We start from the raw sequence: 144,179 nt of genomic DNA, 5'->3' as shown, positions 1-144,179 counted from the left end.
AAAATATATAAATACTGGGTCTTTCTGAGTTCACTCTCGACTTCCGCCAGCGCTGGCCACACCCATCTCTGAGGGGAGGGGAGGGAGCCAGCGTGTGGTCAGCGTGGCCATCATTGCACCGAAAGTAAAATTTATTAGTAATAAATGTCATGCCTTGAAGGAGCTAGTCGGGTGAGCATCAAAAGTGGCCGCCCGTCAATCATGCTGTAGGCCGCCTCCTCCCCCTCCCCAGCAAGCCCAGTCACCCCCTTAATGGCCGGCCGCACCCCCACCAGCCACGCGTCCCCTGCAATTTTGTATCTAAATCACTCGTAGCGCTGGTGCCAGAACCAGTTGGGTTTCTTTATCTGTGTGCCCGTTTTCTGGCGTTGTAACGGCCCATCAGCAAGTATCCGCATGAAATCTGTGACAAGAATACCTTACATGACTTCTGTGATTCTGCGACGCCATACATGCCTGACATGAAGTGCAGGCAGCAAACTGTGGGTCAGTATCGGCATATAATCTCGTGGAGGCAAGACGTTAAACATAACGCCACAGAACTCTTCAGTGCTGCTGCTCCCGCCATCAGCCCTCGGGACATCACCATCGAGGGGCCGCCCGGTGATTATGACGAAAAAGGCAAACACACGCAGACAGGCCGCCCTTGAATGTGGCATTGCTGGGTTATTGCCGCACCGGTGGCCTGGGGCAGCAGTCCTTCACCCGCTTCTTCCGAACGCCGCATTACACGCAAAGAATGTCTTGGAATCAAATAATTGTCTTGATGTTAATTAGTTTTTTCAGGAATTCATAAATAAGTAACAGCGAACATGATCTGATTTGTCGTAACTCAGTTGTGTTGGTCTACGGAAAAGAATATACAATGACTTCTTGGTGTGGTTACCTGGATGGCTGAAGGCTTCCTTGACATTTTTTTTCTCAACAAAGGAAAGTTCCTAGTGTATTAATCTCTTGTGAATTATGACAGCTATGCCTCTAAAAAACAAAAATATTAATGGATGTCAGGTTAGTTATTGACAAATAGGAACAGTTCAGTGCGGTGAGCGATGGTGCACCTCTGAAGGCCCTCACCTGTTCTCCTCACCAATCCTCTCACTGGTATCCACAGGGAGCCGCGAGGCCGCCTACACGTACGCGGTGACCAGCTCGGGAGTCACCCACAGCGTCACGACCGCCTGCTCCCGTGGCAACATCACCTTTGGCTGTGACGACCGCAGGCGAGGGCGGTACAGTTCTTCCGGGTGGAAATGGGGCGGCTGCAGCGCCGACATTAGGTGAGAGGTGCATGTTAAGAATGTCCTGTTTGAACTCTTCATTCTCCTGGACATATATATCACAGACTTACTGTCAATGCATGCCCCAGTACAACATATATGAAAGATGATAAACGCGGGGCATTCAGAATGAAGCAAGCTTACGTGTGCATGTACACCAAACAGCGTACTTTCATACACAGGACACCCAAATACTGATATACCAACACTCACAATAATGAGACAGATTCAACAAGTTACGCACGCAGCCCCATACTCATCGGCCCCTTGTTCCTTCCTCCTCCCGGCCGCTTGCAGGTTCGGGGTCAGGTTCGCGAAGAAGTTCCTGGACGCCCGCGAGGTGGAGGGGGACGGCCGCGCCCTCATGAACCTGCACAACAACCGGGCGGGAGGCAGGGTTAGTGTCCGGGGCGCCGCCTCCACAAGGCAGCGGCGGCTCCGTGCATGCTCACCAGAAACTGTTCTTGCCTAGAAAATTTGCATTCTTGTCCCTGCTCCCACTATTCTCCAATTTTTTCCTTTGCACATGCGGCTGTTAGAAGTGTAATAATTGTTACTAAAGGTACTTTAGTTATCTCTCTTCTAGCACTATTTTCTTAATACTTTTCCTTTTGAGCATATTAATATTGCTGCTAAGAATAATATGCGCATCCGTGGAGCAGTGGTCAGCGCGCCTGGCTACGAATCCACGGGCCTGGATTCGAATCCTGGCCCGGGCAGTCGGCGTGCAGTTCACCCAGCTGTTCATCCTCCCTTCCGGGCTGGTCGATAAATTGGTACCTGGGGAAACCTGGGGAAGGTAAACTGTGGCAATCCCGGATATCACATTGGCCCGTGTCCCGGGGTATTGGGTTCTTACTTAACACAGACTCAAAAGGCCAAAGGTACAGAGATGAGCACCGCAGCCACGCGCAGCTATAGCGTATGCACAAGCTTATGAATAGAACGATTGTATAGCTGCCTTTCATCCTGATGGCTGCTCTATCAGTATAACAAGAGTAGCAGAAGCAAGGACAGCAGCGACAGCAAAACCATCACCGTCATCACCACCACCACCAATAACAACACCTGCTAATAAAGATAATGATAATAATAATAACAGTAATAATAATAATAATAATAATAATAATAATAATAATAATAATAATAATAATAATAATAATAATAATAATAATAATAATAATAATAATAATAGGGTAGGCGGTGGCCGAGCTGGTAGCGTACTGGGCCCACATTCACAGCGTGATGGACGACGCGGGTTCGAATCCCCACGCTACCACTCGGATTTTTCAGTCACCGCCGAGTGGCTTAAAACTACCCACATGCTGTCCTGAAGACCACCCATCAACCCGGACTCTAGAGGAAGCCGTCCAAGCGAATCAAGAACGAGTTCCGGGGGGCAGCATGAGCCAACGCAAGATGGCGCAACTATAAACACTCGCCTGCGCCAGAACGGGCTGGGCCGACCATCAGGCCCCACCTGGAAGAAGCCTTGGGCCGACCATCAGGCCCCACCTGGAGGAAGCCTTGGGCCGACCATCAGGCCCCACCTGGAGGAAGCCTTGGGCCGACCATCAGGCCCCACCTGGAGGAAGCCTTGGGCCGACCATCAGGCCCCACCTGGAGGAAGCCTTGGGCCGACCATCAGGCCCCACCTGGAGGAAGCCTTGGGCCGACCATCAGGCCCCACCTGGAAGCCTTGGGCCGACCATCAGGCCCCACCTGGAGGAAGCCTTGGGCCGACCATCAGGCCCCACCTGGAGGAAGCCTTGGGCCGACCATCAGGCCCCACCTGGAGGAAGCCTTGGGCCGACCATCAGGCCCCACCTGGAGGAAGCCTTGGGCCGACCATCAGGCCCCACCAGGAAGATGCCTACCGGCGCAACAGGCAACGACGTAAAAAAAAAATAAAAAAAAAAATAAATAATAATAATAATAATAATAATAATAATAATAATAATAATAATAATAACACGTATTATTATTATTATTATTATTATTATTATTATTATTATTATTATTATTATTATTATTATCATTATTGTTATTATTATTATTATTGCTATAATTTTTATTCATTACTACAATCATCGCGAAATGGATAACACTTCCTTTTCTATGGGGCGGTGGGGGAAGGGGGGAGTGCAGCTCCGGGGGTGCCAAGGGGGTGCCGTGTCCCCATGTTGGCGTGAAGCACTAACCCGCGTCTTGCCCCCAGGCCGTGCGGAGCGGGATCAGGACGGAGTGCAAGTGCCACGGCGTGCCGGGCTCCTGCACCGTCAAGACCTGCTGGAAGACCCTCCCGCCTTTCACCTTCATCGGGAAGCACCTCTTCCACAAGTACAGGAAGGCAAAGTCCGTCTCAGTGCATAAGGTATTCTCCACCCCCTTCCCCTTCCATTCACCTCCTCTCCCTCTTCATCTTCTCTTCATCCTCTTCTTCTTATCATTATCCTCCTCCTCCTCCTCCTCCTCCTCCTCCTTCTCCTTTAACTGTTCCAACATTGACTGGACCACGATGATTGGAGATCGGGAGGGTAACAGACTGCTCGAAATGTTAGAGGACACTTTTCTTACTCAGATTGTTAGCCAACCGACGAGGGAAAATAACTTATTAGACCTAGTACTCGTGAGTGATTCAGATCTCACACGTGAATGTCAAGTCGGCGAATAACTGGATGGTTGCGACCATCACCTAATTCGCCTAAAAATCAGAACAGACCATGAACTCACCGAAAACATGTCCAAGATTCCAGACTACAAAAAAGCCAATTTTAACTTCGCTCGTGAGCTGCTAACCCAGACAACTTGGGAACCCATGAACCTCACTCCGGTGGACGGCGCGTGGAACGGCTTTAAGAACAAACTCCTGGAGGTAGAGAGAACGACTGTTCCCATGAAGACAAGGAGAACAAATAATGCCACAAGCACACCATGGATGACTACCCAAGTTCGACGGGCGATTAATTTGAAGAAGAGAAAATACAACTTGCTAAAGGAAAACAGCACTGACGAGGCACGCGAACAGTACCATCAAAGCCTCAGAGCTTGCAGAACACTCATTCGCCAGAGTAAATGCGACTATGAAAAGCAAATTGCACGCGAAGGCAAGTCCAACCCGAAAAAGTTCTTCACGTATATAAGAACCAAAAAGAAGACAAAAAGCAATATCGGTCCCCTAAAAGATGAAAGTGACGTACTAACACAGGACAGTAGACAAATGGTCGAAATCCTAAACAGGAGCTTCGCGTCTGTGTTCACGGTCGAGAATACCCAGTCCGTACCCGAGAGCCCTTCCCCACCGATGGGAATCACTCCCCTAGAAATTGGTACAATCGACGAACGGGATGTGAAAAAGTACCTAGACAAACTCGAGACAAACAAGTCTACCGGACCCGACGACTTGTCACCCAGGCTGCTCAAGGAACTCAAGCAGCAAATCCTCAAGCCACTCACCGCCATCTACAATCAGTCACTACAACAAAACAAAGTCCCGAAAGACTGGAAACAAGCGAACGTAACACCGATCTACAAAAAGGGAGACAAAAGTGTGGCCCTAAACTACAGACCAATCAGCTTGACCTCAGTGGCGGGAAAAATCCTCGAGAAGATCATCAGAGACAAACTCGTTAGGTTCCTTGAAGACAACATCATTTCCGATGCGCAGCACGGTTTCAGGAACAAGCGCTCATGCTTAACCAATTTATTGGACTTCTTCCAAGGTATCTATGAAAACTGGGATAATCATATCCCCAGTGATGTTATATATCTAGACTTTCAGAAAGCCTTTGACAAAGTGCCACATGAAAGACTCCTCAAGAAACTTAAGTCGGCGGGATTAGGCGACGATCTGACAGCGTGGATCAAAGACTGGCTCACTGAAAGAAAACAACGAGTTGTACTCAACGGACAGGCCTCCGTGTGGCTCCCGGTCACAAGTGGAGTGCCACAGGGGTCAGTGCTGGGACCCATACTTTTCATATACATGAACGACCTAAACTAGGATTAAAATCCAATCTTTCAAAATTTGCCGACGACACAAAGGTGGGTGGAAGGCCCTCACGACGGCAGACTGCGAAATTATCCAGAGAGACCTGGACCAGATCACTGGTGGTCAGAAAATGGCAGATGTCCTTCAACACTACCAAATGTAAAGTAATGCATATCGGATCCAGAAACAGCAACCACACATACCACATGGGTGGCGAACCACTACATGTTGTGCAAGAGGAAAGAGACCTCGGGGTCACCATCAGCAGTGACTTGAAACAAACAAAACACTGCAAGTCCGCCTGTAAGAAAGTCAATACAATGCTTGGGTTCATATCGAGGAACTTCGAATACAAGACGCCGGGAGTTATGTTATCCTTGTATAATTCACTGGTAAGGCCCCACCTGTAATACGCCGTGCAATTCTGGTCTCCTAATTACAGGAAAGACATTGAATTACTTGAGAGAGTACAGCGCCGCGCCACGAAGATGATACCATCACTGAGGACGAAACCCTATGAAGAACGACTCGAGCGACTCAACCTCTTCACGTTGGAAAAGAGACGACTGCGGGGAGACATGATACAAGTCTTTAAGTACCTGAACAAGCTCAGCAACGTTGATCACTCCAAACTCTTCACGCTACAAACTAACCTGAGAACAAGAAACAACGGAAAAACAATTTAAGCAAAGCGATGCAATACCGACATCGGCAGGAGTTATTTCTCAAATAGAGTTGTTCGCCACTGGAACAGCCTTCCTGCAGAAGTGGTTAGCGCCGAGACCATCAACTCCTTCAAGAAACGCATTGATCGCCACTTTGCTGCAACGGGTGTGAACTGAACGTTCCCAAGAGTAGGTACACAAGTGCTTTAATCCTTCCTCAGGGCCGGAGAAGATCCACGCCTCACCTGCGTCTGGAGAGGGTCAGGAGAAGAGCTCGACGGCCCCGCAAGTTTCATCTCGTGTACTTGGAAAGGAGTCCCAACTACTGCCAGATGAATCCCGCGGTGGGCTCGCTGGGCACCATGGGTCGCAAATGCAACAGAACTTCGTCAGGTAATATACTGCGACCTCAAAATTTACTTGCATTTTACAGTGTTTGTTTCTCCACACCTTTAAGCGTAATCATCAATGTTGTTGCTAGTTTCCTGCCGAACTCCTAGGGGCTGTATGCAATAAAATTCGACATAATGCGACTCAATAATTGTGACCCAGCAGAGCTTTTTTTATAAATTCCCAGCACAGTGCACCGTTACAAAGTGATGGTTACAGAGTTAGAGTTACAGAGTATCGGTCAGACTTTCACTGCTCCTCTTCATCATCAGGGCCAGGTGGCTGTGACCTGCTGTGCTGCGCCGGCGGGTACAACACTCACCAGTACACACGCACATGGCACTGCAACTGCAAGTTTCACTGGTGTTGTTACGTGCAGTGCCACACCTGCATGGAGGACACTGAGGAGAACAACTGCAAGTGACCGTCCGTAGCGGGAGGCGGCGAGGCTGTGCTCTCCCGGCAGAGATTCTTCATTGGAGGGCGCGAGGGACATAGTTTCGTTCAGCATCGACAAGGTTCTTCAGTAACTGCGAGACATCTCTGAGCGGTGACGTCGTACAAACACTCCGTAATGGATGGCATTGCCTGAAACGCTGTGCTAGGTGGCCCGCGTGTTTACAACATGGACGCCACCACCAATGGTCTCTTCTCCCCTGATGCGCAGACACGAACAAAGGTGATAGGCTTTCTGCACCATCAGTGGGTGTCCAGCTAAGGATCCACACCAGCCAACCCTCAACAAGAACGACTGCCTTGTACCTCCCTATGTGATCTGCACGGGTCTGTGTTTTTGTCAGATGACATTAGGTGCTGGTGTCTCCTATGACCTGGCAGCGAAGCATAAACCAACACACGCCCTCTATGTAGCGGCGGCCAACACAACGCTTACTCCTGAGGCAGCTGTTGATGGAACACCAGTTGCGAGTAGTCTGACTAACACTTTTACGAGCTATATAAACAATTTGGATATTCGTAATCAGTGATCTGTCTTGAGATTTATCAAGTGCTGTGAGAATATTTGCATATCAACGCTTTGCCGTGACGGAGCCTAAACAGTCTCTGCACAAACTGCAAGGCAGAAAGAAGAGCTTTTACATATGTTTTTTACAATATTTACATGAAAATGGTATATCTAGATCTTTTATTAATACTCTTGTGATATCCCTTTGTGACTCCCTTAGATAACGTCTTTTGCTGTCACCACGAGTGACCGCCGGTGGAGCGACATTTCTGACAGACCGACTAATATATTCTAAACACATCCCGACTTTAGAAACACATCTACTGCCCTGTGTGTGTGTGTGTGTGTGTGTGTGTGTGTGTGTGTGCCCGTCCGTCCGACTGCTGCAATATTTCCATGGTCCTCGTCATTTCAGGGATGAAGTGAGATCTTTGCTATATTTAGAATTTTATTATATGACAAATACATACATTCATTGTTTCGATATGTCATACAAAAGGCTGATATTCGGCAAACAACTGTATTTACACTTAGATGTGGCCCCATAATTGCGTCACAAACCACAGGTTGCAGCTTCACGGGCATGACGGACGGGGCAACCAGTTTTCTACGACTGTTATTTTTCCTCTGGCGAGCTGAGATAACTTGGAAACTACAAACCTTGCTGTGATGCCCATAACACCCACGAGCGTGCTACATGTAAGCTGTCCTGATTGAAGTTTATATATATATATATATATATATATATATATATATATATATATATATATATATATATATATATATATATATATATATATATATATATATATATATATATATATATATATATATAGATTAAAAACATCTTTCTTATGCAGTAATGCACTTGTAATAAAGCTGTGATCGGTGCCTTCGTGGTGAATTGGTTAAAATGCTTGACTACTAATCTGAGGGCCTGGGTTCGAATCCCGGCCTAAGTAATCGACGCCCAGCCCAGCCTGCTGTTTGCCCTCCTTTTCTGGCTGGTCGATAAATGAGTACATACCTGGAGAAACCTGGAGAAGGTAAACTGTGGTTTATATATATACCACAAGCCCAGAAGCCAATGAGGAGATGAGCACCGCGGCCAGGCTCAGCTGTAGCGTATACTCCCTTGAATCTCCTAGTGTCTACCTACCTAACTACCTAACTAACTAACTTCTAGTAATTAACCATCTAACGATCTAACAAACTAACTATTGAACTATCTATTAAACTAACCATGTAACTATAATTATAAGTAACTATACTCGCCGCACAATTAAGAAGCGGAATGGGGGCCCCCTCACCCTCCCCTCAGGGCGCATGGATGTGACTGTGTGTGTGTGTGTGTGTGTGTGTGTGTGTGTGTGTGTGTGTGTGTGTGTGTGTGTGCTTGGAGGCGCCCTGAGATAATGTTATTTTGCCAATTACGGATAATCTCTCTCTCTCTCTCTCTCTCTCTCTCTCTCTCTCTCTCTCTCTCTCTCTCTCTCTCTCTCTCTCTCTCTCTCTCTCTCTCTCTCATATTCATAGCTATCAGGTGCTCCTTGCCGCTTACTCAATAATTCTGGGAACGTCTGAACACACAGGAGGGCATTTTTATGTACGAGTATGTGTACGGGAGGGGAGGACCGAAGATGGGCATTAAAGTTAAAAATAGAAATAGCTTGCTAATTTTCTTTATGGGTTCAACTAACACTTTCGAATCGGTGCTCGACCCAGGCCTGGAGCACCGCTTCACGAGGAAGTAAATCTTCATTACCGACGAGACGAGCGGCGAGGCGGCACCGCGGCTCCAGGCGGGGCGGCGGCTCCTCCGACACCCGCGTCATGCCCTTCAGCTTCCAGCAGGTGAGTTACGAGCGTTTTTTTTCATTATGAAGCATCCTGTGCAGTCACCGTGACAGTCACGCAGTACTTGATCTTTGTTGATAGAATATTCAATGCTAATAGAATTCAGGTGGACGCTAATATGTTTGAATGATTATATATTTATTTAGATGTTTTTGATAAGATTTGACAATGTTAGCACAGATTGAAAAAGTACGCATGACTAAGATTCAAGTGTCCGAATTTTTAAGCTTTTCTACACGTGTCATTCTCAATCAGGCTTGTTTGGCGTGCGTGGCACACACACACACACACACACACACACACACACACACACACACACACACACACACAGTCTATATATGACGTTATGTTGTCATGGCAACTGTTCCAACCAAATACCTAACAAGCCAACAGTAATGAATGTTGACTATTCAATCAGTAAATCAGCGGCACGAGGCACGCCGGATGGTGTTATTAACCGTTAAATAATATGAATGAATCCAGTAGTTTACTTAATAGGTAGTCTATATGTTAATAAGAAAACATCACGCTTCACGCTGACAAGCCTTATTCTCGAAAATATCTTATCCGTTCACTATAGTTCGACTTTAATATTTGAACTTTGTATATTAGGATATTTGTCAATCTCTTTCTTGGCACAATGTTAATAGATTAACATTCTAATGATCGTCAGACGGCAACATCCTCCATTCAGTCCTTACCCCCCCTTACACACACACTGGTACAAGGGCGATAAGGAAGGAACCTCGCAGAGGCCTAATTTCCATATTCAGGCAGCCTTTGTTTCCTCTTCTGAACACACACTGAGAGATCCAGTACGATCATTTGCTGTGTTGTGGCACCTCTCCAGGCGACTGAGAGCCTAATAACAACACCCAGACAAGTCACTACGCGAGATGCCGTGCGGCGAACGGGAAACTGAACCGGTGGTTGAAGCTTCGGTTCGTGGGTAGTTGCTAGATGTCTGGTAATCAAGAATTCTAGAAGGCTCTACATCCAAGCATGGGGACTATGTAGTATCCTTGCAGTTAACAGACCACAGTCTTGCAGATGCACTGGCGAGGTAATGTGCCTGGCTTTGCGTTAAACTGTAGTCCTCCCTCCCGGCCCATCATAATTTGCTGACCGCATGGGTGAGTGGCACCTCTTCCATCATTTTGCTGCCGATATGTGCTCAAAAATAAAGCAAAAAACACCACAACGAGACTTAATTAATTAGGGATGCAGACATATGGGTGAGTTTAAGACATTCCCTGGACACTAACAGACCGTCGTGTCCCGTACATCGATGTGTGTGTGTGTGTGTGTGTGTGTGTGTGTGTGTGAGACTGGTGACTGTAGCTCAGCGGTGCGTCAGTGAACGGTTTATATCAAGGGTAGGCAAGCCTCCTTGGCTCAGATGTCGGGGTGCAGCGGGCGAGGCCCCAGTGAGTCGATTTGTTGCCACGCTGTTACCCTTTCCTTGTCAGTATATTTTATTTCCTGAATATGCTTTTCATTTATAAATGGTGTGTGAAAAACACCATAAAATAAAACCTTTCTAGAATAAATGTTTTTTTATACAATAACACAGCCTGGAAGGATTGTCTAGCATATAGGCTATTCCTTTTCTCCACATAGGTATATCACACAGGTATATACTTTTTTTTATACCACCCAGCAGACGAGCGGCTGAACAGACACTCCCCGGGATGACTGAACGACAGCCAGGCTGGACTGAATGATCCAGCAGTTGCTGCAGGTTAGTGATTGTCACTGCTTAACACACACACACACACACACACACACACACACACACACACACACACTTAACACAAACGTATGGAAGTGGATTTTCTATAGGTAGGTAGACTGATAAAGAGGTAGACCTAACCAGGTGAAAATATTAATATATAAATCTAATTACAAAAAGAATTTTACCCTAGTATATATTTTGCTTATTGTTCATTATCTTCATTTGCATGAGATGCTGAGCAGCCATTATGAAGGTGTATCGAGGGAGGGAGATAGTTAACTAGTCATTGCCCTGGGTTATCAGTGATCCTGATCATGGGCTGCATTTCGTTCGTATGAATAGGCCAGCTGGGTCGTGTGTCTAGGCAGGGACATTTTGGAACAGTGGAATCTTTACTGCGACACGGACCAAAGTTAGCATCGTGATTGCTGTTTACCTGTTTGGGTCTTGGCATATGACACATAGACATGCACTGCTGGCCTTCTATCCCGTACAATGCATGTTTATTCCCAGAGGATAGTAACTAGATGGTTAGGTACTTGTTGCCAGGGACCGACACTTGAGTGGCAATCCGGGGGTCAGGACTCAGGAGTGGGCTGGACAGGTCAAATTTGGCACAGTTGCACCGTAAGTTAATTGGCTCGAATTTTGAACACGACAATGTTAGCAAATTTATTAGTGTGGTGACGCAACCTTAATAATTGTTCACAACACCATAGGTGTGCCTAGCCTGGGCCATCCCGTCTGATCATTTATAATTATATGGGCCATTAAGTATTAGACGGACCAGTCAGAGGGCAATAACTAATAATATTTGCCTCCTTAACCTTTGCAAATGGTAACTTAAAAACAATATGTTGCAGTTTGTCATAGTTCCCAAACAAGGGCCTTTTGAGTATATTTTTGTTAGTGAAACAAAAACAATGTTGCAGTTTGTCATAGTTCCCAAACAAGGGCCTTTTGAGTATATTTTTGTTAGTGAAACAAAAACAATGTTGCAGTTTGTCATAGTTCCCAAACAAGGGCCTTTTGAGTGTATTTTTGTTAGTGAAACTATTATAAATACAAGTATTACTGCATGTCACTCCTGGTGACTGTATTCCTAGTAATACTGACGGCATACAGGCTTTGAAGGAGGGTCATTAGTTTTCTTCATATTTATCTTCAGACCTGAATACTTTCAAACTGTGTAATCTCCTTGATATTTTTTTTCAAAATAATTCAGTAAGACTATAGCAACAGTAGTTGTGGAGGAACAACACAGAACCTGATGATTGGTTAGAGAATGAATATGATGAAAACCAGAGTTTACCTTCCCCAGGTTTCCATTTATCAAGCATCCTGAAAGGGAGGATGAACAGCTAGGTGGGCTGAGTTTTTAACACAGGCACACACATTCAGGAGACCGTGGGAAGTAGACTTTGGGTAACCCGCACGGTACACAGCCTTTATGTGAATGTGTTCCTGCCCACCAACATTTATTCAGGCTTTGGGAATTCTGATTCTGAAAGCATTTTGTATATACTTGAGCTACTTTATTAAACTCAAGTATAGGAATTTCTGAACTAATTATAATGTCTTTTCAAAGGCTTCTCATCATGATTTACTCCTACACATTTCGTTTTCTTTATTTACTTATCTACAGTTACACTGGGACTTTCCAAATACAGCAAAACATACTCGCCACCTTCCTCTTGGCCACCCTGATTGTTGTACAATTCCATGTAGGTAAATTCTTTACGTACGTAACTACCTCTTCCATATTATTTGTGACATTCACAAGAGCAAACAACTGGTATCTGCCAATGCCCAGTCTACTGGTTGTGTTCATGTTTCTGCTGTTCTGCCAGCTTGTCCATGTTAAATTTAGATTAGATATCAAACAATTTTAAGCTCAGTTATCCCAGCTCTGTCATCTACGTAGTTTTTTTCCTAATCTTTGTACTCCATCAGGTTTTCTGTTTCATTTGTTTACTGCCACTGATCATGGGTATATTTCCAGGAACATTAGTCAGTTTGCCATTTGCTTTTCATATATTTCCTCCAGTCACATTAATTAGAAATTCTGATTATACAAATTAATGTAATAAGCCATTTCCCTGAGCATAGGGATAGTGGAGTGTTGCTACTTATGTGACAAAAATTGGTAAGGAATATATGAGTAGGTCTAAGATTAACAAAAAAAAAAAGGTCAGTGGCTCTGGAGAAGAACTGGAACAATTATAAAATAAAACAAGATTAATTATCCCATCAGTATATTAATGAATAACAAATGCATTAGTAAAACCTTTGTAACAACTAAATTAAAGCAGGGGTCGGCAGCCTTTTGAACATAGAGTGCCAAGTCTAATTAATACCTTTTCTTTTACTACCTTGCGTGCCAGGTGTTATTTTTTCCCACATTATAAAGCGTATGTCCTATGGAAATTGAGATCATAATCATAGACATAGACTCATAGAGTATGTAGTGACCATTATAACTAAAGTAAAGTGTATTTTCATGCACATGTATAATATAGATGTTACCTTTTTGTAGCAACTAGCTTTCCTTGTAGCTAAAAATATATTATTTTTTTATTTTAAATTTATACTCACAATATTAATGCGATCCTTGCCCTTGCTTCCCTTTGGCCAAAGTTGAAATTTCAGGTGAGTATCTGGACACCTTGAGCTTCACACAACCGTCAGAATGATCCGTTGTAAGCTTGCTGCGATGGGGGTTGAGGATGTGCCTCATGTGTGAAAATATCTGCTCACATTGATATGTAGATCCAAATGCTCATAGCAATGCAAAAGCTACCTTCTTCATGCAATTTAATTTATCAGGCAGTGAGGTCCAGGAACTTAATATGGAGGCTGCATGATCATTCGTACTAGTTTCCAATATTTCTCGAAGATCTTTAAATTTAGCTGACCACAATGATGAGGCCTGAAGGTCAATCAACTGCATTTCCAACTCCTCAGTTTCCATCCACTCAAAGAGAGACTCGTCCAACTCACTGTCTTTAAAGGTGTCTGGTCTGATTAAAAACGAAAACACTGGGCCAGTGTGTTGGAAATCTTGAAATCTGATTGAGGACTCGGCCTTTAATTCTTGCATGTACACCTGAAGATCAGTAGTGTTGACAGGATGAATTGCAGACAAGTTCTTCAAGTTTTTGAAGTAACGGAAAGAACCAGTTTTGATATCTGATGAGTAAACTGCAAGCTTTGCAACAAATGCCTTCCAAATATCATACAAATCCATCACTGTTTTTCCTGCACCTTGCAAGATAAGATTGAGGTCGTTTAGACGTTTGGTGATGTCTGAGAGAAACATAAGTTTCACAGTCCAGTCTCTGTCCTCCAGCTCAGGATAGTCTTGGCCTTTTTCTGATAAAAAAAATCTTCATTTCATCAAAGCATTCCACAAACCTCTCCAATACCTTCCCACAGCTTAACCACCTAACACTGCTGTGCAAGGGTATATCTTTGTAAGCACTGTCCGCCTCTTCAAGGAAAGCTTGAAACTGCCTGTGCGTAAGAGAAGAGTGTGCAACAAGAAAATTCACTACTTTGGTAACAGTAGCCATCACTTTGTTGAGATCCGAGCTCGAGATCTTGGCACATAAATTTTCTTGATGAATTATGCAGTGCAATTTCAGAATGGGGTGTCCAATTTTATCCACAACCATCTTAGTAAAACCCTTGTTTTTTCCTACCATGGCAGGGGCACCATCCGTTGTAACTGCAAAAATCTTTCTTATGTCAACCCCTCTGTCCTCAAAATGATCAGTGAATGTCTTCAGTATGTCCTCTCCCTTGGTAGTGCCACACATAGGTTTAAGACAGCACAGCTCCTCGTGTATCTCTGTGTCACTATACCTGGCAAAAACAGCCAAGCGGGGAATGTCATTTATATCCACGCTTTCATCCAGGGCCACACTGAACACAGGTGTAGTTGTTAAAGCAACAGTTTGTTGCTCACTTACATTAGCAGCCATTTCAGAAATACGTCTCTCCACGGTCCTAGCTGAGACAGGCATGTCTTTTATCCTTGAGATGATCATGTGTTTGTTTGATATGCCATCAAATAACACCTCAGAGCACTCTAGGAAAGCTGCTTTTATAAAATCTCCATCAGTAAAAGGCTTTCCATGCTTGGAAATACACAGAGCTTGTTTGTAACTGGCCTCAGTTGCATTGTTTTTGTTAGCACTTAAACACATTACTTTGTTTCTCATAGCGCGATACTGCTTTCTTAATCGCTGCAGCCTTGTCTGTACTGTCCTTGAAAGTCTTCTCGTGTCTTGTTTCAAAGTGTCTTTTAACACTCGATGTGCGGCACACGACATTCTCGCAGCAGAGAGCACACACAGCACGATCATTCTGCTGAATAAATCCAAAGTCATTTGTCCATGATGACTGAAATGATCGGACATCAAGCTTGACTTTTTTCGCAGTAGCCATGGCGACAGTAACTAGAAAGAGTGTCACTCACGGCGGCTAATAGCCTCTTCCATTTAGCGTAACCCGTTTCTGGGTCGTGATCTGTAGAGTGACAACCTAAGATTTGGACGCCATTATTGGCCCTGTGTTTTCGCCGCGCTTTTCAAACACTAGCACACGGTCTCGCGGCGAAGACAGGGACGTTAATGGCGTTCAAATCTTAGGCTGTCGAGACTCTATCAAGGACTCTACAGATCATGACCCAAAACGGGTTACGCTAAATGAAAAACTATAAATAGTTACTGAAGCAGAAATAGCAACGTTGCCGCTGCGTGACTGATGCGTCAGCAGCGGCAACGTGTCTCATACTCGTTTACATCTCGTTGTACTCACGTATTCCTCATCGCGGGTACGAAACATTTTCGTTTTAATTCAATGTATCATAGGAAAGAATGATTTAAAATCGTTCGAAAACTTAAACTGTGATAAATGTAAGGATCTCTCTCTCTCTCTCTCTCTCTCTCTCTCTCTCTCTCTCTCTCTCTCTCATTATTCTGTTTTTTAGCTTTTTCTTTGCTTCTTCGAATCACGTGGCGTGCCATAGGCAAGCACTCTGCGTGCCAAGTCTGGCACGCGTGCCAAAGGTTGCCGACCCCTGGTAGCCTCTTCACATTGTTTAGGTTCTGTAATATAAAAAGGAGACTATCCCCGTGGACTTTATCCACTCAGCGTGTGACGAGCTGCGGCGTAGGGGACGTGGACTGCGCCTCCACTTACGTGTGTTGTTATTCCAGTCTGGACGTGTTATTCATAACATTTCCGATGCTCAATAGAGTAACCCGGGCACACGGAGGCATAAACACTATGAAATGTATGTCCTTTATATGCTTCACAGAGCACGCCTACTCCTCATGCGTATTAACCTGTTTCATATCCATATGTTGCTGCAGAGATGAATGAATACATGAATGAATGTGCTAACCAAATCCAGTTTTAACTTGTTTTATAGTTACGTTTCATATACGCACGTTGTTAGACAGAAAGAAAGGGAAGTCTCACTCCACTGTTCTCCAGCACTCTGTGCTCCTTCTTGCATAATGTCATTGTGTGTCCTCTGAAGTTGTTTGCACTTCACTTTTGTACATTGCGCGTGCTGGCAGAACTGTGAGTGAAGATGTGCCGGTCTGCAGGATGTTTGCACTTCACTTTTGTATATTGCGCGTGCTGGCAGAACTGTGAGTGAAGATGTGCCGGTCTGCAGGATGTTTGCACTTCACTTTTGTATATTGCGCGTGCTGGCAGAACTGTGAGTGAAGATGTGCCGGTCTGCAGGATGTTTGCACTTCACTTTTGTATATTGCGCGTGCTGGCAGAACTGGAGACGTGCCGGTCTGCTGGACGTTTGTTTTTGTATAGTATATATGAGCGGTGATGTGTGGGAGATGTGGAAGCACTCCAGCTATTGTAGTTTCGTTGATGTGGCAACGCCCCCGCGAGGAACATGATAAGAGACGAGTGATCATAGCGGCGGCGAGTGCACGATGGTTCGGGGAGAGGCGAGGCTGAGCCTTTTTGGGCGAGTGCAGAGTGCAGACGCTGCTGTGTTCCCGAGGAGTGCGAGACTGAGACTGTTCAGACGCTGCGGTGTTCCCGAGGAGTGCGAGACTGAGACTGTTTGGGCCAGCACAGAGGAGCGATGCAGAGTGTGTTGGAAGGAGGATACCGAGGACACGAGATGCCAGGGCGGAGAGGAGGAGGAGCTTCGTGGACGCAACAGAGGAGCTACGCCACGCACTCCGGGCGGCACTCTGCAGCGGTGAGCGTGGGAAGCCTCCAGGGCTACTCTGGCATCACACTCCTCGCCGCTCCGCCCTCTGCTGCCCCTGAAGGCGTGCTCCAGGGCCAGGAAGGCGTGGGCAAAGGAGGGAGCCCTTGACATGGCCCGAATTAGAGGAAGCCTCCAGGACCACGCTGGCCCATGCTCCTCGCCCCTTCGCCTTCTGTTGGCCTGAGGGCGTGGGCAAAGAAGGGAGCCCTTGACGTGGCCCTAATTAGAGGAAGCCTCCAGGACCACGCTGGCCCATGCTCCTCGCCCCTTCGCCTTCTGTTGGCCTGAAGGCGTGGGCAAAGGAGGGAGCCTTGATGTGGCCCCTAAGGGCGGCTGCCTCACGCCCCTTACTGCTCGCCGCCGCTGCCGCCCTGCCGCTAATCCTCGCGGCCAATGGGTGACCACCAGATGGCCGTTGCCATGATTGCCGCGGAGCCCAACATGAGCAGGGCGGGGCGGGCGTATTGCCACGCCACCCCCAGCCTCTCCAGGAAGCCGCCACCCGCCTTCCCCGGGCTTCCGGCAGGCCCCCGCCCGGCGCCCTGCTCGGCGTCCTCCTCCAAAGTCTCCCAGCCACTGCCATCCGAGGACTCGCCACTTTCCTCCTCCTCGTCCGCTCCTTCAGTGTCCGCCTCCCAGCCACTGTCGTCGTCGGCTGTGTCTCCGTCAGCCTCGTCACTCTTTTCTTCAGTATCCTCGTGTTTACCTTCATCGCGCGCCTCCCAGCGACTCTCGTCGTCGGCTGTGTCTCCGTCAGCCTCGTAACTCTTTTCTTCAGTCTCCTTGTGTTTTCCTTCATCGCGCGCCTCCCAGCGACTCTCCTCATCGCTGTCTTTCTTCTGTTCGGCATTGCCAGGGTCTTGGGTGCCCGGTTCCAGCCCTGGGTCAATATACATCCTGTATCGTTGCCGCTTGGGTGGGGCAGCGGGCTTGATAACGTCAAACGGCCACACTGCTGTCGCCTCCTGCAGTGGCCGGTGCGCCTTCAGCAGGGTGACCTTCTCCCTGTCGACGTGCAGAGAAAACTCATGTTTGAGCTGATCTGCTTCAGCTGCCTCATGAAGGTGTTGGGCTCCAATTTGGCCACGCGCTTCTCACCGCTGAGCAGCGCCAGGGTGACCCTGACCTGTGCGCCGCCCTTGGCGCTGGTCCTGACAAGCTGCGCCAGGTCCAGGAAGGAGTAGGTGACGACGGGCGCACCACGCGGTCTACGTAGGTGAACCTGGCCACCTTCTTTGTCTCCTTGAAGCGCCACCCACCCAGCCCCAGCGCCGCCGCACCACGCTCACCGAGACGCTGTGGGTGTCGGGCAGGGCCACCGAGCACGCCCTGCATCCCGTTCCAGAGCTCAGGGCCCCAGAGTGGCTCGCTGCGACGCTTCCTGGGGATCATTGTCGGCAATGTTTTATTAATTCAGAGAAAAATGACGCGGCAGCGACCAGGCCAGAGACGGCTGGTGGCGGCGCCTTGTCTTCAGCCCCTATCCCTCCCCCGCTACTGACAAGGCTGTTGCCCGAAATGTGTGTGTGTGTGTGTGACGTCTGATCTGTTTATCTATCTATCTAGATTTCGTGATGTATATGTTTATGGGACTTAATGGGTTACTCTCTCTCTCTCTCTCTCTCTCTCTCTCTCTCTCTCTCTCTCTCTCTCTCTCTCTCTCTCTCTCTCTCTCTCTCTCTCTCTCTCTCTCACTCGACGAACAAGATAAAAAAAAAAAATATCAATAATAAAAAAAATACAGAAAAAGTCACCAATCAAAGCAAAGCAAACTCGTAACTCAAACACGCAATGTATTATAAGAAAAAAGAAACTCATTAATAATGTAAATAATGCATCAACGCCGTACGTCATTTTTCACGAGACAGTAAAGTAAAATTTGGAGCACGCCAGGATTCGAACCCGTGCTCGCAGATTCGGAGTCACGGGGTAGTAGTAGTAGTAGTAGTCGGTCGGGAGTTTTGCCTCTGTAACGGCACTCCCTGATGTGTCTACTGTCTGGGTCTATTGTTTTCCTTTTTCTTTCATTCTTTTTTCTCTTATTGTCCAAAACTTGTGTACTGTTGTTTTCGTTTGTTCGGTGTGTTCATTTTCAAATAAAATTTTTCCAATGGTGTCGTCCTCTTCTTCCTCGTAAGGCTGTTGCGGCCTCACGCACTTTATTCTTTCCTCTGCATAGGCCGGGCACCAGAGCAGGAAGTGTCGCAGGTCTTCGTGTTCAGCTTCACACATGTCACACTTGGTTTCCTCTTGCCGGTGTCTGTTTCTGTCTTTTAGTTGCATGTTGTTTGTCCTGCATCTGAATAACACTTCTGAGGCTTGGTTGTTGGTGTATACCTCCTCTTGTCCTCCCAACTCCTGTCTCCATTTTCTATATATAAGAACATAAGAACATAAGAACGCAGGAGTCTGCAAGAGGCCGGTAGGCCTGTACGAGGCAGCTCCTTTGACCCTAAGCTCCCGTGTATCTAACCCCACCTAATATCGCTGTCCATGAATTTATCTAGTCTATTTTGAATGTGACAATTGTATTGGCACTCACCACATGACTGCTAAGCCTATTCCACTCATCCACCACTCTGTTAGTAAACCAATTTTGCCTATGTCCCTGTTGAATCTGAATTTATCCAGTTTAAACCCGTTACTTCGTGTCCTACCCGGTTCTCTTACCAACAAAACCTTATGAATGTCTCCCTTATTAAAGCCCTTCATCCATTTATAAACCTCGATCATGTCTCCACGCACCCTTCGCCTTTCTAGAGAATGCAAGTTTAACTGTTTGAGTCTTTCCTCGTATGCCAAGTTTCTCAACCCCTGAATCATCTTAGTCATCCTCCTCTGCACTGATTCTAACATTTTGATATCCATTCTATAGTAGGGTGACCAGAACTGAACCGCATAGTCAAGATGAGGTCTAACTAATGCTAAATATAGTTTGAGGAAGACTTCGGGGCTTCTGTTGCTTACGCTCCTTGAAATAAATCCCAGTACCCTATTAGCTTGATTTCTAGCTTGAATGCATTGTGCCCTTGGACGGAGATCAGAGCTCACTAAGACCCCTAAATCCCTCTCGCACCCAGACCTACTTATGAGAGTGTCATTTAAGCAATAGTTATGTGAGGGGTTGTTCCTACCTACACTCAGAATACTGCACTTCCCTACATTGAACTCCATCTGCCATTTATCCGCCCAGTCATATAACCTGTTGAGTTCACCTTGGAGAATACTAGCGTCCTGATCCGACTCAATTACTCTACCGATCTTGGTATCTTAAGGCTTGCCTTCTCATTCATTTGCCTCTTCCACTCTCTTGTATCCACCTCTCTCATTCTCTGCTTTATACTCTCCTTTGTCTCATTCCTCACACTCACACTCAGTCCCTCTGTTGCTCTCAGTTCATTCAACAAATCTTTCACGGTTCACCCACCTACTTTGTCTCTTCTCTATCATCTCCTCTCCCACCCTTCTCACCAAATCGTTTCCTTCCACAAGAACATACCTTAAGTACTTCCACTGTCCCTCCCTTATCCTGTTTTTAACACTGGAGCTTCCTATCTCCCCCCTGAGTGCTGCTTCCTGTGCATACATTGGTGCCCTCAAAATCTTCCTGTACACCCCATTCTCTATCCTCTGCAACTTTTTTATGTCTGTCTTTGTGATGTTTATTATATTTACCCCGTACAGGATGGATGGCAGTGCAACATTTTTCCAATAAGTCTTTCCTATTAACATTCTTGAACAGCTCTTTTCAATTACATTGTATGTCATATTTGCTAGCCTTCTCGCTTTCCTGAACATTTCTTCCTTTTGCATTTGAAAACAGTTCCTCTTGTCATTGACTATTATTCCTAAATATTTAATTCTATCCGCAACACTAATGCCCCCTATATTTTCTGGTTTGTTTTCCATATTAAAAATGATAATACTGCTTTTCTGTTTATTTACTTCTAGTCCATATTCTTTAGCTATAGTCTCCATCTTCTCTATCACCTGTACTGCTTCCCCTACACTATTTGCCAAAAGCATGCCATCATCTGCAAAGAAGAGTGAGGTAATCCTCAATGCCTCATCTTTGTACCCACATTCTAGCTCCCCTAGCTCCTGAATTATTTTAAAAGTAATCATCTTAAACAGTGTAGTTGAGGCAGTACATCCCTGTCTAATCCCACTGGTCACTTCTGTTTCTATCTCCTCCTCTTCTTTATCGTATTATAAGACATTTCACCGCCCATGAACACATATTTGACAAGGCTTTCGTAGGAGTTTGGATCATTTATTTTTTTAATTCTGATTTTCGTATGTGTATTTTTACATTACTGATACAATTTTATGCTAGTGTGATGCAGAATTTTCTCAGGAAGATGATGGGGGTCTCAGTTTTTCTTGAACATGAATGTTGGGGTCAGGAAACAGGGTGGCGGTGAGGTGTGTGAGGCCGTCGGTTTTGGATGAACTGCGCACACCCACGGACCCAGGCCGGCTGCTCTCATATCATTATATATTCTCTTGTAGTTTGGAGCAGAAAAAAAAGAGCACCATCATCATCCTCTCTTTATTTTCCATTTGGTGTATGTTCATTTTATGTGTCTTTGATTTTGAACTTTAAGGTTTCAACTTCAGAGACAGTACTTATATTGTGTGGACTCCCATTAACTGAACTAATTATGAAAAAAAAAAAAATCCAGAAGCTCAGAATATAGCTGGATATCGCAGACCTTAAACACACATTAAATACAAAGGTAAATTGTGACCTGACACCAAACAAACCATCTGAATTCTTGGCACCGGTCTTGGAAACGTTTAAAATGGCGTACAGAATTAATCCTCAAATTTTGATACCTTTGTCCAGTAGGTCTCCACCAAATCCTCTACAGCCCCTACTTGGTCTCCTCCCTTCTTTGTTTTCCACCTGGTTTTCGTTACGGTACGCTGGATATCGTAGACCTTAATCACCTCAATTTTGTCCATCTCAATTCAGCAATCTTTTAGCCCAGCACCTCATTGACTTGCCTAACAAATCAGAGCACTCATTGTACGTACGCGCTGGACACTTCATTCACTCCCGTCGCAACAAATGTCATTCTTAAAAGGACTTGATCATTTTCGCAACTCTTTAAACTGATTGACTGACTAACTGACGATGTGGGTAAGTGAATGAGACAAGGGAGAGGAGGCGAGGATGGAGAAAAATGAGAACGAGAACAAGGAAAGTGAAAAATGATAGCTGAGAGAGAGAGAGAGAGAGAGAGAGAGAGAGAGAGAGAGAGAGAGAGAGAGAGAGAGAGAGAGAGAGAGAGAGAGAGAGAGATAGCAACCGTTTAGTGGAGGTGTCACCGTGGGTAAAGGAGCTAGTCTGTTAAATGAGTGGACGGGTGGGCAGGGAAGGGCGCGGAATGAGGGTCAGCGGCAGAACACTTAACAGGGACATTGCCAGCGAGGAGGAGGACGAGGAGGGGGCGGCAGAGGCGAGGGCGAGGGAGGGAGCGACCAGGCAGAATTATCGAAAATGTGAAATGTTGAGTGAGACATGGACGGCGGGAGAGTGAGGAAGCGGTGAAGCATAAGTGAGAGAGAGAGAGAGAGAGAGAGAGAGAGAGAGAGAGAGAGAGAGAGAGAGAGAGAGAGAGAGAGAGAGAGAGAGAGAGAACCATACTAATATTTAGCGAGAGGCTAAACCCTGGCCATGCTGAGATTAGGCTGAAACTAAGCTCCTTAGAATATTATTGCTCAGTGCATAAGCGTTGATAGGAATGGAGGAGGAGGAGGGTGGGAGGAGGAGGAGGAGGACGAGAAGGACAAAGGAACACAAAGGAAGAACAAACAACAGCAGACCTGCTGGTCCTTACGAGGTTGTTTGTGACAAGCTACACTAACTATCTAATCAAAGGTGGAAGATGAAGGACAGCAAAGGCGAAGGCTCCTGCCCACCCCCATCCCTCCAGCCTAAGCTGGCAGGAAAGGAAAAAGAACCATGCAGAATGGAAAAACTGCATGGAATTTATGTAGGAAAGAGGAAAAAACTACCATTACTGCTACCACTAACCGGGCGATAAAAGCGGACAAGGACACCAGTATTCGAAAGAACTTAACGTGATTACGACAATGAGTAATATTTTAGTTGCTGGTTGGATTCAAAACACTTGTCTAATCTATTCTTGAAGGCCATTAGACTATTCTTGAAGGCCGTAACTGTTGTACTATCAACGACATCACAAGGTAGAGAGTTCCAAACATTAACAACTCGATTGAAGAAGAAGTGTTTAGCTTCGAGCGACGAGAATCTTTTACCACTTATCTTCAAATTGTGATTTCTTCTTGTTCTATTTGATCGATCAATTGTAAAGTAATCTTCCGCATTAATATCACTGAATCCTTTGAACATTTTAAACACTTCTATTAGATCGCCTCGCATTCTTCGTTTTGATAGGCTGAATAAATTTACTTCTTTAAGCCTTTGTTCATATGACAAATTTCTCAACCTAGGAATCATCTTTGTTACTCTTCGTTGGACCCGTTCCAACTTTTCTATGTCTTTTCTGTAGTAGGGAGACCAAAACTGTACACAGTACTCTAGACGGGGTCGAACCAACGAATTATACAGTTTTAATATTACTTTTCCGATTTATTATTAAAGACTCGTCCGATGAAGCCAACCAATTTGTTTGCAGTTTTAATTATCTCTGAACAATGCTGACCGGGCTTTAAATCGCTTGATATAGTGATTCCAAGATCCTTTTCTTTACTTACTGCAGAAAGTTGTTGGCCAATCATTACGTACCGAACGCGATTGTTATTTTTTCCGATGTGCAACACTTTACATTTGTCAACGTTAAATTTCATTTGCCATTGATTAGCCCAACGTGCAAGTCGATCTATATCTGATTGTAAAGCTTCTTCGTCGAGTGTCGCAGTTACTTTACTAGCAATTTTTGTGTCATCAGCAAATTTTGATACTTTGCAAGTGAGCCCATCATCGATATCATTAACATAAATTAAGAAGAGCATGGGGCCAAGCACTGATCCTTGAGGTACGCCGCTTCTGACATCGAGCCAGTTAGATGTAACACCGTTTAGAACTACTCTCTGTTTCCGCTCAGAGAGCCAGTCCGCAAGCCAATTGTGAATGTTACCCGAGATACCGTGCGCCAGTAGTTTGCTGAGCAATCGTTGGTGGGGGACCTTATCAAATGCCTTTTGAAAATCCAGATATATGATATCTACTGATCTGCTTTCATCGAACACCTCAAAAACGGAGGAAGAGGAGAAGAAAGACATGGACTAGGAGGTAGAGAAGGCAAAGCAGGAGGAAGCAGGAGGAGGCGAAGCAGGAGGAAGAGGAGAAGGAAGAGAACTAGTGGGAGCTGTAAAGGGAAGATTTAGACGAGATGGAGACCGACTGGACAGAAGCATGAATTTTTGTGCCTGTAACCTTTAGACCACCTACTTCTGACCTGAGACCGGTGCCCTGAAATGTATCCAGTGGAACACCCTTTTTTCCCCACATATATTCGCGGCATGTTTATCGAAAACGTACACGGTGAAATCCTACTGATAACGTTGCCTGAGGTAGATACAACGACTATAACATCTTTATTGTAGCCCAGGGGTCGGCAGCCTTTTGAACATAGAGTGCCAAGTCTAATTAATGACTTTTCTTTTACTACCTTGCGTGCCAGGTGTTATTTTTTCCCACATTATAAAGCGTATGTCCTATGGAAATTGAGATCATAATCATAGACATAGACTCATAGAGTATGTAGTGACCATTATAACTAAAGTAAAGTGTATTTTCCTGCACATGTATAACATAAATGTTACCTTTTTGTAGCAATTAGCATTCCTTGTAACTAAAAATATATTATTTTTTTATTTTAAATTTATACTCACAATATTAATGCGATCCTTGCCCTTGCTTCCCTTTGGCCAAAGTTGAAATTTCAGGTGAGTATCTGGACACCTTGAGCTTCACACAACCGTCAGAATGATCCGTTGTAAGCTTGCTGCGATGGGGGTTGAGGATGTGCCTCATGTGTGAAAATATCTGCTCACATTGATATGTAGATCCAAATGCTCATAGCAATGCAAAAGCTACCTTCTTCATGCAATTTAATTTATCAGGCAGTGAGGTCCAGGAACTTAATATGGAGGCTGCATGATCATTCGTACTAGTTTCCAATATTTCTCGAAGATCTTTAGATTTAGCTGACCACAATGATGAGGCCTGAAGGTCAATCAACTGCATTTCCAACTCCTCAGTTTCCATCCACTCAAAGAGAGACTCGTCCAACTCACTGTCTTTAAAGGTGTCTGGTCTGATTAAAAACGAAAACACTGGGCCAGTGTGTTGGAAATCTTGAAATCTGATTGAGGACTCGGCCTTTAATTCTTGCATGTACACCTGAAGATCAGTAGTGTTGACAGGATGAATTGCAGACAAGTTCTTCAAGTTTTTGAAGTAACGGAAAGAACCAGTTTTGATATCTGATGAGTAAACTGCAAGCTTTGCAACAAATGCCTTCCAAATATCATACAAATCCATCACTGTTTTTCCTGCACCTTGCAAGATAAGATTGAGGTCGTTTAGACGTTTGGTGATGTCTGAGAGAAACATAAGTTTCACAGTCCAGTCTCTGTCCTCCAGCTCAGGATAGTCTTGGCCTTTTCTGATAAAAAAAATCTTCATTTCATCAAAGCATTCCACAAACCTCTCCAATACCTTCCCACAGCTTAACCACCTAACACTGCTGTGCAAGGGTATATCTTTGTAAGCACTGTCCGCCTCTTCAAGGAAAGCTTGAAACTGCCTGTGCGTAAGAGAAGAGTGTGCAACAAGAAAATTCACTACTGTTGTAACAGTAGCCATCACTTTGTTGAGATCCGAGCTCGAGATCTTGGCACATAAATTTTCTTGATGAATTATGCAGTGCAATTTCAGAATGGGGTGTCCAATTTTATCCACAACCATCTTAGTAAAACCCTTGTTTTTTCCTACCATGGCAGGGGCACCATCCGTTGTAACTGCAAAAATCTTTCTTATGTCAACCCGTCTGTCCTCAAAATGATCAGTGAATGTCTTCAGTATGTCCTCTCCTTGGTAGTGCCACACATAGGTTTAAGACAGCACAGCTCCTCGTGTATCTCTGTGTCACTATACCTGGCAAAAACAGCCAAGCAGGGGAATGTCATTTATATCCACGCTTTCATCCAGGGCCACACTGAACACAGGTGTAGTTGTTAAAGCAACAGTTTGTTGCTCACTTACATTAGCAGCCATTTCAGAAATACGTCTCTCCACGGTCCTAGCTGAGACAGGCATGTCTTTTATCCTTGAGATGATCATGTGTTTGTTTGATATGCCATCAAATAACACCTCAGAGCACTCTAGGAAAGCTGCTTTTATAAAATCTCCATCAGTAAAAGGCTTTCCATGCTTGGAAATACACAGAGCTTGTTTGTAACTGGCCTCAGTTGCATTGTTTTTGTTAGCACTTAAACACATTACTTTGTTTCTCATAGCGCGATACTGCTTTCTTAATCGCTGCAGCCTTGTCTGTACTGTCCTTGAAAGTCTTCTCGTGTCTTGTTTCAAAGTGTCTTTTAACACTCGATGTGCGGCACACGACATTCTCGCAGCAGAGAGCACACACAGCACGATCATTCTGCTGAATAAATCCAAAGTCATTTGTCCATGATGACTGAAATGATCGGACATCAAGCTTGACTTTTTTCGCAGTAGCCATGGCGACAGTAACTAGAAAGAGTGTCACTCACGGCGGCTAATAGCCTCTTCCATTTAGCGTAACCCGTTTCTGGGTCGTGATCTGTAGAGTCCCTCATAGAGTCCCGACAACCTAAGATTTGGACGCCATTATTGGCCCTGTGTTTTCGCCGCGCTTTTCAAACACTAGCACACGGTCTCGCGGCGAAGACAGGGCCAATAATGGCGTTCAAATCTTAGGCTGTCGGGACTCTATCTATCAAGGGACTCTACAGATCATGACCCAGAAACGGGTTACGCTAAATGGAAAAGGCTATAAATAGTTACTGAAGCAGAAATAGCAACGTTGCCGCTGCGTGACTGATGCGTCAGCAGCGGCAACGTGTCTCATACTCGTTTACATCTCGTTGTACTCACGTATTCCTCATCGCGGGTACGAAACATTTTCGTTTTAATTCAATGTATCATAGGAAAGAATGATTTAAAATCGTTCGAAAACTTAAACTGTGATAAATGTAAGGATCTCTCTCTCTCTCTCTCTCTCTCTCTCTCTCTCTCTCTCTCTCTCTCTCTCTCTCTCTCTCTCTCTCTCTCTCTCTCTCTCTCTCTCTCTCTCTCTCTCTCTCTCTCTCTCATTATTCTGTTTTTTAGCTTTTTCTTTGCTTCTTCGAATCACGTGGCGTGCCATAGGCAAGCACTCTGCGTGCCGAGTCTGGCACGCGTGCCAAAGGTTGCCGACCCCTGAATTAAAGTTTTTAATGACATTGCAGCATGTCGAGGGTGAAAGGCTATTCTAATATTGGTGTTACTTTCTTTCAGGTGTGGCCAGGTGTTGCAACTCTCCAATAAGCACCTGTACCAATCTGGATAGAGATGTGTAGTACACAGTGTAAGGACAATTCAGTTGTCAGTCGAACATCTGTTGCCCAAAAGAGCTGACAAACACCGAGCCAAGTTTTTTTTTTTTCTTTACACTCTGGCCTATAGCGCTGGTAGGCTTTCTTCAGGGGACTGGTGGTCGACCCAAGCCCGTCATGGCGCAGGCAAGTGTTTATAGCAGCACCATTTCTTCTTGGCTCATGCTGCCCGCCGGAGCTCATTCTTGATTCACTTGGACAGTTCCTCTAGAGCTGGGGTTGATAGGTGATCTTCAGGACAGCACGTGGGTAGCCTTATGCCACTTGGCAATGACTGAAAAATCCCAGGTGGTAGCAGAAGATTTGAACCCGCATTGTCCAGAACATGGTGAACGCAGGACCTGCACACTAACCATTCAGCCACTGCCTCTCTGTTCCAGCATGAGTAAAAAATGAGAGGCCAGAAGAGAGTGGTTGATTTCAAATGGAGAAGTGTCTCGATAGGCTGGAGGAAATAGATGAAGGAAGGCTGCTCTGGAGTTAACCTGCATAAGGAATTAGGATGGTATAGAGACGAGTAGAACGTTATGTGAAGAGAGGGGCCACAGTAGAGGTGGAGGCACGCAGTTAGCAAGCTTAGAAGGGCAATCATCATGAAAATGTCTGTAGAAGACAGAGGGGCAACATTGCAGCAGAGTTTGCTATAGAAGAAGAGAGTTTAAGTTTGACTCCACCGAGTCCAAAACAGCTATGTGAGTGAAGCCCCTCCTATATGAAATGCGCTCTCCATACGAGGACAGACAAGGCCCCTGGATATCATTTGTGAGGGGTAAAAAACTGAAAGACTAATACAGAACACACAACTTCAAGGAAGCTGATTTAGGAAGAGGTGAGATGAAATTATGAGTTGAGGATAGACCAAATATGTTTATTGTTTGAGTGGACAGCCGAGTGTTGTCATAGAATAGGGAACAGATGTTCGGAATTCTATCCCTCTGTTTTTATCTCGTGTTTCCTTTCAAGCTGATCTATCTACGCTGTGGTAATCCTGCCACTGTCTTCCCCTAAGCCTATCAGCACCTGTATTCTGTACGACTATTTTATCTCCCTCTCTGAGGAAAAAGTCAATTTCTCCGCCTATCAACTCAACAAATTCCATCGTCTATTCCCTAGTCTTCGACCACACTCAGCAGTCCCCTTCCTCTACACTAAATATTCTGTCTATCCTTAACTCAAAACATTAACTGAAAACTTATTTCCTCTCTTGCTAAATCAGTGTCTTCGAGGTTATGCATTTGTATCGTTTTCACCAGTTCTATTCCCCCTCACACATGCTGTCCACATACAAGGGTCTTTTCTGTCCTCATATGGAGTATGACAGAAGTCTTAGACAAATGGTGGAAAATTCTGTAGGATCAAGGTCATGGCACGAGAGGAAGTGACATCTTGGCATACATAGATGCAGCATCCAGCTTGGATTTAAAGCTAGGATGAAGATAGCAAGAGACATACATCGCGGCAGCCTTTAATACATAGGAATACATAGGAGGAACAGACACCAGAAGACCTATCGGTCTATGGCGAGGGTGTCTGTTTACTACCGCTACTACTAGTAATCTACGTGTGGTAGGACAGGACAGAAAAGATGAAGGCTCCTCCCCACCCACCTCTCCCTCCGGCAACGTGCCGGCAGGAAATAGTTAGAAGAGAACACCATGTACCTTTAAGGAAGAAAGGGACATGGAAATTTTACAGTAAAGAGAGAAATAAGAGGAAATTACTACCCTTAACTTACACTTCTGGTAACCTAAGCTGTGGGGGAAAATGACTTCATTACATAAGAACATATGAACACAGAAACACAAGGAGAATGGAAGAGGACGAGTGGCCTACACAGGGCAGCCTCAGGATCCCCCCTAATACTCACGATGGGTGAGGTGTAGTTTCAGGGGCACAGGTGGAGGCTTGATCCTCGTTTTACCGGCGGTACTAGGCACGGCACCAGTAACCTGTCACCTTACTGCACCCACACCTCACTCCACCTGTCATGCGGACATTAACTGTTGCTTTACTCTATTGTTAACTTACGCTACTTGCAATCTAGGTTGTTGGGGAGAATAATATGAATTTAGGTTGACGTCTTGCTGTAATCTGTCTGAAAACATGCCAAGAAGGGTCAGTATAATCTTATATCCCTGAAGTACTTATCCAATGAAGACTTGAAGCTGTTGATACTCTGTGCGCTAACTACTGATGGTGGGAGTCTATTCCAGTGATCGACGACTCTATTATTGAAAAAACTTTTGCGCACCAATGTGTTACATCGATTTCCCTTTAACTTCATACCGTTGCTGCGTGTTATTGTGTTGGTGTCTCTGAAATAGACTATCTGGGTTAATGTTGTCGAATCCATTACGGTTTTGAACACTTCAATTAAGTCCCCTCTTATCCTTCGCTTTTTTAGGGAAAACATATCTAAACGCTTTAAACGCTCGTCATATGGCAAGTTTCGGAGCGCTGGAATTTGTTTGATTGCTCGTCGCTGTATCTTTTCTAGCAAAACTTGATCTTTGATAAAGTTCGGTGACCAGAACTGAACGGCGTATTCTAGGTGTGGTCTTACAAATGCTAAATATAATCTCTTCATAAGTTCGGGTGATTTATAATCAAAGTTTCTTGATATTAATCCTAACATCATATTGGCTTTTTTACTCCCAGCAGAACATTGATCACTCATTTTAAGAGTGTTACTGATAATGACACCAAGATCTTTTCCTTGTTTTACCTCGCTGAGCTCATGTCCTTGAATCTGATATTTAAAGTTAGGATTTTTTTCACCTATGTGCATTACGTTACATTTATCTGCGTTAAAACTCATTTGCCATTTTTCGCTCCAGTCGGCAAGTCTTATTAAGTCTGATTGAGTCTTTTCGCAACTTTCATTGTTCATTACCGTACCTCCTAATTTGGTGTCGTTGGCGAATTTGGCTACTTTTGATAGAATATCAGTTTCTAAGTCGTTCACGTAGATTATGAATAGTGTTGGCCCCAGGACCGAACCTTGGGGCACGCCACTGGTGACGGGTTGCCAATCCGATGCTTCACCATTAAGAACTACACGCTGTTCTCTGTCAGTGAGCCAGTCATGAATCCACGCACATAGTTGGTCGTTAATACCGTGGGAACGCAGTTTAGAAATAAGTCTAACGTGAGGAACTTTATCAAACGCTTTCTGAAAATCTACGTAAATTACGTCATATGGGCTTCGGGCTTCCCAACATGTATAAACATCGTTGAAAAAAGTTAATAGGTTGGTAAGGCAAGACCGATTACTACGAAATCCGTGCTGACTATCAGTTATCAAATCATTTGATTCAAGGAAAGTGATCATTTTATCCCTGATCATTTTTTGGAAGAGTTTAATTAGGACAGACGTAAGGCTGATCGGACGATAATTACTGGCTTGTTTTTTTATCTCCTTTTTTAAAGATCGGGGTAATATTGGCTTTTTTCAACTCGAGAGGCACAATGACCTGTGCTAATGACTTGTTGAATATTAATGTTTTGGGTAATTCTAGATGTTGACTACATTCTCTCAACACGCGAGGAGATAAATTGTCGGTGCCCGGAGATTTATTTGGATCTATTTTCTGCAGGTACGCACGCACTTCGCTGATATCAATTTCGGTCAATGCAAGCTTATGTTCTTCAGGGCCTTGAAAAATTTTCTTCGGGGCTGGAATCGATGTCATGTTCTCTTTTGTAAACACGCTACTAAAGGTTGAATTTAGGACCGACGCCATGCCTTTATCATCACTAATCGTATTGCCACTTAATAGTAGTGGGCCGATATTATTTTTAAGTTTTTTTGTTTCTTATGTAACTGAAAAATAACCTTGGATTTTTCTTGGGATCAAGTGATATTTTCATCTCATTTTCGCGTTTTTGTTTTCTGATTTTCCTTTCGCACTCTCTCTTGACATTGATGTAATTAGTATGATCCTGTGAATTATGTGACAACTTATTTTTCTTATACAGTTTTCTTTTTTCGACGATGATTTTTTGTAGGTAATTATTCATCCACAACGGTTTTTGATTAACAGTCCTTCGTGGCTTGAGTGGAATGAATTTATTTACACTCGCTGTGATTTGTGCATTAAAACGATTATACATTTCTTGAACGCTGACATTGTTGAGCAAATGATTCCAATTTACTGAAGCCAATTCGCTTTTTAGGTCCATAAAATTTGCTTTACTATAATTAGGTATTAAGAGCGAGTTTGTTCGTGCTTTTGTTTCAATATTTAAAACTCATCTGATTATGTTGTGGTCACTGGTTGCAAATGGCTCGCCTACCTCACACGCGGTTATGAGGTGGCTGTCGGTCGTGAAGACTAAATCCAGAATGTTATTTCCTCGCGTCGGCGCGGTAACTGTTTGATAAAGAAATGTATCTTGCGCAAAATTTAATAATCTAGTTCCTTCCCTGTCGGCAGATAGTGCAGACCAGTTAACAGAGGGGTTATTGAAGTATCGTGTACAGGCCCCTTGTTATCTCTCTCTACCCATGAGTATCTTTATGCATTGTCATAATTATTATAATCAGCAGCAGCACCAGCATAGTTATCGTCATTATCACCATCATCGTTGTCGTGACCCCAGATGAGCTTATTTTTCAATCTACTCTTTTTTTTAACATTTCCCAAGATTTTCCTGTGTAGTGATGAGTGCACAGCGACCGTCACACTGCCTGCTGGTGACGAGATCCTTAACAGCGTTGATTTCTTGCCTTGAACGTGTGACTTTATTCAAGTTTATTGTCTCGGTGTTGATTCATCGTTTTCCTGATTCATCTTTCAGGACTTATTATTCAAGGCCATTTTTCTACTACTGAGTTAACACCACTCCATACATACGTAGTACATAAATGTCTGTGTATCTTTCTCCTGCATGAAAGGGATAATTTTTTGTTACATCCGTCATGTGCATTTTTCACTCAGCCGTTAATCTTGCTTTATTCTTCCATTACTGTTCCTGATACTTAGTTTCACCATATTTCTCATTCATAAAACCCTCTACGAGAGAAACGACGACTCGGGCAAGAGACGCTGTTTAGTAGCAGTGACCGCGGGAGGTGTTCGGGCCAGCCCTACCAAACTGTCGTACTCTGAACATTGCATTTATCATTTTTAGGCTCCAAGACTGTCGTAACCACACTAATAACGATAGAAAATTAAAGTTATCCTTAAAACTGTTAAATATTGATGTTTTTTTTTTTTTTTTCTAGAATTATCGGTCAGAATACGACAATGCAATGCGATGAGTACGATAATTTGGCAACGCTGGTCCGGGCGTGGAGCTCGAGAACGGCTGCTTATCTAACTCTTCTGCTGCAGGTGCAAGTTATCGCCGCGACTGTTCTTCGTCGTTGCCATAACTTGTTCCTTTAAGGGTTTAGTGCTACTGTTGACGGTGAGAAAGAGCACCGATTCATCCTGGCGGCGAGGAGCACACAGAGTGACTTGGGGAGCCGCGAGAATATATTGAGCTGCCCTTTGTGCCCGAGACTTTTCAATCAGTTGTTTTTTTCTATACCGTGTACGTGTGTGTGTGTGTGTGTGTGTGTGTGTGTGTGTGTGTGTGTGTGTGTGTGTGTGTGTGTGTGTTTGATTCACGCACAGTCATCACGTGCTGGGCTCGTGATCACTATGCCCTTCTGTTTTAGGCTTGTAGCTACATATTTATGGATCTGTGAGTACTGCTGGGCCATCACACTCCATCACAGAATTTTACAACTGCGCACTCCACGCACTCCATTCTCCTTCCTCAAGGGGAACATTAACTGAAACTTGTCGGGGGCATCCTACTATAACAATTAACTGAAAATTACACATCAGCCTACCGCACTGGCGCCGGGCAGCGCAGAGCACAGTCAGCCCCAGATTATTTTTTTTTTTTTTTGTGTGTGTGTGTGTGTGTGTGTGTGTGTGTGTGTGTGTGTGTGTGTGTGTGTGTGTGTGTGTGTGTGTGTGTGTGTGTGTGTGTGTGTGTGTGTGTGTGTGTGTGTGTGTGTGTGTGTGTGTGTGTGTGTGTGTGTGTGTGTGTGTGTGTGTGTGTGTGTGTGTGTGTGTGTGTGTGTGTGTGTGTGTGTGTGTGTGTGTGTGTGTGTGTGTGTGTGTGTGTGTGTGTGTGTGTGTGTGTGCCCAAGTATACACACGGTAATCATGAGGCCGTCAGATATTTATGAGGCGTAATGGACGTTCCCTGTTTGTCAGATGGCTAAGCTGAGTCCATCCATTCTGGCTCAGTGCTCACTGGGATCGTCTTACAAGGAAACAGGTGCTCGGCGTGACACACAAATTCGCCTTGGCTGGCAGGGAACAGGAGTGACTAAGCGGTCGGCCATGCACCTCCTAGGGCGTAACGGGGTAGGATATTTCGGCAACTCAAGTCTATGAAGCCATCACTACAGACAGACGCAGACTTGTTTTTCTTCACTTCTCACACTTCATCACCAGAGCCAAAGATTCTCACTTCTCACACTTCATCACCAGAGCCAAAGATTCTCACCTCTCACTCACTTCTCACACCTCATCACCAGAGCCAAAGATTCTCACACTTCATCACCAGAGCCAAAGATTCTCACTTCTCACTCACTTCTCACACTTCATCACCAGAGCCAAAGATTCTCACTTCTCACTCACTTCTCACGCCTCATCGCCAGAGCCAAAGATTCTCACTTCTCACTCACTTCTCACACCTCATCACCAGAGCCAAAGATTCTCACCTTCTCACTTCTCACCTCATCACCAGAGCCAAAGATTCTCACCTCTCACTCACTTCTCACACTTCATCACCAGAGCCAAAGATTGTCGCTTCTCACTTCTCACACTTCATCACCAGAGCCAAAGATTGTCGCTTCTCACTCACTTCTCACACTTCATCACCAGAGCCAAAGATTCTCACCTCTCACTCACTTCTCACACCTCATCACCAGAGCCAAAGATTGTCGCTTCTCACTCACTTCTTACACCTCATCACCAGAGCCAAAGATTCTCACTTCTCACTCACTTCTTACACCTCATCACCAGAGCCAAAGATTCTCACTTCTCACTCACTTCTTACACCTCATCACCAGAGCCAAAGATTGTCGCTTCTCACTCACTTCATCACCAGAGCCAAAGATTGTCGCTTCTCACTCACTTCTTACACCTCATCACCAGAGCCAAAGATTGTCACTTCTCACTCACTTCTCACACCTCATCACCAGAGCCAAAGATTCTCACTTCTCACTCACTTCTCACACTTCATCACCAGAGCCAAAGATTGTCGCTTCTCACTCACTTCTCACACTTCATCACCAGAGCCAAAGATTGTCACTTCTCACTCACTTCTTACACCTCATCACCAGAGCCAAAGATTGTCGCTTCACTCACTTACACCTCATCACCAGAGCCAAAGATTGTCACTTCTCACTCACTTACACCTCATCACCAGAGCCAAAGATTCTCAACACCTCATCCTTCTCTCCCACTTCATCACCAGAGCCAAAGATTGTCGCTTCTCACTCACTTCTCACACTTCATCACCAGAGCCAAAGATTCTCACTTCTCACTCACTTCTCACACTTCATCACCAGAGCCAAAGATTGTCGCTTCTCACTCACTTCTCACACCTCATCACCAGAGCCAAAGATTGTCACTTCTCACTCACTTCTCACACTTCATCACCAGAGCCAAAGATTCTCACTTCTCACTCACTTCTCACACTTCATCACCAGAGCCAACATCACCAGAGCCAAAGATTGTCGCTTCTCACTCACTTCTCACCTCATCACCAGAGCCAAAGATTGTCGCTTCTCACTCCACTCTCACACTTCATCACCAGAGCCAAAGATTGTCGCTTCTCACTCACTTCTCACACTTCATCACCAGAGCCAAAGATTGTCGCTTCTCACTCACTTCTCACACCTCATCACCAGAGCCAAAGATTGTCACTTCTCACTCACTTCTCACACCTCATCGCCAGAGCCAAATAACAGGAGAGTTTAGCCAATTTCATCTCACAAGCGCCATGTTTTTACCAATAGAGCCGCGCGAAATACTAACGGATGCTGCCATAGTATAGTGTTTTTGGTGTCCTGGGTACTTCTTCGAGACCCTGACGATACCTTGAGCACAAAAAAAACACTACTGTATCATCATCAGTTTGAAATTCGCCCGGCTCTTTTGGCAACAACATGGCGCCGGTGATGAAGTTGACCAGACTCTCTCACACTTCCTCGCTTCACACCATCACCACAATCACACTTTACAACCACCATCACTTGACTCTCCTGGCCTCGTTTTTTTTTTCTTTTTCGGGGCAGCATATAGAGGCCTTTTTATTTATATATTGTTTGTACTTAGCCCTTCAGCTGCCTCCCTTGCTGTAAACAAACAACAACAAAAACAACATTATTCACAACAGCCGCCATCCCCATCACCACAACAATCAAAACAACCACCATTATCCAGGCCTACCACCACCACCACCACCACCACCACCATAGCCACCACCACTACTAGCAACACCAACACCACCGTCCTTGTGCCTCCTAAGACGAATTCAAGTTACGTATCGTGTCTACATTAAGAAGAAGGGAATGCTATCTCGACCTTGTGTGATTAATGGCGGCTCGTGTTCCTGTCAGAGTTTTGTTTTTATAGAGATGTTGCGATTTGCTAAGCTAATGGTTGTGTCGTGACGCTTAGTCAAGAAAAAAATCCCTTCTCGCTTCTCCTGCTGTATCCCAACCTTCGCTCAGCGGGGGATGGGTCTGTACAATTCCCTTCTGATTATATACGTAAGATGTGTCGGCGTCCTTTGTTCCGTGGTGTAGTGTGGTTAACCAGCATACGTTTCTGTCTCTCTCCAATATCCAATCGTCCACCGCGCGGTTTTTAGGTGGGTCAAAACAGCTTCCATCCTGATTAGCACGTTCATAAATCAGCCTCCTCCCTGCCCATGTTTCGTAGCGTTAAAGAGAAGGGCGATGAGTAAGATGACTTCCACGAGATGATATCACACACGGAATTTATCATGTGTCTGTGTTAACTACCGGGATGCGTCGTAGCCTCTTTCGACACTCATTGGAATGTGGAAGAGGCAAATAAAAGAGAGAAGAAAACATTCTCAGCGTGCCATAGCGAAATAGCAGCAATGTGTTAGGCCACGCACTCCTCGGAGGAATGGCGCACAGTTAACCCCGCTGACCAGACACTTCCAGGATAATAAAGATGTCCAAGTCCACTCTTAGCCTCATTATTATTACAGGAGGCGAAGCAGGTAGAGAGGGAGGAGTGAGGACACTATAAGATACCTGTTCATCAGCCCCCAGACACCTCAAACGCCGGGAGAGTGATAATGAAGATGAAAGTGATGAAAGAGGAGAAGAAGGACCAGAGAATATGAACAAGAGAAATGGAGGGCCAGAGTGGTAGGGTAATAAACATCTTAAAATACAACAAGCACACAAAGGAAAAATGAGTGTGATTAGTTTTCTTCCTTTTTTTCTTCCAGTTTTTCATCCTTTTCTTCCCTTTTCTTCTCCTCCAGTTCCTTCTTTACTTCCTCTTTGTCATTTTATTAATTTTCCTGACCCTTTTCCTCCTTTTTTCCCCTTTTTTTCTTCACTCTTCCTCTTTCTCCTTTTCTTCCAATTCCTCACCCCTTTCCTTCTCTTTCTCCTCTTCTTTTTCTTTACCTCCATCCTCCTCTTTCTGTACCCCATTTTCCTCCTCTTCCTCTTCCTCCTCCTTCTCCTCCTCTTCATCTTCCTCCTCCTTCTCCTCCTCCCTTCTGGATATATAAAGGGAACAATGAGGAGAAGACGAAGCAGATTCCCTTTGTCTAACTGTCCACTTCCTCCTCCTCCTCCTTCTCCTCCTCCTCCAATGATAGAAGGACTTGGAGAAAAGGAGAGAGTGGAGGAATTCGTGGTAGAAGTGTTGACAGTAGTGGAGAGAGAGAGAGAGAGAGAGAGAGAGAGAGAGAGAGAGAGAGAGAGAGAGAGAGAGAGAGAGAGAGAGAGAGAGAGAATAGACGTGGCATTGTTGTGGTAGTGGTGATTGTTAATGATGATGGTGGTGGTGGTGGGGGTGGAATGGAGGGGGGGGAGGAATAGAGGACAAGGGAGGATAAGAAGGAGAATAAAAGGGAGAATAGAGAATAGAAGGGAGAATAGAAGGGCGAATATAAGGGAAAATAAAAGGAGAATGCAAGGGAGGGAGACGAAGAAGAGAAGGGAGAATAAACGAAGAAAAAGGGGTTACAATGCGAGTACAAGAAATAATACAAAGGGAGAAGACAAGGTAGGGAATACGAAGGGAGAATACAAAGAATACAAGGGAGAGAATACAAGGGAGAGAGAAATACAAGCGAGAGAGAAATACAATGTCACAAGCCATCTTCTAAACATTCCCATTTCTCCTCTTATTGCCACCCTAAGCAAATATGACTTCTACTACTACTACTACTACTACTACTACTACTACTACTACTACTGTTACTACGACTGCCCCAGCTTTCTCTCATCTGCGGTTTGCTCGAGGGTGAAGTGGCTGGAGGGAAATTAACTGCAGAGCGTCAGGGTCGAGAGAGAGAGAGAGAGAGAGAAGTGCGGCGGAGTGGAAAAACTTAGGCGGCTTTTCCGATACCCTACGCCCCAGTCCACCCAGCAGTGAATGGGTACCAGGTATTAGTCCCGTCTTTTTGGGTCTTTTCCCTTCTATAATTCCTTCCCCCTCCTGTCTCTCTCCGGCATATGACATGTGCACAGATGTTGCGCCGACTAAAATAAACTTTCCAACGTTTCATCTCTGTACCGCGCAGCAACACCCATAACATGCAAACAAGGGTATGTGCTCCGGGGAAGGGGGGGGGGAGGTCAGCATCTCGCAGCCTCTCTAACCTGTAACTCACTCACGTACGAGAGCTGATAGCATCGAAGTGAGTATAAAATCATAATGCCTCTGATATACTTGTACCTACATTGTGTATCAGCCTACGGCGTGGCATCATGAGGGAGTGACGAGCGAGGGGTGGAGCGACTCGCTGCTTCACGCGTTCGAACTGTTCATTGCGAAACATTCAGACGGTGAACACTGAGGGTCACCGTTGCCAGATTGCTGTACTTAGAGCATCGTGCTTACTGATTTTTGACACTTGACGATCCCCAAAAGACATCAGGAATTAACGATTGTAACGATAACTATAAATGAGTCTCGTTATTTGGGTGTAGGGGACAGTTTTTGGAACGGAAGTCGGTATAAAGAAGAGGCTGAGTAAGGCAATCTGGCAACGCTGTGTGAGGGCTCCCTAGCGTCAGAAAGAGAATGTCAGGAATTGTTTCTAGCAAATTCTTGAACTGGATATGAAAGCAGTATTGTAGGAAAATAAAAATACACCAGCAATACCTGTGTGGCAAGCAATTCCCGGGCGTGGCGTGTCAAAAATTACATCTCGACAACGCTGACGGCTGACCACTGTGGGAAAACGGCGGAGAATCTGTGACGTAGAGAGATCCTCGTGCATCTCAGGGCGGCGCGCGTCGGCCGGTGTGCGCGGCGCGAGGCGTGTTTATGAGGTGTGTGCGTGTGTGCCCGGCGGCGGTGGCGGGCGTGTATTAAGAGGTGCTTGCGTGTGCCCGGCGGCGGTGGAGAGGCGTGTATTATGAGGCGATTGTGTGTGCCCGGCGGCGGTGGAGAGGCGTGTATTATGAGGCGATTGTGTGTGCCCGGCGGCGGTGGCGAGGCGTGTATTTCGAGGTGATTGTGTGTGCCCGACGGCGTTGCGTGTATCGTGTTGCGGTCATTGAGAGTGTGGAGGAGGCCCCGTCACTACGATGAAGGTGAGTGCCAGTGCCAGGGAGTCATGCTGTGGTGTTCTTGAGAGTTGGAACGCGGCAAAAGGCTCATTTTATACAATACAGATAGTGGAAACCGGCGGGGGAGTGCATGTGCCCTACTTTTTTTTTTTTTTTTTTACAACAAAGGAGACAGCCCCCACCCGCTCCCGGGCCCGCCCTAGCCCCCCCTCGTGTCCTGTGACCATAGTTCCTTTAAATGCTGATGTTGCAAGTTAACCACCGCGGTAGTGCATGAAAGGTGAAACGTTGAGTAATATGGTGCAAGGAGGTTCCGCTGCGGTGATTGGTTAGCCGGCAACCCGTGACGTCATCAGTTTACCCGGTGATGTTGCTGTCGTTCTGCGCGCGCGTGGACTGGGCGGTGTGTGTGTGTGTGTGTGTGTGTGTGTGTGTGTTATCACCCTTAAATACTGCTACGGAATTAGTGAGCATAGGGACCGTGGATGGTGGGAGGGAGCGAGTAATGAAGAGATAGTCGTCTTGCCTAAGGCGGTGGGGTGGCCAGGAAGGAGTGAGGGAGGGAGGGAAGGAGAGGAGGGGAAGGGATAGGGCTGATAGGTAAGGGAGGAGGGAGGCGGGGTGGGGTTGAGAGGGAAGGGAAGGGAGGAGTGGGTGGTAGAGAGGGAATGGAGGAGGCAGAGACGGAAGGGGGTAAGGCAAGGCTTTGTATGTCTTTGATTTATTTATATTTACTTGTACTTTCCTTCCCCTTCATTGACGCGTGGTTGCTGACGCTGCCTAATATGTTATCATTCTTCTTCCTTCCATTGAAATATTACGCTAATATTTCTCTCTCTCTCTCTCTCTCTCTCTCTCTCTCTCTCTCTCTCTCTCTCTCTCTCTCTCTCTCTCTCTCTCTCTCTCTCTCTCTCTCTCTCAGTCCTTCCTTCCATTGAAATATGCTTGATAAAAAAAAAAATCTCTCTCTCTCTCTCTCTCTCTCTCTCTCTCTCTCTCTCTCTCTCTCTCTCTCTCTCTCTCTCTCTCTCTCTCTCTCTCTCTCTCTCTCTCGGTCCTTCCTTCAATTTAAATATACGCTAGCTTGATACGGTAAAAAAAAACAAAAAAAAAAACGATTCTCTCTCTCTGCAAGTGAAAATGTTACGAATTAGTGGATCAAATTAACTGTTCAAATCCTTCTCCCCAGTATTCTCCCCCACCTCCCCTCTCTTCTCCACCTGCCTGTTTCCCTCCTTACCCCGACTCGTCTCCTCCCCTACCCATCACAACCCACCCACTGCCCCATGCCCCCCCCCAACAACCAACTCCCCGCACCAACCCCCCCACCCACCCACTAATTACCCCATTTACTCTCATCCTACCTCACAAACCTCCTCCCTCCCATCACCCTCTCCTTCCCTTGTTTGCCTGCTCTTATTGTCTCCCCGTCTCCCTGGTTTGTTTCACGGCTCTCTGGGTCATATTCATAAACATTTCGCCTCCCAAGCACACTTATTTGACAAGGCCGCTCGTAGGAGTTTGGGGCATTTCCAGGGGTAGTTTTATGACCCTGGTGGTAGTCTGACCCTTCTTCTGTACCATGAACCTAAAAAAACACCCATTAGAACCCGATTGATCTTTTTCAAACGGCGGCGTGGGGTGTGAGGAAGGGCATGTTGAAGTGATTGATTTAAATAAGTCCGTCTTTCTTCGTTTTCTTTAAGTCCCTGTTTCTACATTCTCTAGTTTGGCTCCAAGCAGTGTCACGCATAAACCACGTCTCTGCCGTGTCTCCTCCTACAAACCTGCGTATGACTTGACTTGGTGTATATAGACTTAGTTAGTTAGTGCCAAAAGTAGTCAGCGTAAAACGAGCAACAGGTTTAAAGATTGCGTTGGCCGTCACTTCAAGGCAACAGGAGGAATTTATTAAACATTCTCGCACGTACGTTAAGTGGACGTTTAAATCTTTTCTGCAAGGTATTGAAGCCCCTGACGACTAAGTTAATTAAATCACTCAAGCAGGCAGCCTCGTTATGCGCCATCAGTCCTTCCATTGCCGGGTCTTCCGTGTTTCCTCCTCCTCCTCCTTCTCCTCCTTTAGCCGAGACAAGGTCAAGAGCACCATGTCAGTTTAGTCTATAAAAGGATGATTAGGCCGGGAATGGAATGTCAGAGAGAGAGAGAGAGAGAGAGAGAGAGAGAGAGAGAGAGAGAGAGAGAGAGAGAGAGAGGAATTCATCGAGTATGTGAGTTTGGTAGTCGTGAAAGGGGTGGATATACTTGTTTTAGAATAATTATATGGATGTTAGACTGTTACTGAGATGATTATGATAAAATAGAGACAACGAGGAGAGGGGAGGAGGAGGAGAGAGCAGGAGGAGAAGAAAAAGAAGAAGAAAAAAGAAAAGAAAAAGAAAAGAAGATAAGAAAGGAAAAATGGCCAATGAAAGAAGGAAGAGTTGCAATGGAGAGAGATCACAAGACGAAGAGAGAGAGAGAGAGAGAGAGAGAGAGAGAGAGAGAGAGAGAGAGAGAGAGAGAGAGAGAGAGAAGAGGCAGAGGGAAAGTTGCTGCTGCATCAACATATATGTACACATTTACAATATGTAAAATGTAAAGAAAGAAAAAAAGAGAGAGAGAGAGAGCCGGCAAGTGGAAGGGGGGAGGGCGAAGGTAGGGCAAGTCAAAATGAGAGAGAGAGAGAGAGAGAGAGAGAGAGAGAGAGAGAGAGAGAGAGAGAGAGAGAGAGAGAGAGAGAGAGAGAGAGAGAGAGAGAGAGAGAGAGAGAGAGAAATAATAAAAGACGGAAGACGGACCAGATAATATGAAATAGGGAAGCGGGGTTAGACTTATGAAATAGGGAGAGGAGGTCAGAGGCAGGAGGAAGAGGAGGAGGGAGAGGAGGGAGAAGAAGAAATAGAGGAGGAAGAGAAGAATGTTGGAAATCAAGGAAACAGAGAAAGTGGAATGTCTAAGATGACGAAATATAGAGGAAAGAAACTGCGAAAAGGGACAAAATGAATAAGGAATTGGAGAGAAGTGAAAGGAGGAGAAAGAAGGAGAGGAGATGAGAAGGAGGAGAGAGAGAAGGGGAGTGAGTGGGAGAAGGAAAGGCAAAGGAAATGAAAAGAGAGGCCAGAAAAGAGATTGAGGAAGGAGAGGGTGGTAAAGGAAGAAGGAAGAGGGGGAGGGAACAGGGTGACAGAGGGAGAAGGGGAAGGAAGGGGGAGGGGAATGGAAGCGGAGGGGAAGGAAGGGAAGCCAAAGAGGATGAAACAGTGATGAAACGTCAACGGGAATGAATCGCGACTCGCTCAGGTTCGGGTCCCTGATATTTCTCTTTCCGAAAAATGTTAACCTTCTCACTTCTCCCTTTGCTCTCCTTCCCTCACCCTTCCATTTCCTTCTCCTCCTCCTCCTCCCCCTCCTCCTCCTCCTCCTCCTCCTTTTTCTGTTGTCCTTGGCCTCATGACCTTCCATTCTTTTCAGTTTCTGTGTTTTATATTCGTCTTACCTCCTCCTCCTCCTCTTCCCCTTCTCCTCTTCCTTCTCCTCCTCCTCCTCCTTTTCCCCCTTTTCTTCTTCCTCTTCCTTCTACGAACAAATGCATTCTCTCAGTCATCTATCTTTGTGGAAATCTAGCCGACATTGCAAAGTTGTAGGAAATGGCTGCGTAAGAGAGAGAGAGAGAGAGAGAGAGAGAGAGAGAGAGAGAGAGAGAGAGAGAGAGAGAGAGAGAGAGAGAGAGAGAGAGAGAGAGAGAGAGAGAGAGAGAGAGAGCGCGCGGAAGCCAGAAGAAACTATTTATGTGGCCGTAAAGAAGAGAGACAAATATGCTGGAAGAAAGAATTTGCAAAGGCGAAGGAAGGTAAATGTTTGGAAGATTCCAGTCCAAACACACACACACACACACACACACACACACACACACACACACACACACACACAGATAGAGGGAGAAAGATCTTTGTTAATATAAATTTTTCTCGTTTAATATTTAGTTTCCTATTACAAGACGGATTCTATTAGTGACTGACGGTGTTTAGAGTTGTTACTGGAGGCGTTTGATGTTTTTATCCTATTTGAAATCAGTAAAAAAGAGAAAAAGGGAAATAATGTAAATCCAGGCATTATCTATAACTGTAGAGGGACAGAAAAAGAGCTTCATGGATTAAGCGACAGAGTGATTAAAGATATTCAAATGTCAATTAAGACTAAAAGTAGACTTGTACAGGTCGTATTATGCACAGAAGTGAAAACAGACGAAGAACCAAAGTAGGAACCCAGGAATGGCAGGAGGATTCAGGGCAGACAGAGAACCAGGAGAAGAAACTAAATTAGGTCATTTGCCGGAGGAGAATGGAACACTATTATCAGACTAAGAGCTGCAGGACGCTGGTAGAGGCTTGTGCCGCCCTGGACTTGTAGTGGCTGAAAATGAGCCGATTTCACAGTCCAACACAGCGTCTTCGTAACAGCCCGAACCAAACTATAGAATCCCATACAATCGAAAATGGTGAGGTCTTCGATGCCACGCTAAATACACAAGACTTTTCCTGTATAGTTTCATCAAATTTGTGAACTTAAATACAAACACTAGACACTATACAAGGAAATTTCGATGGCTCTGGTATTGGTTTGGGAGCTTACTAACCCATCATGGGGAACTGTGAAACTGGCCCAATGAGACGTTGCTGATAATAGTGATAATGTGAGACACAATAAATATTCGAGTCTTTTTGAATGAAGGGAGGGAGAGGAAGAGGAGGAAGAAGAAGAGGAGGAGGAGGAGGAGGAGGAGAGGGTCAGTGAATGAAGGGGGGGAGAGGTTAAAGTTGTGCAGTAGCAGTTAATAATTAGTCTGATGCGGTAATCACTTAAATTATGCAAAAATATGATAATCCGAGTAACTGCGAGATCATTACAGAACAGATCCCGGCTTTGCTTTCCCTTTTAATCCGTCACTGACATTATTCTCGTCCGTTAATTACCTTCTCTGTAGTCTTAATCTCTTCCTGGGGTTCGCTATGAAGCGCCCGATGATGAAAAGGAAAAAAAACCCATTCACGTTGATGTCACGAAGACGCTTTGAGGAGCTATCCGTTTTGTGTCCTCGGAGCGGCGCGTCGCTGGGCGGGAATGTTTTCTTTAATGCTTCTTTTGATGTCGTTTTTGTGTCATTTTGTTACTGAGAAACCTGCGCGGGGTTGAAGGATTTTTTTCACTTTTGACATTTGTTGCTTAAAAGTGGCAATCATTTCAGTATTTAGTGTATTTCTGCGTCATTCATCGTATCATTTTCATTTTACTTTATTTTTTGTTTATTTAGCATCGTTTATTTCACTATCATTTATCTTATTGGTTTATTTAGCATTGTTTATTTCATTATCAATAGCATTACCTACTTTTATTTATCGAAGCTTTTACTTAACGACATCAACCTTTGTGATTATTGTAAATGATATCATACGCGCATTTATTATTAGATCGTAGCTTCAAAGCGAGTCAGACTTTGTGGCTAATCAGTTAATTGGTTTTGTATTCCTCCAGACCGCTGCCTCTGTAACTGCCTTTGTCATTATTGAATTCCTATTGTCATGAATGTAGACGTATATCCTGTATATTTTAGATGATCCCCGCTTATTTGTTTCCATTACTTAATGTGTTTAAGACTGATCTATTTTTGCGACCTTAACACAAGGGCTTTTCAACCTTAAGACCTTGACCTTTCCTTGGTTATACTTGTGTTTTTTTTTTGTATTTTCTTCTTTCATCAAGTTATGTGTTAGTGTTGTCCTTTCCTTGGTGTTACTTGTTTTTGTATTTATTTTCGACCTTGATTAAGACAACGCAAGAGAGCTTTTTTTTTATGATCTTAAGACAAGAGAATGATTATTTTTTGCGACCTTAAGACAACACAAGAGCTTTTATGCGACCTTAGGACAACACAAGAAAGCTTTTATTTCGACCTTAAACTTACCTTAAGACAGCACACGATAATATTTTTTGCGTCCTCAAGACAACACAGGAGGGCTTATATTGCGACCGCAGCTCAAGAGTTTTTTCGAGTACCTTGCCATGGCTCGTGAGGTGTGCCGTACCTTGTGGCACCATCACCAGGGGTTGGCATGGGAAGGGTGGCAGGGGTAGGGTGGCAGGGGTAGGGTGGCAGGGACAGATTGGCAGGGGCAGATTGGCAGGGGCAGATTGGCAGGGGCAGATTGGCAGGGGCAGGGTGGCAGGGGCAGGGTGGCAGGGGTAGGGTGGCAATGGCAGATTGGCAGGGGCAGATTGGCAGGGGTAGGGTGGCAGAATAGCAGTGCAGACTGGCAGGGTATGAGCCATTCGTCAGGGTAATGGCGTTCACCATGCGATACGGTTCTAGCGGCCCTTTATCAACTGCGTCGGATCCAGATAAATTAAGGGTTGGAGTGGCCTTTTCTGTGGCCTGCGATCGCCTTCTTAGTCCGCTTATCTGTCGCTTGGCGGGTTGGCGTTGGGACCTTTGCAAGGGGGAGGAGGAGACCGATAGGGGACGATTCGAGAGCCGAGTTTTTAGAAGTTATTCTTAACCCGGTAGCAGCGACGGGCCAAATTTGTGGCTTTATCGTGTACCAGCGACGGGCCAAATTTTTGCCATGATATAAACCTCAAAATTTGATTATGCATAAACTGAGCACAAATGCATTGATATATATTATGTAATGGTTTGTGTGAGTGATGATTTTTTTCTCATTTTTTTCGCTTAGAGGGACCATTAAGAAACATGATCCCCGCAGCTGCCGGGTTAACTAAAAGATTTCGTGTTTATTTTATCCTTTCCTCGGCATCCTTTTTAGTTTTCTTTTCTAGTTTTGTTCTTTTCATTTTTTTTTCGTTTTCTTGGTATTTTTCGTTTTCTTGGTAATATTTTGCTTTACTTTATTATTGAATTATTTTTTTTTGAAGAGCCGTATTTTTTTGAAGACCTTATTTTCATTTGTTTCCTTTCAAAAAATGATGTTTGTAATCTCGTGTTGGCTTTCGTTTTTATTACCTCCTTTTTACGTGATAGTTTTTGGCTATTTTTCTTTTGTTTTCTTGACGAGTAGATCACGTTACAGAATGCAGTGTTTTATAGTATTTAATTCTTTCATAACGACATTTTTCTTATTGACATATATAACGAAGTACATCCCTTACATTTATTTTACGATAAAGAAGAAGGATCAGGAAAACACAACCTGGGCACAAACAAAATCGTAGGTCTTTCCTTAAAAATAACAAAAACAAATGAAAAGAATACAAAAATGCGCAATGGATTACTGCCCATGTATCTTCCTGCGAGTAGCTTTATTATACAGGTGGAAAGGGGGTGGGTGGGGGTAACTGTATTAAAAAATAAACTTATAAATCGCTGAATGAGTAAAAAGTGCTTCTCTTAAATCACCACTTTTTCCGTGTTCACTTAATTTATGAGCAATGCGGCGCGAGGCGAGCGAGGCATGGACGTTTATGGGCGAATTTATATCAAAAACTTGCGGGAAGTCATCTGGGTTGGCTGATTAAATCTCGCAAGGGAGTTTTGGAGGTAATTTTGCAATGTTTTAATATGTAGTTCTGGAGGCTGCGTGGCTGTGTTTTACGGGCGGGAAGGGTAAGCTTATGTGTTCGTGAGACGCCGGGGCTGGTGAGAGAGAGAGGGGAGGGGAGGATGAGAGGGAGAGAGAGAGAGGGGTGGAGGGGCGAGAGCTAGGGGAGGGGTAGAGGGAGTGAGAGAGAGAGCTGGGTGGGAAAGAGAGGGGAGGAGGAGAAGAGGAGGAGAGAGAGAGAGAGAGAGAGAGAGAGAGAGAGAGAGAGAGAGAGAGAGAGAGAGAGAGAGAGAGAGAGAGAGAGAGAGAGAGAGAGAGAGAGAGAGAGAATCTCTTTGCGACCCCCCCCCCCCACACACACACACACACACACACACACACACACACACACACACACACACACACTGACTCACGACTTCCATTTTACTTCAATAGCCCCATCTTTTTCCTCTTCCGCCCCCCCCCCCTTTCCCATACCCCATCACACCATACACGCCATATACATACCGATACCTACAGACTGCATTAATATTTCTCATTTTTTCATATTTTTTTCCTTTTTTCCTTCCCTTTTTCCTGTAATTTTACCCTTTACTTCTCCCTCCTTTTTTTTCGTCTTTCTTTCTTCTTTCCTTTTTCCTTCCTTTTCTCCTTTTTTTCCCTTATTTTTTTTCTTTACTTTTCCCTCCTTCTTTCCTCTTCCTTTCTTCTTTCCTTTTTCCTTCCTCTTTCTCCTTTGTATCCTTATTTTTTCCGTTTTTCGTTTTCCTCTTCCTTTTTCCCTTTCCTCTTTTTCCATTTCCTTTTATCCTTTCCTTTTCCCTACCTTCTCAGAGTCTTGCATACCTTCCCATTTCACATTCTCTCCCTCCGTTTCAGCTCCCTTCTTTTCCCTCCTCCCATCCCTCGTTTCCCTCGCTTCCTCCCACCTCCTTACTTCTTCCTTCACTACGGACACTTCAATAACGCAGTGTAAAAATCCCGCAATAGAGGAGCTAAAGATTGACACCTCCGTCCCCACTGTGGTCATGAGGGATGGATAAGGCCCGGGTTCTTCATTCCTTCCTTACATTTCTCTTTTAACACTTTTTGTCTTCTCTCACGCTTTTCCTCTTGCACCTTTCCTCCCCCTATCTTCCTTCCTTATTCTCTCTCTTCCTCTTTTCCTCACTCCTTCTTCTCTCTCTCCTTCCTGCACTCTCCTGCCTTCCTTATTTCCTCTTTTACTGCCCTTCTTTTTACTTTAGTTCCTCCTTTCTTCTTGTACCCCTTCTTTTCTCTCTCTCTCTCTCTCAGTTTTTTCCCTTTTCACCTCTCTCTCTTTCTCTCCCTCATACTCCCTTACTCTTTCCCTCACCTTGCCCTTTGTCCACCCTCTTTCACACCATTCTTCTCTCATTTCTTCCCTTAACACTTCCTTCCCTCTTTCCTCCCTCTCTTTCTCTCCTCTTTTACCTCCTTTCTTTCCTTAACCTGTTTCTTCCCTTTGTCTTCCCTTTTTTCTCTCACCTTCCTCCTCTCCTTTCTGCCTTTTAAACCACTCCCTCCTTTCCTCCTCCTTGCCTCTCCCCCTTTCATCTATTTCCCTAGCTGACGGCCATTTAGATGTAATATAAATGTTAAGAGTCGCCCTGCTGTTGCGTGTGTGGCACCTCAGAAAGCCAGGAGGAGGAGGAGGAGGAGGAGGAGGAGGAGGAGGAGGAGGAGGAGGTGAGGGAAGCTTCTTTCCTTCCTCCCTTACATTCTATTCCTCCTTTCCTTCCTCCCTCTTCTTCCTCCTTCTCCTACTCCTTCTCCTCCTCCTCTTCCTCCTCCTCCTCCTCTTCCTCCTCCTCCTCCTCCTCCTCCTCCTCCTCCTCCTCCTCTTCCTTCTCCTTCCTCTCTCTCCTCCTCCTTTTCCTCCCTCACACTACCAGACACAGGCTTCTCTTTATTTTTCTCCTCCTCCTCCTCCTCCTCCTCCTCCTCCTCCTCCTCCTCCTCCTCGCTAGATAACGACGAAGGAAGAAAAAAGAATAAAGAGGCTATCCATCGTCTGGGAGGAGCAGGAGGAGGAGGAGGAGAGGAGGGAAAGAAGAAACCATGGAGGAGAAACATCGCTTGCCACTTTGGGTTGAAAGTTGTGTGTGTGTGTGTGTGTGTGTGTGTGTGTGTGTGTGTGTGTGTGTGTTACTTTGGATTATAATTTCTTCTCTTTTCCGTTCGTATGTTGAAGGGATAGGAATTGCAATGGTGGTGGTGGTTGTGGTGGTGGTGGTGGTGCTAGGAATGGGCGACAGCAGTGATTTGAGGTGATGATGATAGATGGCGGTGATGATGGAGTTACTGGTGGCCGAGTTAGTGGTGATGGGGGTGGTGGTGCCAATGCAAGATGGCGCCACTATAAACACTCGCCTGCGCCAGAACGGGCTGGGCCGACCATCAGGCCCCACCTGGAAGAAGCCTTAGGCCGACCATCAGGCCCCACCAGGAAGATGCCTACCGGCGCAACAGGCAAAGACGTAAAAAAAAAAAAAAAAAAAAAAAAGTAGTAGTAGTAGTAGTGGCACCAGGTTTAGTAGAAGTAGTAGTAGACAGTTTGCATTACCATACTACTAGGAAAAAATCAGGTGAAAAATATATGTAGGTGTTATTAATTCAAGGAGCTTTATTAATAGAAATACTAATAACATCTGTAACACTTATATATTTTTTACCTGATTGCAAGAGTATTTATTTTTTTCCTAGTCACACATTCATCATTAAATTTTATCTCTAATTCTAACTTTCTATACAACTACTTAGAACATGACGTATCTCCGTGTGTGTGTGTGTGTGTGTCTGTGTGTGTGTGATGACTGACTGCCTCTGATCGATGGCTCACCCTCGGGGCCTTGTGTTCATTTTCTCTCCACCACGCCGCAGCTTCTTTACCTCCATGTCTCTCCCTCTCTCCCTCTCTCCCTCCTCCTCCTCCTCATCTCTCTCCCTCTCTCGTCCTCTCACTGGATCTCTCTCTCTCACTCCACCCGTCCCTGCATTTCTCTCCCTTCCCTACCCACCTCTCATTCTCTCTTATTTCCTTCGTCCCGTCTTTACTGATACGGAGAGAGAGAGAGAGAGAGAGAGAGAGAGAGAGAGAGAGAGAGAGAGAGATGCTGCAAGGATGTGTCTTGTTGCATGACGATACGCAGAGTATAAATAGAGTCTGAGGGAAGAGGGAAGGAAGGAAGGAAGGAAGAGAAAAGGGAAGGATGCAATAAGCGTGTGTCTGGTGGTGTGATGAATTAGAGGTGACTCATTTTGCGAAGAGGACGAGGAATAGGAAGAGGAAGAGGAGAAATGGGGGAGAGGGAAGGTGATATAAAAGAGAGAGAGAGAGAGAGAGAGAGAGAGAGAGAGAGAGAGAGAGAGAGAGAGAGAGAGAGAGAGAGAGAGAGAGAGAGAGAGAGAGAGAGAGAGAGAGAGAGAGAGAGATATCATGTGTGTGTATGTTATGGAGAAATACCATCGCCGCCGCTCCCCAAGCCTTTTAAAATAATGACGACAAATGCCTCGAGACTATCCTACACGGAATTGTCGATAATTAATTTTCCTCGCGCGAAGATCCATTATGTAGCGTCCGTGTGTGTGTGTGTGTGTGTGTGTGTGTGTGTGTGTGTGTGTGGGTGTGGGTGTCCCTAAAGGTTACGTCGTGCCTTCCCCCTCCCCGTCTTCCTCGTCCTCCTCCTCCACCTCCTTCCTGTTGACAATCTACATCTTTTAACGCTACTGATGGGGTGCAAACAGATGTATACTACAAGTTCGCCAGGAAACATAGAGGGCTGCTTGGTGGAGGCCGGTTGATGCCTGATTGGAATTTGCTCTGAAGTGAATTAATGTCAGCGGATAATGAAGTGTACGCTGTAGAGGTGAATTAATTGAAGGTTGTGTGCGTGGACCAGGTAGATGAAGTTGTCTATGTTGGTGATGGTAAATGAGGTTATGTGAATTGACAGCAGCGAATGAAATGTTATGTAGTGACAGTGGTAAATAGTCAGGTGTGTTGGCAGGGGTAAATGAAGTCATGTGTGTGGGCAGTAGTGAATGACGATATGTATAGTGTATTAGCAGTATTAGCACACACACACACACACACACACACACACACACACACACACACACACACGCACACGCACAAAAGTAATCGTGTATCCGTGCAAGCGACACAACGAGGGAGTCAACGCAAAACGCTGGCGCCTTCAACGACGGGACGATAAATTTACGCGAGTTGTCCCTGGCCTCGATCCCTCACTGTCTGAAGCAGGTGTGGGAGGAAGTCGGGGTGGCGGGGGGGAGGGGGGAGTTTGAGGAAGGCATTGGTAACGAAGGCGAGGGGGGAGCGGAAGGAAGAAGTGGGCGTCTTTGTCGGTGTGCAGAAGGGGAAGTGAGGGGGGAGGTTGTGTTTAGAAGAGTGGTGGAGTGTAGAGGGAGGGAAGAAGGAGACGTAAGGGATGTATTAGTAACAGCGGCGTGGGAGGGTCATTGTTTGTATATAGAAGGGGAGGAGAAGAGGGGAGACGAAAAGGGGGTGAGAATGGGGATAAAGAAGAGGAAGGGGGCTGTTTGGTCGTGAACATGTGTGGTTGCCGGGCAGAGGAATGGGAGACTTTTCCTGTTGTGTCTGGCGAAGGGCTGACGGTGGTGAATGCTCATATGTACCTGTGGGGTGTGATTTGGGTGAAGGAAGTGTAGTGGGCTGTCCTTAAGGCTGAGTGGGAGTGTAGGGGACTTATGGATGACTTTGGGGTACATGGGTGATGGGGCGGCTGCTAATACCTATGTGTGGGGGGGGAGGCTGGGATGAGTAATGGGCAAGTGTTCTGTGGTGGTGGGAAAGGGGCTGGTGGCTGTGCTGGAGGAATGCGATTGTGGATAAGGAAGGGATGGGGGAGGTTCTCTTGAAGGTTGGTCTCTAGTCTGGTTTCTTTGACTCTAGGAAGGTCATGTCATCTCCGTGTGTGTTGGGGGGGAGGGAGGAAGGGTGAAGCTGAAGGATGCAGTCATGTTTTCTGTAAGTTGTTTTGATTCGTCTTCTATATTTATCATTCATTGTGTCTTTTATCTTCATTTGCGAACTTGTTTTTTTTTTGTTTTTTTTACAGCAAAGGAGTCAGCTCAAGGGCATAAAAAAAGGAAACAAATATGAAAAAAAAGCCCGCTACTCACTGGATTTTGGTTTTTATTCATTCATTCAGTCACGCATTCCTTAATCTCTCTCATGTATTTCTTTCTCCTCCCTTCGTTCCTATGCCTTAATTCTTTCATTCTTTTGTTCATTTATTTATTCACTCCTTCAATCTATATTCATCATTCTCTCTCTCTCTCTCTCTCTCTCTCTCTCTCTCTCTCTCTCTCTCTCTCTCTCTCTCTCTTTCTCTCTTTGGTTTTCACATTATTTCCTCCATTTGTTCTTGTCTCCAATACTTGAACTACTTCCTTATACCTTTTTTTTTTAATCTTCCTCCTTCTCCTCCTCCTCCTCCTCCTCTGAGACTTTCCCTTTAATGGCCCAGATCACAGGTTGTTAAGCGGGTCATTTCGGTACCCCTAGAGGAGGAGGAGGAGGAGGAGGAGGAGGAGGAAGGATATTGGCTCATTCCTCCTACTATCCCACCACCTCCCTTCTCTGCTCCCTTCAACGAGTATAATTTTTCTATTGATTGTGGTTTTATGTCAACTGTTTTTCTTGGATATATATTTGCCCTAAAGAGTTTCGGCTTTGATGTGTTTTTTTCTGCTTGACTTTTTCGTTTTCTTTCTCGTATGGGGATGAATGTTTGGGTGACCTCTAAGTGTGTGTGTGTGTGTGTGTGTGTGTGTGTGTGTGTGTGTGTGTGTGTGTGTGTGTGTGTGTGTGTGTGTGTGTGTGTGTGTGTGTGTGCGCAGTGACGGGTCGTTGCTCGCTTACCAACCCGCATCAAGGCCACACACACACACACACACACACACACACACACACACACACACACACACACACAAAAAAAACACACACACACACACACACACACACACACACACACACACACACACACACACACACACACACACACACACACACACAATCAACACTACCCACCCGGAGCTGTAAGTGCTGTTTGGTGTAATGAAATGGGACAGAAAACAAAGGGAGGGAGCGAAGGTGAGGCCCTGAAGACTGGCTGTGGTGGGGAGATACCAAATAAAAGGGTTAGGGCTGCGAAAAGGTAGAATAGAACTGAGAGTGGGAAGCGACCGGGAGGGAAAGAATGGTATGGAAGGGAGGAAATACAACGAACTCTGATAAAAGGGAGGAATAACCCAAAGCAACGGAGGTGAAAATATGACCAAAATATAATGGATGGGAAATAATTAATTGAGAAAACGGATTTTAGAATTGTACAAAGAGAGTAAAATTAATGACGAGTAGCAAGGAGTTAGGAAGGCTTTAAAATCATTAGATCGAGAAATTAGGAACATGTAAGAATATAAACAATAGATGGGTTACTTAAGACCATAGCGATACCAGCAAATAGGACATGCTTTAAAGTAACCTAAGTAGGGGATGACAAAAGCAAGTATACAAGCATAAGCAGAGGAAGGACATAAAAAGTATAGAAAGAAAAGTTAGCAAAAAGAAAGTAAGATCGTAGTTAAATAAGTAGGCATGTAGAAGGAGGAGTAAGTGGATGTTAGATGGAGGAATGAGAAGACAAACATATGAAAAACGTAGCAAAAAAATAAACAACATTGCGAGCAGTAAGAACATAAGTATAGTGAAAAAATAGGATAAGTTAATAAATGGGTGTGAAAACTCAGCTCGCATAGTTACATAGCGTAGAAGGGAAGAAAAGGAAAGAAACAAGGAGCAGGGAACAGAGAAGGGTAAGGAAAGAGGGAAGGGGAATTGATGATGGTTGATGCACTTTAGGAGGGGGGGGAGGGGGGGAGGGAGGCTGGGAAGATGAGGAGGCGGGGGAGGAAAATAGGAGAGGAGGGTTGGGAAGGGGCAGAGGATAGGAGGAGGAGGTGGCGCTTGTTACGAAACCCCTCGGCGTCTTATTATTAATTATTGACGAGGGCGAAGGAGAAGTGTAGCGAAGAGAAAGAGGGAAGGAGAAAGGTGTGGTGGAGGAGACGTTAGGATGGGAAGGGAATGAAAAGGAGGGGAAGGAGGAGGAGGAAAAAGATGATGATGAAGGAGAAAGAGAGGAAGAAAAAGAGTGAAGGAGACGTAAGGATGGGAAGGTGATGAAGAGGAGGGGAAGGAGTAGGAGGAGGAGAAGGAAAAAAGATGATGATGGAGGAGGAGGAGGAAGGTGAAGAAGGAGGAAGTGAAAGACTGATAAAAACAGATATTGGGAAGTTGAAACGGTGTGAAGATGGGAAGAGACTGAAGAGGAGGGGAAGGAGGAGGAGGAGGAGAAGGACAATAATGATGAGGTAGGAGGAGGACGGGGAAGGAGGAGGAAGTGAAAGACTGATAAAAACAGATATTGGGAAGTTGAAACGGTGTGAGGATGGGGAGAGAATGAAGAGGAGAGGAAGGAGGAGGAGGAGGAGGAGGAGGAGAAGGAAAAAAATGATGATGGAGAAGGAGGAAGGGGAAGAAGGAAGAAGTGAAAGACGATGATAAAAAGAGAGAATGGGAAGTAGGAAACACGCAAATATTTCACATACTCGTAAAATATCAAAACAAACAGTAATGCATTCTCCTGAAGATTTCTTAACCTTTCATATCAAATAAACAAGCTTCCTTTATAAGAGGTAATATATTTTCTTCGATCTATTTACTTCACAAGCCTTTTTTCTGGTACCAAAATCTTCCTTCACGGGTTCATATAAAAAACGTAAAAGAAAAAAAGAGAATCTAAAGCAAATGAACAAAATGAAATGGCGATCTTTTTCCACAACTTATTTCTTACATTGCACTAGCTACCACACATCCTACCAAGCAGTGCCATACAACCTCACTGTCTGTTTATACTCCTCAGATTTAATCGCACTCTACGAAGCTTACCTGGAGGAAAACTCTTCTCCTCAACCTTCTTATCGACCATTGGAACACACTACATTGCACTAGCTACCACACATCCTACCAAGCAGTGCCGTACAACCTCAGTGTCCGTATATCCTCCTCAGATTTAATTGCACTCTCTATGAAGACTACATGGAGGAAAACTCTTCTCCTTAACCTTCTCATCAACCATTGGAACACACTACATTGCACTAGCTATCATACATCATACAACCTCAGTGTCTGTTTATATTCCTCAGGTTTAATCGCACTCTATATGAAGCTTACGTGGAGGAAAATTCATCTCCTGGCCAGCTAGTCATCAACCTGGTGGCCACGGACCTTGATGCCTGGGACCTGGGCAAGCTGCAGTACACCATCCTGCACCAGACTTCAGAGGGAGCCTTCACCGTGGACAAAGAAGGTAGAGAGAGACATTGGTTGGTATTCTTAGACACTTTCGCTTCTCACATCAACTTTTCTAAAGGTCAAAGAGGGGATCAATCAGGTTCTAATGAGTGTTTCTTTAGGTTCACGGTACAGAAGAAGAGTCAAACTAACACCGGGTTCTTAAAACTACCCCTGGAAATGAGCAAAACTCCGACGAAAGCCTTGCGAAATATGTGAACTTGGGAGACAAAATGTTTAGTAATACGGCCCTTTGAATTTGCTTGTACTATACTTTTGAATTTTAGGTTCCTGCAGTAAGGGATTTCATTTGAAGGTTTGATGTATGAATGTTGTTGTTGATAGTATTAGTAGGAGTAGTAAAAGAAGTTGTAGTCATAGTAGTAACTGTAATGGTAGCAATAGAAGGTTAAGGAGATAAAAAAAAAAGGATGGAAAACATGCTCTTCCAGTCATATTTTATTGAAGTTTTCCCTGAGACAGCATTACAGTAGCTTGTTTATTTAACTACATTTTAAACCTCAAGGAACCACATCACTAGAGCATACAGTTGTGAGGCTTTGAATGAAAGATGCCCTAAACTTACCCAAACTTAACAAAACGCCGACGATTACCAAACAGTCACCATATGTCTTGACTCGGAAAAATCACATCTGCATCCTTACTAAAGAAACTTTCTATATAACCTGAAACTGGCATCTCTTTTGGCCATTTTTTACTTCTATCCTTTTTTTAGGAGCAGCGTTTAGCAGGCTTTTTTCTACACTTTTATGCCCCTGAGCTGCTTCCTTTCCTGTAAAAAAAAAAAAAAAAGGGGACCTCATTCTTTGTTAATTTATACCATACAAACTTCACCCCTTCCCAGGCAACCTATACACTGAGACACCTCTGGATCGCGAGTCCCTGCCTGTGCACAGCCTCAAGGTGTCTGTGATGGACGAGGGGGGCCGGGCCAGCTTCACGGCGGTGCGTGTGACGGTCCGCGACAAGAACGACAACCCACCAGTCTTCATGTTGCCGGAGTATCAGGCGAACATCAACACTGACGTGGCTCCCAGGACAACCATTCTCAAGGTGGGGAACACTGGGCAGGGAGGAGTTAGGCCCCGTTCACACCGTGGCAACACTGGGCCATGACAACTCAGCGACTTTTAGGCCCCCATCACACTGTGCCGACTCGGCATCTGACAATCGTTTCTAGACCTCTTTCCGACCATGTGCGACCCTTTCACATCAGCATTTCACACCCAAGACCTTGTGTGCCCTTAGTCGCTGGGTTGTCATGGCCCAGAGTCAGCACAGTGTGAATGGCGCCTTAATCAACTAATTTCCTTTATGGCCTTTGGAAATATTTGTTGAGAGACCCAAAATAGTCTAAGAATGGACTGTATTGGCTATACAGGCAGCGCCACATGTGGCCACTCAACTCCAAGCTGAATTTCCCATAGAGTTCAAGTTATAGACTAGAGTGCGTCTGAGGCTGTCTCAGGGATACACGACCAAGATCCCGCGCATTCCCCAACCCGATGATTGCACACTCTTCACTCCTACCCGATTTCAGTTTTTCTCCATGTCAAATAGTAGTCAGGAAATCGGGTAGGAGGAAAGTGTGTGCAGTCGTTGGCTTGGAGCGGTGGCGGCACCAAGGCCTTGTATCCTGGAGGCAGCCTCAGACGCACTAATACATAACTTGAGTTCTATGGAAAGTACTGCTTTGACAGTTCACTGAGTGGCCACGTGTGGCGCTGCCTGTATAGCCAATATGGTCCATAAAGGCCTGGCTTTTAGTTCCCTTACCTAGCTAGTAATTTCGGTTGTTATGCTGTCTCCATTCTCTGAACAGAACCAGTAGATCTATTTTTTAGTCTGTTATTTATTGGGCCAGTAGTCAGTGAGGCCTTTTCTTTTCTAACCTACTATTCTCTGTAAAGAACCAGTAAGTTTATTATGTAATCTGTTGTTTTTTGGGCCAGCAGGCAATGAGGGTCTTTTTTTTTTTCTTCCCTGACCTACGTATTCCTTGTAAAAAAACTCGTAAGTGTACTATTTGTTGTCTATTGCCCTGTTCCTTCTTTTATAATGTTTCTCTGGAGGTGATTAGTGTGTCATTTTAGGGCCAGCAAGCAGTGAGGTCTTTTTTTCCTTTTCTAACCTCCATATTCCCTGTAAAAAACTCGTCAGTGTAATATTTTTTGTCTGTTGCCCTGTTGCTTCTTCTCATATAAGAACATAGTCCTCTTACCACTTGATATTGACCTCTCAGCCACCCTTCTCCACTTCTATAGGAGCAGCGATTAGCGGGCCTTTTTTCTACACTTTCTTTTTGTTGGCCTTGAGCTGCTTCCTTTACTGTAGAAAAAACTCCCCTACTTTTATAGTCAGTGTTTAGCCGACTTTTTTTTAAATTTATCTTTTGCCCTTGAGCTGCTTCCTTTGCTGTAATAAAAAAATAGAATAACTACAGTATTCTGCCCCCCGCTGCACTAAACTCCATTTCACTCTACCATATAATACTGTTTTACGTGAAACTGTACTGTACCTTGATTTGCTGCACTGTGTTTCTCTATGTAGGCATCACAATGGACTGCAATGGAGCCATATTATTAACCCGTCTGCTGCGATTGGCATGGCTTTTGCCTTTTGGTACCCTGATAACATATACTCCCAGGTCTTTCTCTGCCTCTGTGGTGGATAGTGGAGTGTTTCCCATGTGGTATTGGTATGCTGGATTTCCCCTCCCATGGTGCATGACTTACATTTTTCTTCATTGAATTGTAGCAGCCACTTTTTGTTCCATTCCTGTAGCTTGGTGAGGTCTTGTAGGAAATCTTCAGTCAAGGTGTTGATTTGTTACACTATGTTTCTGTATGTATGTATCACAAGGGACTGCAAGCCACCATTTCAGGCTGTATTATTAAACATTTTGGCACCCAAGCTCACATATTTGACAAGGCTTTCATATGGGTTGTGGGGATATCCAGGAGTAGTTTAATGACCCTGGTGGTAGTCTGACCCTTCCTCTGTACCATGAATCTAAAGAAACACCCATGAGAACCTGACTGATCTCCTTTTTGGCCTTTGGAAATCGATGTAAGGGAAGGAATCATCTGAGAATACCAACCTTAGTGTCGGGAAAACTGATCAATGGAACTGTATGGCTGCATTAGGCCCATATTCTCAAGCATTTCTGGGCTTACACACCCATAGGTATTTGGTAAGGCTTTTGTAGAGGTTGTGTTAGTATTTCCATGGGTAGGCCAATGAGTCTAGTTATAGTTTAATTCACAAGGCTTTCGCACCATGACTGAAAAACAATCATGTGAACTCAGCCAATCACCTCCGTGGCCTTGGGAAATATTTGTTGTGAGCCAAAAGGAGGGGAAAGGAAAGAGAAAAAAGGGAAGAGAGGGAGACAGGGAGAAGTAAAGGAAATGTCAAGTAAAGCAAGGCTACAAGGAGGAGAATATAGGAAAGAGGAAGGAGAGAGGGAAGGGGAAAGAGAAGGAAGTGAAAAATAGTTTGAGAATACATGCAGTGGTTTAAGATTACCCTTACCTACTTATAGCTCTTGTTTGTTATACCTCCTCCATGCTCACCATCACAGTTAGAGGCCAGTGATGCAGATGGAGTTAACAGTGAAGAATAGTTTGAGAATACGTGCAGTGGTTCCAGATTACCCTTACCCAGCTATAGATCTCATTTGTTATACTTTCTCCATGCTTGCCATCACAGGTCGAGGCCAGTGACGCAGATGAAGGGGCAAACAGTGAAGTGAAATACCGCATGTATGAAGCCAACAGTTCTGAGGTGCTGGAGCTCTTCTCGGTCAACCCCACCACCGGCGAGGTCACCGTGGCACAGACCACCCACAGCCGAGGTAATTCATCCACTTACTCACGGTCACGGGTGAAGAGTCGGAGTTGAGTCACCAGAGTCGAACCTGAGTCTTAATATTTCCCTAACATGTTCATTTTCCATTTCTATTTTCTCAGTCATCATTTTTCTTTGTAACAGTTTGTATGTCAGTCTTCTGAGTCTTATTATTTCTCTAACGTGTTCATTTTCTATCTCCATTTCCTCTGTGTTATCAGTTTCCTTTGTAACATTTAGTATTTCCTGCTGCCTCAAAACAATTATTCCAACAACCTAAGGACCATATTTTTATACATTTCAGTGCCCAAGCTCACATACTTGACTAGGCTTTCGTAGGATTCCTAGGTGTTTCCATGGATACTAGTGGTAGATTGATGAAGCTTTTATAACGTGGACCTACAAAGCTACTCATTAGAATCCAATTAACCCGTCCGCTGCAATTGGCACGGATTTGGCTTTCACTGGTAGCCTGGTAGCATATACTCCCTGTGGGTAGTAGAGTGTTTGTTTCCCATGTGGTATTGGTATGCTGGATATTCCCTCCCAAGGTGCATTACTTTACATTTTTCTTCATTGAATTGTAGCAGCCACTTTTTGTTCCATTCCTGTAGCTTGGTGATGTCTTCTGGCAGGAAATCTGCAGTCAAGGGGTTAACCTGGTAGCAGCGACGGGCCAAATTTCTGGCTTTACCGTGTAGCAGCGATGGGCCAAATTTGTGCCATGATATAAACCCCCCCAAAATAGATGATACATAAACTGATCACAAATGCATTGATATACATTATGAAATGGTTTGTGTGAGAGATGATTTTTTCTCAATTTTCTCGCTTAGAGGGACCAATAAGAAACATGATCCCCGCTGCTTCCCGGGTTAATCTTTCTCAGCCTTTGGAAATACCTGATGTGAGAGTCAGAAGTGTATAATACTGATCTGAGGCGCCTTACACTTCCTGCTGTCTGCTAATGCTCTGCCAGGCTGTGTCATCTTCGTGCACAAGTACTACATCTACCTCTCCAAAATTACGCATGCTTTTTTTTATATTTTTTACTGATGCCGGTCCAGAGCGTGTCTGGGTTAGGATAGTTATGCCAGCGAGCATTTTCATATCTTCCATTTTTATATCTTGAGCTGTCTTCTTTACTGTAAAGAAAAGTGAGCTTGGATGCACAAGTAAGTAGTGGGCTTTTTTTTTTTTTTTCTGCTTTCTCTACTGTAAAAAAAAAAAGTTCCACAAGTAGCAGTAAACTTTCAATTTTTTGTATCTTTTTGCCATATTTTTCTATCTCCCCCATCCCCCTTTTTTTTATTTTTTTTTTTATTTATTTATTATTTTTTTTTTGCTGTCTCCTTTACTCTAAAAAGTGTGAGTTTGGATGCACAAGTGATTATCGTATATAGAGAGACTGTTCCATCAGTTCCATGAGTAGCAGTGAACTCCCAAATTTTTGTATCTTTTCTTGACTTTTTTGTTGAGCTGTTTTCTTTACTCTAAAAAGTGTGAGTTTGGATGCACAAGTGATTATCGTGTACAGAGAGACTGTTCCATTAGTTCCATAAGTATCAGTGAACTCCCAAATGTTACAGAAAATGAGGTGTACCAGTTTTTCATCCGTGGCGAGGACAGCGGCTCCCCCCAGCACCACTCCGACGTGCCCGTCACCATCTTCCTGCTGCCCCCTCATGAGAACCCCCCGCACTGCGCCAGGAAGTATGCACAGTTCTTCATCAGGGAGGACGCCCCCATCGGTGAGCACCCACAGCTATCAGTAATATGACACACACACACACACACACACACACACACACATAAAAAAATAAGATAAAATTAAAAAGTCACTGGTAAAATGCATATTATTTAAGAAAATACAAGGAAGGAAACAATATGCAGATCACTTGGCACACACACACACACACACACACACACACACACACACACACACACACACACACACACACACAGGCATTTGATAAGAGACTGATGTGGAAATTAGAAAATAGAGGAGGATTGGGAGAAAAATGACTATGGATGAAAAATTACCTGACAAACAAAGAAATGAGAACCGTGTTGAAAGGTGAGATATCAGAATGGAGAACGGTCACAAGTGACGTTCCACAAGGGTCAGTGTTAGCGAATATTATGTTTTTAATATTTATAGATGATATGCCAGAAAAAGTAAAGAGTTACAAGGGTATGTTTGCAGATGACGCCAAACTGCTTAGAAAAATAAGAGATGAAGATGATGATTGTAATAAACTACAGGAAGATTCCAATGAGATACATGAATGGAGTAAAAAATGGGAAATGAAGTTCAATGAAAAGAATTGTCACACAATGAAAATGGGCAAGAGTAAAAATAGAGCAAGTGGAGTGTGTAGGATGGGAGGGACAATCATCGATACAGTGAAGGAAGAAAAAGACTTAGGAATTATAATACAAGATACACTAACATTTGAGAAGCACATAAATAAGATATTTGGAGAAACATATATACCGTATTTCCCGCCATATAAGACGCACTGACGTATAAGACACCTATAATTTGGCAAGATATATTTAAAAAAAAAAATTTCCCTGAACTTAATGTGTATGCAGTATCACATTTGGCCACCTTACTTACAATTATGACTATGATACCGTATGTTGCTTTGTGCCCTTCTCTGTGTTCAAAGTGTTCCACTGTTGGGTGAAGAATTACAGTGCTCTTACCCCGAGCAGCTGTGACTTTGAAATGGTAAACAAAAGGGTTGGTTGGTAAATTCACTCACTGCACAGTGTGCAGGCGGTAACTTTCATTGTGCTACTGAAGGAACTAATCACACGGGGATGCTACGTTCGATGGGCCATCTTGGTCTTGATCTTGACTTTCAGGGACTGTATACCTACTTTCAAGTAGAAATAGATGTTGATTAACCCCTTAATGACGATGATGCCGCTGGCATCATATAGTTCTATCAGACATGGGCAACGAGCATGACGCCAGCGCTGGAGAGTGAGAAGCTTTCCAAAATTTGAAGGGCGCGTGTAACTATAGGTCTCTGTTGATGCTGAGTGACTAACTGGCACCTCTTTTGTTCTTGCGATGTCCCCCACCACCATTCCGTGCAAAAAATAGTCTACACTCTACAGTTCCTGCCTACACATCATGGCGTCTGTAGAGCAATTCTGTTCCCTCAGCCGTCCTTTTTTGGCGGAATTCCAGCTAAACGGTCTGTCCAAATAATAATCTGATTTCACAGTTGAATTTTACGGATGATTCTTTACAACTTCTATTCAATGAGATTCATTCCAGAATGAAAAAACTACAAAAATTTACAAAAAATATTTTTCGAGTTTCACTGCAACTTTGGCTCTCCGTAGGCATTAAATTTCCGGGTCAAAGTGGAATGGAAGTGTTGGATAGAAATGATTTAATCGAGACTGAAGGGAGGAGGCAACTAAGAGGACACAGTAAGAAACTGAGAAAGAGGACTTGTTTGAAAGACCTAAAGAAGTTCAGTTTTCCATACAGGAGTGTGGATACATGGAATGGACTTAGCAAAGATGTTGTTGAAGCAAGCAGTGTCCGTAAAATGAAGGAAATTCTGGACAAATATAGAATGGGAGACAGGACTGACTGAGATTGAGCTCAGGCCTTGTATACTACAAATAAGTAAATACAAATAGGTAAATACACACACAGACACATTACAGTACTGGGAAATCATATACTCATTTCCTCAGATAACACATACTAGCACACACATCACAATCTGCACCTCATAACATTCTGGCCCCAGCTAGCCACCTTCTGTATGCTCAAAGTCTTGCCTTGTGTTGGCAGGCAATGTGATCACGACCCTGTGGATGGCGGGGCCACAGTCAGTGCAGTACCTGATCATGGTGGACGAGGGCATGAAGGCAGCCAGTGAGGAGAGGGAGTCTGGGGAGAGTTCAGGGCCCTTCACCGTGACCTCCACTGGCCTGGTGGTGGTGCACAGGGCCCTGGACCATGAGCGGCGACGCACACATCACATCAGCGTCACCAACCGTACACTGACCACGCCGCCCACGGTGGACTACATGACCATCTCTGTGGTGGTGAGTTTATGGCAGGAAGCAGCAAGTTTTGGTCTCTTGTCTGTATTGTTGATTAGGGTTTGGATTATGGGCTGAAATGAGGGTCAATGAAAGACGTTTTAATATGTTGGTCTTGAACTGATTGGGTCTTGCTCTGGCATGACCAACAGGTAATGGATGTGAATGATGGCAGAGTGCATGAAGTTTTGATCTCTTATCCTTATGGTTGATTACGGTTTGGATTTTGGGCTAAAATGACAGTCAAAGAAAGACATTTTAATTTATGGATTTTGAATTGGTTGGGTCTTGTTCTGGAATGACCAACAGGTGATGGACGTGAATGACTGCCCTCCACGCTTCTCTGAGTCCAGCTACACAGCCCTGGTGGCCGAGAACAGCGAGGTGGGCGCCACCGTCACCATCCTCACGGCCGCTGATGACGATGAAGGAAACCATGGCCAGGTAAATGTTGCCTGTGTCTCCATGTTATTTTCAGTCCATGAAAACATTCTCCAGAATAAATTATTAAATGTCTGCTCTGCTCTCTGCTCTTCTCTCCTCAGATCCAGTACAGCCTCGGCCCCGATGAAAGCGCTGTAGTGAAGTCAACTTTCCGCATTGATCCACACACTGGGACGCTGACCCTGACGGCCCCGCTGGACCGCGAGACCATGGCCCAGTACTCCTTCACCGTCACTGCCACTGACGGGGGCCCCAAGCCTCTGTCCACCAGCACAAGAGTCACTGTACTGGTCAAGGACTACAACGACAACCCTCCAGTGTTCACCAAAGACACTTACGTCACTGCTGGTGAGGCACTACAAGGGTTTTATAGATAAATGATTGACAGGAAATTGATTTTCTCTGTAATATGTCATTGGCTGTGAAGGTTTTATATATCTACATTGCCAAATTAGTTTTGTTTGACGCCAGTGCCTGAGGACACCGCCACGGGCACGGCGGTGGTGGAGCTCAGCGTGACGGACGCCGACGAGTCTGTGGCCGAACTTGACTTCTTCATCACCGGCGGCGACCCTGACGGCCAATTCCTGGTGCACGCCTCAGGGGAGGTGGGTGGGAGGGATGGTGAGACACAACAACAATGGTGACCTGCCAACAACTAAACTGTTCCTTAACGAGAGAGTCACGGTGCTGTGGTCCATATTCCAGGTGTACGTGGCCGGTGAGCTGGACCGGGAGAGGCACGCCAAGTACACCCTCACCGTCACCGTCACCGACGGGAAGTTTACGGCCAACACGACTGTTACTGTGACAGTCATCGACATCAACGGTTGGTGACAGTATAGTCTTGCCTGAGATGATAATGGATAATGTATGGTAATAGGTCATGAATTAAGTAAACAGAGTGTCTAGCACTTCTGTGACTCACACTGGTGTGCTTCACGACAGACAACGGTCCGGTGTGCAAGGAGCCAATCTACCGTCGGGAGATCTCTGAGGATGCCACCCCAGGCACCCACGTGGCCTCTGTTGTGTCCTGGGATGCCGATGAAGGCACTGCTGCCTGGAGCCGCTACATTCTCACCGGGGACAGCGCCCACCACTTCAGTATTGACCAGCTGAATGGCCACGTGGCCACAGCCACCCAGCTGGACAGAGAGGCACGGGACCACTATCACCTCACTGTAAGTATTCACACACACACACACACACAAAAAAAAAAAAAAAAAAAAGGGGGGCTATCAGAAAGCTGGAAAGGATACAGAGAATTGCAACTTAAATGGTCTCAGAACTCTCAAATATGACGTATGAAGACAGATTGAAGGAGATGGACTTGACGACACTGGAACAAAGAAGGGAGAGAGATCTGATCATGCTGTAGGCTATAGGTTGGTAAATAAGTTTGATGAGGTGGATAGAGATGATATCTTCTTAACTGCGAGAATGCATGGGCAGAGAGGACATAGGAAGAAACTTAATAAAGGAACCTGTTTGAGTGACTTAAAACAATTATAGTTTTCCACATAGAAGTGTTAACACCTGGAACAGTTTGCGGGGAGAAGTGGTGGAGGCGAACAGTGTCCAACAATTGAAGGGAAGGTTGGATAAATGTAGATATGGAGACGGGACTGTTAGAGCTTAGCTCGGGCCTGGTAGACTACAAATATGTAAATACACACACACACACGCACACACACACACACACACACACACACACACACACACACACACACACACACACACACACACATAGCAAGAAATTGAGAAAGGAGACTTGTTTGAAAGACATAAAGAAGTACAGTTTTCCATACTGAAGTGTGAATATATATATGAAAGGGACTAAACAAAGACATTGTTGAAGCGGGCAGTGTCCAAAAAATGAAGGAAACGTTGGACAAATATAGATTGGGAGACAGGACTATCCGAGTTTGGGTTCAGGCCCTGTACACTACAAATAGGTAAATACACACACAAACACACACTGGCCTTTCATGGCTCAGTAATAATAGTAATAACAATATTAATACTAGTTGTAGCCAGGTTAGGGTAATGGTGCCTATGATGAGTCCAAAACTCTGGGTGTGACTGTCCAGGTTGTGGTGGAGGACTGGGAGCACAAGGCCTGGCAGTGTGAGGTGGTGGTGGAGGTCCTGGTGACGGACACCAACGACAACCCCCCGTCCTTCTCCCTGGCCACCCACGCCGCCACCCTGCTGGAGGACGCGCCCATCAACACCATCGTCCTCAAGACATCTGCCACGGACCCTGACCTCGGTAAAGGCTTTGTTGTGGCAGGGGATCAGGTCTGGGTGATTTTTTTTTTTTTTTTTTTTTTTTAACATCTAGGGAGGCAGCTCAGGGGCACAAATCTCACTCCCTTTTTCCTTGCTGTTCATGCCCCTCACAAAAGACACGGGTATTAGGGCTTTTATGCTGTTCTGTGAGGCCCATGATCAGTAATGTGTGATAATGATAATGAGAATAATAATGATCATAATAATTAGACTCATAGCACTCGGAGAGTGCACACCTCCGCCAAAGATCATCTTGAAAATTGGTATGGGCATCAACTGTGACCTTATGCATCATATGGAAGCATTTGTTTCGAAATTTGATGAAATTCTTTTTTTTTTTTAAACTCTGACCTAGGCAAACTTTTTGAGGTCAAAGGTCAAGGTCAAGGCCATGCAATCCAAAGCTGGATGTTGCGCCTACGTGCGCAACGACATCACTTGCTCTCGTGCCCACGACCTTGACTCTTCTGAATTTTCCACCATCTGGTTAAGACTTCACTATCATTCTATTACTAAATACATCTGTGCTGTTTATCTCTCACCTAACTCTACCAGCTATGTAAAATTCTTTGACTATTTGAATTCTAAAGTGGAGCACATCTTGACCCACTCTCCCTTCGCTGAAATCTCCATCCTAGGAGATTTCAATGTTCACCACCAGCTTTGGCTTTCATCCTCTTTCACTGACCATCCTGGTGAACAAGCCTACAACTTTGCTATCCTCAACGACCTAGAGCAGTTGGTCCAGCACCCTACACGTATTCCTGACCGTCTTGGAGATCGGCCCAACATTCTAGACCTCTTCCTTACCTCAAACCCTTCTGCTTATTCTGTCAAACTGTTCTCTCCGTTGGGCTCCTCCGATCACAATCTTATTTCTGCATCCTGTCCTATCGCTCCTGTACACCCTCTGGACCCACCGAAGAGGCGATGCTTCTGGCATTTTGCTTCAGCTCGGTGGGACGACCTGAGGATGTACTTTTCCGATTTCCCGTGGAATGATTATTGCTTCCAGGATAGAGACCCCTCTGTGTGTGCTCAGCGCATCACAGAGGTGATTGTCTCTGGAATGGAGGCATACATTCCTCGTTCTTTCTCTACTCCTCACGCTAAAAAGCCTTGGTTTAATCACGCTTGTTCTCGTGCTGTCAATGATAGAGAGGTAGCTCACAAAAGATAAAAGAGCCTTCAAACTAATGCTAATTATGAACTTTACATTTCTGCCCGAAATCGTGCCAAATCTATTCTCCGACTAACCAAAAATTCTTTCATTAATAGAAAATGTCAAAACCTTGCTTTCTCTAACTCTACCCGTGACTTCTGGCATCTAGCCAAAAACATCTCCTCCAACTTCACTTCTTCATCTTTCCCTCCACTCCTCAGTCCTGACGGCAACACTGCCGTCTCATCTATCTCTAAGGCTGAACTCTTCTCTCAAACTTTTCTAAAACTCCACTCTGGACGATTCTGGGCATATTCCTCCTACTCATCCCCCTCTGACTCCTTTATGCCTGTTATAAAGATTCTTCAAAATGATGTTTTCTATGCCTCTCTGGCCTCAATCCTCAGAAGGCTTATGGACCTGATGGAGTGCCTCCTATTGTCCTTCAAAACTGTGCCTCCGTGCTGTCACCCTGCCTGGCCAAACTCTTTCGCCTCTGCCTGTCAACATCTACCTTTCCTTCTTGCTGGAAGTATGCCTTCATACAGCCTGTACCTAAGAAGGGTGACCGCTCCAATCCCTCAAACTACCGTCCTATAGCTTTACTTTCTTGTCTATCTAAAGCTTTTGAATCAATCCTTAACCGGAAGATTCAAAAGCACCTTTCCACTTCTGACCTTCTATCTGATCGCCAGTATGGGTTCCGCAAGGGGCGTTCTACTGGTGATCTCCTAGCCTTCTTAACTGACTCTTGGTCATCCTCTCTTAGCCGTTTCGGTGAAACTTTTGCTATTGCGCTGGACATATCAAAAGCTTTTGATAGGGTCTGGCACAAATCTTTGCTTTCTAAACTACCCTCCTACGGTTTCTATCCTTCTCTCTGTACCTTTATCTCCAGTTTCCTTTCTGACCGTTCTATTTCTGCCGTGGTAGACGGTCACTGTTCTTCCCCTAAATCTATTAACAGTGGTGTCCCACAGGGTTCTGTTCTATCTCCCACTCTTTTTCTGTTGTTCATTGATGATCTTCTTTCCAAAACGAACTGTCCTATCCATTCCTACGCCGATGATTCCACTCTGCATTACTCAACTTCTTTTAATAGAAGACCCACCCTTCAGGAACTTAACGACTCAAGGCTGGAGGCTGCAGAACGCTTAGCCTCAGACCTTACTATTATTTCCGATTGGGGCAAGAAGAACCTGGTGTCCTTCAACGCCTCAAAAACACAGTTTCTCCACCTATCCACTCGACACAATCTTCCAAACAACTATCCCCTATTCTTTGACAACACCCAGCTATCACCTTCCTCAACACTAAACATCCTCGGTCTATCCTTAACTCAAAATCTCAACTGGAAACTTCATATCTCATCTCTTACTAAATCAGCTTCCTCGAGGCTGGGCGTTCTGTACCGGCTCCGCCAGTTCTTCTCCCCTGCACAGTTGCTGTCCATATACAGGGGCCTTGTCCGCCCTCGTATGGAGTATGCATCTCATGTGTGGGGGGGCTCCACTCACACAGCTCTTCTGGACAGAGTGGAGGCAAAGGCTCTTCGTCTCATCAGCTCTCCTCCTCATACTGATAGTCTTCTACCTCTTAAATTCCGCCGCAATGTTGCCTCTCTTTCTATCTTCTATCGATATTTCCACGCTGACTGCTCTTCTGAACTTGCTAACTGCATGCCTCCCCCCCTCCCGCGGCCCCGCTGCACTCGACTTTCTACTCATGCTCATCCCTATACTGTCCAAACCCCTTATGCAAGAGTTAACCAGCATCTTCACTCTTTCATCCCTCACGCTGGTAAACTCTGGAACAATCTTCCTTCATCTGTATTTCCTCCTGCCTACGACTTGAACTCTTTCAAGAGGAGGGTATCAGGACACCTCTCCTCCCGAAACTGACCTATCTTTCGGCCACCTCTTTGGATTCTTTTTAGGAGCAGCGAGTAGCGGGCTTTTTTTTATTAATGTTTACTTTTTTGTGCCCTTGAGCTGTCTCCTTTGCTGTAAAAAAAAAAAAAAAAAAAAAAATATGGAAGCATTTGTTTTGAAATTTGATATTTTTTTTCTTTTGGAAACTGACCTTGAGCAAACTTTTTGAGGTCAAGGTCAAAGGTCAAGATCAAGGCCGTTCAAGGTGCGTCTTTCCATGCGCTAAAATATGAACCAAGTCTGAAGTCTATGATGAGGAGAACTGTTAAGTTATGGCCAAAAATATGTAAATCTGACGTTTTGTGTGACCTTGACCTTGACCTTTGACATAAAGAAATTAATGGTTTCTATTCTGGATGGACACGAAACTTCCCTGAAAAATTGGTTGAAATATCCACAAAATTGTGCACAGGAGACTGCTCACAAACAAACAAACAAATAAACATACCGACCGGACTGAAAGTATAACCTCCTCCCAACTTCGTTGGCGGAGGTAATAATAATAATAAGAACGTCTCCTCTGTACCCCCAGGCATCAATCGACAGCTGCTGTACAACTTTGTGGACTCAGCGGAGGGCCACTTCACCATTGACGAGATGGAGGGTGTGGTCAGCCTGGCCCGGCCCCTGGACCGTGAGACAAGGGACTCCTACAGCCTGACAGTGTGCGCCGTGGACCAGGGAAGCCCACCGCTGTCATCCACCACGCAGCTCATCATCACAGTCTCAGGTTTGTGACGTGCCGCTGCCCTGCACTGCCCTCCCAAAGTGTCTTGTGGGGCATAAGTAGGTACCAGTGGAGGTGCATGGGCCATTAGAGACACACTTATTACAAAAATCTGTCATGCACAAACTAGTACCCAAAACAGAACAAATCTATCATAAAATACCAAAAGGTTTAGGATATTTTTTTTGTCTCTAACCCTGTAGCTGCAGGGATCATGTTTCTTATAGGCCGCTCTAAGCAAAATAAAGAGAAAAAATCATCACTCATGCAAATCATTATATTATATATATCAACCCATTTGTGATCAGTTTATGCATCCTCTATTTTTGGGGTTTATATCAAGGCAAAAATTTGGCCCGTCGCTGGTACGCGGTAAACCATAAGTTTGGCCCGTCACTGCTACCGAGCTAATGGAGTAGGTAGGAAGACACCTACCGAACGGGCGCAAGCCACTCCCGGTGAGGTATATATGGGAGGTGAGAAGGGAGCTGAAGCCCTCCAAAGACCCTTCCCATGTCCTCACTAACCGTTTCCCTATTGTCTCACCAACACCGGAGAGTAGTTCAGCATGCTCTCTAAAGACAGATCCTCTCTTTATCCACACCACACTACATTCACATAACATATACACCTTTTTCCTAAATTCAAAATTCAAAATGGCTCAATTAAGCAATGCCTCGGAGTCCCCGCCTGGGGGGGGGACCACAAATTCCCCCAGGGAGGACTCTCCTTCTGGCTGCCGACCCGAGAGGTGTCTTGATAACTCCTCGAACCTCTTTCTTCTCAATTTCTGCAACATTCGCGGTCTTCGCTCTAATTTTCATTCTGTGGAACATCATCTCTCCTCCTCTAAACCTCACCTTCTCTTCCTTACCGAAACACAGGTTTCTGAGGCTACTGACAGCAATCTCTACTCTGTTCCCTCCTACTATCTCTATCCTAAATTTCAATCCAAAGCTGGATGTTGCGCCTACGTGCGCAACGACATCACTTGCTCTCGTGCCCACGACCTTGACTCTTCTGAATTTTCCACCATCTGGTTAAGACTTCACTGTCATTCTATTACTAAATACATCTGTGCTGTTTATCTCTCACCTAACTCTACCAACTATGTAAAATTCTTTGACTATTTGAATTCTAAAGTGGAGCACATCTTGACCCACTCTCTCGCTGCTGAAATCTCCATCCTAGGAGATTTCAATGTTCACCATGTTCCAGCTTTGGCTTTCATCCTCTTTCACTGACCATCCTGGTGAACAAGCCTACAACTTTGCTATCCTCAACGACCTAGAGCAGTTGGTCCAGCACCCTACACGTATTCCTGACCGTCTTGGAGATCGGCCCAACATTCTAGACCTCTTCCTTACCTCAAACCCTTCTGCTTATTCTGTCAAACTGTTCTCTCCGTTGGGCTCCTCCGATCACAATCTTATTTCTGCATCCTGTCCTATCGCTCCTGTACATCCTCTGGACCCACCGAAGAGGCGATGCTTCTGGCATTTTGCTTCAGCTCGGTGGGACGACCTGAGGATGTACTTTCCGATTTCCCGTGGAATGATTATTGCTTCCAGGATAGAGACCCTCTGTGTGTGCTCAGCGCATCACAGAGGTGATTGTCTCTGGAATGGAGGCATACATTCTCGTTCTTTCTCTACTCCTCACGCTAAAAGCCTTGGTTTAATCACGCTTGTTCTCGTGCTGTCAATGATAGAGAGGTAGCTCAAAAGATACCAGAGCCTTCAAACTAATGCTAATTATGAACTTTACATTTCTGCCCGAAATCGTGCCAAATCTATTCTCCGACTAACCAAAATTCTTTCATTAATAGAAAATGTCAAAACCTTGCTTTCTCTAATTCTTCCCGTGACTTCTGGCATCTAGCCAAACATCTCCTCCAACTTCACTTCTTCATCTTTCCTCCACTCCTCAGTCCTGACGGCAACACTGCCGTCTCATCTATCTCTAAGGCTGAACTCTTCTCTCAAACTTTTCTAAAACTCCACTCTGGACGATTCTGGGCATATTCCTCCTACTCATCCCCCTCTGACTCCTTTATGCCTGTTATAAAGATTCTTCAAAATGATGTTTTCTATTCCTCTCTGGCCTCAATCCTCAGAAGGCTTATGGACCTGATGGAGTGCCTCCTATTGTCCTTAAAAACTGTGCCTCCGTGCTGTCACCCTGCCTGGTCAAACTCTTTCGCCTCTGCCTGTCAACATCTACCTTTCCTTCTTGCTGGAAGTATGCCTTCACACAGCCTGTACCTAAGAAGGGTGACCGCTCCAATCCCTCAAACTACCGTCCTATTGCTTTACTTTCTTGTCTATCTAAAGCTTTTGAATCAATCCTTAACCGTAAGATTCAAAAGCACCTTTCCACTTCTGACCTTCTATCTGATCGCCAGTATGGGTTCCGCAAGGGGCGTTCTACTGGTGATCTCCTAGCCTTCTTAACTGACTCTTGGTCATCCTCTCTTAGCCGTTTCGGTGAAACTTTTGCTATTGCGCTGGACATATCAAAAGCTTTTGATAGGGTCTGGCACAAATCTTTGCTTTCTAAACTACCCTCCTACGGTCTCTATCCATCTCTCTGTACCTTTATCTCCAGTTTCCTTTCTGACCGTTCTATTTCTGCCGTGGTAGACGGTCACTGTTCTTCCCCTAAATCTATTAACAGTGGTGTTCCACAGGGTTCTGTCCTATCTCCCACTCTTTTTCTGTTGTTCATTGATGATCTTCTTTCCAAAACGAACTGTCCTATCCATTCCTACGCCGATGATTCCACTCTGCATTATTCAACTTCTTTTAGTAGAAGACCCACCCTTCAGGAACTTAACGACTCAAGGCTGGAGGCTGCAGAACGCTTAGTCTCAGACCTTACTATTATTTCCGATTGGGGCAAGAAGAACCTGGTGTCCTTCAACGCCTCAAAAACACAGTTTCTCCACCTATCCACTCGACACAATCTTCCAAACAACTATCCCCTATTCTTTGACAACACCCAGCTATCACCTTCCTCAACACTAAACATCCTCGGTCTATCCTTAACTCAAAATCTCAACTGGAAACTTCATATCTCATCTCTTACTAAATCAGCTTCCTCGAGGCTGGGCGTTCTGTACCGTCTCCGCCAGTTCTTCTCCCCTGCACAGTTGCTGTCCATATACAGGGGCCTTGTCCGCCCTCGTATGGAGTATGCATCTCATGTGTGGGGGGGCTCCACTCACACAGCTCTTCTGGACAGAGTGGAGGCAAAGGCTCTTCGTCTCATCAGCTCTCCTCCTCATACTGATAGTCTTCTACCTCTTAAATTCCGCCGCAATGTTGCCTCTCTTTCTATCTTCTATCGATATTTCCACGCTGACTGCTCTTCTGAACTTGCTAACTGCATGCCTCCCCCCCTCCCGCGGCCCCGCTGCACTCGACTTTCTACTCATGCTCATCCCTATACTGTCCAAACCCCTTATGCAAGAGTTAACCAGCATCTTCACTCTTTCATCCCTCACGCTGGTAAACTCTGGAACAATCTTCCTTCATCTGTATTTCCTCCTGCCTACGACTTGAACTCTTTCAAGAGGAGGGTATCAGGACACCTCTCCTCCCGAAACTGACTTATCTTTCGGCCACCTCTTTGGATTCTTTTTAGGAGCAGCGAGTAGCGGGCTTTTTTTTTTATTAATGTTTACTTTTTTGTGCCCTTGAGCTGTCTCCTTTGCTTTAAAAAAAAAAAAAAAAAAAAAAAAAAACATTGGTTCTCATGTCCTAAGCCTTGCTAGTTTAAGACAAGAGTGGATTCCAACAGAGGATCAGATTTATGCTGAAATCCATGTTTTATATTACCCAGTTTACTCAAACAGGTTTTCCTAATCATCATCATCATCATCATTTCGTTTAAAGTCTGTTTTCACTCTTCATGAGTGGTTGGACGGTTTATGGCTCATAAATCAAGCCATTTTCAGTTTTTGGCGCAAGATTTTCTGGGTGCATGCCCTTGCACACCCAACCACTTATTTTAAATGGTGGCCCAAGCCTTTGCCTGAACGAAACAGGCAAACCCTACAAGGCAGCAGGAGCAGGGGGCTATGAAGTTTACCACCCGCTATTTCACCTGTAGCTGGAACTGGATGGCCATTGACTCTAATAAACATGAGTTCATCTGCCCTTAGAATGGTCTTGATTTTAATCCACCTGGGGGTCCAGCACACCCTCCTCACTGGTCCAAAACAAAACCAGTGGGGTTGCCGGTTTAGCCGCTGACTACCCGACCCTGCGGCTGGTTGTACTGTGTTACATGTTACCAGTAGCAGAGCACTACCTTAACTGCCCTGACCAGACAGACAGATTTTCCTAATGGTAGTCTCTATCCATAAGTCACGATTGAGAAGATATGTTTAAAGGAACCATTCAAACATGCCCTCGTTAGATTGACCATTGAGTCCTCACAAAATAAAGTGTCCTGCCAACAGTAATCAACAGCAATCAGAGTTTACTTGCATGAAAAAAAATAGTTGCTTTGATGTTTATGTTTGAAAACCTCAAGGAATAATCAATTCTTCAAACTTAGTCTCACTGATATCATTTGGAAGGCCAAGTTTATTTGTATTTTAGATAATGAGTCCATCCTCCACATATTTTTGAGCCTCTGTCCCGTATATCTGCATTATGATCTCTTCTTGTACGAGAATGCTTCAAAGCAAGGCTGTGAGCTCCGTCCCCCACAGATGTGAATGATAATGCTCCTGAGTTTGTGAGGAAACTCCACGAAACTTCCGTGGCAGAGAACACGGCCGTGGGGACAGAAGTCCTGCGGGTCATGGCCACCTCAAGGGACATCGGCATCAATGCAGAAATCTCTTACTCCCTTCAGCACACCACGCTGGAGGAGTACCTGCACATCCACCCAAAGACTGGTACACTTGTGATCAACACCCTTTTTTTTTTTTTTTTTTTCAGAGTCCAAATCATTCTGCAATATCTATATCTATATATATATATATATATATATATATATATATATATATATATATATATATCTATATATATATAGAGTATATATATCTATATATATATATAGATATATATATATATATATATATATATATATATCAGTAGGTTGTTATAGTTCAACTCAGCCATGAAGTCAGTTTGGGCAGTGTGTTCGGGGAGTTTCCTGGCCATAGCATCAAATCTTATTTACTGTATACTGAATACTTGATACACAATTTCAAATAGTATGTAGATAACACATGAGGGAGGGAGTGATGTATTTGGGATGATGCGGCAGCGCTGTGAGGAGGTTTGGGCCCCACCCAGACTGACTTCATACTGGCGTCAGACGATAGTTTGATTTCACCGCTGAAAATTGAATTAGTCTCTTTGGCTGGTGTGTGTGTGTGTGTGTGTGTGTGTGTGTGTGTGTGTGTGTGTGTGTGTGTGTGTGTGTGTGTGTGTGTTCTAATTCCCTGCAAGTCCCTCATGACCCACCACTGCCACAGGTGTGATAAGCATTGGCGCCGAGGTGGACTTTGAGCGCGTACAGCAGGTGGTGGCGACAGTAGTGGCCACAGACGGGGGGGTGCTGCCTCTGTCCGCCACGGCCTTGGTCAACCTAACAATCACTGATGTGAATGACAACTCCCCGGTGTTCACGCTGCCCACTTACACCGCCACAGTCAAGGAAGACGCTCTGCAAGGCGCCAGCGTGGTGCAGGTAAGCAAGTGCCTCCTTCGTCTCATCTGACCTCCATGCACTCCCTTTCTTCCCTCCACCACACACCCTGTACCCAACAGCCTCCTCAGTTACCCTAGTCACTAAATCCTTAACTGCTAAACAGGTCTGGAAGGAGGTAATACAGTGAAAGAAAGGCTGTTGCAGAGTGTACCAGTGAACAGGATGAAAGAATGCATATGCTGCTTGAGGAGGTAAGTGAACCCAGATGTCTTTACTTGCTGCTGGTGTCACTAAGCTTATGCAGAGTAGTGAAGGTGGGAATCAAAAGCATCCTTTCTGTGTGTGCCGGATGATACTGAGGAACATGACACACCTGGTGCAGCGCTTCACTTGATGGTGACATTAGTCAGCAACACTTTTTTTTTCTTTTTCTTTTTTTACATCTTCGCCTGTGGCACCAGTAGGCTTGTTTTTGGAGGGGCCTGATGGTATGGCCCAGCCTGTTGTGGCGCAGGCCAGTGTTTATAGTGGCGCCATCTTGCATTGGCTCATGCTGCCCTCCTAGAATCTAAAGTCCGGGTTGATAGGTGGTCTTTTGGACAGCATGTGGGAAGTTTTAAGCCACTCGGCGGCGGCTGAAAAATCTCAGCTTGGTGGCACCGGGCGGGGATTGAACTCACGTCCTCCTGAACGCGGCGCCGTCACACTGTCAACTCACCACTGCCTCTTAGGAGTTCCGGAATAGTTTATTTTTTCCTTCCTTCTTCTTTTTCCTTCTTTCTTCTTTTTCCTTTTTCTTCTTCATTTTCTTCATCTTCCTCTTCTTCTTTTTCTTTTTCTTTTTCTGTTTCCTCTTTTTCTTCTTTTACTTCTTTTGCTTCTCCTTTCATATTCTTCTTTTTTCTCCCTCTCCTCCTCCTTCCTCTTCATCTACCTCCTTTTCCTTTTTCTCCTCATTTTCTCAAGTACATTCATATCCACAACTTTTCATAAGGTTATTGCTAATGTTAAAACTACTGCAGGTTCTGTTTTCCTCTGCACTCTCATTAACCCATCTGCTGCGATTGGTACGAATTTGGCCTTCACTGGTAGCCTGGTAACACATACTCCCAGGTCATTCTCTGCCTCTGTGGTGGATAGTGGAGTATTTCCCATGTGGTATTGGTGTGCTGGATATCCCTTCACTGGTAGCCTGGTAACATATGTCATGCCCCGAGAGCATAATTTTCCTTTTTCCTATTCTCCAACACAACCTCTGCATGTATCGAAACACACGAGAAATTAATCAAGACCAGGAGAAGGTATTCGCCGGCTGCCTGGGAACCCGCGACCAGCGTGACGGGAGAGCCATTCCCTACCGAGTCGGCCAAAGAGGTGCCCCCACTCGCCAAGTGGGTTATGGGAGGCTCCCTTATCAGACCTAGTCGCCGCACTACACATATACTCCCAGGTCTTTCTCTGCCTCCGTGGTGGATGGTGGAGTGTTTCCCATGTGGTATTGGTGTGCTGGATATCCCCTCCCAAGATGCAGGACTTAACATTTTTCTTCACTGAATTGTAGCAGTCACTTTTTGTTCCATCCCTGTAGCTTGGTGATGTCTTCTGGTAGGAAATCCACAGTCAAGGTGTTAGCAAACTAAAAGCGACCCACAACTACACTAATGTGACTTTACAAATGACAACTTTTTTTCCCTCACTGCAGGTCTCAGCCAGCGACGTGGACCATGGCATGAACAGCCTCGTCTGCTACAGCATCAGGGCGGGAAACGAAGACCACTGCTTCACTATTGATGACGACACCGGCATCATCACTGTCATCAAGAAACTGGACAGGGAAAAGGTAAGTACTAACTAGGATCATATTTTTAGGTATAGCATTCTCATGATGTAATAACTTTCCTTATCCAAATAATATTGCTGTCTGCTAGTTTCTGTCCTGTTGGCCGTATAATTCAACATGCCCTGCGACCCAAATACAGATGATAGTGGCTTTGCAGCACTCTACTCGTATCTCTCCTGGATAAACGTCTCTTCCATCTTCTTTTCTGTTACCCTCAAACACTTGATGTTATGCCCTTTTGCAATTCTGAGCTCCTTTTATCTTTGTTCTCATTGCCCTGCGACCTGAATGTAGTTGATAGTGGCTTTGCAGCGCTGTACTCATGTCTCTCCTGGCTAAATACCTCTTCCATCTTCTTTTTTTGTTGCCTTCCAAGACAGTTGATTTTATACCCTTTCAAAACTCTAAGCTCCTTTCTGTTGCCATTGCCCTGTGACCCAAATTCAGTTGATAGTGGCTTTGCACCTTTCTACTCCTATCTCTCCTGGCTAAATGTCTCTTCCATCTTCTTTTTTGTTACTCCAAGACTTGATGTTATGCCCTTAGCAACTCACAGCTCCTTTTGTCCTTCCTGTTCTCATTGCCCTGTGACCCAATTACAGTTGATAGTGACCTTTAACCCGGTAGCAGTGGGGATCATGTTTCTTAATGGTCCCTCTAAGCGAGAAAAATGAGAAAAAATCATCACTCACACAAACCATTTCATAATATATATCAGAGCATTTGTAATCAGTTTATGTATCATCTATTTTTGGGGGGTTTATATCATGGCACAAATTTGGCCCGTCGCTGCTACACGGTAAAGACACAAATTTGGCCCGTCGCTGCTACCGGGTTAACCTCCCTCCTCATGCCTTCTTAGGCTAAATACCTCTTCTGTCTCTTCTTTTTTGTTACTCTCCAAGGCTTGATGTTATACCCTTATAGCTCCTTTTTTCTTTCTGTTCTCATTGCCCTGCGACCCAAATATAGTTGATAGTGGCCTTTAACCTCCCTCCTCATACCTTCCTAGGCCAAATACCTCTTCCATCTTCTTTTTGTGACCTTCCAAGACTGTTGATGTTATACCCTTAGCAGCTTAATGGCAACTCCTTTTTGCCCTTCGTTTTTACTGGCCTTGGGTTACATATATTCCCAGTAAGAAATAATTGTGATATCAAATCCTTTGTGTTGTTGGAAATTTAAATCAGGCATGTCAAGACAGTTCCTAAATTATCATACAAAGCTGATTTAATTGATTTTGAACTTTTTTTCTTTTTCTTCTTCTTTCCCTTCTTGTCATTATTATTATTTTTTTCCTCTTGCTTCATCATTCTTCTTTTTTCTTCTTCTTCCTCTTCTTCTTTGTTTTTTTATTTCCTTTCTTCTTCTCCCCTTATTTTCCCTTCTTTATTTTCCTTTTCTTCTTTCCTTTTCTCTTTCCTTCTCTCTTCTTCTTTTCATTTCTTCATCTTATTCCTCCTCCTCCTCCTCTTCTTTTTCATCACCTCCTCAGGTCACAAAGTACCAGTTGACGCTGGGTGCCAGGGACTTGGGCACACCCAGCAACACTGCCATGGCTCAGGTCGTGATCCAGGTGGGCGACGTCAACGACAATGCACCCAAGTTCACGCAAGACAACTATACCATGGTCATGCAGGTGAGGCGAGAGGGTAGTGGTGGCTGCGTAGCACATCAAGTTCATTGTACAAGATTTTCCTCCTCCAAAGCCATACTGTTTGTCCGTCAATCTGTTGTCTCACCAGATAGTTCATCCATTTATCTTTGATCAACCTTTCACAGATCTTCACCACCACACTTGTCAAAGAGACTGGCCTGTACTTCCCAGAGTCTTCCCAGCATCCTCGTTTGTGAATTGGCATAATGTCTGCTCACTTCCAGTCTGCTGGGCCGTTACCTTCTGCTAGAGAGCTGACTATGACACATTGGATTTTATCAGCTAATTCCTTACTGCACTCCCTTAAGACCCAGCCTGACACACCATCCGGTCCTAGTGCCTTCCTCACGTCCAGACCTCCCATTAATCCTTCCACCTCTTGCACTGAAACTTGTCTTCCTTCCAGGTACTCCATATTTTCTTCTCTTCCTTCTTGTCCATTAAAGTCACTCTCCCTTGTAAACACTGCCTGAAAAAAAAACATTCACCCAGACTCTAGATTCTAGGATCAAAGGTGAGCTCAGGGGGGCAGCATGAGCCAATGCGAGATGGCACCACTATAAACACTTGCCTGCGCCACAATGGGCTGGGGCCGACCATCAGGCCCCACCAAGAAAGCCTACCAGTGCCATAGGTGAAAACGTAAAAAAAAAAGATAAATAAATAAGATAAAGAATAAAAAATCATAACTTCCACCATTGCTGCAGCATCCTCGTACTTTTCACCGTCCACCTTAAGTTTATTTATTTCTTCGTTGTTATTCAGCTTGCTATTGACATATCTATAAAATAATTTCAGCTGTGCTTTAAAATTTTCTAGTAGCCTACATTTCTCAAGTAGTTTCTCTGTTCCTCTCTTCATTCATTTCACTTTTTTTTACATCAAAGGATACGGCTCAAGGGCAACAAAAAGAGTACAAAAAAAAAAGCCCGCTACTTGCCGCTCCCAAAAAACTAAAAAGTAAAGAGTAGTCAAAAGAGAGGTCAATTTCGGGTGGAGAGGTGTCTTGATACACTCTTCTTGAAAGAGTTCAAGTCATAGGCAGGAGGAAATACAGACGAAGGAAGGCTGTTCCAGAGTTTACCAGTGAAGGGGATGAAAGAATGGAGATGCTGGTTAACTCTTGCATAAGGGGTTTGGATAGTATAGGGATGAGCATGAGTAGAAAGTCGTGTGCAGCGGGGCCGCGGGAGGGGGGAAGGCATGCAGTTAGCAAGCTCAGAAGAGCAGTCAGCATGAAAATATCGATAGAAGATAGAAAGAGAAGCAACGTGGCAGCGGAATTTACGAGGTAGAAGACTGTCAGTAAGAGGAGGAGAGCTGATGAGACGAAGAGCCTTAAGTTGGTATTAGAAGACACTTTCAGGTCTCACATCAGCTGTTTCTAAAGGTCAAAGAGGGGGTCAGTCGGGGTCTAATGAGTGTTTCTTTAGGTTCACCGTACAGAGGAAGGGTCAAACTACCACCAGGGTCATAAAACTACCCCTGGAAATGCCCACAACTCCTATGAAAGCCTTGTCAAATATGTGTTTTTGAGCGATGACGTGTCTTATAATACGACCCTCAGACTCCACTCTGTCCAGGAGAGCTGTGTGAGTGGAGCCCCCCACACGTGAGATGCATACTTGTTTGTACTTCAGCCAAAGGTTCTGTCTTTCCCTTTTCTCCACCTGTTCCATGCTACATCTCTTTCTCACTTTGCTTCACTTTCACTTCCATATCTTTTATTGAACCAAATTTTATTTCTAACTTCCCTCTTCCCCTTTTTGACAAGTATTGCCTTACTCCCTCATTGTAAGTCTCCAGTAAGGACAGCCGCTTCATGTCCACTGTTTCCGCTCCATAGAACTTACTCCAGTCCGCTTCTTCAAGTGCTTTCTCAGCTATGCAGAGTTCACCTTGCTGTAATTGTATCTCCCAGTTTTGTGGTCTCCTCTCCTCACTTCTCTTCTTTCATTCATCATAAACTCAAGTACCATGTGATCACTTCGTCCTAGAGGTGTTTTGTACGACACTCTATCTACTATTTCAGACTCCTTTGTAAATCCTTGAGGGTTCATCACTCCCCTGAAACCTTGTGTTCTCCTTGATCCATTGTGTAAGAGTGTTGTTTATTGCCATCCTCAGCAGCCCTCACCGCCCTCTGACGTCCACTCCTTCCAACACACCTCTTTGCAGTTGAAGTCCCCATCATGGTTAGGTTGTCACTTCCACTCATCATTTCCTCCATACCCTCACTTGTGTCTTTCATCATTCTCTCATATCTTTCTTAACCCCAAGATCTTGTTTTGGTGGAACACTCACCACACCAAAGTCTCTGTTTCTGCTTCCTTCCCAGTGTACTCCAACTTTCATCATTTCAGCACATCCCTTGCCATAGTTTACACTGTCAACTCCCAGGTCCTTCTTAACCCGGTAGCAGCAGGGCTCATGTTTCTTAATGGTCCCTCCAAGTGAGAAAAATGAGAAAAATCACCCCTCACACAAACCATTTCATAATATATATCACAGCATTTGTGATCAGATTATGTATCATCTATTTTGGGGGGTTTATATCATGGCACAAATTTGGCCCGTCGCTATTACCAGGTTAACCAACATCGTCACTCCTCCTCCCTGCATTTCCCGTCTGTCTTTTCTCCACATATTGTACTTTCCTCCACCAATGTCTAGGGACACGACAGCATTGCCCAGCTTTGTTTTAACTATTCCCATGATGTCCAGTTCGTTCTCCCTCCGGTAATCATTTTCTTCTGCCAGTGCCATTGTTAACCCATTCATGTTTGTGTATGCAACCTTTGGTTCACTTCATCCCTCTCTGCTGACCGTCTGTACCACGTCCTCAATCTTAAGTCTGTGACCCTCCACCAAAACCTCTTCTTCTCCGCCTCTGTCCTGCTCTCGTTTTTTTGCTTGGCTTCTTCCCACAGTTTGTTGACTTTTGCCCTTTCTTCTTCCTTCCTGATCCATACGTCTTTGTAATCCTCTCTTTTAGAGTTTCCAAGTTCCTGCAAGCACTTCCTCTGCAGCCACCTGCAATCTGAACCTTACCTTAAAAGGTCGATGTCCTCCTTTTACATATTTGCCAATCCTCAGGAGTACTTCCTCTACCTTGTCCTCCAAACTGTGCCTTCATGCTGCACCTCCCTCACCAGCTCAACAGCTGCCTGCTTTTCATTTCTCTCTCTCTCTCTCATGTCGTATTGGCAGGACCTTCTCCTTCAGCCCAAAGACAACTACACTCTTCTTTTCAACAACGTCTCTCACCAGCCCATCTTTCTGTGTGTGTGTGTGTGTGTGTGTGTGTGTGTGTTTACCCAGTTGTGATCACAGGCAATGAGCTACACTAGTGGAGTCCCATCTCTGAGTCTCAGTAGGTCAGATTTAGCTTTAAATTTGATTAAAAGTTAGATTGAACAACCTCTTTGTCCAGGCTGATCCACTGTACACCGCATCTATTGAGAGAATTGTATTTCTAGGGGTCTTCCAATCATCTTTCATTTTCAACTATATGCAACTACATATATACATGCACATCCGTATCCATATCCAGTGAACATTGAAGTGGTGCGTCTCAAGTGGTTCTTCTTTATTAGGAGAACCGAGCTGTGGGCTGCTCAGTGATCCGCCTCATGGCCACCGATGCCGACGCTGACCCCAGCGGCGCTCCCTTCACCTGGGAGGTGATCAACCAGCCTGTTGAGAGTCGTGCCTTCACCCTGGACCAGGATGGCTCACTGAGGCTGGCCACCAATAAATTGAACCACAAGGTAACGCTCAATATTTTGTAACGCATTTAATCCAGTAAAACCATCAGGTGGTCTGAGTGCTCAAGGAAGTATGCATTTTTAATTAAGCTCCACAGATAGTGAGAGTAATACATGAGTGCCATTCTTCAGTCCCTGTTTCCTCTTCTTCACCAGGTCCAGGATCGGTACGTGGTGCAGGTGCGAGTGTGGGACAGCGGCTCGCCACCACTCCACGCTAACACCCAAGTTACCGTCAGCGTGGTGGAGGAGTCCCGCTTCCCGCCAACACTCTTCCCGCTTAAAACCGTGGTCATCAGCTTCCGGAGTGCCTCTCCCGGAGGCATCATTGGGCGGGTCACTGCACTGGACCAGGACCCCTACGACACCCTGCAGTACTCTGTGGTGCCCTACCCAGAGGAAGTCAGCTCCATCAAGTACTTTGACATTGATAGTGAGGACGGCACTCTGGTGGCACTGACGCCTCTTGATGCTGGCAACTACAGCGTCAACGTCAGTGTGTCAGACGGCAGGTATCACCGCACCGTGCAGGCTTCCATCGAGGTCTCCGTGGTCACTGAGGAAATGGTTGAAAATGCCGTCATCATTCACCTGGGTCCTCTGTCCTCCGATGAATTTCTCTCCAGGTATCAGAAATATTTCCTCAAAGCTATTGCCATAGAGCTGTCAGTTCAGGAGCATTCTGTGGTCCTGGTCAGCCTGCAGCCAGCCCTCGTACACTCACACTCTTTAGATAAAATAGATTACATTCCACAACGTTCCAAGAGAGACATACAGAGGAGTCTTGACGTTCTGATAGTTGTGAGGTTATTTGAAATATATATGACAAGAGAACATTTGCTGCTGAAGCTAAAAGAAAAACAAGTTGACATAAAAGAGAAGCTTGGCTTGCCCTTCGTGGACATCATGGAGTCCCTGTGTGTGTCTGGCTCAGAGTGCGGCGGCCACGGGGACTGTGTGGACGTGGTGGAAATCAACGATGATGTGGCCATGCCCTTCAACACACAGCTGTCTAGTCTGGTTGCTCCAAGATTTACCCAGAAAGTTGGCTGTGTGTGTGACCAAGGGTATGGAGGCCAGAACTGCACTACTTTAGTCAATGCCTGTGGGCACCGACCCTGTGCTGAGTATGAGGAGTGTGCGCCCACCAACACCAGCAGCCGAGGCTACACGTGCCAGTGCCCTGCCGGCAGAGCAGGACCTTCGTGCCGAGTGGACCTGACAAAGTGCCGCAGCCCTGCGTGCCACTACCCACTGAGGCCTCTCTCCTTCAGGGGAAAGAGCTATGCCCAGTACAGCATAGCTCAGCAAAGTGAGAGCAGCTCACTGATGCTGAGTGCCTTCATGCGCACCAGACACCCGGTGGGAACGCTGGTTTTTACTGCCGGGGATGTGGACTACAGCGTGCTGGAGGTGGCCGGCGGACACGTGCAGTACCGCTGGGACTGTGGCAGCGGGGAAGGGCTGGTCAGGGTGTCCACGGTGAGGGTCGACAATGATGCGTGGCACTTCATCAACCTGACCAGAGACGGCACCATATCAACACTGAGTGTGGACAGCGAGGTGAGTTCAGGAGCGGCGCCGGGTGCTAATGACATTCTGAACATGGATTCAAACTTCATGTATCTCGGTGCTACCCTCAGCAGTGAACCAGAGTCAGGCATGTCTTCCTATTCCCAAAGCAGCCTGGGATTTGTGGGTTGCCTCGATCAGATCATTATTGACGGCACCGAGCTTCCCGTGTCAATAACAGGGACGGCCTCCAGGGGCACGGTGCTCACGCGCCTGGCCAACGTGGAGCTCCAGTGTCCAGGCGTGCTGCCGTTGGCCGGCGCGTGTGGCTCCTACCCTTGCCAGAACGCTGGGACATGCATAGAAAATGAAGGTTCTTATAAGTGCAATTGCCCTCCACGCTTTACCGGAGGACAGTGCCAGGTGGACACGGCTCCCTGCTCCTCCTCACCCTGTCTTAATGGAGGCAAATGTATCGTTGTTGGCCACACCTATAAGTGTCAATGTCCTTCAAAACTGAGTGGAAAACGTTGTGAATATGGCATTTTCTGCAACCCAAACCCTTGTCAGAATGGCGGTCGCTGTGAGGAGGGTACCGATGGGCCTATATGCAAGTGCCAACACTTTACCGGTGCAATGTGCCAGCTGGACATTGATGAGTGTACCCGCAACCCTTGCCAGAGCGGGGGAACCTGCCTCAACTTCTTTGGTGGGTTCAAGTGCATATGTTCCTCCAATGTTACCGGTGCGGTGAATAACTGCACAGAGGCCGTTAGGAAGCCTGAAGAGCCGTCCTCCTCCCTGAACATCACCCTGGAGGAGCTGCTGTGCATCCTGGCCGTGTTCCTGGGGTGCGTGATGGCCGTGCTGCTGCTGGGGGCCTGGCAGTGGTGGCGGTGGAGGCACAAGCGTCACCAGCAGAACAACCGCGTCAAGCTCACGGACCACCACGTGAAGAACGACCTCAAGGCGAATGACGCACCCAAAAGAAACTCCAAAATCTGCAACGTGGAGGCAGACCAGGTAAGACAGACACTGGTACATGTTAGTTTTATCAGACTCACTTCCTTGGCATCAAGTTACAGGCTGCAATTTGAATGTTTTCTGTCCATATTTCATTTTGTGGATGTTGTTGAGCCTCTGTGTGTTAGGGCGTCAGCGTCATAGATGTTTTGTTTCTTACAGACTTTTGAGTTGTTTTCTTTTTGTTGCCTTGGTGCCACACAGCAGGGGCCGCCGCTGCCCCCCCACCCGGCCTCCTACACCCCCAGCGGCAACGACTCCGCCATTCTCAACACCCTTAAGCATCTGGCGGACCTGTCTGCTGCGGGACACGAGAGTCTTGAGCTGCAGACACTTTCACGATGCTCCCACGAGTTCCTCCACAGCCTTAAAAAGCCCGTGGTCATGCCGCCCAACCTCTCCCCTCCGCCGCCCTCCAACAGTGACTCCGACTCTCTCCACAAGCCCTGGGACCACCACAATAACCTCAACGACTCCTACTTCATGCCCATCAAGGGTGAGTCAAATAGCTCTGTAAATAGAGCAATATATGGAGCAGGGGGTCCCAACCATTGTTTACCCATGACCCCATTTTCCATGCCTCCCTTTACTCATCTCCCCTCGCTGCTCAGGCTTCCACAATTACATTTTAGCGTCCACACTTTGAAAACTTGTTAATAAACTTGTATGTGGTATATTAGGCCGAGGTAAATAGCAGGAATAAAAAAGGACAGAGAAGAACATATGGAGCCTCTAGTGAATTGAAGCCTAATACAATGGATAGGATTTTACTGAGACTTTTTTCTTGGTTACCGTCTGTCTCCCAGTTGCCAATAAATGAATAAATAAATAAATAAGAAAATATAAAATAAATAAATATTGCCCAACAGAAAAGATCAAATTAGCACACTTGGGACGATTTACACCAAGTTGAGAACCCCTGATATAGAGTTTATACATACAAACATGCATAACCTAACATAACCTCAGTACTATTAATCCAATACTGAAACTTTAATGTCAAGTCATGAGGTAAGATTTCAGCACTGGATTAATAGTACTGAGCAGGGCCGTGGAGTCGGAGTCGGGTACTTTTGGCCGGAGTTGGAGTCGATAAAAATACCCCCGACTCTGACTCCTTAACGTAATCCTTTATCGTGTAATGTAGTTGTGAACTTTTTTCTTATACATTATCCGGATGTTGTCTATATAGAGTACATATAATTTTGATGTAAATACATGTAAGAGAAAGGACCTCAAGAGAGTCTACCGGCACTACAGGCAGCATCTATAAAAATAAAAAATAATAATAATAAAAAAAAAATTGCCATAGAGGGGGAGGGGCATGGGGGCCGGAGTCAGAATCGGAGTCGCAACTTTAAAGTTTCCCGGAGTCGGAGTTGGAAAATTTTAACTCCGACTCCACACCCCTGGTACTGAGGTTATTAAGACGTACAGTAAAAGTCCGCTCAGCCTGTTTGGAGGTGAGCAGCCCGGTGGTGGATGATCGATGTGCCAGACTGTTGGGTGGTACTTATATGCATGAGCAGTTAAAGGCTGCCACAGAGTATTAACTGCTTGACTGCGGATTTCCTACAAGAAGACATCACCAAGCTACAGGAATGGAACAAAAAGTGGCTGCTACAATTCAGTGAAGAAAAATGTAAAGTCATGCACCTTGGGAGGGGAAGCATATCAACACCACATGGGAAACACTCCACTATCCACCACAGAGGCAGAGAAAGACCTGGGACTATATGTTACCAAATGAAGGGATATCCAGCACACCGATACCATATGGGAAATACTCCACTATCCACCACAGAGCCAGAGAAAGACCTGGGACTATATGTTACCAGGCTACCAATGAAGGGATATCCAGCACACCAATATCACATGGGAAACACTCCACTATCCACCATAGAGCCAGAGAAAGACCTGGGACTATATGTTACCAGGCTACCAATGAAGGGATATCCAATATCCAGCACACCAATACCACATGGGAAACACTCCACTATCCACCACAGAGGCAGAGAAAGACCTGGGACCATATGTTACCAGGCTACCAGTGAAGGGATATATATGATACCAGGCAACCAGTGAGGGCAAAATCTGTGCCAATCGCAGCGGACAGGTTAAGACACCTCTCCACTTCAAATTGACCTCTCCTTTGGCCTCTCGTTCTGCTTTCATTTGTTGAAGCAGCGTATAGCAAGCTTTTTTGTTGCTCTTTTTGTTTTTTTGCCCTTGAGCTGCCTCCCTTGTAAAAAAATAATCCTCTTGTTATCTGCTCCCTCTCTTCTGATGAGGTGCTGTACCGTGCTATGAGTTCTGAGGTGCTGTATGGTTTTGTATGGCAGGGTGGGAATGAATGAGTGCTGTGATGGAAGAGGAGGGGAAGGAGGGTGTAAGAGAGGTGGCAGGAGAGGGAGGTACATGATTGATGGGAAGCAGCTGCCTGAATGAAGTGATTTTTGGCCTTAGGAAAGTCAGGCAAGGTTACTAAATTGCCCTTATTAATCCCTATAACCCAACTGAGAACGTATAATAAATCACCTCACAGTCTACGGCTTTCCGGAATATGTAAGTTAAGGGGTTTTTAGTCACCCTGTACAAGTGAAGTGATTTTAAGCTTTCATTAAGTCAGGCAAGGTTACTAAATTGCCAATATTCATCCCTATAACCCATTTGGAAACTTCTAATAAATCACCTCACAGTCTACGGCTTTCCAGAGAATATAGGTCTTTTAATCTCACCCCATACAAGTTAAGTGATTTTGGGCTTTCAATAAGTCAGGCAAGGTTACTAAATTGCCCTTATTCATCCCTGTAACCCATCTGAGAACTCCTAATAAAGCACCTCACAGTCTAGGGCTTTCCAGGGAATATAAGCTTTTTTATCTTACCCCATATGAGTTAAGTGATTTTAGGCTTTTGTTAAGTCAGGGAAGGTTACTAAATTGCCAATATTCATCCCTATAACCCATTTGGAAACTTCTCATAAATCACCTCACAGTCTACAGCTTTCCAGAGAATATAAGCTTTTTAATCTCACCCCATACGAGTTAAGTGATTTTAGGCTTTCAATAAGTCGGGCAAGGTTACTAAATTGCCCTTATCAATCCCTATAACCCATCTGTAAACTTCTAATAAATCACCTCACAGTCTACAGCTTTCCAGAGAATATGTTAATTTTTGTTTTTTTGTTTTTTTTGTTACCCCGTACAAGTGAAGTGAATTTGGCTTTCGTTAAATCAGGCAAGGTTACTAAATTGCCTTTATTCATCCCTATAACCCATCTGAGAATTTATAATAAATCACCTCACAGTCTATACAGCTCTCTGGAGAATATAATTTGAGGGTTTTCAGTCACCTCATATGAGTGAAGTAAATTTGGCTTTCAGTAATTATTAACTCAGTAGCAGCGGGGATCATGTTTCTTAATGGTCCCTCAAAGCGAGAAAAATGAGAAAAAATCATCACTCACACAAACCATTTCATAATATATATCAAAGCATTTGTGATCAGTTTATGTATCATCTATTTTGGGGGGTTTATATCATGGCACAAATTTGGCCCGTCGCTGCTACCAGGTTAATCCCTGTAACCCACCTGAAAACTTATAATAAAGCACCTCACCGTCTACAGTATTCCGGAGAATATGTTTTTTTTTTTTTAGTCCTCCCCGTACAAGTGAAGTGAATTAGGCTTTTGTTAAGTCAGGCAAGGTTACTAAATTGCCCTTATTAATCCCTACAACCCATCTGAAAACTTCTAATAAAGCACGCCACAGTCTATGGCTTTCCATAATATGTAAGTTAATTTTTTTTTTTAGTCATCCTGTACAAGTTAAGTGATTTTAGGCTTTCATTAAGTCCCTTATTAATCCCTGTAACCCATCTGAGAACTTCTAATCAATCACCTCACAGTCTACGGCTTTCCAGAGAATATAAGCTTTTTAATCTCACCCCATACGAGTTAAGTGATTTTAGGCTTTCATTAAGTCAGAGAAGGTTACTAAATTGCCAATATTCATCCCTGTAACCCGTCTGAAAACTTATAATAAATCACCTCACAGTGTAGGGCTTTCCGGAGAATATGTTAACCCAGTAGCAGCAGGGATCATGTTTCTTAATGGTCCCTCTAAGCAAGAAAAATGAGAAAAAATCATCATTCACACAAACCATTTCATAAAATATATCAAAGCATTTGTGATCAGTGTGTGGATCATCTATTTTGGGGGGTTTAAATCATGGTACAAATTTGGCCCATCACTGCTACACGGTAAAGCCACAAATTTGGCCCGTCACTGCTACACGGTAAAGCCACAAATTTGGCCCGTCGCTGCTACACGGTAAAGCCACAAATTTGGCCTGTCGCTGCTACACAGTAAAGCCACAAATTTGGCCTGTCGCTGCTACACGGTAAAGCCACAAATTTGGCCTGTCGCTGCTACACGGTAAAGCCACAAATTTGGCCTGTCGCTGCTACACAGTAAAGCCACAAATTTGGCCTGTCGCTGCTACACAGTAAAGCCACAAATTTGGCCTGTCGCTGCTACACAGTAAAGTAAAGCCACAAATTTGGCCTGTCGCTGCTACACAGTAAAGCCACAAATTTGGCCTGTCGCTGCTACACAGTAAAGCCACAAATTTGGCCTGTCGCTGCTACACAGTAAAGCCACAAATTTGGCCTGTCGCTGCTACACAGTAAAGCCACAAATTTGGCCTGTCGCTGCTACCAGGTTAAGTTATTCAGTCACCCCATACAGCTCGTTTCTATGTCCTTGGATCACTTTAGTCTCTCCTCTGTACTAATTTAAAGGAACTGTATCCTCTCTGTAATAGGGGCACAAAAATTGAGCAGTCTTATCCAGGAAGGGTCTAACCAGTGGCAAATATACAACTAGGATTACTTCTGCACTGCCAGTTGCTGATGCCCATAGAAATACAGCCCAAGACTATTTTGCATTGAGCTCTTTCAAGTGGAGAGTATCAAGACCCCTATCCACCCAAAATTGACCTCGCTTCTGGCCTCTCGTTCTTTTTTTCTTTTGTCAGAACAGTGTACATATAGCAGGCCTTTTTGTTGCTGTTTTTGTTTTTTGACCTTGAGCTGCCTCCCTTGCTGTAAAAATAAAAAATAAAAAATTGTGTGGTTCAGGGCAGTAATACATTGATTTGGGGTTGAATGTCAGGGCTCACACATGCCTAGAGTGACCAAGACTTGTTTTATTTATTTGTTTTCATTATTTGTTTTAACTACTTGGAAGATCATTTTTTCCTACACTTAAAAGTATCAGCATCTCCATGTTGAACTGCATCATCCATTCATGGGAACACTCGTACAGTGCATTTAGGTCGCCCTGCAATGCCAGTGTCACTGATTAGTCGTCCTATTTATGTGTCATCCACAAACTTCCTGATGTCACTGGTTGCACTGCAATCAAGATCATTGATGTAAATAGTAAATAGCAATGGATCTAAAGCTAAACCTTGTGGGCTGCCATCAGTAACACACACCCAGTCTGATTTATCTGTGTTTACTTGAACTCTCTGCGTCTTGTCTCTTAGTCACCTCCTGATCCACCCCAAACTTTAGCCCTCTGTCCCATGTGCTTTGACTTTATTTAAGTCTTGAATGCTCAACTTAAAGTGAGATACATAAACAACATCATAATTTTCATCCTTTCCTGCCCCTTCATGCACCTTTTTGAGAAGTGACATAAGGTTAGTGAGATGAGATTTACCTTTCGTGAACCCATGCTGGAAGTCAGTAATCTGATTGTATTTGTCTGGGTGGCCATGAATATTTCTAGCTGTAACACACAAATGATTTCCCTACAACTGACTTTAAACCAGTTGGTGGTAATTAGACACAGCTTATTTATCCCCCTTTGTAAATATTGGTACAACATTGGCCTTTTCCCTAGTGCCAGTACTACCCCAGTGATGGACGACTTCATAACCATAGTGGCCAGTGGTTTGGAAATGTCCAAGAATCCACAGCAGCTCCCTTACCATTGGAAATAAGTCTTGGCAGGGTCAGTCATTTCCCTCAGGGCACAAGACTTGTTGGCCTCCCTGTGCTCTGCCTCACCAAGAGTTGTCTCTTACAGATACATCCCAGCGAGCAGGGGTGACTTGTGGGGAGTGAGTCATAGGCCCATAGAGCAAAAGTTTGCATGCACAGGGAATGAAGGTAAAAAAAGGCCTTGATTAATTTTCCTGTTTACTAAAGTGATAGCTAGTAGTTTGACACACAGCCACTTTAGTGATGCCCAGCAGTCCTGCCAAGGTGTGCGTTACAGAAGGCATCAGCTCACCGTTCACTGTTACCTCACAGCCCTAGAGCAGTACAAGGAGCACAGGCAGCTTGATGCTTTAAGTATTTTCCCTTCTTCACTGCATGTGTATACACATCTGCTGTGGCAGCCCTTCTAAGGGAATGCTGAGCAGGAGCTGCCAAAACATATATGGAAATATCATCATACTAATTTGTATTTTCTATGTTCTGCCATGTACACTGCAACACTTCCATGCTTTCAATGGCAGCTGTGATTCTTGCCCTGAGATCGTCAGTGTTTGTCTCCAGAGATTTCTACACTCAACTTTTGATGAATCACCTAAGAAATTAAATGTCAAGTGTGATGTTGGGGAACCTCACTGCCTTAAGAATGAGATGGCCAGGCCACCAATTTAAGAGTAATTTATTCAAAGGCTTGGGGAGAATTGGGGCCTTTTCCTTTTTTTCGTGTCTCCTCTCATTACTGGCCTGTGTTTATTTGTACTTGAGGCGTTGGGTGTGCACCAAACCATGAGGACCAGAACTATATTATAACTTGCAACTTGATCCCCTTTTCCCTGTTGAGTGTCTCCTCTCCTTACTGCACTATGTTTATTTGTATCTGAGGCGTTGGGAGTGCGTCAGATTGTGAGGACCAGAACTTCATGTGTCCTCGTTGTTTTTCAGATGTGGGCTGTGACCTGGTGACCAACCTCGGCGAGACCCACACCTCCCCGGCCCGGCAGTCTCCATTTTCAGACGATTCTTCAGGTATGACATTCTTAACCCGGTAGCAGCGGGAATCAGGTTTCTTAATGGTCCCACCAAGCGAGAAAAATGAGAAAAAATCACCCCTCACACAAACCATTTCATAATATATATCAAAGTATTTGTGATCAGATTATGTAGCATCTATTTTGGGGGTTTATATTATGGCACAAATTTGGCCCGTTGCTGCTACACTGTAAAGCCACAAATTTGGCCCGTTGCTGCTACACTGTAAAGCCACAAATTTGGCCCATTGCTGCTACACTGTAAAGCCACAAATTTGGCCCGTTGCTGCTACACTGTAAAGCCACAAATTTGGCCCGTTGCTGCTACACTGTAAAGCCACAAATTTGGCCCGTTGCTGCTACACTGTAAAGCCACAAATTTGGCCCGTTGCTGCTACACTGTAAAGCCACAAATTTGGCCCGTTGCTGCTACACTGTAAAGCCACAAATTTGGCCCGTTGCTGCTACACTGTAAAGCCACAAATTTGGCCCGTTGCTGCTACACTGTAAAGCCACAAATTTGGCCCGTTGCTGCTACACTGTAAAGCCACAAATTTGGCCCATTGCTGCTACCGGGTTAATGTAGCCCTTCCAGACCCCTGTATTTTATTTCTTTATTTTTTTAGCTTTCTTCTCAATAGGCTTTTCTTTCATCATTACTTTCCTTACCATTATCATCATTACCATTATCATTATTGCCATTTTCCCATCTGTGCTCCTCTCCTATTTCATCCTAATCCCTATCTTTATCCTCATCTCCCTTCCTTTCCCCTTTCCCTCCCCTCCACCTTTTCTCTCCTCTCCCTCCTCCTCCCTTTCCTGCTCCTCCTTCATCACCTTCCTTTCCCTCCTCTCCATTATCTCCTTCCTTTCCCACCCTTCCTCCACTCCTCCCTCTCACTCCCCTCCTTCCTCCCCCTTCCCTAACTTAGCTACTCCTCAAAAAGTATATCTGCCGTGTTTCAGTCGTCATTTGCCATTTTAAAAATTGACTTGCCATTGATTTCTGAGAATTAGATAATAAGTAAAGAAAAATATTAACTCAGCATTGATAACTTGTGCAGATTAATGGATTTATTTTATTCAAGACATAAAGAAAGCCAATCTTCAACATGAGAAAGGAGAAAAAGAAATTGGTACCTTACATCTTTTGCACACACACACACACACACACACACACAAAGTGACAAATTTCCACATTCAAGACTGCTGTGGAAACTAGAAAATAAAGGAGGATTGAGAGGAAAAATGAAGTGCTGGATGGAAAGCTACTTAAGAGGAAGAGAGATGAGAACCGTGGTTAAGGACACTAGATCGGAATGGAGAACAGTGGAAAGTGGAGTGCCCCAGGGGTTGGTTTTAGCACCAGTACTCTTCCTAGTCTATATTAATGATATGCCAGAGGGAATAAACAGCTACATGAGCCTGTTCGCGGATGATGCTAAACTGCAAAGACATATAAGAAACAATGAAGACTGCAAGGAGCTGCAAGAAGACCTAAACAAAATTTGGAAATGGAGTCAGAAATGGGAGATGAAATTCAACGTGAAGAAATGTCATGTTATGGAAATGGGAAAAAGTGTAGAAAGACCAAAATGGACATATAAAATGGGAGATGGTGAAATATTAAAGAAAGTAAATGAAAAGAGAGACCTGGGAGTAATAATGCAAGATTATATGCAACCAGAAAGTCATATAAATCGGATCTTCGGTGATACATATAACATGGTGAAAAATATAGGTAGGTATAGTATTCCACTACATGGACAAAGAAATGATGAAAAAATTAATAACTACTATGATTAGACCTAAACTAGAATACACGGAAACAGTGTGGTCTCCACACATGAAGAAACACATAATAAAACTAGAAAAAATACAGAGGATGGCAACAAAAATGGTTCCAGAACTGGAGGGACTGACATATGAAGAGAGACTAAAGGAAATGGACTTGCCAACACTAGAACAAAGAAGAGAAAGAGGAGACCTAATACAAATATATAGGCTATTGAGTAACATGGAAGAAGTAGATAACGAGAAATTGCTAAGAGAAGAACCTTCCAGCAGGAATACTAGACGCTGTAGTAAAAAGTTGAGGAAGGGAAGATGCTCAAGAGACATAAAGAAATATAGCTTCCCACAAAGAAATATAGAGGTTTGGAACAGATTAAGTGAAGAAATAGTATCGGCGAAGAGTGTGCAAAGATTCAAAGAAAAGTTTGATAATTATAGATACGGAGACGGGACCACACGAGCGTAAGCCCAGGCCCTGGAAAATTACAACTAGGTAAATACACATACACACACACTCACACACACACACACACATACACATACACACACACACACACACACACACACACACACATGGCATGGGGAGAGATATTTTTAAAACTGACTACGGAAAACATAATGATGCAGTGGGTGACTGAAAATACAAGATACAGGAGTGATGACGAGCCAGCAAGACTGGACCTGGGGCTGACGAAGGGAGTGCACCTGTTAAATGAGTTAAGATATGTGTGTCCCATGGGAAAAAGTGATCATGTAATAATAGAGTTGGAAACCGATGAGGACGCCACTGAGGAAGACAAATTGTACAAAGGAGAAACTACAGGAAAGTGGACATTGAAAATCTCAAGAAATATTACAAAAAACTGGACTGGGAAAAGTTAAAAAGAACAAACGAAGTGCAGGAAAATATTGTTTTCATAGAGGCATATGAGACAGGAGTCAAAAAATGTCCCATTATATAAACCAATAGAAAGAGGAAAGCAAGATTGGTTTAACGCAAGATGTGCAGGTGCAAAGAAAAAAAGGGACAAAGCGTGGAAAAGATTGAAAAGAACCAGAGGAATAAAGAAGACTTTAAGATAGCAAGAAATGAATATGTGAAAATAAGGAGGGAGGAAGGGAAAGGATATCAACACCTTTACTCCCTCTCTTCGCCTCCTTTCCGCCACTTCATCAGTTTTTTGTTCTTCAATCTCCAAAAAAAATTCTTCTTATCTTCCTCTGATCTTTCCTCATTCCTTTTTTTCACTTCATTTATCATTTCTTTTACCTTCATTCTTTCATCCTCCGTCATATTTCTCCTCACATATATCTGTTTGTATTCTTCAGAGTTGTTTAATCTCCACAACCTATTTAGGATGGTTTCTGTTGTCATTTGGGATCTTAACTTAATCTTTAATGGCCTGTTCTTTCCTTCCTCATACCTTCCCAATCTTGTTATTTCATCTACTTCTTCCTCAAACTTTTCCTCTTCTTCAGTATTCAAATTTCTCAATACACTTTTCACCCTATTCTTCTCACAACTTTCCCTCTGAGTCTTCACTGTGTTTTTCTTCTTGTACACCAAACATTATGACATTTTTTCTTATCTGCCATGTCCCTCACCATTGTTTCTGTGTGTGTGTGTAAGAGAGAGAGAGAGAGAGAGAGAGAGAGAGAGCGAGAGAGAGAGAGCGCCACACACACACACACAAACACAGTATAGTATATAGATATATATATATATATATATATATATATATAGATATATATATATATATATATATATATATATATATATCTATATATATATATATATATATATTTCAGACAAAAATCTTTCCTTTTTAATCTGTCATGGCAGGAGTTTTGTTTGTGTGATGGCTCAGGGTTGCATCATGTGGTGCTGGCCAGAAGTGCCCAGCTCCTGTACTGCACAGAGGTTCCCGGTGGCACGCTGTGCTGCTGCAGCATGGGTCACCCACTGATGGCACTAATAGCATGCCTGCTTAACACTGACTTGGTTAATGTACTCTAATGAAAATTCTATTAAATTTCACTCCATGTATTTATTTGGTGCCTGCTTCTAATTTATGATCTGCATAAATTTGATTTTGTCCAAGGAAACACTAAAAGCCTTTCTGTGAGGGGTTTAGGTTCTTCCCCTCACAGCAAGGAGGGAAGTGTGAAGGTTTTGCAGTTTACTCTCATCACAAGACTTTACCCTCAGGAATAACAAACTTCTATTTATATCCTGGCGGGTGCAGAGAGGGGCCAGGCGTCAGGTTCCCCCGCTATGCCCCCTCTCCCCAGCCCCCACCACCAGGCGCGCCGGGCCCCACCACAATTAGACTACCCTCAAGAGGCCACCACAGCTGATAGTGACCACACCAGAAGACTGTTGCATGGCCCTCAGAGCCAGGCCTCTGCCTTGCATGGGCCCTACACAAGGGCTCCCCGTGGCTTTGACAGCCAAAGGGTTTCTGAGAGGCAATGCAGCGCTGTGCCAACACTCACCCGACTGAGTTCGTGTGCTGCTTGAGATAACCAGCCACTGCTGCGAGTCTTCTGAGGCTCAGCTTTGAGTAGCACTTACCATGACAAACTATACAAGTTAACATGGTGATAGTAACGTGCTTTTTTAATATCTTAAGAACACGAGTGCTGTCGCGTTTCATCCCCGTGTAACTTTGTGATCTGTTCCTTCAGGTGCTGCTAACTGACACAGTCTTGTGTTGTGGTTGACGGGCACAGACACTCTTTCATCACACAGCCAAAAGAGCAACAAAGTAGTACATAGTTAATATGAAGCTAGTGCTTTTGTTGATTTACACAATTTTTTATTGATTTTTTGGGTTTACAACTTATATATATATATATATATATATATATATATATATATATATATATATATATATATATATATATATATATATATATATATATATATATATATATATATATATATATATATATATATATATATATATATATATATATATATATATATATATATATATATATATATATATATATATATATATATATATATATATATATATATATATATATATATATATATATATATATATATATATATATATATATATATATATATATATATATATATATATATATATATATATATATGATAACTTTTGAACCTCATCTATAATAATAAATTTGCTCTGTAATTTTAAGTAAGTTTCCCAGGTTGAGAGAAGGGAGAATGCACATTGTAAATATAAGCCTCTGGGACATGACCACTCACGTGCCTTCTGTTTCCCTTGCACGCAGCACCGAGCCAGCAGAAGAAGAAAGGTACCTACCCATACTTTAGTAGTAATATAATTTCCTCCTTTTGTGTGTTTTACAAAAGTCATAAAAGTCTGCAGGAGAATTAGGCTAAATGAGGTGTTGCAACTTTAAGTGTAATAGTCTATTAGATTAATATTTTTTTTGCATGGTATCCCATACATCATATTCACCATCTTGTGATGCATGTGGAGAAAGCTCTTGCAGCATCATGGGTCTGGGACTGTCACGTAGAAATCTTTAAAGCACGCTGTGAATACACTGACATACACTGAAGGCTGAGGAATGTGGATCTGTCTCAACAAACCCACATGTGGCTCAGTGTCAGAAAGCCTGGTAATATATGTCTGTGTTTCCCAAATCCTAGGCTACCACTGGGATGACTATGACATGCACGCGGCCCACACACGCTGGTGGGCTGCGGCAGCGAGGGGGCCACAGCCGCCCCGCCAGACTTGCTGATGCTGAGCCAGGGCACCTCCCTCTTCCACGGAGACGACCCCATGGAGGGAACGCCACTGCTGCTATGTGAGACTTTTTGTGTGTTTGTGGATGTTATTTTCTTTGAGTTATAGCATCTACAATCAGGTTTAAGCAGCTTTCTTCTCCTATACTGTAATTTGTGTCATGAATATATATAAATAATGTTGGCACCAAATCCGCCCTTGTTGGGCTCCTCAGTAGTCTCTTCAAATGAAGTGATTCTCTGGTGCCTGGCAATATATTTGTCAGGCCTCTCCTGATTGGCTGGGTTTCTCTATGACTCATGACAATGGCCTGTCAATCACACATGCTCTCGTGCCACACATTACTATGATGTTTGTCACAGCTCGCCTCTTGCACAAGGTAAACAGACTTAGAACTGATTGTAGAACTTGCATAATGCTTGTCAAAATTCGGTAAAACAAAAAATAAATGAATAAATATATATGAAAATTAATAATGTGATGCAGGCAGTGAGATGTACAGCAGAGGAGCAAGGAGGAGTGAGTGTGTGTGAGGGAAGGAGCTCACCACGGCAGGAAGAGTGAGTAGCAGCTCACCACTCATCCTGTCAACACATGACTAGTATGGTGATGTAGGATATTTGAGAGGCGCAGCAGAGGAGAGAACCAAATATAAACATGTACTTCAACCTTGTCACGTGATGGACACATAATTCTTTTGGTCTTTGAGGGAGCGACTTATTGAAGCAGATCAAAGTGTATGAGCAAGGGTTGTGATGTGCCGAGGCCCTTGAGTGGCGGCACTGTCCACCGTGGGAGCCGGTGAGTAATGTAAACATGGTAGACTGTTCCCGTAGAGTGTACCTCGCCACACCTATGGAGCGGTTCACCCGTAACATTGGTTATCATGCAAGCGCTGGAAATCTTGCTGAAAACACTTTTGCTGGTGGATCTGTTGGTGCCAAATATTGCATGGGACTTACTGAGACTATGCTGTCGAACTGTTCTCATTATTACTACTACTACTACTACTACTACTATAGTGAAGTTAATTGGCGAGTCTGTTGTGGTGTTGGCTCCCGCGGGTCCTTTCCTCCCTTCTGCTCTGCCACACAGTTGCAACACCTATCTCTTCCTCCCTTATGTTAGCTATAGCTAGCATACGAAAGGAAAATATAGGTGTTGGGACTGTGTGGCAGAGCAGAGGGGAGGAAAGGACCCGCAGGAGCCAACGCCAAAACAGGCTCGCCAATCTGGTTTTATTATACTCCTACTACTGCTACTACTGGTGCTGCTATTTCCACCAATGATATTCAAGCAGTTACTGCACTACTGGCTATCACTACTAGTTCCAGCTCCATGGTAACAATCACCATGACTGTTGACCTGACTGAGTGTGTGTTGTCCCTCCAGGCTCTGTTGCCACACCCCTGCTGAGTGAGGACGCCCGGGGCGGTCCAGACGGTAACGAGGACAATGATGATGCTGGTGATGATCCCTGCAGCTTTGAGAAAATACTCCTGGCAAATAATATATCTGTTGACTCATGCCAAGACCTGACTCTTGATCATTCGTCTAAATACAACATTGTCTCGGACCTTGAAGATGACTGCCCAGAGTCAGCCCTGAAGATATCCAACGTGCCTTCTGTCGTCGAGGACGCCAACAGGCTCGGCAGCCCCAGGAGCCGCCGCCCCTCCCACTGCAGAGACTACAGCTGCGTGTCGGACCTGTCCTTCCTCTCCGCCCTGGAGGAGGAAGGCGTTGACGACTCAATGTCTGAACTCCAGGAATCTGACTGTGAGCTGCTGGATAGAGTCAGTGAGGCCCTCACACCCACACTGGTGCAGACTTCCCTCTCAGAAGTGTTTCTATAGTCTTGTGATGTGATAGCTGCTGCTGGACAAGGAGCAAAAACTTTTTACCCCACCAACTCCCAGCAGTTTGTTTAACATTAAATTAAATTTGTGGGAAAGATAAATATGAATTACATGATAGGTAGGTAGATAGATAGATAGATGGATGAATAGATAGGTTGAAGTACTGAGAGAAAGAAGAAATTATTAAATATACTTTTATACAAATATATACATAACATACACATTCTGTTCATGTTTCAGACAAACTTGCATTCATGGAAAGATTACTAAAATCTAATTTAGCACAAACTAAATTCATTATTCCGTAAGGAAAAAATGGAACAGGTGTAGATGCTTTCTATTACTGCATGAAAACCTGGAGTAACCAACAGCACTTCTATAAATTATCTAAAGTATCACAAGCAGTGTGCAACATTTTCTCAAGCCAAGCTTTCACATGTCAGGTCAGCACAATGCGTAGAAGAGAACATTTTTACCAACAAGGCTGAGCCGAGTGAGTCGAGAATCACAAAGTTTTGTACAAACGAGCAAAGGACAGAGACACTGTGTTTATGAACACACATTATCTCAGGATGGTTAAGGGAAGCCACTTGTAGCCAGCCCAAAGGGGTTACAATATGTTGCCAAAGGTGGGGTTTCATGTTAACGTATCCCATGAAACAAAGATGACTAACCCATGAAACAAAGATGACTATGTTAAACGGATTTATATACAAATGATGAATATACAATTATTTAAAATACTGAATTTAATATATCCTACCCTTCAAGTGACATTTATGACATCCTACCCTTCCCAGCGCGCTGACATGAGTGAATGTGGTCAATCGAATTTTGGAAGGGGTCAGACAAAGTCGAACAGAGACACGCCAACACGGTACCAAAGTCGGATATTCATTCACGTAAAGTTGAGATAACATTTTATAATTAACAAGTCATACAAATGAGACGTAAGAACAAGTCATACTCTTTATCGCCTCCAAGGTGGACCGGATCGATGGATTCCCGGTTGCTGTTCCTGCCATCGCTCTGCTCAAATTTTCTAAAGTTGACTTTTGGTAATGGTCGGTGTTCAGAAACACGTTCATCGTTAGAAACCAATCGTCTCAACCCTGACAGGACTGACGACAGTGGAAATCAGGAATCAGCAGACATGCTGCGTTGCATCTGCAACGTACTCGGTCTAGACTTCACAATCTTCGAACAGTCACGTTAGCTTTGTCATGTGAGTCGATGTTCCAATCTGTACACTCTGCTGTTAGGGAAGAACAAAGTCATGTGAGTCCAACATTTGTTACACCCATGTCAATGTGACGTTCGTCACGTGTTCCAGAATGACCAAAGTCTGCTATGCACACTTCCAGAATGACCAAAGTCTGCATTTATTATACACACTTCCAGAATGACCAAAGTCTGCAAAGTCTGCATTTGTTACCACCAAAGTCTGTATTTTTTACATGTGATGTACGTCCAAATATATTTGTGTTACGTGTTCCCAAATGACAAGGTCTGCATTTGTCGTGGTCACACACACACACACACACAAACACACTTGGACCAATCTAGGATTAAGCAACACGGTACCTGCTCACGTTGTCTAGTACAAACATAAGTGTCATAGCCGTTCGCTCAGTTGTTTAGGTGATGACGTATCGATTCATTTCTTGATGACACGTGGGTCCCGAGAGGTACTCCCCTGCCGCTGCCTACTCGCACCGGGAACACATTTCTCTATTCTAACGCATTTCTCCAAGTCTTTACTCTCACCTCACTCAATGTCAGATACATTCTCTTTGGTGGAAGGGAAGAGAGAAGATTCTGATTTGAACTTACCTCTTCTGCAAATGCTCAAGCACATCCACCACTCTAAGAAACCATCTTTCTGCAACTATTTCTCCTTGTTTGTTCACCTTGTGTTCGGCTCTGTCTTCTATCTCTTCCTCATCGTGACGTACACTGAAACGTTGGTGAAGGTCCTATCTTCAGGACGAGGCGATGGATTGTTTTAGGAAAATGTCCTTGCAGCACTTCGGACACGTGGACACGGATCGGGCGCACGACATGCAACAACACCCGTGAGTGCAAGGTTGGAAGATCACGTTCACTGGGTTAGTGGCACACAAGATGCACACGGCCACCTCTGACATCAGATTCATTTTTTTCTTTATTTTTTTTCGGGGAGCGACTACCTTGTTACTCTCTGTCAGCATCGTGTATAGAACAGCTTTCGCTTCTTGCATGCTAGCAAAGCATCTCTTCTCGGTGAGGAAATGATGTTTAACAGCCGCTCGAATATCGTCGAACCTTGCATCGCCGTTCTGATAGATCTCCGTGACGAAATCACAATTCATGTACTGGTTGATTGCATCTTCTAAGTCTTGCTCAGACACTGATGACACCCACGAAGACGCGCGACGACAATTTGGAGATGCCTCTAGGTGACGTAGAACGGGATCATCGTCTGTTTTCCAATTCCTCAAATAGACGCTGAGGAAACGACCCGATTCGTGAATGCGCACGTAGTGCGACGGATCAGATTTTAACACGCAGTGCGTTTCCAATCGAGTGTGTTCCTCAGATCGCTTGGGAATGATGATATCTATTTGTTTGGTCTTCACAGCGTCGATCAGGCTGTTGTAATTTCCGTTGGGTATGAAGCACTTTGCTGATACATTCTTTTGAAACAAAGTGTTCTCGTAATCCTTCAGCATTCTCTGAGACAAAGTGACAAGTCAGAAAAGTCTGAGGAATAAGCATGCAACACTCGTATAGTATTCAGAATCAGTCTACTGCTGACATAAAGTCTCGCATTCAGACAACTAGCAACATCTGCAACGCATTTGATCCAACTCTGAGACAAAGTAAGATTTGTATTCAGAATCACGCAGAATTGGACAGAGATCTTGACACGTAGAGTTCTTTGACACCGACACCCTAAGGTTTTCAGAATCAGAAGACTGCACATCTTAACTCTCTATTTGAGTTTACAATAGTATCCTGCTCGTTCTCGAAAGTCAAAAAGAGTTGGTCGAGAAGACTCTCGATGCGTTTGCGCTTGTAGACGACGACAACAACAACAACAACGACGATTACGACAGATCCAATAAAGTTTTGAAAGCAGCGAGATAGCCAAGACTATCGATTCTAAATTGAGTTCGGATTATAGCAACCTCTGGACATCACGACACGAGAAAACAAACATCGGGTCGTCGCTGCAGTCTGCATTCGATTCAGATGAAACAAATATTAACATTATAAGATCATACAACGTGCTGAAGCAATTATACGATTCTTTGGTAGAAAAAGATAGGTTGAGTCAATATTACAACCTTAAACTAAAATATAACAATATAAAAATTAAACAACTTCTCAACGCCATTAATCCTCATCTTAACAACAACAACAGAATTAAGAAACACTTGTTGGACAAATACAAAATTTCCAATCAGAATTGGTTAATGTTTTTGAGAACAAACAGAGGGGACGGTAAATGGTGCTACAAAATAAAGACAATTTGATTACATGGGTGTTTGATCGTCCCTTGATTCACAAATTTGTGTTTTACCCCCTTACATCCCAACACAGTCACATCCGAACAAAACTTCGTGTATTCCGTTCTTGCCTAACACAGGGAGTACTCTGTTGGATGGCAGTATGTCACAGCGGAACACATTCGAGGAAATGACAACATTCTTATTAACGAAACTGAAAATGTGGTTTTTAGTGCTGCCAGAAAAATATAATTTGAACGAGGACGAGTTCGATCCCGAACAGTTCGATGTCGATCAGAAAAGGGAAGATCACCACCAGTAGTTTGTCACATACACACAAGTGAAATAAGAAAGTTTGTCAAGTGAAATAAGAAAGATAGATATCTCTTGAGTAAATTAATATGTCACAAACGAATGTTTGAGAAACATCGTCTCGGATGTCAACGACGATACTATATTTGATTTGACCGCCCATGTTAAACAATTAATCGATTCACAATCCGTCTAACGCCGACGCAGTCACATATTAACCAACTGTAACATCTGCAACCTTTGGTATGTAAGTTGAACTCTTGCCTACCTAACAGCGGAATGTAGAGATTGGAACGTCGACTCACATGACAAAGTCAAACGTGACGATGACAACTTTGGAGGTATTGCTCTCGAGAGAGACTTTCACGCTCACATTGACGATGTTCTTCTTAGGATTGGCAGCCACGTACACACTGTCGACCATAATTTTGGTTATTTCTTGAGAAAGGTTTGCAATGATATCCAATTCCTTTCCGCTCACCACTATCATTAAACGACCACCAAGAAGAATAACAACAAAAGACAAACATGGAATTCGAGACTCAGGAAGACTCTGCAAGCAAAGTTGAAACAGGGTTGACACAGCAACAGGAACAACAACCGTCCAAGAAAACAAACAGGACGCAACGCAACAAGCAGGCGAAACCCGAAATGGTCCAGTCGGTACCCACTATTGTGATGGACATAACACTCACAATTGACTTTACAATAGTAACCCCTTCAAACATTGAGTTCAGAATCGGTAGCGTTATTCGACAAAGTCTCACAACGGGTAAAGTTCATGATCGGTTGTAGTACCCCCCTGAAAACTCAAAATTGACTTTACAAAAGTAACCCCTTCAAACATTGAGTTCAGAATCTGTTGATCAGAATTTTTTGGGGTGAATGTGAGACCTTGTCGTACAGGTCGTCTGATTTTGAGTTCAGAATCGGTAGCGTTATTCGACAAAGTCTCACATGTAATAGTTCATAATCGGTTGATATCTTGGCCAAAAGCGTACATTGGTGCGGGAGGTGGGAAAGCTTTACCTTTTCCGAGACACATCAAGAAATTGTTTTTGTTCCCAAAACACTCGTTGCCGAAGGACAACAATGCACTTGTTGCCGAATGAGTGCACCGTGTAATGAAATATAAAAAAATAAGAAAGCAAAATGGTTTTTATTCACACCCAATCTGTAAAACTACACGTCAAGAACTTTTACCTGACAATGCATTACATACACTATTCACACCCAATTGTTTTTATTCCCAATGACAATGCATTGACTATACATACCACTACTCTTTACTGATGATGCATTAAGCTATGAACTTGTAAGTATAAGTAACTGGTTGGGAACAAATTGGACAGATCGGTACAGATGTGCAACTGTAGGGGTCCAATGCGCATTCCACCAGCAAGCTACGAAGTTGTTGAATACGCAAGTTGTGTACTCACCGCGAACAGCATCTGCTTCGGTCGTCTACGTCGCGATGGTTGTCGCTGCACTTGTTCAAATGTCCAAACTTATTTCTTCACTTTGTTCAAATTTCAATTGTCCGTTATTTTAGTGTCACCCAAGTAATAATGTTCACGTGTTGATGTTTGGTGAGTCCTCTCAACTATTAAAAGATATTCCTCATAACGAAGATGAAAATAAGAAAATAATAGTTTTGGTCAAAAACATCGAAGAGTTTATGAAGGCATGGAAGGCATCGATCGGCGATGATAACTCTGATAAAAAAACGATGACAGAACTATATTTCAACGAAGCCGTAGACGCGGTTCAGAATATTTATTTCTCTTTTTCTAGCAACGTTTCCTTTTACAAATAACGAAAGAGAAGCGCGGATTATTCGTGGCGCTGGTCAATTTCTTGCCGGGTGTAGGCGTACGTGATCGCCGACTATGAAGTCTCAGACGTTCGTGTTCGTTATGCACGACAGCGTCTGATTCCGGTAACATCGTCGGCAGTGTATTGGATGCATGTGAGGCACATATACTCACACACGTCCAGTTGCATTACACAAGTTGCTGGTCGTCTCATCGCTGCACTTTTTAAAATTATTTTCAAACACTTCAAAATAAAATCACTTGTCTCGGTACCGATAATTTATTTACTCCAAACCCCACTTTTTAGAGCACTGTAAAATTACAGAGTTAAGGTACATCAAATTAGAATATGTAGTGGTCATCACGTATACAAACCTTGTTTTGTCTGACTCTGTCAAGCAGGGTGAATGTGGGAGTCGTCAACAAATTAGGTGTGTATTTCAAAATCTGAAGAATATGTTGTTGTTGTCCAAAGCGGGTGAACTCTTGCGAACTGTAACAAGTCTAAGAATAGAGAGTTAAGATGTTCACCAGTCTTAGAGAGTTATGATACCTCAAACTTGGATGGTGTCTCTACATTTGGTTCATGATAGGTTTATAGACACGACTAATAGTGGAATGAGATTTATGTGGTGTTATTTTCAACTTCTCTATGTCGACTTGCTTCTTTTTTTTATTTCCTCGAGTCGATTTTCCAAAGCGTTAAAATTGTTAGTCATCTGATCAACAATGTACGTTCTGGAATCTAAACTGAATGTCCGTGCCTGTTCATACAATTTACTTTGCATTTCTAACACACACGTTTGGATAAACAAATCTCCGATATCGATGAGTGACTGCAACGCGACATCGAACCATAACTCTCTAAGACTGGTGAACATCTTAACTCTCTATTCTTAAACTTGTTACAGTTCGCAAGAGTTCACCCGCTTTGGACAACAACAACATATTCTTCAGATTTTGAAATACACACCTAATTTGTTGACGACTCCCACATTCACCCTGCTTGACAGAGTCAGACAAAACAAGGTTTGTATACGTGATGACCACTACATATTCTAATTTGATGTACCTTAACTCTGTAATTTTACAGTGCTCTAAAAAGTGGGGTTTGGAGTAAATAAATTATCGGTACCGAGACAAGTGATTTTATTTTGAAGAGTTTGAAAATAATTTTAAAAAGTGCAGCGATGAGACGACCAGCAACTTGTGTAATGCAAGGCATTCATTAAGTCAAGAAGAACTAGTTCGAGAGAATAAAGCAATAACCGCGGAGATCGAGAAAATGAAACACGAAAACGAACTATTGAAGATTAACATCAAGTATGCAAAACTCGAAAACAAACGATTGAATTTAGCCATCCAGGCAAGACGTGCAGCCGAACAGCTCGATCCCGAACAGTTCGATGTCGATCAGTTCGATGTCGATCAGTTCGATGTCGATCAGAAAAGGGAAGATCACCACCAGTAGTTTGTCACATACACACAAGAGAAATAAGAAAGTTTGTCAAGTGAAATAAGAAAGATAGATATCTCTTGAGTAAATTAATATGTCACAAACGAATGTTTGCTGTACCTGTGAACAAAAGTAATAATGACCAAAGACGAGTTGAGATACCTGAATTGGTCTCATGTGGTCGGTGTGTTTTGCATCTTGCTCTTGATCGTTCTGCTGGTTGCTCTGACCGTACGTCACAAATTTAGAATGAAATTATACGACAAGCGAAGCGAACAACATTTCAACTCCAAATTCTTACCGGTGTCGTTCTTGGAGCAAAAGACGGGAAGAGTCAGAGATATGTGGTTGTCTCCCAATGAATATGTGGTGTTCGCAGGATTAGTGAGGCAGTGTCAGCGTTTTCGCCACGGTCTGTGCACGGACACTCCAGGATGGACGCAGTTTGCCTACTTCGCTGCTGCTAACGCTTACAACCGTTTGAGTGACGCGGCAGCAGAAGATCAAATAAAATTGCTTAAAATCTCGAAAATACCCGAAAAAAAAAGAGTCGCTTACTCCATCCGTTTTACGACCAAGCTTCGTACCGGAGAAAGACGTCGGAGGGTAACATAAACGTGCACGTAACCCAAGAACCTACCGTTGTCTACTCTGTTAATTCCTTGGCCGAAAGTCGCTTCGTTCAACAGCGATTGATTGCCAATCCCGTTCGGTCCCAGTATTTCGAGTTTGTGGAATTCTGAGAGGAGTTCAAAAGCGTTGCACGGGATCTTCATGTTGCCCATGCGCGTTACGATTCGTTTAGTCGGACATCGTTTTATTTTGAGTCAACTCTTGTTTGAATTGATCATTCTCTGTATCTAATTCGTTATTACGTTGTTGGAGTTGTTCGTATTCATTTTGCATAAGATCGATCTTGTTTTTATTTTCAGATAATTCTGCGTTCAGTCGGTCTTTCTCTTGGATTATCTTTCGTATATTTGCATTAACTTCTAAGAATTTCGTATCTACATCTTTGTATATCGTCATTATTTGTTGTACTTTGGCAGATGACTTTTCAATTTCTTTCCTTAATTCAGAATTTTCTTCTTCGTGTTTAGTTTGTTGATTTTGTAATTCATCCATGTGCTTCTTTGTAGAATCGGCAGTCAGGTACTCTGATGTGCAATTCGTCTTGTTACACCCATAACATCTGAACTCTAGCAATTCGTCTTGTTAGTTGTCGACATGTCACGACATCGTCTTCTTACACCTCACAGTCTACTACATCTCCACATCTACTACATCTTAACTCTAAGTAAATGTGTGACTTTGTTTCAACAGTCAACTGAAATTCTACTATATGTACATAACCCGAGATTCATGTACATAACCCGAAATGAATCTTATCTTCTCACTTGGTTGCAGCGAAGAGTACGACAACGATTCCACTGTGTGTATTTGCACTGTGTGTATTTGCACTGTGTATTTGCACTGTGTGTATTTGCACTGTGTATTTGCACTGTGTGTATTTGCACTGTGTGTATTTGCACTGTGTATTTGCACTGTGTATTTTGACTGTGTATTTTAGCACTGTGTATTTTAGCACATCGTTTGTTACTCACCCCAAATGGAAGGCATCGATCGGCGATGATAACTCTGATAAAAAAAACGATGACAGAACTGTATTTCAACGAAGCCGTAGACGCATTTCAGAATATTTATTTCTCTTTTTCTAGCAACGTTTCCTTTTACAGATCAACGCTGAGGAGTCTCAAAAACTTGGTCTGATTTCAGATTGACATTTTCTAATCTTCCACCCAAGAGGAAATTCCCGTCGATCAGAAAGAATCGGTTGTTGTCGACGCTGATACATGACGTCTTTGAATTCACCATTTTAAAGACGCTCGAGATTTTTCTGGTTGAGAGGATGTAGCTGTTTGACCTGAGTTTGTTATTTTGGAGAGAGGAGAAGGTAGCAATATGCTAGGCTTTTGTTGCGTCCTCTCTAGAGGTGAACGATTTTCGAGACTTTGTATATTCAACGTCTTGATTAAACTGGTTGGTAAGAACGGAGATCCCGCTTTCTGGCTCTTCCCACTTGCTACTCGCTTGACTGCTGGAGCGCTCTTTTTCATTCGAGGTTTGATTGTACTTTGTAAAGGGTCTTTTTTCGGGACATCTACTTTACTTTGTACCGTGTCTTTTTTCGGGGTATCCATCCTAACTCGATTAGGCTTCGGTGTCCACGCACGCACACCCGTAGAGTGTTCAATGTATTTATTGTTTACCTTTGCAATGTAAATCGTCAACCATTAAAACAAATTCATTCCTAAGTAAAACAAAGTCAGTCCTATTTAATTATTTTTATTTTATTTGTTTAAAACCTCCAATAAAAAAAATCTCAATTGTCCTTTTTGTTTTAATCAGTCACACAAGGATACTATCGGTTATAAATTAAAATGATAATATGATTCTTAAGATAAAGAACACTATAGACCTAAATTATGTTTGGTTTAATCCTGTTTTTTACTTTAATCGTTGTCGTACTCTAACTCCATCAAAGAAACTATGTACGAAAATATCTTCACTGCTGCCATTCCGTTCTCGTCCGTGTTCGCCAGGTTCTTGTACGACGACATCGAAGGCTACGGTGCACACCTACAAGCCGTGTTGGCCGAATTGAAACTTTGAGTCAGTGTCTAAAATAAAACATGTACTTCTAACGAACCTTTTATTCACACTCCAAAAATAAAAAGGCACCTAAAACACCAATCTTTGACCTGCACGAGTGGGGTCCGTGATTTCGCGTCTCGGTGCACGAATAACTCGCTGCACCGATTTCAAGAGTGATGTAGGTTGTTGAAAATAATAAATATGATGTAGGATATAAACATTTTATTAACCCTGATGTTCACACAATAGTATTCAGAATCCGTCTACAGCTGACACAAAGTCTCGCATTCACATAACTGTAATGCAATATGTCAATATTAGTTAATTATTAAGACAAAAGACTAGCATTCACTTCAAACATTCAGTTCAGAATCTGTTGGTCAGAATCTGTTGGGCTGAATGTGAGACCTTGTCGTACAGGTCGTCTGATTTTGAGTTCAGATGAAAAATAATAATTGAGTTTACAATAGTAACCCCTTCAAACATTGAGTTCAGAATCTGTTGGTCAGAATCTGTTGGGGTGAATGTGAGACCTTGTCGTACAGGTCGTCTGATTTTGAGTTCAGAATCGGTAGCGTTATTCGACAAAGTCTCGACAACGATTAAAGTAAAAAACAGGATTAAACCAAACATAATTTAGTTCTATAGTGTTCTTTATCCTAAGAATCATATTATCATTTTAATTTATAACCGATAGTATCCTTGTGTGACTGATTAAAACAAAAAGGACAATTGAGATTTTTTTTATTGGAGGTTTTTTTTATCGTTACGTGCCGAAAACAAAGAGATGTACACTTTAAAGTTTTCTGTGTTTTTGAACCGAATTTTAAAATTGATCACATCGTTGTTGGCAACAACAGAAACTTTGTCTATCCATGCGTACAAAAACACAGAAGGCACTATGTCGCTTTCCGAAAAAGGAGTATCGATTAATTTAATCTGAAACGCTCCGTGTTGTTGAGGTATAGTCGTGTCGGTATAGGACGTTAGCGTATCGTCGTCGAAATAAAAATTCAATATGCAGAACCTGTTTTGTTTGTGAAGTACTTTGTTCTTCGAATTGGATTCGTCGATAACAAATGTGTTTATACTACTTCTACTGAGCAGTTGATGTTCGTCGATTAATTGTTTAACATGGGCGGTCAAATCAAATATAGTATCGTCGTTGACATCCGAGACGATGTTTCTCAGATGATTCAATACGGTGTCGCGTATGTTAACTTTTAGTATGTCGGTGATTTTAGCTCTCAAAGAGTCTTCATCGCCAAGCACTTGTTCCGAGAACTTAACCAGTGTTTCGTTCACAAACCGATGTTTTCCTGATCTATGTTTTCAATCTTACTGAACCATTCTTCGTCTGATAAACTCTGAATGGTTTCGTTTGATAAAATCTGAACGGATTCGTTTGATACGTTTGATAAAATCTGAACGGATTCGTCTGATAACGTCTGAAAGGCTTGATCACCGGAAACAACAGTGTTGGTGGCAGCGGCAATTGCATTGTTAACGGCAGGATTTGTGTTAATATGTGACTTTGCGTCGGCGTTAGACGGATTGTGAACTCTTGCCTACCTAACAGCGGAGTGTACAAAATCTTACAAGCATTAAGAGCAACTAGAGAGTTGCATTGTTGGTCTAGATGCACAATGCCCGAATCAGGAAACGCTCAGTGTCAAAGAACTCGAAATAACCCAGTTGAACAAGCAAATTCTTGAAAACGTGACAATTAATGAAACGTCTATAAATCAACGAATTGCACAGATGAACCAACAAATTACCGATCTGACCGTAGATAAAGAAAATGCAACCCAAAAAATAACAGAATTGGAGGAAAGTATTGATAACAAAGACGTCGAGATCCAAACATATCAGGAAAGCATTATTAACAAAGACGTCGAGATTAAAACATTGAACGATGAAAATTTGATAAATTATCAAAAGTACGTTTCCTGTGAAGCCGAGTACAAAAGAGCAACGAACTCTTAAAACCACATTATTCACTGAAGGTAACAAAGTAACTGAATTAGAAACACAAGTAACAAGCCTTAGCACCGAATTAAGTGAAAAGACAAATAAATTAAGTATATGTGAAAAAACTATAAAGAATAATGATTTTAAGATTGCACAGATGAACACATCGCTAGAGAATCTAAAAAAAAAAACGCTTAAGACACACACACATAGGAAAGAGTTAAAGAATCCGTCTGTCGCTGACGCAAAGTCTCACATTAGCAACATTTGAGTTAACTTACACACACACACTTGGAATCCGTCTACCGCTGACACAAAGTATGGCATTCACACAACTAACAACATCTGCAATGCATCTGCAGCACCATTCAAGGCCAGATCAAAACCTTCGACATGCATGAAAAAATCAATCATCAAGCAAAGGAAGAAATGTCTCCGTATGAAAGACTGAATGGGAATGTATCGGACAGTAAGAGTAAAATAAAATGTTAAGTCCGTATTTATTGTTTATTTTTCACCAGTACAATTTGACTTCATTTGTCAACTCGGTCATGGATGTGTGTGAGAATCTGTCGCTGTGCAGCACGTAGTCTCACATTCACTCCGTCGGTCAGACGTTCGCAACCAGCCGAAGGCCTAAGATGTCACAATCTGTCGACATGTTGAACAAAGTCTCACATTCACTCCGTCATACAGAGTCAGACGTTCGCCGAAAGCTTAATATGCCACATGACGGCACATTCACACGGTTTAGGAATCTGTAAACATGTAGAACAAAGTCTCACATTCACTCTCCGTCATACTAAGTTAGACAATCAAATGACAGACATCAGTGGAACAAAGTCTCAGACTCTGTAGAACAAATCTCATGACGGAATCTGTCGACGTGTAGAACAAAGTCTCCAAAGTTTTGAACATCGATCGGACCTGCCTTCCGCTCACGACGACATGGAGGAGGATGCTAGCACGGGTGTCAATCCCTCCTCCCACGAAGAATCGGCCGTCACCGCCACGGAAATTGTGGCGAACATCAACCACAAACTGTCGTTGCTTTGGCAACACGTTCAATCCACGTGTTCGAATGTCAATGAGACTCACAAAGGGGCAATCGAGAAACGCCAAAAGACATTTCAAAATATCAAGACGACCAGTAAGAAATGTCGCGACATTGCTTCGAATTGTTCTACGAACGGTTCGTCGCACTCATCACCTTCTGCGAACGTTATAGAAGCCAGCCTAGAAGCACTCAACCTCGAATTAGAGTCTATCGTCGGTCAGTTAGAGTCTTTTTCATCGGAACGAGAGAATATTCTGATCAACCTGAGACAGAACATTCTATTGAGGATCGTTAACAGTTGTCCCTACCTACCCGAAACGGTTTTCGTTCACCGCGGCGACGAGACGAGCATGGCTTGTTAGTGTGTCAGATTGGACGGTGTGTACGCTTGTCTGCTCAGCAGCGGAGAAAACGAAAGCAAGAACATAATCGACAACACTTATCCTCTGGTCAACAAATTTGGAGTTTACCTGACTGGTATTCAAGTATCCCTTCAGAACGACTCGTTGGTGATAGACCATGTCAATTTTGCAGTCGAGGAATACACTGGAGACAACGTTAAGAGGTACGCTATCTACAGAGACACTCTGGCCTCTGAACCCGTGGCTTACCGAGACTTGGACAGCGATCGCTTGAGCGAGCCTGAGATGAACGACATCAAAGAATTCGCACGCGTCGTAGACGTAAAAGTGATGCACGACGGACTGATCTGTGTTTGTATGACCAACGGTCCAGAAATCATTGACGCCATTCCCAACTTCATTGTCATAACGACAGATCCTAAGCTAACGATTAGCGAAGACGATGATGACGATGACGACGACAACAACAACAACAACGACGATTACGACAGATCCAATAAAGTTTTTGAAAGCAGCGAGATAGCCAAGACTATCGATTCTAAACTGAGTTCGGATTATAGCAACCCTCTGGACATCACGACACGCGAAAACAAACATCGGGTCGTCGCTGCAGTCAATCCTACCTTGAGCGGATTGAGGGACATAATCGAAGAGGACAACGCTAAGACCTTGCACAGCTCTGCTTACAACATGCAGGACACTATTTGCAAATCGTACACACAACACATCTCTAACGTCGTCGACACCAAAGATTCTGCGGACTTCTCTCAAAGTTTTCCGAACTGGAATCGGAGAGGGTTGTCGTTATTTCCACAGCATAAATGTCACTAACTTCTTGTAGGTGCTTGGCACTCATGAAGAAATTCGAAGAACTCATCACAGACAGCAGTAGAAAGAGAAAGATAAAAGTTGAGTTGATAACCTACTTCAAGCGCAGGCGATTGCTTTTCTACCAAAGAATCGTATATTTGCTTCAGCACGTTGTATGATCTTATAATGTTAATTTTGGTTTCATCTGAATCGAATGCAGATCGCAGCTGTGTACGCAACTGCTCTATCAAGATCATTGTATCCTGATCGGGATTGTACTTTAGTAAGTCGGACAGTAATACTTCAACATTAATACTGTCGTACACGATATTAATAATTGTCCTGACAGCATTTGTCAAATCTTGCAGCGTTCTATTGACGTCCGTTGACACAGTAGACTCCACCTTCAACACGAACGACGACGACCAAAACAGAGAGCTAGACGAGCCCACTGACAACGACCAAAACGACATTGCAGACAAAGTCACGCATTCACCAACGTCTCAGAATTGGTCTACATTGCAGACAAAGTCACGCATTCACCAACGTCTCAGAATTGGTCTATATTGCAGACAAAGTCACGCATTCACCAACGTCTCAGAATTGGTCTACATTGCAGACAAAGTCACGCATTCACCAACGTCTCAGAATTGGTCTATATTGCAGACAAAGTCACGCATTCACCAACGTCTCAGAATTGGTCTACATTGCAGACAAAGTCACGCATTCACCAACGTCTCAGAATTGGTCTACATTGCAGACAAAGTCACGCATTCACCAACGTCTCAGAATTGGTCTATATTGCAGACAAAGTCACGCATTCACCAACGTCTCAGAATTGGTCTACATTGCAGACAAAGTCACGCATTCACCAACGTCTCAGAATTGGTCTACATTGCAGACAAAGTCACGCATTCACCAACGTCTCAGAATTGGTCTACATTGCAGACAAAGTCACGCATTCACCAACGTCTCAGAATTGAATTCACCAACGTCTCCGAATTGGTCTATATTGCAGACAGAGTCACACATTAACGAAGTCACGCATTCACCAACGTCAGAATTGGTCTACATTACAGACGAAGTCACGCATTCACCAACGTCTCAGAATTGGTTTACATTACAGACGAAGTCACGCATTCACATTACAGACGAAGTCACGCATTCACCAACGTCTCAGAATTGGTCTACATTACAGACGAAGTCACGCATTCACCAACGTCTCAGAATTGGTCTACATTACAGACGAAGTCACGCATTCACCAACGTCTCAGAATTGGTCTACATTACAGACGAAGTCACGAATTCACATTACAGACGAAGTCACGCATTCACCAACGTCTCAGAATTGGTTTACATTACAGACGAAGTCACGCATTCACATTGCAGACGAAGTCATGCATTCACCAACGTCTCAGAATATACTCGAATTGATGCACAAGTAAACAGAGCCGTTGGATGGACTCCTGACAAGATAAGAAGAAGCATTGCAATGATTATGTGTAATAAATAAAAATAAGAATTTACAGATTGTTTTAGTTTATTCTTCTGTCGATCCGTACAAGGCGTATCTATGGAGTCACCTCAAATTCTATCCAAAATAAATTCGGATCGATCTAAGTTAGACCCCTTTTTAAACTAAATTACAGTTGATAAAAATACGGTCCATCCGCATTCTTTTTTATTTCATTTAGTTTTTCTACCGCTTCGTTGAAAATCTTGGATGTCTCGTTATTTTTCTCTGTTAATATTCGGTTGACCAAATCATTGAATTCTTGCATTTAAAAAAAAAATTCCAGTTGTTGATTAATGAATTCGGTTTCGTAAAACTCTTTAACTTTATAGTATTCAGAATACGTTTACCACTGACACAAAGTCTCATATTCACACAACATCTGCAGCATTCTCTGAGACAAAGTGACAAGTCAGAAAAGTCTGAGGGAATAAGCATGCAACACTCGTATAGTATTCAGAATCAGTCTACTGCTGACATAAAGTCTCGCATTCACACAACTAGCAACATCTGCAACGCATTTGATCCAACTCTGAGACAAAGTAAGATTTGTATTCAGAATCACGCAGGTCACACAATAGTATTCAGAATCCGTCTACAGCTGACACAAAGTCTCGCATTCACCACCATCTGCAACTCTTGAGGGTTTAAGTCATGCAACAACACGTATAGTATTCAGAATACGTTTACCACTGACACAAAGTCTCATATTCTGCTGCTGCATGTAAGTTGGCTTGCTGCTGCTGCTGCATGTGTGCAGACGTTCGCGGTGACTACACAACTTGCATATTCAACAACTTCGTAGCTTGCTGCTGCATGTAAGCATGTGCTGTGTAGCTTGTTAGTGCGTTTAGCTTGCTGCTGCTGCTGCTGCTGCATGTAAGTTGGCTTGCTGCTGCTGCATGTGTGCTGCTTCGTAGCTTGTTAGTGCATGTAAGCATAGTAGCTCGCTGCTGCTACTGCATGTGTGCTGCTTCGTAGCTTGTTAGTGAATGTAAGCATAGCTGCTGCTGCATGTGTGCTGCTTCGTAGCTTTAGTAGCTTGCTGCTGCTGCTGCATGTGTGCTGCTTCGTGGTTTGTTAGTGCATGTAAGCATAGTAGCTCGCAACAATGCAACTCCCAACAATGCAATGCAACTCTACACAAGACAAACAAACTCACATTCACTGAGTTAAGATGTAGTAATTGCTACATGCCCGTCCAATGTATCTCTACATGTTTTGCATAAGTCGAGATGACCTGCACCAATACTATACCTCTTGAATGTGTCACACACTACAGAGTTCAGAATCGTATCTTAACTATATTCTATCTGAATCTGTTCGCAGCAACTCTCTAGTTGTGTGTGACATTTGCATGGGTCTCTCTTCGCGCATGCAAATGTAAGTTAAGACTTCTTCTTTGTTGAAGAACTCTTGCCTACCTAACATCGGAGTGTACAGACTCACATGACAATGTCTAACGTGACGATGACAACTCTATTCAGAATCTGTTCTATCAGAATCTGTTTGAAGAGTAAGTTGCCCAGTGAATGTGAGACCTTCTCGTCCTTATCGTTGACTTCCTTTAACAGCATTATTTCTTTGGTGTTGTAACCGTTGAGATAAGTTATACGATCTCTCGATCCCAAGTCGACGTCTTTCATGATTTGGAAATAATCTATGTCGGTTACTGTCTTTCGTGGGTTGTAAGGCACGTACAGCGTCTGTCCACTGGTGAATCTGGCACCGGGTAGAGGATCGGGCATTTCGTTGCATTGATGGACTCAAGCATTGAGAACTAGAGAATTGTATTGTTGGTCTAGATTGGAAAGTCGACTCACATGACAAAGCAGATGTTACATGTGTGTTTAGACGGATTGTGAACTCTTGCCTACGGAGTGTACAAAATCTTACAAGCATTAAGAGCAACTAGAGAGTTGCATTGTTGGTCTAGACGCACCGTCGAACGTGCAACCTGCTCTGAGGTGACACACCAACAGATTCTGAATAGAGATTACATCACGCTAGACTTCAGCAATGCAATAGAGAGTTGCATTGTTGGACTCAAGCATTACAGATGTTACAGTTGTGTTAATGTGTGACTTTGCGTCGGTGTTAGACGGATTGTGAACTCTTGCGCACGCAGATGACAAAGTCTAGTATAACAAAGTCTAGCGTGATGTACTCTCTATTCAGAATCTCAACTTTCTATTCAACTACATCTCCTAATCAGAATCTGTTTTCACACGTCCAAGAGAGTTGCATTGTTGAATAGACTCTTCGAATTTGTAGAGCAATGTTAAGAGCGAAGAGTCAAACATGTTTCGTCTTTCCGTTATCGTTGAGCTGTATGGCCTGTAGGGAACCTGTTACGAAATTTACGTTGTGTTCGTGTCCGTCATCCAGATGTGCAGTAGTAGTAGCACCAGCAGGGACACACCGACAGTTTTAATGATGGTGGCACCACTAGCAGCGGCAGCGTTATTATCAGTAGTACTAGTAGCAACAACAAAGCAAAACGTAAAAGAATCAACTACACTAAAAAACATTCGAAGAATATTGACTCGCCGGACCGAAGAAGATTAACTCAACGCCACTCGAATATTGACTCGTCGGACCGAAGAAGATTAACTCTCTTTTTTTATTTCATTTAGTTTTTCTACCGCTTCGTTGAAAATCATGGATGTCTCGTTATTTTTCTCTGTTAATATTCGGTTTACCAAATCATTGAATTCTTGCATTTTTTTTAAAATTCCAGTTGTTGATTATTGAATTCGGCTTCGTAAAACTCTTTAACTTGATTAATCGCAGTCGAATGTTCGTTTAGTTTGACCATTAACGATTCGATTTGTGTTCCGAGACCTTCGGATGATGAACACTGCTGCCGTGCAGCTGAAGACTGTGGCTGTGAGGTTTAACAAGACGAACTGCATATACTTGACTGCTGCTAGTGAATGTGCGACTTTGTCTCAATTGTCAACAGAACTCTTGTCCGCTACCACATAAGAGTTGTACTCTTATTGATTTTAATACACACACACAAGTTACATACAACAGGAAGAGGTTCAACAGGAAGAGTTCGTTTACAACTGTAAGTTTAAAATTTAGTACACATTCAACATCTTAAAAATTACATCTTAAAAATTAGTACACATCTCAGCATTCACACACATGTAGAATAAACACATTCACACACATGTAGAATAAACACTTGACATTTCATCATATCACGTGAGTCACATCCTTTCTTCCTCCACACTATGTAATGTACATTTGTTAAATAATGTAATGTACGTTTGTTAAAAATAAAACAATGTAAATTTTTTTTTTAATGTAAATATTACATAAATATACGTCCTCATAGAAGACAAATATTAAGATCTTTGCAGATCGCTAAACTACAAATCTTATCCTATTGAGTATTGAAGATGGCTGAAAGTCTTTGGCGGTTTGTCGTATTACGACTTTATCTACATTCTTGAAGATAATTTCATTTAACAGTGTGTTCGTGTACCTTATTATTGTATGTTAATTTAGGCGAGTGTCAATACTGTCAATTTATCTTTTGTTAAGCTGAAATAAAATAAGTCATTGTCGTTAAGTTTTACACAAAATCAACAAACTAAACACGAAGAAGAAAAATCTGAATTAAGGAAAGAAATTGAAAAGTCATCTGCCAAAGTACAACAAATAATGACGATATACAAAGATGTAGATAAGAAATTCTTAGAAGTTAATGCAAATATACGAAAGATAATCCAAGAGAAAGACCGACTGAACGCAGAATTATCTGAAAATAAAAACAAGATCGATCATATGCAAAATGAATACGAACAACTCCAACAACGTAATAACGCATTAGATACAGAGAATGATCAATTCAAACAAGAGTTGACTCAAAATAAAACTCTACTCCTACTTGAGACACAAACGAGAGATGGACTTCAGCAAGATGTCACTCGCCTCCAGCAAGAGAAAACTGCTCTCGAAACCCAACTGAGTGAAAAGAGTAATGACTTATCGATATTACTGAAAAAACAAGAAGACGAAATTATACGGTTGAACAAACTAATTGAGGCAGATTCCTAAACCGTCCGTCATGAACAAGTAAACATTGGATGGACTCTCCTGACAAGATTGATTTTGTAAGAAGAAGAAGAAGCATTGCAATGATTATGTGTAATAAATAAAAATAAGAATTTACAGAATGTTTTAGTTTACTCACATCATGTCGTGTCATGGTGGCATCTTAGGTCTTCGGCTGGTGGCGAACGTCTGACTTTGTACAACGGAGTGAATCGGAGACTTTGTTCTACACGTCGACAGATTCCGTCATGAGATTTGTTCTACAGAGTCTGAGACCTTGTTCCACTGATGTCTGTCATTTGATTGTCTAAGTGTGATTTTTTAGTCTGTATATACGTTACATAAATTGTAACTCGGATAGACTATGTAGCATATTGTAGGTTAGGAAATAAGACTTTTATATAGAATTTGTATGATATTTTTCAAGCTATGTTTAATAAAATATAGTAGTATTTCCACCTGTTTGGACATCCTTAAATCACGTGTTCTGGGTACCTATTAATTCGCGTTAAAAATCACGAGAGATGATGAGTGTATTTTTTTGTTGGTGACAGTGAAGTGCTATTACTGTGTTGTCGTTATACAACCATGGAAAGGATACCGACATCGTATACAACGCAACGCCGCCACGGTAAGTGCTCAACATCATCCACATGTTTATTACGAAACTTTTATTCACACTCCAAAAAAAAAAAAAAAAAAAAATAACACAATAGATTTATTAATCACATTACAGGTAGCACCTAAAACACCTATCTTTGACCTGCACGATTGGGGTCCGTGATTTCGCGTCTAAGAAATTCTTAGAAGTTAATGCAAATATACGAAAGATAATCCAAGAGAAAGACCGACTGAACGCAGAATTATCTGAAAATAAAAACAAGATCGATCTTATGCAAAATGAATACGAACAACTCCAACAACGTAATAACGAATTCGATACAGAGAATGACTTAACATTTTTTTAGACATCAACGACTCAGCATCGGCATTCAATTCAAACGCTGTAACGACAGATTCTAAATCGGACGCGACTACTTGCAGATTCAATAATTGATCGGCGACGGGTTCGTCAACATTACCCGCGAAATGCCCGATCCTCTACCCGGTGCCAGATTCACCAGTGGACAGACGCTGTACGCGCCTTACAACCCACGAAAGATAGTAACCGACATAGATTATTTCCAAATCATGAAAGACGTCGACTTGGGATCGAGAGATCGTATAACTTATCTCAACGGTTACAACACCAAAGAAATAATGCTGTTAAAGGAAGTCAACGATTTGTACAAGCGATGGATGTCGAGTGAAAAATCTCAAGAGGAAATGGCGAAAATAAAATACCTGTATGACAAAAACAGAAAGATAATCGCAGCTAACCGGGGGTTCATCAAAGGCAGCCACACTGTCGTGCACTTGTCAACACATCAAACTCTGTGAATGCTGCAGATGCATTGCAGATGTTGTTAGTTGTGTGAATGCGATACTTTGTGTCCGCGGTAGACGGATTCCGTGTGTAAGTTAACTCTGTCTCTGTGAACGGTTCACTTGGACCAAATGTTGCTAATGTGAGACTTTGCGTCAGCGATAGACGGATTCTGAAGACTATACACTCAGTCTCTGTGAATGCTGCATTTACCCAAAGGTACATGTCTGCACTGCACTGAATGATGACAATTTGTTAGTTGACAGCTTTGAGGTGCATATATTGCATTTTGGCAAATAACAACGCTGAACGAATCTGGTATTATTTTTTAAATGATCCAAAAAATCATTCAGATTTTTAAAGTTTCTAGTGATGAGATATCCTGGCGTGTCTGCAATTCTTTTAATAAGCATTATTTTTTTGTTATCTGTAATTCTTTTAATCTTGGTATTGCACCGGGAGGTTGAATTTGCTGCTTGCGGGAAATTACGCAACGTCGCCGCCGTATCAGAAGACGACGGGTATTCAAAATGTCTGCAAATCAGGGTTCACCCTTTGAGACCACAGGAAATCAAAACGGAAAGTCGAGGATGAACATGTTTATAATGTTAATATGTGGCGTTCTGGCGATGGTCATCATCGGGATCTTCGCTAAGCATCTGTGGTACGACGACAACACCACCCTGACCGCCGAAGGAACAGAACAGACCGTCTACCAAACAAGTGACCCAGAACACGTGATTTAAGGATGTCCAAACAGGTGGAAATACAACTATATTTTATTAAACATAGCTTGAAAAATATCATACAAATTCTATATAAAAGTCTTATTTCCTAACCTACAATATGCTACATAGTCTATCCGAGTTACAATTTATGTAACGTATATACAGACTAAAAAATCACACTAATGTACATACAATTGTTTTCTCTGTCTTCAAGCAGTTACAATTTCAGATTCACCATGCTACAAAATTAACATTCAAACAACACTGGTCTCGGGAATATTATTAGCAGTCAGTGAGTAATCAGCAAGGTTCCGTGCCATCAGTCGTCGTGTTGTTTTAAATACCATGAGACAAAGCAGTGACAGTAAACAAAGAACCATGAAGAATGCCAAGATAGAATAAGTGCTGACAGCCTTAGGTTCTTCTTGGCATTCTTCATGGTTCTTTGTTTACTAGTTTCTGTCACTGCTATTGTCTACGTGGTATTTAAAACAACACGACGACTGATGGCACGGAACCATGCTGAGTACTCTCTGACTGCTACTAATATTCCCGAGACCAGTTTGACATTTGTACCAATACTATACATCTTGAATGTGTCACACACTACAGAGTTCAGAATCGTATCTTAACTATATTCTGTTCTATCTGAATCTGTTCGCAGCAACTCTCTAGTTGTGTGTGAGATTTGTATGGCTTCCTGTGTGATTAAGATAACGCCCATGTTTTGGCACGTGTCGATAACGACGCCGATTGATAGCTTACGTCACAGCTTTTCGCGCGTTACTTCGTGTGTGTCAATTACACCTTGCACAGATCGAACTCGCGGAGGTAGTAGAATCCGTTACGAGCCAGTACCTCAGGAGATATATTTGCGTTAGGCCATCTTATGAATGTTTTTAATCTCTCCAATTCGAGGTTCAAGTGTTCTCGTCGCTGTTTGTGAATCACAGTCAGCATCTGCAAGTCAAGAGAAAGTGAAGTTAACATTTTGTGGTGTAAAAATGCTACTCGCTATCTGGGTAAAATAGCGGTAAGTCAAACACTAAAAACAAAAAGGGTGTCGACTGGGGATACTATTATACATTAACTCGCAAAGGTAGATAAACTCTACGTGTACAACACAATTGATTTTTTATTTATATTTAAGGGGATACTATTATAAACGTAAGTTACATATTCTAAATTCGGGGTGTGTGGGATACTTACTATCATAAAATCAAATTGTGAGTTGGGATACATAACTGAATAGAGAGTTAAGATGTGCAGGTCACTGAATACAGGTATGACTTGTTCTTACGTCTCATTTGTATGACTTGTTAATTATAAAATGTTACTTAAAAGTTTGTTTCTAAAATTCCTCTCAACTTTACGTGAATGAATATCCGACTTTGGTACCGTGCTGGCGTGTCTCTGTTCGACTTTGTCTGACCCCTTCCAATTGTGAGTCGTTTCGCAGCACTTTCAAGAAATTAAATCGGAGAACAAATTTCTGTCCCGTCGGGTTGCTTCCAAGTGTTCATCGCAACGCCAAATTGAAATTCCTGAAACATCCTGAATTGATATTTAGTAATGCTCTCAGAATGTTGTTCGAATGTCGCTTCATGAATGGTATTCTAATGTATACCTGTGAGAGTAATCTGGTTCAACACATCAACAAAGAACCGTCGATAAAAACCGTTGTGGACTATCATTCGATATGTCTCGTGAAGAAATCACACAACGGTTGCAAGAACATCAACGTTGCCGCCACAGCAGACAAATCAAACAAGAATTCGGGCCAGTATCTGACGGAGTGTTTTACGACAGGATACGGAATCTATCCATTTTCAATCAGTCTATTTCAACACTACAAAGAAAACCTAAAACTATTACTGAAGTACAAAACGACCATATCCGAACTCCAGAAGAAAACGTTAAGGTAGGCTGCTGCGTTTGGCGTCAGCAGCAGCAGCAAGCGTATGACGTAGGCCAAGACACACCCACTTTTTGTTTTATTTCTTAGAAAAGACATTTTGAAACCAGTTTTGTATTTTTTAATCGTGTGTCTAACGATGCCAGGCATCTGTCGTGTCACCAATAAAAGAAAGAAGGTACGCTGTCCGTCCAGACACTCGACTCGGTGTGTTGGCGAGCGAGCATACTTGCTCCTGACTCGACTATCCTGAAGTCCAGTCGTTGAAGAGGAGAAGTGACGAGTGACGTTGTCGTGACTTAGAGTGACTTTGTCGTGAAGAAAAGATTGAACAGTGAGGAGTGACTGAGCAGTGAGCAGAGTGACATCGTGATGAAAATGGGTGGGATCTTTCAACTGTTGCTGATGTTGCTGCTCGCCATAATCACGATCCAGTACCCTGACAGCAGCGGTGTATCGTGGTACTCATCGGACGTTCATCCATCCATCACCTTTTCGAGAAATGGCAAAATGTTGGGATCGACGATCTTCACACCAGTTGGATTTCCGAATAACGCCTTCGACCAAAGTGAGAAGCTACTTTACTTCTCGAGTAACAGTCATCACTTCACCGATGACTATCCAGAATTTGTTCCTATGACCTGGGAGATCAATTCGTGCAACTGTAAAAGGTTCATAGAAACTCCGATTGATTTAGAAACTCAGATTAATCCTCCTCCGATTAACCCTCCTCCTCCGCATACTTCTCTTTCGTTAGAAGCTCCTTCAACGAGTTATCTAACAACTACACCAACACCACCAACTCCCAGTGTTGCATGCTTATTCCCTCAGACTTTTCTGACTTGTCACTTTGTCTCAGAGAATGCTGCAGATGTTGTGTGAATATGAGACTTTGTGTCAGTGGTAAACGTATTCTGAATACTATACGTGTTGTTGCATGACTTAAACCCTCAAGAGTTGGTGGTGAATGCGAGACTTTGTGTCAGCTGTAGACGGATTCTGAATACTATTGTGTGACCTGCGTGATTCTGAATACAAATCTTACTTTGTCCCAGAGTTGGATCAAATGCGTTGCAGATGTTGCTAGTTGTGTGAATGCGAGACTTTATGTCAGCAGTAGACTGATTCTGAATACTATACGAGTGTTGCATGCTTATTCCCTCAGACTTTTCTGACTTGTCACTTTACCAATTCTGAGACGTTGGTGAATGCGTGACTTTGTCTGCAATGTAGACCAATTCTGAGACGTTGGTGAATGCGTGACTTTGTCTGCAATGTAGACCAATTCTGAGACGTTGGTGAATGCGTGACTTTGTCTGCAATGTAGACCAATTCTGAGACGTTGGTGAATGCGTGACTTTGTCTGCAATGTAGACCAATTCTGAGACGTTGGTCAATGCGTGACTTTGTCTGCAATGTAGACCAATTCTGAGACGTTGGTGAATGCGTGACTTTGTCTGCAATGTAGACCAATTCTGAGACGTTGGTGAATGCGTGACTTTGTCTGCAATGTAGACCAATTCTGAGACGTTGGTGAATGCGTCTGAATCCATCTTAACGTTCTTATGAATCTTATCATCTAAGTTGGTTGAGAGTGTTAATTATCATCTACGTTGGTTGCGAGGTGAGTTTAACACTTGCACTGTGCTCACAAGAGTTTAGTTGACAGTCGAGACAAAGTCGCACATTCACTAGCAGCAGTCAAGTGCTCAGATGTGCAATTCGCCTTGCCTGAAAAGCTTATGCTTATATAAAGGCTGGCCTCTAACAATACATACAACATATGTAACTGTACCTAATAGGCTATTAATAAATGTTTCAAATGTTTCAAATGTTACACCTCATGGAATAGACACACAAACTCAACTCTGAACATCATATACATTTTATTTACACAGAGTACATACCACACATTATATTAACAGAGTACATACCACTGATATTTACACAAACTAGATATAACAGAGTACATACCACACACGCCTGATATTTGCACAAACTAGAGAATCCATTACAAACCTCGAGAGAACTGCAAGCATCTGTCACACAAGTATTCGTCTTCAACAGTCTTGCCCAGTTGTCTCAACATCAAAATAACTCTTTTTGAATGTTCATTGTCTTTACCTAAGTTGGTGAGTTTTTGCGTGACTTTGTCTGCAATGTAGACCAATTCTGAGACGTTGGTGAATGCGTGACTTCGTCTGTAAATGTGAATGCGTGACTTCGGCCAGTTTGATAAGAACGATGAAGCATTAGAATCCTGTAAACAAAAACTGGATAAGTGCCAGAGTGAGTTAGACGCTAAAATTAATGAAATAAGTTTATTTAGTCAAGAGTTAGCCGATTCTACAAAGAAGCACATGGATGAATTACAAAATCAACAAACTAAACACGAAGAAGAAAAATCTGAATTAAGGAAAGAAATTGAAAAGTCATCTGCCAAAGTACAACAAATAATGACGATATACAAAGATGTAGATAAGAAATTCTTAGAAGTTAATGCAAATATACGAAAGATAATCCAAGAGAAAGACCGACTGAACGCAGAATTATCTGAAAATAAAAACAAGATCGATCTTATGCAAAATGAATACGAACAACTCCAACAACGTAATAACGCATTAGATACATAGAATGATCAATTCAAACAAGAGTTGACTCAAAATAAAACTCTACTCCTACAAGAGACACAAACGAGAGATGGACTCCAGCAAGATGTCACTCGCCTCCAGCAAGAGAAAACTGCTCTCGAAATCCAACTGAGTGAAAAGAGTAATGACTTATCGATATTACTGAAAAAAACAAGAAGACGAAATTATACGGCTGAACAAACAAATTGAGGATATGACCACAGAGAACAAATCCTCCCAGGAAATACTAGCAGCTGAAACCGCACGTGCAAATGCATTGCAAGTAACTAACCTGACGTTATCAAGCTCTAACGAAGAATTGAATAAGATTGCGAGAACCGTGATTGACAAAGATTCCGAAATCAACCGGTTAAAAGACCAAATTAATGAAAACAGGAAAAATATCGAAGAGTCTAACCAAAATACCGAAACCCAAACAGCAGAGATTGCACGGTTGACCCAAGAAATTAACGATCTGATCGCAGAGAAAGAAAGATCAACACAATTGATAACAGAATTGAAGGACTTTCAAGAAGAGATGAAAAAGACCGAAACATTGAATCAGGACCTTATCCAAAAGCATCAGGACGTTATACAACTTAGAGATCCGTCTGTGTTATCTCCATGGATTTATTTGTGAATTACACCAAACGTGTTACATCCGTAGACATATTCGTGATTTGCATCAGCTAGATGACAAAGGTTAATAGAAACACAAAACATCTATGCAAATATTGTTTAATTTAACAATACACTTAATTGACACACACATTCTTTACCTTGTGACGTACATAGTTTCAGGGGTAGTTAATAACAAAACATATACGCATATATTATATTGTTAAACTTCATCTACGCAGATGTTGTACAAATTACATGTAATTTTATTAAACTTTTAAAAAGTTACATTCTTTCCTAACCCCGTGACCAATATGCAATATGTGTGAGCAAACAACAACACAATTAAACACTTTAACAGATCCAGAGTACGCAGACGTGGAACAGCAGCATCCATGAAGCAGCGAAGCGGTGCGGTGACACATTTCTTGAGAGTACGGTGCACGACACATTTCTTGAGAGTACGGTAGATTCGTCACCTGCTGACGCAACACCTATATCTTCTCGTAGTCTCCGACCTTTGTGGAACGCTTGCCAAAACATTGGTCTCGGAGGAAGTCTTAACTTACAATTGCATGCGCGCAGAGAGACCCATGCAAATGTCACACACAACTAGAGTTAACGGACCCTGGTGCTGAAAAGATGATTCATATTGTCATTGTGATCTCTGACGGTGAAAGTTATTTTAAAATTCGTAACTTGCGGTTCTTCACTTTCCTGTTCTCTCCCAAAGTACAAAGTGTTCGATATGGATTGAAGGAGAACGATACTTCACCTTTTCTAAAATTCAAAGAATGTAAAAACGGAGCTAGCCAGGCATGCTTTGCATTTTACTTGTTGAATTTTTCAATGGCGTTGTACGACGTCATCATGATGTTGAAAGAAGGTCAAACCCATCACACACTCTTAATGTCTATAATAGACCGATTAATCGCACCTTTCGGTTACGATTATCAAACCCCGCTCAGGAACTTACTCCAGAAAGTGTTAGACAAAGCAGGCATCGCTACGATCTTTCAGGACACAACACGGCTCGCTGAGAGAGAGGAGCTTTCAAACTTACCCGTCAAGTCGACCTCCGATGAAAGATAAACTATTAGAAAGTGGTTTTGTTCACCAATTAAATTCTGACAACGTTAGTTGTATGGACTGTAGATTCATTCATACACAACCTCGAATTTCATGTCTCTTAATACTTTGGTAAAATATGAAAGAACATCGTTACATGTTAAAAACAGCCACAACTTCAGTTCAATTTTTATTTTAGGAGTAAAACAAACATACACTACTACAGTACATACACACACGAATAACAGACACAGAATTCTCAGTCCACACGCACACGAATTACATAGAGACTTTTTCAGCCACAACTTCAGTTCCATTTTTATTTTAGGAGTAACATAAGAGTCTGCACACATGTCTTAGGTTGACTTGATTTATAATGTTAACACAATTTATATACTGTACAGAACACCTCCATCACACACACATACACAAGTTACATACACTACACACTCACACACAACAGTTCCATTTTAATACACACACACAAGTTACATACAACAGGAAGAGGTTCAACAGGAAGAGTTCGTTTACAACTGTAAGTTTAAAATTTAGTACACATTCAACATCTTAAAATTACATCTTAAAAATTAGTACACATCTCAGCATTCACACACATGTAGAATAAACACATTCACACACATGTAGAATAAACACTTGACATTTCATCTTATCACGGGAGTCACATCCTTTCTTCTTCCAGCTTGCAACAACAACACCAAACTTAAAGTTGACCCTCGGACGAGACTGTTTTACTGACGTGATGAGAAGATGACTGACCAATCGCTCTCTTGTAAGCGATGAGATTGTTGTTGTCCAAGCGACGTATTTCGTAATTGTTGCAATATATTATGATTAACTTGAAGTCGCTGATTATGTACGTTCCTTTGGAACGGGTTCGTACTCTGTGCGCCACAGCACATGCAAGATTAGGACAATTTTCATTCAAACACGACCGCATGTGTTCCTCCAATATGTATTTGTACAGTTTGGCTATGGGGCAGTTGTGTCTGTCGTACACGTGTGTGAGAATGCGTTTGAACAGACTGCAGATCGCATTACATTGGTTATTAGTACATCTGGTGTAGTGAGCAAAGGTAGTGTAAAATACATCCTGAATGTTCTTATCTTGGTTGTTGACTAGAATCACATAGTAAAGTATTTTAGCGTTAACTTGGCAAAGATTATTTTCATTTGACGCACTGGATTTTTTCAATTCAATTTTAGACTTGTTATCGAGACAAGTAGGCAAAGAGGAGTTCAAGAACATCCTCGATGGAATCGAACATCGCATCACAGAGAACGATTTGCGAGACACTGTCGATCACCTGTCGTCCGAAGATAATTTTATTTTACTCTTACTGTCCGATACATTCCCATTCAGTCTTTCATACGGAGACATTTCTTCATTTCCTTGATGATTGATTTTTTCATGCATGTCGAAGGTTTTGATCTGGCCTTACCCAGTCTCTTCTTATTCGTCTTCTTAATCATCTGATCGTTCAGCTTGAGGCGCTTAGTGCGTCGCCTCTTCTTCCCGGTGGCATCTCTCTTACCCTCGGTCTTCCGACGGCGCCCTTTTTTGTTGGCTCGTCTCTTTAACCAGATAAATATTTAGAATTCGTCGCAGACGGCAGAGTGATTCCTCGGGTGTTAGAGTGATTCTTCGGGTGTTTGGCTCTCTTGCTTTTTCCTAATTTATTTGTAGGTCTTCAACAATACCGGCTGGTCACATTACTTTTTATTCCGTCTTGTGTGCAGAACAGGTGTGTAAATGTGCGTGTTTTGGATTTACAAAGTCGACTTTAAAAACAAAAAGAGGAGGAGAATGGTAGGATTCTTTACGAAATATTACCAGATTAAAGATGTAGCTGCACATGACGGTATCCGTACAATGCGTATCTATCGAGTCAACTCAAATTCTATCCAAAATAAATTCGGATCGATCTAAGTTAGACCCCTTTTTAAACTAAATTACAGTTGATAAAAATACGGTCTTCGGCGTAACGCGATTTAAGATCATCAAAAATATTAACTTGGCAAGTAGTCGCGTCCGATTTAGAATCTGTCGTTACAGCGTTTGAATTGAATGCCGATGCTGAGTCGTTGATGTCTAAAAAAATGTTAAGCTACTTAACGAAAATTCTATTGAACAGAGTGAAAACCATGGAACTGTTCAAAGATTATTGTTCCTCGATTTTGACTAAGTATAAAAATGACGTGAATTGGAAAATAGTGCAAATCAACAAGAAGTATTTCAACAACACAGAACTCGAATTACTTAAACCGATGTTAAAAAACATCGGTGAATATCCCAGTGACTTCGACACTCCGTTCGATGTCGCGTTGCAGTCTCTCATCGATATCGGAGATTTGTTTATCCAAACGTGTGTGTTAGAAATGCAAAGTAAATTGTATGAACAGGCGCGGACATTCAGTTTAGATTCCAGAACGTACATTGTTGATCAGATGACTAACAATTTTAACGCTTTGGAAAATCGACTCGAGGAAATAAAAAAGAAGCAATCATAGTCAATGCATTGTCATTGGGAATAAAAACAATTGGGTGTGAATAGTGTATGTAATGCATTGTCAGGTAAAAGTTCTTGACGTGTAGTTTTACAGATTGGGTGTGAATAAAAACCATTTTGCTTTCTTAATTTATTTATTTCATTACACGGTGCACTCATTCGGCAACAAGTGCATTGTTGTCCTTCGGCAACGAGTGTTTTGGGAACAAAAACAATTTCTTGATGTGTCTCGGAAAAGGTAAAGCTTTCCCTATAGCCACGACACGACAGAAGAATAAACTAAAACAATCTGTAAATTCTTATTTTTATTTATTACACATAATCATTGCAATGCTTCTTCTTATCTTGTCAGGAGTCCATCCAACGGCTCTGTTTACTTGTGCATCAATTCGAGTATATTCTGAATCAAGAGTGAGATTTCTGGTCTGTGTTTAATTGCTGAGTTGGTCATCATGAACAGCGTCCGTTGAATCGTGTTGTCGAGCGCTAAGGTTTGAAAAGTGGATTTATCAACGCAGTCCCCGAATGTCGAAGAATTTGCAGAATAGATGATGTTGTAAGCAATCTTAGCGAAAATGTACGCTGCGCAGTCAGACGTTATACATCGCGTGGATCGAACCTCCGGAGGAATGAACCTTGCGTTAAAATGAAAAGAATCTATGTTCTGAATTTGTACTCGAGAGGCAGCAAACCTCCGAGGATGACCAATTTCGGCTGAAGACCATTTTTCCAGTCGAAAGAAAAACTGTTTAGAGAAGTGAAGTATATCGTCAGACCGTTATTTCTCAAGCGTTGAATTATGTTTCCCATCTCGACAACGATGAAAAAGACTCGGTTGTTTAGTTTGATCTGGTCGAAGGACTGGCACGTTTCTAAATCTTCTTCGCTGCACTTACTCTCTTGCCATTGCATCTTCATCTTAACGACTATCGAGTCTTGTTACTTTTCGACGCTGTTAACAAATCGGTTTTCGAGAGATGAACAACGACAACTATCGAATCTTGAAACTTACAGACGAGGTTAAGAGACTCTCTGAGTGCATCGAAAAATTGATGGCGATTCAAATAAATATGAAAAAACAAATGCTGGATCTAACACAGGCTCAAAATGCCACTATGGACACCATTTCTAGCATCGCCAGCAGAATCGAAAATATGGACAACAGCATTGATGAATTATTTGAACTGGCAGATGAGTGAAGTTCCCATCATCACCATATCAAGTCGCATTACCTACACTCCAACCAACACCTCCAACCAACACACGCCATCATCACACCCGGATCGAGTTGTACCATACCTCGACAATAGTATTCCTGTCCTAATGAAATGAAACAATAAACAACACCATTTAATGTTTTTAGTTTTCAATTCCATTCCTTGTTGTTGTTGATTAAAAATGGAAGTGAATGGGAGACTTTGTCGTACAGGAAAGAGCACAGCCCAGCGTTCACCGCTGTCCACGAGGTGGTGGTTTACAGAATCCGTCGCCTCGCACGGCAACGTCGCACATTCACTCCTCAGCCTTACAAATCACCCAAAGTCTTAGAAGTTAATGCAAATATACGAAAGATAATTCAAGAGAAAGACCGACTGAAAGCAGAATTATCTGAAAATAAAAACAAGATCGATCTTATGCAAAATGAATACGAACAACTCCAACAACGTAATAACGAATTAGATACAGAGAATGATCAATTCAAACAAGAGTTGACTCAAAATAAAACTCTACTCCTACAAGAGACACAAACGAGAGATGGACTCCAGCAAGATGTCACTCGCCTCCAGCAAGAGAAAACTGCTCTCGAAACCCAACTGAGTGAAAAGAGTAATGACTTATCGATATTACTGAAAAAACAAGAAGACGAAATTATACGGTTGAACAAACAAATTGAGGATATGACCACAGAGAACAAATCCTCCCAGGAAATACTAGCAGCTGAAACCGCACGTGCAAATGCATTGCAAGTAACTAACCTGACGTTATTAAGCTCTAACGAAGAATTGAATAAGATTGCGAAAACCGTGATTGACAAAGATTCCGAAATCAACCGTTTAAAAGACCAAATTAATGAAAACAGGAAAAATATCGAAGAGTCTAACCAAAATACCGAAACCCAAACAGTAGTGAGCAAAGGTAGTGTAAAATACATCCTGAATGTTCTTATCTTGGTTGTTGATGTTTAGAATCACATAGTAAAGTATTTTAGCGTTAACTTGGCAAAGATTATTTTCATTTGACGCACTGGATTTTTTCAATTCAATTTTAGACTTGTTGATCGGTTTACGGATCACTGGCTTGGTCAAAAACCCACATTTGCACGGGGGTCCTGACACAGCAGGAGGAGCAGGTACTCGGTTGTGTATTTCTGTTCATGTGGACTGGGTCCAGATTAGCGAATGTCTGACATTGTCCGGAACGGGATAGTACCCCCTGAAAAATCACAATTGAGTTTACAATAGTAACCCCTTCAAACATGAGTACAGAATCTGTTGGTCAGAATCTGCAGTGAGCAATCAAAAATTGATTTTATGATATTATCCCAACTCACCATTGAATTTATAATAGTAGCCCCATACATTGACTTTATGATAGTACCCCCTGAAAAATAATAATTGAGTTTACAATAGTAACCCCTTCAAACATGAGTTCAGAATCTGTTGGTCAGAATCTGCAGTGAGCAATCAAAAATTGATTTTATGATATTATCCCAACTCACCATTGAATTTATAATAGTAGCCCCATACATTGACTTTATGATAGTACCCCCTGAAAAATAATAATTGAGTTTACAATAGTAACCCCTTCAAACATGAGTTCAGAATCTGGACGTTCGCCGAAGGCTTAATATGCCACATGACGGCACATTCACACGGTTTAGGAATCTGTAAACATGTAGAATATATTAAATTCAGTATTTTAAATAATTGTATATTCATCATTTGTATATAAATCCGTTTAACATAGTCATCTTTGTTTCATGGGTTACGTTAACAAAAGACTGCGCAAAAAATCAAAATCACATACATTTATTTTTTTCTAAACTAATCTAAATTTACTTGAATATCGTGATATAGAACATAAATCTTAATCTGCGAAATTAAAATTAGCAAAACGCTCTTTTTAGTATCGCAGTTAGCGGACCCAACATACAAGAAAGACTGGGGTCTGATATTTCAAATTTAGCGACAAATTTCATTGGTGAATGCGTGACTTTGTCTGCAATGTAGACCGATTCTGAGACATTGGTGAATGCGTGACTTTGTCTGCAATGTAGACCAATTCTGAGACGTTGGTGAATGCGTGACTTTGTCTGCAATGTAGACCAATTCTGAGACGTTGGTGAATGCGTGACTTTGTCTGCAATATAGACTAATTCTGAGACGTTGGTGAATGCGCAATGTAGACCGCTTCTGCGACATTGGTGAATGTGTGACTTTGTCTGCAATATTTGTGATGGTTGACATTAGGAATAGTTCTCGATTGGACATGCGTGTGCAGGCGCTGGGCGGCGGAGTCTATAAACTATCCACGACGAACTTCACCAATTCTACACTTTTCGTTTTCATCCGACAAAAAGGCTTGACAAATCAAGGAATCAATATTACAACAAAGTTATTACAATAACTAGACATTGCATAAAACAAAAATTCCAGATTAACTAAGTTTGTTGCTTGACTTCAATGCAATAGTTTATAAGTTTGCTTTGAAACGAGTTGTTTCATCGTATAGTTTTAAGTTTGCTTTGAAACGAGTTGTTTCATTGTATAGTTTTAAATTGCTTTGAAACGAGTTGTTTCATTGCATAGTTTTTAAGTTTGCTTTGAAACCGTTGTTTCTCCTGGCTATAGATTTTTAAGTTAGTTATAAGGTTTGGAAACGAGTTGTTTCTAAATTGCAGCTAGTTATCATTTTTATCATTTATCATTTGCTTACAAATGTAGACCAATTCTGAGACGTTGGTGAATGCGTGACTTTGTCTGCAATGTAGACCAATTCTGAGACGTTGGTGAATGCGTGACTTCGTCTGTAAATGTGAATGCGTGACTTCGTCTGTAATGTAGACCGATTCTGAGACGTTGGTGAATGCGTGACTTCGTGATTATCTCCTTGGAGGATTCGTTCTCTATGATCATATTCTGAATTTGTTGGTTTAACAGCTCAATATCTTCTTTTTGCTTTTGGATAACGTCCTGATGCTTTTGGATAAGGTCCTGATTCAATGTTTCGGTCTTTTTCATCTCTTTTTGAAAGTCCTTCAATTCTGTTATCAATTGTGTTGATCTTTCTTTCTCTGCGATCAGATCGTTAATTTCTTGGTTCAGCCGTGCAATCTCTGCTGTTTGGGTTTCGGTATTTTGGTTAGACTCTTCGATATTTTTCCTGTTTTCATTAATTTGGTCTTTTAACCGGTTGATTTCGGAATCTTTGTCAATCACGGTTTTCGCAATCTTATTCAATTCTTGGTTAGAGCTTGATAACGTCAGGTTAGTTACTTGCAATGCATTTGCACGTGCGGTTTCAGCTGCTAGTATTTCCTGGGAGGATTTGTTCTCTGTGGTCATATCCTCAATTTGTTTGTTCAACCGTATAATTTCGTCTTCTTGTTTTTCCAGTAATATCGATAAGTCATTACTCTTTTCACTCAGTTGGGTTTCGAGAGGAGTTTTCTCTTGCTGGAGGCGAGTGACATCTTGCTGGAGTTCATCTCTCGTTTGTGTCTCTTGTAGGAGTAGAGTTTTATTTTGAGTCAACTCTTGTTTGAATTGATCATTCTATGTATCTAATGCGTTATTACGTTGTTGGAGTTGTTCGTATTCATTTTGCATAAGATCGATCTTGTTTTTATTTTCAGATAATTCTGCTTTCAGTCGGTCTTTCTCTTGGATTATCTTTCGTATATTTGCATTAACTTCTAAGAATTTCTTATCTACATCTTTGTATATCGTCATTATTTGTTGTACTTTGGCAGATGACTTTTCAATTTCTTTCCTTAATTCAGATTTTTCTACTTCGTGTTTAGTTTGTTGATTTTGTAATTCATCCATGTGCTTCTTTGTAGAATCGGCTAACTCTTGACTAAATAAACTTATTTCATTAATTTTAGCGTCTAACTCACTCTGGCACTTATCCAGTTTTTGTTTACAGGATTCTAATGCTTCATCGTTCTTATCAAACTGGCCGGTTAGTTTGTAGATTTTTCAATTTGCCATGTATACGTGTGTATGTAAGTTTATGTAAGCCATTACATTTTGTACGTATGGTTCCAACATACATGCCTCGAATAGTGTAAGACATGTGCAGCCATCTTCAATACTCAATAGGATAAGATTTGTAGTTTAGCGATCTGCAAAGATCTTAATATTTGTCTTCTATGAGGACGTATATTTATGTAATATTTACATTAAAAAAACAAAACAAAATTTACATTGTTTTATTTTTAACAAACGTACATTACATTATTTAACAAATGTACTAGCAAATTATTTTCAAACAATGACGTGTTCAAATTCAGTAAAAATTTCAAAGAGAAGAAAAGAGACATTCAGAATCCAGGTGCCTCCGCGACAGCGGCAGCGGCGACGACAGCGGCGACGTTGTAAGAAGCAGCGTCCGGTGCGTTGTTAAATTCTTTACTTCATCTCCTGTATAGAGAATAAAGAGATACAGATAATGATCAATTCAAACAAGAGTTGACTCAAAATAAAACTACTCCTACAAGAGACACAAACGAGACGATGAAAAAGATTCGGTTGTTTAGTTTGATCTGGTCGAAGGACTGGCACGTTTCTAAATCTTCTTCGCTGCACTTACTCTGAAATACTTCTTGTTGATTTGCACTATTTTCCAATTCACATAATTTTTATACTTAGTCAAAATCGAGGAACAATAATCTTTGAACAGTTCCATGGTTTTCACTCTGTTCAATAGAATTTTCGTTAAGTAGCTTAACTTTTTTTTAGACATCAACGACTCAGCATCGGCATTCAATTCACACGCTGTAACGACAGATTCTAAATCGGACGCGACTACTTGCAGATTTAATAATTGATCGGCGACGGGTACCTCCATCACACACTCATACACAAGTTACATACACTACACACTCACACACAACAGTTCCATTTTAATACACACACAAGTTACATACAACAGGAAGAGGTTCAACAGGAAGAGTTCGTTTACAACTGTAAGTTTAAAATTTAGTACACATTCAACATCATAAAAATTACATCTTAAAAATTAGTACACATCCAAGAGTTCTTCAACAAAGAAGAAGTCTTAACTTACATTTGCATGCGCGAAGAGAGAACCATGCAAATGTCACACAACTAGAGAGTTGCTGTGAACAGATTCAGATAGAATATAGTTAAGATACGATTCTGAACTCTGTAGTGTGACACATTCAAGAGGTATAGTATTGGTGCAGGTCATCTCGACTTATGCAAAACATGTAGAGATACATTGGACGGGCATGTAGCAATTACTACATCTTAACTCGAGTGAATGTGAGTTTGTTTGTCTTGTGTAGAGTTGCATTGCATTGTTGGGAGTTGCATTGTTGGACGCACTAGAGCGACAGAGAAAACTCGGTTTTGTCATCGGACTCGAATATTGACAGACAGTGCAAGAGATAAACTTTTTAAGTTATCGAATTCAAAAGAGTAATAGACAGTGTAAGTGAAAATGTGTAGTCATGCTCGGACAACACTCACCGCCAATTCTCGGACAACAACGTGGAACGACCGTGTGTGACACACATACCCACACACGTAATACAGACATGTGTAAGTGACACAAATACACACACCAGAATCTTTTTTATAATGTGAAATAAAACAAATCATATTACACACAGATATTTTATTTCTTAACCCTAGGTGGTCACGAACAGACGTGATCTGCAACGAGACGTTGGTGAATGCGTGACTTTGTCTGCAATCTAGACCAGTTCTGAGACGTTGGTGAATGCGTGACTTTGTCTGCAATGTAGACCAGTTCTGAGACGTTGGTGAATGCGTGACTTTGTCTGCAATCTAGACCAGTTCTGAGACGTTGGTGAATGCGTGACTTTGTCTGCAATCTAGACCAGTTCTGAGACGTTGGTGAATGCGTGACTTTGTCTGCAATCTAGACCAATTCTGAGACGTTGGTGAATGCGTGACTTTGTCTGCAATCATGACCAATTCTGAGACGTTGGTGAATGCGTGACTTTGTCTGCAATCTAGACCAATTCTGAGACGTTGGTGAATGCGTGACTTTGTCTGCAATGTAGACTCCTGACAAGATAAGAAGAAGCATTGCAATTATTATGTGTAATAAATAAAAATAAGAATTTACAGATTGTTTTAGTTTATTCTTCTGTCGTGTCATGGTGGCATCTTAGGTCTTCTTCGGCTGGTGGTGAACGTCTGGCTTTGAACGACAGAGTGAATCGGAGACTTTGTTCTACACGTCGACAGATTCCTAAACCGTCCGTCATGAACAATTAATCATTGGATGGACTCACCTGGCATTTCGCTTGGCATTTCGTGGGCAGTACACGATGTCCATAAACTTAGTGTGCGCGTAGTACTATTATAAATTCAATTTTACTTTTTCAGGATTTACTATTATAAATTCAATTTTGTTTTTTTCATGCGTCTCAGAATCGGTCGATATATAAGACAAAGTCAACCATTCGTGTGCTTTTCAGGGGGTACTATTATAAATTCATTTGAACTCTTGCCTATGAATATTTGAAGATAAGATGTAGAATAGAGTTAAGATGTAGTAGATGCTTACATTCACTAACAAGCTACGAAGCAGCACACATGCAGCAGCAGCAGCGAGCTACTATGCTTACATGCACTGTCCTTCGGCAACGAGTGTTTTGGGAACAAAAACAATTTCTTGATGTGTCTCGGAAAAGGTAAAGCTTTCCCTATAGCCACACCTGAGACGTTGGTCAATGCGTGACTTTGTCTGCAATGGGTGAATGCGTGACTTTGTCTGCAATGTAGACCAATTCTGAGACGTTGGTGAATGCGTGACTTTGTCTGCAATGTAGACCAATTCTGAGACGTTGGTGAATGCGTGACTTTGTCTGCAATGTAGACCAATTCTGAGACGTTGGTGAATGCGTGACTTTGTCTGCAATGTAGACCAATTCTGAGACGTTGGTGAATGCGTGACTTTGTCTGCAATGTAGACCAATTCTGAGACGTTGGTGAATGCGTGACTTTGTCTGCAATGTAGACCAATTCTGAGACGTTGGTGAATGCGTGACTTCGTCTGTAATGTAGACCGATTCTGAGACGTTGGTGAATGCGTGACTTCGTCTGTAATGTAGACCAATTCTGAGACGTTGGTGAATGCGTGACTTCGTCTGTAATGTAGACCAATTCTGAGACGTTGGTGAATGCGTGACTTCGTCTGTAATGTAGACCAATTCTGAGACGTTGGTGAATGCGTGACTTCGTCTGTAAATGTGAATGCGTGACCTCGTCTGTAATGTAGACCAATTCTGAGACGTTGGTGAATGCGTGACTTCGTCTGTAATGTAGACCAATTCTGAGACGTTGGTGAATGCGTGACTTCGTCTGTAATGTAGACCAATTCTGACGTTGGTGAATGCGTGACTTCGTTTGTAATATAGACCAATTCTGAGACGCTGGTGAATGCGTGACTTCGTTTGTAATATAGACCAATTCTGAGACGTTGGTGAATGCGTGACTTCGTCTGTAATGTAGACCAATTCTGAGACGTTGGTGAATGCGTGACTTCGTCTGTAATGTGAATGCGTGACTTCGTCTGTAATGTAAACCAATTCTGAGACGTTGGTGAATGCGTGACTTCGTGTGTAATGTAGACCAATTCTGACGTTGGTGAATGCGTGACTTCGTGTGTAATGTAGACCAATTCTGACGTTGGTGAATGCGTGACTTCGTTTGTAATATAGACCAATTCTGAGACGCTGGTGAATGCGTGACTTCGTCTGTAATGTAGACCAATTCTGACGTTGGTGAATGCGTGACTTCGTTTGTAATATAGACCAATTCTGAGACGCTGGTGAATGCGTGACTTCGTGTGTAATGTAGACCAATTCTGACGTTGGTGAATGCGTGACTTCGTTTGTAATGTAGACCAATTCTGACGTTGGTGAATGCGTGACTTCGTGTGTAATGTAGACCAATTCTGACGTTGGTGAATGCGTGACTTCGTGTGTAATGTAGACCAATTCTGACGTTGGTGAATGCGTGACTTCGTGTGTAATGTAGACCAATTCTGACGTTGGTGAATGCGTGACCTCGTTTGTTATATAGACCAATTCTGAGACGCTGGTGAATGCGTAACTTTGTCTGCAACGTAGACCAATTCTGAGTGGTTGATTTGATTCGGAGGCGGTGACCGATTCCGTTTGGTAAATGTGTGCGTTTATCTACAGCGGTGACCAATTCCGGTGTGTGTTGATGTTTGAGTTTGTCTCAAGGCTGAGTGTTAGGTGCATGCGTGCTTTTGTCTGAGATGTCGCTTGACTTTGTCGGAAACGTATATTCGGAAAGTTGGGTGTGTGACTTTGTCGGAAACGTCCGTCTCGCATTAGCAACATTTGGTCCAGTGCAGTGTGTGAAGCGACAGTGACCATCAGCATTCGGCTTCGGGGTGTTGGTCTGCTCTCCATCGCTCTACCTGCTGTGGCCTGTGCCTGCGCTGCGTGTTGCTGATCCCTTTCGCTTTCGTATATCTAGGTGAATGCTAGTCTTTTGTCTTAATAATTAACTAATATTGACATATTGCATTACAGTTATGTGAATGTGACTTTGAAGGAGACTGATGTGGGACGACAGAAGGAGTTTACTCAAGCTCGCAGTGGGACGACAGAAGGAGTCTACTCTACTCGCATCGGGGTGTTGGACCCACCTCTCCATACAACAGAAGTCTGAGTCTGCTATCTTTGTGAACAAAGTGTGACTTTGTCTCGACGGCAAGTCGTACACAGGATTGTTATACTCCTACCCTACGGCGGAGTGTACAGAGTGCGACGAATGTGTTATTGTTTACAACATCATCTATTCTGCAAATTCTTCGACATTCGGGGACTGCGTTGATAAATCCACTTTTCAAACCTTAGCGCTCGACAACACGATTCAACGGACGCTGTTCATGATGACCAACTCTGCAATTAAACACAGACCAGAAATCTCACTCTTGATTCAGAATATACTGAATTGATGCACAAGTAAACAGAGCCGTTGGATGGACTCTGACAAGATAAGAAGAAGCATGCAATGATTATATGTAATAAATAAAAATAAGAATTTACAGATTGTTTTAGGGTATTCTTCTGTCGTGTCATGGTGGCATCTTAGGTCTTCTTCGGCTGGGGGTGAACGTCTGACTTTGAACGACAGAGTGAATCGGAGACTTTGTTCTACACTTCGACAGATTCCTAAACCGTCCGATGCATCCAACACACTGCCGACGATGTTAGCGGAATCAGACGCTGTCGTGCATAACGAACACTTAACAAATTAAAATAAATAACGAGCGTGTGTAACATATGTTGTTTGATTACGCGTGTATTGAACGAAATTGTTCAATACTAACCTGTTCGATGAAGAGAGGATCATTGGTGAACTGCATGAAGTAACAATCTGGATTGTGGTATATGTGTTCTATTAAGGGATCGCCTTTACGCCAGTTCCTCAGCGAAAGACCACAATGATAGCACCTCACGTTGTCACCCACACCTGTAAGAGTAATAATAGAAGTAGTAAATGTTGAAAAATAGAAGTAATAAATGTTGAATCATTAATATTGCCAAAAATATTGTTGAACCAATATATAAAAGGAATATTACCCAAGTAATAAAATCCAACTTTGGCTAGATTTGCAGGCGTCTGTTCCACGTTTCAGACAATTGCGATCTGACAAAAACAGTAAAGGGCCTTCAAGTGTTTCAGGAGGAGGTGTCGTTGCGTCAAATGGCTTACCTCCCCGATCTTTGTTTAATAGAACGTGACTAGAGCACTGTAAAAAAGTGTTACGTTAAATCAAATAATTAAGTATTCCGATTAATCTGATTAATTTTATCTCTACCGCTTCTTTTTCTTTTTTATTTGCAAAACCGATTAAACATATCTTCACGCGCGGAAATTGTTTCTTAAGAGGTTTCATTTTCCAGAACAAGCGGTGGCAAATAACGAGATCGTAGTTGTCCATGTAAAACACGTCCGTGTTCACCACCACGTAGATTAATTTAGCCGCCGCTTGGTTCTTCATCTGGGCGACTCACACTACGTTCGCGATGCGCTCTCCTTGCAGGTCAGGGATGAAATTGATTTACCTGATGCCAACCAAGAATTTTCGAGACTGAATTTTATAGCGTCTAAAGGATGTGTGACGTTCGTCACGTGTTCCAGAATGACCAAAGTCTGCTATGCACACTTCCAGAATGACCAAAGTCTGCATTTATTATAAACACTTCCAGAATGACCAAAGTCTGCAAAGTCTGCATTTGTTACCACCAAAGTCTGTATTTTTTACATGTGATGTACGTCCAAATATATTTGTGTTACGTGTTCCCAAATGACAAGGTCTGCATTTGTCGTGGTCACACACACACACACACAAACACACTTGGACCAATCTAGGATTAAGCAACACGGTACCTGCTCACGTTGTCTAGTACAAACATAAGTGTCATAGCCGCTCGCTCAGTTGTAAAGCTGCCATCGTCGATTAACTTTAACCAGATAAATATTTAGAATTCGTCGCAGACGGCAGAGTGATTCCTCGGGTGTTAGAGTGATTCTTCGGGTGTTTGGCTCTCTTGCTTTTTCCTAATTTATTTGTAGGTCTTCAACAATACCGGCTGGTCACATTACTTTTTATTCCGTCTTGTGTGCAGAACAGGTGTGTAAATGTGCGTGTTTTGGATTTACAAAGTCGACTTTAAAAACAAAAAGAGGAGGAGAATGGTAGGATTCTTTACGAAATATTACCAGATTAAAAATGTAGCTGCACATGACGTTCTTTATCCTAAGAATCATATTATCATTTTAATTTATAACTGCAAAGATAAGTTTTGAGAGTTTGTCACTGACAAGATTTTGATCAACAATGGCAAGTTCTTACCCTACTCTAGCAAATAAATGTGCTCGGAACCTCTTGATGTTTCCTTTTACATACCGCTGTGAACAGGGATTCTCAGCACTGTGCTTGATTCAAAACAAGTTACGGTCATGTCTAGGAGTCAGAGATGACATAAAAGTGGCCCTTTCAAACACTGTACTGAGGATTAACTTTAGAGAAACTGTATTAACACAGTGAAAAACATCCCAAATGAACACCACCGAGTGTTAGGATTCGAACCCGGGCCTTCTGTCAGAAGTCAGGGCAGCAAACCGACCAGACCACCGATGGGCTAAAAGGGTACCGCGCCAGAGACCATTTCGCGGCCATTACCTGACGCCCCAGCCCCGCAATGTGGACATGAAGGGAAGGTAACCCGCCCGCCCGTGACTGACGGAAACGCACTTAATCAAACCCTTAGGGCACATACGGTGTGTAAATACATTAGAGAAACTGTATTAACAACTGACTTCTGACCAGAAGGCCCGGGTTCGAATCCTGGCACTCAGTGTTGTTCATTTGGGATGTTTATCACTGTGTTAATACAGTTTCTCTAATGTATTTACACACCGTAAGGGTTTGATTAAATGCGTTTCCGTCAGTCACGGGTGTGGGCGGGGTTACCTTCACCTTCATGTCCACAGTGCGGGGCTGGGGCGTCAGGTAATGGCCGCAGAAGTGCCCTCAGGCGCGGTAACCTTTTAGCCCATCGGTGGTCTGGTCGGTTTGCTGCCCTGACTTCTGATCAGAAGGCCCGGGTTCGAATCCTTCGTTTTAATTTTCATTATGTGGAACACTTTGTCAAGGAGAGCTATGTGAGTGGAACCCCCGCCCCCCCCCCCCCCCACACACACACACATGAGATGCATACTCCATACGAGGGCGGACAAGGCCCCTCTAAATGGATAGCATCTGTGCGGGGGAGAAGAACTGGCGGAGACGGTACAGAACGCCCAGCCTCGAGGAAGCTTATTTAGTAAGAGATGAGATATGAAGTTTCCAGTTGAGATGTTGAGTTAAGGATAGACCGAGGTTGTTTAGTGTTGAGGAAGGTGATAGCTGAGTGTTGTCAAAGAATAGGGGATAGTTGTTTGGAAGATTGTGTCGAGGGAATAGGTGGAGAAACTGTTTTTTTGAGGCGTTGAATGACACCAGGTTCCTCTTGCCCCAATCGGATATAATTGTAAGGTCTGAGGCTAAGCGTTTTGTTGCCTCCAGCCTTGAATCGTTAAGTTCCTGTAGGGTGGGTCTTCTATTAAAAGAAGTTGAGTAATGCAGAGTGGAATAATCGGCGTAGGAATGGATAGGACAGTTCGTTTTGGAAAGATCATCAATGAACAACAGAAAAAGAGTGGGAGATAGGACAGAACCCTGTTGGACACCACTGTATAGGTTTAGGGGAAGAACAGTGACCGTCTACCACGGCAGAAATAGAACGGTCAGAAAGGAAACTGGAGATAAAGGCACAGAAAGAAGGACAGAAACCGTAGGAGGGTAGTTTGAAAAGCAAAGATTTGTGCCAGACCCTATCAAAAGCTTTTGATATGTCCAGCGCAATAGCAAAGGTTTCACCGAAACGGTTAAGAGAGGATGACCAAGAGTCAGTTAGGAAGGCTAGGAGATCACCAGTAGAACGCCCCTTGCGGAACCCATACT

General features: G+C 43.2%; 4 protein-coding genes and 3 long non-coding RNA genes across 12 annotated transcripts in view; 5 read left to right on the top strand and 2 right to left on the bottom strand.

Moving 5' to 3' along the window:
* The window catches only part of LOC126991749 (protein Wnt-7b-like), a 12,545-nt gene extending 4,893 nt beyond the window's left edge, over nucleotides 1-7,652 (top strand). Inside the window, exons 4-8 of the mRNA XM_050850438.1 lie at nucleotides 1,112-1,277; nucleotides 1,575-1,674; nucleotides 3,496-3,651; nucleotides 6,155-6,326; nucleotides 6,596-7,652. Coding sequence (XP_050706395.1) covers nucleotides 1,112-1,277; nucleotides 1,575-1,674; nucleotides 3,496-3,651; nucleotides 6,155-6,326; nucleotides 6,596-6,747 — 746 coding nt within the window. The 3' untranslated portion in view covers nucleotides 6,748-7,652. The remainder of the gene's footprint in view (nucleotides 1-1,111; nucleotides 1,278-1,574; nucleotides 1,675-3,495; nucleotides 3,652-6,154; nucleotides 6,327-6,595) is intronic.
* Nucleotides 2,477-3,181, bottom strand: LOC126991742 (uncharacterized). Of its 3 annotated transcripts, none has more exons than XR_007745798.1 (3): nucleotides 3,000-3,181; nucleotides 2,793-2,967; nucleotides 2,477-2,757 (listed from the first exon to the last, which is right to left on the bottom strand). It is a non-coding gene; the product is annotated as an uncharacterized LOC126991742 (long non-coding RNA). The 3 variants fall into 3 exon arrangements; XR_007745799.1 differs by having other exon boundaries at nucleotides 2,828-2,967; XR_007745800.1 differs by having other exon boundaries at nucleotides 2,863-2,967.
* A 1,334-nt stretch (nucleotides 7,653-8,986) lies between the features above and the next one.
* On the top strand, nucleotides 8,987-12,576 carry LOC126991740 (uncharacterized). Its single transcript, XR_007745797.1, has 3 exons — nucleotides 8,987-9,141; nucleotides 10,805-10,885; nucleotides 12,525-12,576. It is a non-coding gene; the product is annotated as an uncharacterized LOC126991740 (long non-coding RNA).
* Nucleotides 12,577-34,594: 22,018 nt separating this feature from the next.
* Nucleotides 34,595-35,476, bottom strand: LOC126991734 (uncharacterized). 4 transcript variants are annotated; one of them, XR_007745795.1, is made up of 3 exons: nucleotides 35,433-35,476; nucleotides 34,876-35,110; nucleotides 34,595-34,837 (listed from the first exon to the last, which is right to left on the bottom strand). It is a non-coding gene; the product is annotated as an uncharacterized LOC126991734 (long non-coding RNA). The 4 variants fall into 4 exon arrangements; XR_007745792.1 differs by having other exon boundaries at nucleotides 35,292-35,470; XR_007745793.1 differs by having other exon boundaries at nucleotides 34,595-34,790; nucleotides 35,292-35,470.
* A 4,118-nt stretch (nucleotides 35,477-39,594) lies between these two features.
* Nucleotides 39,595-70,073, top strand: LOC126991748 (protocadherin Fat 1-like). Its single transcript, XM_050850437.1, has 13 exons — nucleotides 39,595-39,600; nucleotides 55,363-55,570; nucleotides 56,420-56,628; nucleotides 59,287-59,431; nucleotides 61,014-61,175; nucleotides 63,251-63,507; nucleotides 63,814-63,948; nucleotides 64,050-64,296; nucleotides 64,420-64,556; nucleotides 64,657-64,777; nucleotides 64,897-65,132; nucleotides 66,042-66,222; nucleotides 69,868-70,073. The coding sequence occupies exons 1-13, from the start codon at nucleotides 39,595-39,597 to the stop codon at nucleotides 70,071-70,073; spliced, it is 2,250 nt and encodes a 749-aa protein (XP_050706394.1).
* A 4,628-nt stretch (nucleotides 70,074-74,701) lies between these two features.
* LOC126991735 (protocadherin Fat 3-like) lies at nucleotides 74,702-79,669 on the top strand. Its single transcript, XM_050850426.1, has 4 exons — nucleotides 74,702-74,971; nucleotides 75,557-75,771; nucleotides 77,435-77,572; nucleotides 79,068-79,669. Exons 1-4 carry the CDS (start codon nucleotides 74,875-74,877, stop codon nucleotides 79,338-79,340), a joined length of 723 nt encoding a protein of 240 aa, XP_050706383.1. The 5' UTR covers nucleotides 74,702-74,874; the 3' UTR covers nucleotides 79,341-79,669.
* A 3,045-nt stretch (nucleotides 79,670-82,714) lies between these two features.
* Nucleotides 82,715-100,712, top strand: LOC126991747 (fat-like cadherin-related tumor suppressor homolog). Its single transcript, XM_050850436.1, has 8 exons — nucleotides 82,715-82,999; nucleotides 83,153-85,531; nucleotides 85,736-86,027; nucleotides 92,485-92,568; nucleotides 97,641-97,664; nucleotides 98,026-98,071; nucleotides 98,488-98,504; nucleotides 99,518-100,712. The coding sequence occupies exons 1-8, from the start codon at nucleotides 82,862-82,864 to the stop codon at nucleotides 99,979-99,981; spliced, it is 3,444 nt and encodes a 1,147-aa protein (XP_050706393.1). The 5' UTR covers nucleotides 82,715-82,861; the 3' UTR covers nucleotides 99,982-100,712.
* Nucleotides 100,713-144,179: the final 43,467 nt, after the last annotated feature.

This window comes from Eriocheir sinensis, unplaced genomic scaffold (assembly GCF_024679095.1).
Source record: "Eriocheir sinensis breed Jianghai 21 unplaced genomic scaffold, ASM2467909v1 Scaffold33, whole genome shotgun sequence".
In the NCBI taxonomy this organism is placed as follows: Eukaryota; Metazoa; Arthropoda; class Malacostraca; order Decapoda; family Varunidae; genus Eriocheir; species Eriocheir sinensis.
This window is presented reverse-complemented; position numbering and strand designations above follow the sequence as displayed.

Coding starts and splice junctions, on each gene's coding strand:
- LOC126991748 (XM_050850437.1), top strand. Junction 64,778..64,896: donor GACAGTCATCGACATCAACG/GTTGGTGACAGT, acceptor GCTTCACGACAG/ACAACGGTCCGGTGTGCAAG. Junction 65,133..66,041: donor GGGACCACTATCACCTCACT/GTAAGTATTCAC, acceptor GTGACTGTCCAG/GTTGTGGTGGAGGACTGGGA.
- LOC126991735 (XM_050850426.1), top strand. CDS start 74,875: ATGGCCACCTCAAGGGACATCGGCATCAATGCAGAAATCTCTTACTCC. Junction 74,972..75,556: donor GCACATCCACCCAAAGACTG/GTACACTTGTGA, acceptor CCACTGCCACAG/GTGTGATAAGCATTGGCGCC. Junction 75,772..77,434: donor AAGGCGCCAGCGTGGTGCAG/GTAAGCAAGTGC, acceptor CCCTCACTGCAG/GTCTCAGCCAGCGACGTGGA.
- LOC126991747 (XM_050850436.1), top strand. CDS start 82,862: ATGGCCACCGATGCCGACGCTGACCCCAGCGGCGCTCCCTTCACCTGG. Junction 83,000..83,152: donor CCAATAAATTGAACCACAAG/GTAACGCTCAAT, acceptor CTTCTTCACCAG/GTCCAGGATCGGTACGTGGT. Junction 97,665..98,025: donor GAGCCAGCAGAAGAAGAAAG/GTACCTACCCAT, acceptor CCCAAATCCTAG/GCTACCACTGGGATGACTAT.